Source organism: Anomalospiza imberbis, chromosome 17 (assembly GCF_031753505.1).
Source record: "Anomalospiza imberbis isolate Cuckoo-Finch-1a 21T00152 chromosome 17, ASM3175350v1, whole genome shotgun sequence".
Lineage (NCBI taxonomy): Eukaryota > Metazoa > Chordata > Aves > Passeriformes > Viduidae > Anomalospiza > Anomalospiza imberbis.
In genome coordinates, this window is record NC_089697.1 from 7447028 (window position 1) to 7579144 (window position 132117).

Here is a 132117-nt window from a genome sequence, read left to right on the forward strand (position 1 = left end):
TGTGGCTGGAGATGTTTGCCCACAGCCCCGCTGGGTATCCAAGCCTTGACCCTCCAGGCTGCTGTCCCCATGGTGGGGACCCGCTTGTCCTCTGCCTGGCCTTCAGGGACATATCCCTCGCCCATCCATGTCCGGTCTCTCTGACTCAGAGCCTCTGGCCCTGCTCACCTGCTGTCCACAGGCTGAGCTGAGCCCCCAGGGCCGCTGGCTGTGGGGCAGGGCACGAGGCCAGCCCTGCTCTGATTACCCCCAGCGTTTTTTCCTTTTTCTTCCTTAATTTACTGAGGGCTAAATCCAAATATTACAACTTCCCCTCCACACCGCTGGTTACGCAGGCGGCCCCGGCCGGGCATTGTCTTATTGTTTGCAGAGGGAAGCTCCAGCGGGAGATTAACCTGGCGTTCACCCCGCACCACGGCCTCACACCCTGTCCCTGCTGCGGGGCCCGTGTCCCCAGGGACCGCAGCTGGCATGAGGTCCCAGCAGGGTGAACAGCTCTGAGGGCTCCAGTGCATGGTGGGGACGTGGCAGGGTGGTGGCAGCCCTGCAGCAGTGCCCACTGCACCCCTAGGATATGTGGGACCTTGGCGGATTCTTGCTGTGCATCCCTTGTGATGGTGAAGATCTGGCAGGTGTCTTGGGGGTCTCAGGCAGCCCCTTTGCCTGTTTTCTTCCCCAGGGACCCTGGCAGGATGTTGGAGGCTCAGTACAGTCTGGGTCTGCTGGCATGGGGAGGGAGGGACTGCCCAGAACCCCCACCTAGGGGACCATTGTGCTGCTCCTGGGTCATCCCATCCCATCCCATCCCATCCCATCCCATCCCATCCCATCCCATCCCATCCCATCCCATCTCAACCCTCCCTGATCCTTCTCTCCACCCTGCCCTGGGCAGCAGAGATGTGTCACCCTGTCCACACTCAGTGCCATCTAGACCTTGGGGATCCCTTCCCAGTCCTTCACCCTCAGGTCCAACAGGGCTCGAAGGGACTTGTGACACTCAGTTGATGGCTGTCACTGTCACAGGGAGGATTCCCCAGGCAACAAGCAACTGGGCTTTGCTCCAGGATACACTGGGGTCTTTATCATGAGCCTCCACTCTGGGGGAAGCCCAGGGAGGGTCAGGCAGCACCCAAAGGTGTTGCCAGAGGACAAGGAATGAGTAGGGCTGGATCCTGGCCCCAAAATGTGTCTTTGTGTCCTCTATCCCTGTATGCCTCCTCTTGATCTGCTGACTCAGACTCAGACAGGGTTTGACTCCACAGCCCCATCCTGGGGGCAGTGGGTCAGGAAAGCAGCGCTGCCCACAGACTGCAGGCTCTGCCTGACCCCTCTGCCCTCTGTTCTCCCACACCCCATGGCCAGACTGACCCTCCTGTGTCCCTGCACGGCCATGGATCCCTTTCCAGCAGCCCTGGTGCACAGCAGTACCAGGGGCTATCAGGTTCTGGTCCCGGTCACTGGGGGTGAGCCCCAGTCTGACCCCTGCCCACAGCTCCAGCAGCTCCTGCCTGGCCAGACCCAGCCTCATCCGTCCCACCAGCAAGGCAGCTCCCGGCACCCGCGGGTGCAGCCCTGCTGCATTCCAGCCTGGCTGGCCAGCCTGTGGGGAAGCTGAAATATTTGGGAGGGGAATGGAGAAGGGAAAGGGGAAAAAAATAATAAAATAAAAATCTATAAAAAGAAAGTTTAAAAACACAAGTTTAAAAAAAAATACCAGGCACGGAGTGCAGCTGCGTTCTAGTTCCAGTTCCCAGGTGATGTCAGGCCTGGAGCCTCTCCAGCCCTGGCCCCTCAGAGACGGTCTTTGTGGGTTCAGCACTGAGTGTTTTTCCTTCCTGAGACTCGGGGACACCTTCCTGTCTCAGAGAAAGCGGCCAAGAGCCTTTCCAAGGGTGTCCGCACGCAGGAAGGGGAGAGGATGGGAGGGGAGCGTGGCTGAGCTCAGTGCAGATCTGCGGCTGCCGGGGAGCTGGCGGTGGCCATGAGCGATCAGTGGCCACAACACTCACCCCACACGGGGCAAAGGGGCACCCAGCTCCCACCAACCCTGCAGCTCTGAGTCACCGTTTCCCTCTCGCGGTGCTGGGAGGGGCTGGAATGTACTGGGACCCACAAGCTTGTCACTGGGACATGCTGGGACCCGTGACCCCAGTGATTGGACATGCTGGGATCCATAGCCTCAGCAATGGGATGTGCTGGAATCCACAACTCCAGCACTGGATGTTATTGGGTAGCCAACTTCTGCACTAGGACATGCAGGGACCCAGGGCTGTTAACACTGGCACTTTCCCTGGGGTCATTGTGCCATCCTTGGCACTGGGGTGTGCTGACATCCATGGCCCTAGCACTGGGACATGCTGAATCCCAGAGCTTCAGCACTGGGATGTACTGGGATGCATGGCCTTTATACTGGGGCTTTCTAGAGCCCCAGTCTCTGGCACTGGGACATACTTGATGCACAGCTCCTGTGCAGGGATTCACTGGGGCTCATGGTCTTCATATTGGAGCTTGTTGAGGCTCCAGTTGCTGGCACTGGGATATACTGGGACCTATGCACTCAGTGCTGGGACCTGCTGTGCCCCCAGCACTGGGACCACCAGCCCTTGCTGACCCCCTGGGGGCTCCAGAGCCGCTACTTCACGAGGACAGTCCTCTTTTATGTGTGGGTTGGGTTGTTTGCAGAGCACAGCATCCCCCACGGCCCCTGCCCCCCGATAAACCCAGGGGCAGGGATTCTGTGTCCTGGGCTGTTTGGAGAATCTCACGGCTGTTTATTGGGGTCTGGGACACATTAGCCACGCTGAGAACAAACTTCTCCCACCCACCCCGGTCCCTGCTTGGGACCAGCTCTCACAGCTGCACCGCGCTGTCAGCTCCATAAATCAAACCCGGGGGAGGGAGCCCGGGGCAGGCTCACCTCCGTGAGCAGGGGGCCAAGAGGTGCTGTGGGCTCCCAACAGAGCCCCTGCCCGGGGCAGGCTCCAGCGGGACCCCCAGCGTGCTCCCCCTGCTCCATATTGGCTCCAGGACCCTAGGGAGATAGGGCAGCTCCAGTTCTTCAGCCCTTGGGGGGAGCCCCCAGCCGCCCCATCCACAGCTGCCTCTGCTCCGTGGGACACGCTGGCCCCTGGGAGCCACCAGCCCCAGCACAGCACCATTCCCAGGCTCAGCTCTCTGCACCGCCCAGCCAGCCAAGCAGAATCCCATGTGGGGATCTGGCCTGGGAACCCCCCATGTCCCCACCTGACCCCTTGCAGGTGCTGCTGCCTGCAGCCCCACCATGCAAGGCTCTGCATGGTCATCATGGTGGCAGTGGCAGTCACAGTGGGGACAGTCATTGTGATGGTGGCAGTCACAGCGTTGGTGGCAGCAGTGACGATGGTGGCAGTTGCAGTGGCAGTGACATCGCGCCAGTCATGATGTACCAGGTGGAGGGCAGGGCACCAAAGCAGTTACATCAACCCCGACCCACCACTTGGGCACCCGTGGCTGCAGCACGGGGCTGGCAGTGCCATCCCCATCCCATGGCATCACACTGACCCCCTTGGGACTTCTGCAGCCTTTGTGGGGCCAAAGCTGTCATCAGGGCCTGAGGACACAGGGACAGCTCACAAGGTCTTACCCTTGTGAATCCCACTATGGCACAGGCTGGGATGGTCCCACTGTGGGTAGGGCTGGGATGGTCACACTGGTTCCAGCGGCACAGAGCAGCAGGGCTGGGGGTCCAGAGCCATCTTGGGGACCCCCACCTCACCCCACACGGGGGTGACAGGCAGGCACTGGCCCGTCAGAAAAATAAGGTTTTATTTTCCAAGCAGCTGCACGTGCACAACCAGCATCCCCAGGGCCACGACACTGTCCCCCCGGAGCGCCTCGACGCCGGCCGCACACAGGTCCCTTCCAGTCCAGCCCCGGGGCGCGGGGACCCCCCTCCCCGGCCCTGCCCCGCGTGGGCAGCCTCGGCCACGGGAGCGTCCTCCCACCCCACTGCCGGCTCCAGGGCCAGTGTCGGTGTGGTGCCAGCCTGGGCTCGGCCGCTGCCGCCTCAGGTGAGCAGCTCCCTCCCTCCCCGCTGCGGTCTCTGGGCTGGCGTGTGCGGGCTCCGTCTGCCTCTGCCGCTGTCTCAGGTGGGTGCTGCCGGACCCCGGCTCATCTCCGCGACACTCGCAGGGGTGTCACCCCTCGCACCTTCAGGCAGTTGCCCCCGAGGTCCCTCCGACTGCCCTGCAGAGAGAGGAGGGAGAGCTGCAGGTACCATGGGGTGTCCGGGTGGGGGGCACTCTGCTCCTGCCCATTGTCCACCACACCAACTCCTCCATGGGGATCCACTGTGAGATGGCCAGTGGCTCAGTCCTGGGGTGGCTCTGTGCTGCCTGGAGTGGACAGACAGATGGGGCTATGCCTGACAAGTGGTTGGGTGTGTGGCTGGGAGGTGGGTGCTGTGGTGGAGCCCCAAGGTGGGTCCCCCTTGGCCTTGTCACCCTGCAGGACACAGTCCCCATGGCTGCTCAGCACCGCAAGGCTCAGACCTGTGGCAAGGGCCAGTAGCACCCCAGGACAGACACATTACCCTAGACAGATCCACAGCCCCGGAGACACAGAGTGAGTCCAAACTGGGATGGGCAGACTCAGCCCTACCTCACAGTTTATGAGAGCAACATCAGCCCAGTATAACCCAGCACAGACCAGCATGGTCCAGATTTAGCCCAGAACATTCCAGTATAACTCAGTGCAGATCAGCAGAGCCCAACAGAGCCCAGTTCCAACCCAGCCTATTTCCAGCCTTGCACAGCCAAGCATGGTCCAGTACAGCCCATTTCCAGACCATTTCCACCTCAGTACAACCCCTTTCCAGCCCTGCCCATTTCCAGCCCTGTACAGCTCCTTTCCAGCCTCAGGGCTGGGATGCAGAGTTGGATCCCAACCCAGGTCCCCCCATTGCCCTCCAGCAGCAGCTTCCCAGCCCCAGTGCCTCCACAGGATCCCCTGGGGGATCCAGCACTGTGCCAGACGCCTGGCTCCAATCCCAGGAAGCAGCCCAGAGGATCCCAGCTCTGCCAGGGACCAGGGCTGGAGGACCCCAGGAGGGCTGGAGAGGCTGCTGAGGGGGGTAGCAGGAGCAAGGGAGCAATTAAAAATGGAGCAGCCAAATGTGAAAAAGCTCTAAGGGCTGGAGTGTGACCCATGGCTGCATTGCTCGGGGTCACACATGGGACATCTTGAGGGTCTGTGGGGACAGTGGCAAGTACAGCAGCCCCTGCTCACAGCCCTGCCGAGGGATGTCCAAGAAGTTGGGCAGCTTCCAGCCCCTCACCCTGCACCCCATATCCTGCACAGCTATTCCTGGGTCAAGTGCACCCTGGCATGGGCAGCAGGGTGGGCTCACCACCCTGGTGAAAGGTGTCCCTTGAGCTGCAGGGTGCTGGGGGGAATCAGTTGGGTGGGCAGGGCAGGGGTGCTCTGCCACGGCCATGTGGGACCTGTACCAGTGCTGCCAGCAGACCTTGCCTGGGAACACTGGATGGGGAACTTGGTCTGGGCCCCCTCGAGGAGTGTCTGCTGGGCTCTTCCTGTCCTCATCACATCAGAGAGCTGCTGGAGTAGCCCTGCTGCAGTGCTGGTGGGCTGGCAGGGTTGGGTATGGAGATGAGGATGAGGATGGGGATGGGGATGGAGAAGGGGTCAGCCAGCGAACTCTAAGCCCCCCTGGGACAACCAATGCCGCCAGCTCTGGGGTGACTGTTTAACCCCTGAGACCTCCCAGCCCGGATGGACGTGGGGGAGCAGCCCAGCCCTCTGACGTGAGCAGGAGCTGTAGGCGTGTGGCTACAAGCAGGATTTGGCCAGGAGCAGCCAAAACGTCCAGTGGGAGCTGGAGCCAGAAGCTGTGGTTCTCACTGAGCCATGCCAAGTCTCTTGCCCCGTACAGCCCAGGCAGAGGCTGCTGCCCCCCATCCCTTGGGGACATGCTGAGCCTCCTGCCCCACTCAGGCCAGTAAGGGGAGGAAGAACCCTAACCCATCCCAGAACACCACTCACCCCTTTCCGCTGGTTGCTGAGGCAGAAGGTGCAGATGCTGCGGGGCTGTTTGCTGTCCAGGTCGCCCTTGGCACCATAGATGGCACTGAAACAGGGCTGCCCGTCCTCGCAGCCCTCGCCCAGCAGCAGCACGTTGGCCAGATGGGAGATGTAGCTGGAGGCCAGGCGGAGGGTCTCGATCTTGGACAGCTTCCGATCCACGGGCTCGGTGGGGATGAGGGTCCGCAGGGCGGTGAAGGCCGTGTTGACGCTCTGGGTCCGGTCCCGCTCCCGTGCGTTCGCCGCCTGCCTCTGCTTCACCATCACCATCGGCCCCGGCTTCCGCGGCAGCTTGCGGCGAGCCTCGGCGCCCTCGCAGCAGCCGAACGACTGGTCCGACGTGTCGCTCTCGCTCCGGTTCTCCTCGTCCTCCGAGAGCATGCTGAGGTCGGGGTAGAGCACGCGGGCGGCCACAGGGCGCAGCATGGTGAAGGCCATGGTGGGGTGCCCGCCCGCACCCCCGGCCCTGCTGGGGGCACCCCCCGGGCTGCGGGGAGCCTTCCCCCGCCGGCACAGCCGCGACGGCGGCTCCGGACGCCTTCCCGCTGCTGCTCCGCTGCGGCAGCTGAGCAGGGCTGGGACGACTGTCTGCAGGGGGAATCGGGATTTATACGGCCGGGGAGGGGCTGGCTCCGGAGCCCACCCCCAGCCGGCCCCCCGAGCTCCGGCCAGCGGCCAGCGGCCAGCGGCCAGCGGCCAGCGTCCTCACCCCAGCCCTCAGAGCCAGTGCTGGCTCTGGCCACTGGCCTGGCCCCGCTCCGGCACGCTGGCCTGGCTGCGGGCACCTTGACCCCAGGTCATGCCCACGGTGCTAAATGAACCGTGGCAGTGCCAGGGCCACTGTCTGACAAGTGCTCCCTGTGCCATGGCCTCTGGCACCTGCAGAGCGATGTCACACACAGCGCCCAGGCAGCGTGTCCCCAGCCCCTGCCTGGCTGTCTCTTGCCAGCCCTGGGTCCCACACAGGGTGGCATGAGATTAACCTGGGGCATAGGAGCTGGGATGGGGAAGGCAACCACGGGTGGGTGACACTGGTGCGGTGCTTGGGGTGTTTATCAGAGGAATGCCAGTGGGGGACATGCCGCTGCCCACATCCTGCTATGCCCCACTGGGACAGGGTCTGTGCCCAGGAGGATGCCCGGAGCAGTCAGGGAGCAGCAAGGGCAGGCAGCCCCGCAGGGATGCACCCCTTGCTCCTCTGTTCCCGGTGCCTGCCCACCATGGGAGGTGACAGGGAGACATGGAGAGGCACGGGCAGCACTGCCGGCAGCGCTGCCAGGAGCATTTCCTCCCGCCCAGGAGGAAGGTGTGTGCCGGCAGTGGAAACACGGAGTCTTTTCCTGAGAGGGGAGCTATGAGCTGGCAGCAGCGGGAATCACCGGTGTCCTGGGAAGGGCTGGGGGTGCTCCCCAGCCTTACCATCACTCCTTGTCATTCCTTGGCACTCAATACCACAGACTATGGCCCTGCTCCTCCTCACCAGAGAGGTCAATGTGGGTCCCACTCTGCCTTCCACCCCCCAGCCCTGAGCCCAACGCTCTCAGGAGCAGGCAGGGGGATAGCCAGCTGAACCAAGCAGGCAGGAGGCTTCCTGCCCGCCTTCCTCCCCTTCCTCCTCCTCCACGATGCACCAGGCATGATGCAGGTCAAGGGGCAAAAACATGTGGAGGGCAGGACCTGGCTCCTGGTAGATGGTCCCAGGGCTGCTGGGGATGTGGCTGGGAGACTTGGCAGTGCCAGCTGCAGTCCCCACTGTCCAGAAGCTCCACAGCCAGAGAGGGATACTGGGGGAAATCTTAGAGGCTTGCCAGGGCTGAGACAGTGGCCATGGAATGCAGCTGGCATATCAGAAACCCCAGTGAGGTGGTCAGTGGGGTGCCCTGGGGCCATGGAATAGGGTGGCATCGTGTTCCTCAGTGCCCCATGGGCAAAAGCATATGGTTGCAAGACTGCAGCTTGTGGTATGGCTCCTGGGGTCTGGGTCCCCCCATGGGCTTTCCTAGTGCTTCCAGGGCTTGTGGCTGCTGGACCATGACAGGGGCAACTGTGCTGCCTGGCACAGGCACCACTTCACTGCCTCCCATCCTGCTGGCTGTGAGCAAACGGCCCCTCTGCCCCCCGCGGGGCACAGGCAGTCCCCGGCTGGCGGGAACCCCTGCCCTGTTTTCCTTCACCATTTGTCTGCCTGTGCAGAGCCTGTAAATCACGCAGTGGGGGGCAGAGAGATGGGCTGGGGGCTGGTGGTCTTGCTGGGGCTGGGGACATGTAGGGCTGCACCAAGGGCCAGGGGTCCCACTGGAGCAGGGGACATGCAGGGCCACACCAGGAGCTGGGGACATGCAGGGCTGAGAAAGAGGACAGGGATCCACCTGGGGATGAAAATGGGCAGAGGTCTGCATTGTGTCCACACTGGCAGCTCTCACCGTGCACCACTCCCCATGAGGGAACCTGACCTTCTTCTGTAGCATTTGCCCAAGTGCAGACCCCACAAAAGGGTATGTGCCAGCAGTGCCAGGGGCAAAGCTGGGGATGGGCAGGCCCTTGGCATGACAAGCAGGGAGCAGGCAGGGAACAAGCAGGTGAGGGGAAGCCCCATTCTGCCCCGCTCTCACCCCAGAATCTTGCTGAGCCATGGCTGGGGGTCCACAGCAGCTCCTGGCCCTGACAGGTGGTAAGACGGATGGCTGGGGCTGTGTACTCAGCTGCACGTCCCACACATGGCCACCAGCTGACAGGGACAGGCTGGGGGCATCACCCCGTCCCCACACCCAGCCGAACTGCCCCAGGGCTTTTCTGGGGGGCATGGCCACATGTGGGGTGCTGGTGGCCCGAGGGGTCTGGAACATGGCAGAGCAACAGGGCACAGGCAGGGGAAGGAGCAGCAGACAGGAGATGGCTCAGTGTGGGGTGGGACCAGCACACATGTGTGCACACACGAGTGAGTGTGTGGGTGTGCAGCTGCACACATCTGTACATCCAAGCATGCATGGATGCGTACATCCGTGTGTGTGTGCACGGGGATATTTGTGAGTATGAGGCTGTGTGCACGTGTTTGTGCAGTTGCGCGTGGATGTGGATGTGTGCCTGTGGGTGCCATGTAAACCCCAAATGCCACCACCTCCTGCTGCAGTGACACCTCCACGTTGGCACAGATGTGTGTATGTGTGACCACCACCTCGCCAGATGCTGCACACAGAAGGATGGATGGACAGGAGCTGTCATCCCTGACTGGGAGAGCAGCAGGAACCATGGGAAGCAGGGAACGCTGCCGGCTCCCTGCCTGTCCAGCTGCCTGCGGACGCTGTGGCTGCGGGGCAGGAGGACGCGCGGCAGCAGCCGGGTTTTCCTGTGCTGCCTGGCAGGCGTCTGGTACAGGACGTGAGCCCCTGTGCCTGGGCCCCCCAGCTCCCCCAGCTCCCCCCAGCTCCCCCAGGCCCACTGGCCTGGGCTCTGACTCAGGGCACTGTGCAGTGTGAGGTGCAGTTGAGGCTGTGGCATCACAAACCTTCTGCCAGCTGGGGTGGGTGCCAGGACATGGTGTGGTTTGGCATCACAGCTCTCCCAGCTGATCCAGCCGACCCCCGAGCAGAGGGCAGCACCAGGCAGTGGCTCAGGCATTCATGGGACCCTGCATGGGACATCCAGCATGGAGGAGGCATGGCCTGAGCATGGGGTTGCAGCTCTGACCCCAGTCTAACCAGGCATCTCCTGCTTGGTGGGCATTGTGGGGTCAGGGTGCTGGGCACCCTTAGGGCTGGGTCCTGCCTCTGCTGCCAGGGAAATGCCCCCTGCCCCCCACACCAGGGAGTGTTTATCTTCGAGGTGATACTTAAGTGTAAGAAAATAAACAGGGAGCAGATGGGGCAGGGGCCAGGGCTGCCCCTGGCCCCACGGGAATGCTCCAGCCCTGCTGGGAAAACACCACGGCCAGTGAGGCAAATGGATTCCAGACCCGCGGCAGTGCTGGAACATGTGGCCACCAGGACACTGGGCCTGACCCTGTTGAGCCCTGGTGAAGCAATGCTGGACTGATCCATTCAACTCCACCCCACCCCATCCCATCCTGTCCTATCCTGTCCCATCCTCTCCCATCACAACCCATCCATGCCATCCTACCCCATCCCATCCTACTCAGTGCCCCCAGTCCACAGCCCCTGACCAGACCTTGGCACTGGGGGATGTCCAGGACTGGCCCCTCTGCCTGTGGCTCCCCAGTTTCAGGGTGCTCAGGCCAGTGAGGCACAGGCCTGGGAGCTTCCCCATCCCAAATGCACAGTCCTGTCCAGCCGGGCACACACGGTGTCTGAGTCCAGCTGAGCCCAGTGAGGCAGGGGTCTCATCCCAGGGGAGTCTATCCGTGCTCCCTGACACTGGCAGACCAGAGATGGCAGATCTGGGAGCCTCCGGAGCCCCTGGAGCCCCATGGGTGGGGAGGAGCAGTGAGTGCCAGGGGGACTGGTCATTGTGAAACATTTGGGGGAACAGGAGAGTTTCCCCATTTTCCTGGATCAGGGCTGTATCAGGGTGACCTGGTGGGTCCTCAGGCAGTGTGGGAAGCACCATGCCCCCCCTGCTCCCCAGGCTGTACCTGAGGGCTGGGGCTGCTGGTCTGGAAGGCATTACACGCCTGTCGCACAGGGAAGTCTGTCCCAGTTCCGGAGCTGGGACCCCCCCACCCGGCCCGGGCTGGGGGGAGCCCACAAAGCGCCTTTGTTCCTGCCCTGGAACGAATGGATTGGAGGCAGCCGGATCGGCTGTCAGCCGGCGACACCAGAGACCCCGCGGGTCAGGCAGAGGGAAGGGGGACAGGTGGAGGACGGATAGATGGAGGCAATGCAGGGCTCTGGAGAGACCCATTCCTGTGCCAGCCGGGGGGCTGTGGCACCAGCAGCCCCTGCTGGGAACCAGCTCCCACTGCCACACCATGCCAGCCCCATGGATGCACCAGTCAGCCCTGGAGATGCTCACACAGCACCTTGGACACATCTGCAGTGGCAGGGAGCCCTGGGAGTGATGTCAGAACACCCTGGGACTGGCACGGACCTTTGGCACTGTTTGCAGATGCAGAAAAAGCAGATCCTGCAGCAAGCTGGAAGAAGCCTCCATGGCTTGCAGGAGTCGCAGGATCTGGGCAGTCTCAGTTCATTCCCACTTTGTGGAATTCCCAGCTCTGCTGAGCTGCCTCTTTTCCAAGGGATAAGGGGCACAAGCCCAGGAGAGTGGGGCAAACAGAGTGCATGTGAGATGCCCAGCAGCGGGGGCACACAGGATATAAACAGACAGTCCCTGCCATGGGACACCCGTTGGGGGGCACTCTGGAAATGTCCACATTGCCCCAGAAGCTGCCGCAGGAGCTGCTACCTCCTCCCTCCACCCCCTGCTCTCTAACAAGAGGAAACTTTTTAGCACGCCACAATTCTTAGGAGAAATTTATGGCCCATCAGGGAGCTGCGGACCAGGGCTGCTCTCCGTGAGTGCTTGCAGGGCTTCCTCTCGGCACACAGCTGCTTTCATGCGGCACATGCAGCTCTGCCGTGCCGGAGTCTCCCTCCGGTCCCTTCCCCTCATCCAGCACCCCCAGCCCACCCCGCTCTTCCTCCCCAGTGGAGCCTGCGGAAACGTGGAGGCAGCGGTAAATTGTGCCGTGTCCGATGCCAGCGCTGCCAGCTCCTGCCATGCAAACGAGCCGGCCGTGCCCTCCTCTCCCGGCCCATCTCTGCCCTAGGGGAACAGGATCCGTTCAGGGAGGAGCATGGCTGATGGGGCAGAAGTGTCCGGCCGCAGTTCCTGTCCCAGTCCTGCTGACTCACGGCGTGGTGAGTGAGTCAGTGGCCTTTCCCCTCCCTGGATGGAGGCTCTTCACTTAGAGGGATGCTGGGATGCCCAGGGGATGCTCGAGGCGTTTTTTCCAAGCTGCACGTGGGGTGACGACGTGGTGCTTGCAGAAATTACAGCATCCCAGCATGGCAGGACCACATGCGTCCCCACAGCTGGACTGGAGCTGACCCTGAATTCAGCTCCCTGGCAGGGTGGGCTGGCAGAACATTGTCCTGTCACAGCATCCATTCCCTTGCAGAACATCCATCTCCTTGCAAAGCCTGTGTCCTTGTTCTGTGTGCCCACAGCCACTGCTCTTGCTGGTGCCAGGCCACCATGCTGTGCCATGCTGTGCCATGTTGGACCACTGCATCCCTGCTCCCAACCTCAGCACCCGCTAGCACCACACCAAGGAGCAGGGGTTTTGATCATCTTTATTCCAGGGGCAGCAGTGGCTGTCCCCACCACAGGGTTTTGGAGATGTCCCCTATGGAGACTGGGACCACTGGTGAGCCCAGAGTCACTGAGGGAGGGCTGGGGACTGGCCATGCCAGGTTGGCTGTGTCTCTTCCCTGTGTCCTGATTCTGTTGTGTCCCAGTTCGCCTGTACCCCTTCCCGGTTCAGCTGTGCCCCTAATGAGCTGTGACTTGTCCCAGTTCCAGTGTGCTCCGGTTCAGCCATTCCCGCTTGAGCCATGCCCCGGTTAAGCCCATTCCATCCCGGTTCAGCTATTCCCGGTTGAGCCGTGCCCCGGTTTAGCCTGTTCCATCACAGTTCAGCTATTCCCGATTGCGCTGTGCTCCTGTTCATCCCACCCCAACCGGTTCATCCCGTCCCGGTTCATCCCGTCCCGTCCCGGTCCGCGCGGTCGCTCCGGACGGCGCAGCGCGGCACAATAGCGCCACCTGCCGGCCCCGACGGGCGCCTCCCGGTACCGGTGAGAGCCTGACCTTATCCCCGCTGGAGGGACCCCGGGGACCCTCCGAGTCTGGGGACCCTGACCTTATCCCCGCTGGAGGGACCCCGGGGACCCTCCGAGTCTGGGGACCCTGACCTTATCCCCGCTGGAGGGACCCCGGGGACCCTCCGAGTCTGGGGACCCTGACCTCTCCCGGCTGGAGGGACCGTGGGGACTCCCCAGGGCTGGGGACGCCCACCACATCCTCATCAAAGGCTCACGGGTCGGAACCAACAGGGACAGAAGGGGCTGATGGGCATCCTCGGGGTGCTGGGCTAGCGCAGGTGAGGCGTGGAGGAGCCAAGGTAAGTACGGAGGTCGCTGAGGGTGGAGGGGATGATCTTGGCGGGGATGGTCTCCCGGCAGAGTGCCTGGTGGGCAGCATAGCGGTGGCAGCCCCCGAAGGAGTAGAAGTAATCGCCGCCCTCACTGCCTTTGATCCAGAGCACGTCGATGGGGGGCACCCGCTCGGGATCCTCCTGGGAAGGGGAAGAGACATGCCAGAGCAACACGCCCCGCCACTCCCAACCTTCCCTGACACCCCCCAACCGGACTGTGCCAGGGCTTGGGTACTGACAGCTTCCCCAGCAGTGCCCTCTGAACGGGTGCAGGAGGGGCTGCCTCTGCATCCCGGAGGCTGTGCTCACCTGCAGGGTCTCCATCAGGCTCTGCACCTTTCCCGGCTCCAGCTCTGCCGGGATGGGCCGGATGAGGACCCGCATGGGCACGTTGTGCACGGCCGAGATGTGCTGGGTATGGATGCTCCTGTCTTCGGCCTCAGCCATGGCTGTGGCTGCCGGCCGGCCTTGGCTTTCCTCTGTCCTGCTCAGCCGAGCCCTCCGCTCTGCCCCGAGCAGTGCAGCGCCCAGTCGTACCCCTCTACTTCCTCCTTGCCCAGCCATCGTCATCGCCAGGGCCTCCGCCCCACTGTTTTGCAGAGTCACAGTGAGGGGCAGGACAGAGTTCCGGGCCGGGTGCCAGAGCCGGCTGGCCCGCTGCCTGCTCCGGAGAGCCTGCGGTCAGGGCTGCCCTCGGCTCCTCCTTCCCATGGGACACCCATGGGCACGCGGCAGCTGAGCCCCCCCCATGTATGCTGGGGGTCCCTGTCCTGCCCCCTGGGGGTCTCGGGTCCCACCTGGCCGTGCTGGGCCACTAAGGATCATCCTGCAGCTGAGATTTGGGATACGCCCCCCGCCTGCCTGGCTGTACCAGGAACACGTCCCCAGCCCAGAGCCCCCTCCCTGCTGCGCTGACGCCTATGGGGTCCACAGCAAGGAAGATGAGGCATGAAACAACTGCAGGGCTGAGCAGTGATGCTGGGATGCTCCACAGCTGGGCAGGCATCAAAGAACTTCAGCCCTGAGTCTTTCTAGGTCATTTCTTCAGACCAGTGTTCCAAACGGGGAGAGGCTCGCGGGAGGAACTGGGTCTCCCACCCCTCTGGCTGCTGCAACCAGGACACCCGGTATACACAGCAGGGACACGATGACAGGGGATGGCTGCTCCCAGTGCCCTCAGCCTGGCTCCCTGGTGTCATGGAGGGCCCTCAGCCCCAGAGCTGACTTGGAAGCATGCAGATGATGGTCAGGGATGGTTTTGTGAGGCTCTGGAATTAGTTTCTTGCAAGGTGAATCTGGTAATGTCTTTGTGCGTGAAAGATTGCACTGATGTCACTGGGAGCCCAGGGGTCAGCTAGGTCTTTGCTGACAAGCTGGATGCTAAAAATAATTTACCTTCCCCCCATCAGCACCCACATCTGGGAAAGGATGAGGAAAGAGGGGTGGGGAGCAGGAATGCCTGTCTGCCCCTGGGAGCAGGGGCTCTACTGGGTTGTCATCACTGGTGAGTTCAAATAAAATTTGCTCACAGAATCCTCCCCATCCTGCGCAGTGGCGCCCCAGGGGTGTGTGAGCTTACCGGCGCCCTTCCCGGGCTGCCCGCCGGGCTCTGCTCCCACTGCCGGGATTTCACACGCCGCTTTACTTCCAGGTCAGCGCTCTGCCGCGCTCACAGCCCCCGGCGCTCTCACGAGCAGGGTGGCATGTAACCCCTCCTTGTCACAGCAGGGGTTGTCTGGCTGCTGCCCACTGGCTGAAGGGCTGGCAGGGCCACGTGGGCAGCATGGAATGCTCAGGGCGTCTCAGCCACCCGTTTCCAACGGGTTGCCAGGACATCATCCCTCTATTTGGGGTAGTTTTCTCCAGGATGCTCCAGCCCAGGAGTGGGCGTGGGCACAGGGCACCGTGGGATGGGCAGGGTGGCAGCTCGCGTGCCGCCACCCGCCACCCGCTACCGCCGACACAAATCCCCCAAGACACATGGTTAGTGGCAGAAATCCCTTTTATATCCCTGAATTGCATTACAAGTAATACTGCGGGTGGCCGGATCTCAGTAGACTTGTCATACTGGGGCTGGCGAGTACAAAACCTGGCAGAAAAAATCTATCATGCACGGAAAATTATTGCTGTAGTATCTGCTATTTACAGAAGAGAGGGGCAGCGGTGCAGTGCTCCAAGCCTGCCGGCCTCAGGACACCGTGCTCCGCGGAACGGCACCGGCATCGTGGGGGAAACCCGGTGGGGTGCCTGCGTGGCCAGGGCCTTGCTCATCCCCTCTGTGGGGTGCGGACATGTGGTCACCGTGCCATGGCAGCGAGGACCATGACAGGGACATCCCCACTCAACCCGTGACCAACACAGGCACCGAGGCAGCAGGGGGAAGACGGTGGAGGGAGGAAGACAGCGCAGGAAGACGGTGTGGGGGTGCGCGAGTGCGGCCCCGCGGGGTGCCGGGCTGAGTCCCGAAGTGTCGGGGGCCGGCACAGGGTGATGGGGCGGTGGCAACTCGCGGCCCGAGGTAGGAAGCGGAGGCGTGGGTCGGGCCCCGCTCCGGAATGCCGTGCGCGGCGCTTGCTCCGGGGCCGGTGCGGGGGCTCTCCGCCGGGAGGTTGCATAGAGTGGCTGGTTTGTCCCCACTGGGCTGGCGCGGGGCACGGAGCAAAGCAGGAGCTCGTGGAAGCAAGGAAGACAAATGAGAAGGGCTTTGCCTTTGTGGGAGGCTTGCAGGACATGGAGCCTGGGCTGCCGGGCCAGCTCGTGCCCTCCTGCCTCCGTGCCCCGCCACACAGTCCGCTCTCGGGGTCCTGTCCCCGTCTGTGTCACCGTGGCTGTGTCCTGGGCACGGCACTTCTGCTGCAGCTCTGCCACCTCCTGCGAGCCAGCGCTGGCATGGCCCGGCCAGTCTTGACAAATAAATAGTGAAAAGCATAAGTTATAAATAATATAAATAAGAACATTTAAATAGACTCACCCAAACTTTACAGCTACTCTGACCCCCTCCTCCTGAGTGCAGGTGGGGGGCAATGGCGAGGGAGCCGGGAGCCGGCTGGAGAAGGGGCTGGGGATACATGGGGGGTGGTTGGGGGTTCGGGTACTACCTGCCCCAGGGCTGGGTCTCCAGCCCAGCTGCCAGCCCAGCCCTTTGCATGGTGAGGGGGGCTGCACCTGCCTGGGGGGGGCTATTCCCCATCACCTTGGCAGGGGCCAGTTGTGCCTGGCCAAGCCAGGAGCTGGAAGCCAATGGAGGTCGTGTCCTGTGATCTCTGCTGGAAGCCCCTGGCTCCTCCCTTGGCTCTTCCCCTGACTCCAGGGCTGCGGATCTGCAGTGCCAGGGTGAACGCTGTGCCACAGGGCAGAGGGGCAGCCGGGTGCCCTGTGTGGTGGGCTGCAGGGACCTGAGGCTCCAAGGGTGACTGGCAGCCCTGCCCTCTGTCAGCCTCAGTGGCCATCAGTCCTGCTGAGCTGGCAATAACACCAGCCCGTGGTCTCATCAAGCTTAGGGTCAAGGGGAGGGTTTGCTCCTAGTGGGGAGCAGAAAAGTGTCTTTTCTCTCCCGGGATCCCCCGGGAAGAGAAGCAGCAGCTCTAAATAAATAATAGTAATAAATTAAATAAATAGAGGTGAAAGTCACAAGCTAGGGGAGGAAAGTCTCTCCTGGGTCTGGAAGAGGTCCCCAGGTGAGTCCCCCGCAGAGAGACCTGCCTGGCTGCGGGGGGGGCTCTGGGACCCAGAGGAAAGGAGCTGGGTCCCACTGTGGGGGACCCCCTTCCCAGGGAGCAGATGGGGAGTGAGTCTGTGGGGATGTGTCCTCCAGTCTCAGCACAGCAACAAACCAGCTGGCTGCAGCTGCAGGAGTGCTGGCACAGGGACTGGGACCAAGATGGGATGGGGATGGGGACAGTATGGGATGTTACAGGGGAATAGGGATGGACATGGGATGAGATAGATGGGGACGGGGATGGGGGTTGGATAGAAGGATGGGGTTGGGAATGGGGATGTGCCACAGGGTTTGGGGGTCTAGTTCCCTATTGCACAGCTGTGTTCGGAGCCCTTGAAGCAGGCGGACTCGTAGTGCTTGTTGAGGTACGACTTGAGGGCGAAGGTCTTCTCGCACTGCTTGCACTTGTAGTGCTTGAAGGCCGAGTGGGTCTGCATGTGGGCGCGCAGGTTGGAGCGGTCGGCGAAGGCTTTCCCGCAGTGGGAGCAGCCGAACGGCTTCTCCCCGGTGTGGGACCTCATGTGGCCCTGCAGCAGCCAGGGCCGGCTGAAGGCTTTGCCACACACATCGCACTTGTGCTTGAGGTTGTGGGTGAGGACGTGCATGGCCAGGGCGGGCATGGAGACGTATGCCTTCCCGCAGGTGGGGCATTTCCTCGCCATCTTGCTGTCCAGGCTGCGGTGGGTCTGCTTGTGCCGGCTGAGGTTGGAGGAGGTGGCGTAGGTCTTGCCGCACTCGGGGCAGGAGTGACGGTGGCTGCCACGGCGCTGGCTCTCGCTGCGCCGGCGCGACCGCCCGTCCGTGATGAAGAAGGCATCCATGGAATAGCTGTCTGTCACTGCCGCCTCCCCGTTGAAGTAGCGGGCGGAAAAGCTGGACTGGGGGCTCTCGGGATCGCTGTACTCCTCGTGGCCAGGTGCGTAGGCTGGGTCTGGTGGCGGTGGTGGGAGGCCTTGCTTCTTTTCAGTGTCATAGCCGGCTGGCGCCAGGCAGTGCTGGAGGTACCCTGTGGGGACAACACAGTGGGGTCATTGTCCCCCCAGAGCAGCCTCACCAGGGACAGGAAAAAGCCACGAGCTAAAATTTCCCATAGAAGGTGCAGAACCAGAGTTGTCCCCCCCAAACTGGTTCCTGTCCCTGCGGAGCCACTGAGCACCAGAGCGGCATTGTCCTGCCTTGGCTCCTGTCTGCATCTGTCAGCAGGATGGGTCCCATCCCGCAGGGCTGCCTGGGATGGGAACTGGGGATGGAGCTGCAGAACGTCCAGCTGCGCCTGCCCCGGCTGCGGGCAGCCCCCAGGGGCTATTAGCTGCCAGACAGCTGTCGGTGCCGGGAGCTCATTGGGAGCTCATTGTTCACCGGGGCTGTGCCGGTAATGAGCTACGCTCCGTGGGCAGCGCGGATTGGGGGGGATGAGGCTGCTCCAGGTTCCACTTCCTCAGCAAAGGGGCTGGGAGAGCCCCCCACCTCTCTGCTGTCCCCGCAGGGCCTATTCCCTGGAGATGGGACAGCACCAGGACGGCAGCAGCACCAGGTCTCTGGCCTCCGGCCAAACTGAGCGATGCACAGCTCCCCAGGTGTGGAGCTAGACTCGGGTACCAGTCCACTGGTGTCACACACATGTGACATTGGTGCAAGTCTGCTCATGACACTGCTTTGTATGTGGGTCTCCCAACCTGTGTCAGAGTGGGCGCTGCATTGGCATCCCAGTCCCTCTGTGCCGTCACACAAAGGTGACAGCAGGAGCTGCAGTGCAGCCCCCTTCCCATGAGACCAGCAATCCTGGGGACGTACTGGCACCCCAAGACCCCCAAATTGGTCCCAGCAATCCCCTGCCTTGTGCACACTGGTCCTTGGAAGCTGCTTCAGAGGGCTCATCCCCACTGATAGTGACAGAGGGGCTATTGGGGGCTTGGGGTCAGTGCACAGCTGGGCTGACCCATGCACACCGTGGGGCAGCAGGGACATCCCGCCACAGCTGCAGCTGAGCATCCCCTAAATCCACACAGCCTCTGGCAGCACCCACGGGACCCCTTGGCAAGCAACTGCTGCCGTTTGTCCCGTGGTGGCCAGGGATGCCTACTGTGGGGAGGGGGCTGTGGGGCAGGGGCAGACCCGGGCCCCCCCGTCCCCCGCGCCGTGCTGACAGCGCGGGCTGTGCAGAAAGCGCTCTGCTCAGCAATTTCTCACGCTGCCTCCGAGCATGCAGCAAGGTTATTTCCAGGAGAGCAGCGTCGGCAGCTTCTGCCCAGCTGCAGCACATCCCTCCCCCACAGGCTCCTGGTTGATAGCGGGGAGCAGAGGACCCGCAGACCAGACAGGCTTCGCACCCCGGGCCCTGGCAGGGAAAGCCCACCAAGGGCTGGGGAGCACTAGAACCGGGGGGACAAGCGCCGCAGCGGCTGTGCGATGTTAGCTTGTGCGTGGATCAGGCCCATTCCCGCAACCAGCTCCGTTTCCCAATCCACGAGAAGCTATTACTCCCCAGCCTATGCAACAGACCCCCCGACCCACGGCCAGCCTCTCTTTCTGTGCAGGTGCCTGGGCTGCCCCGTTGTAGGGCTGTGCCAAGCCCGGGGAACTCCGAGCCCACCCCCGTGTTCCCCCGCAGGACGGGATTCCAAGGACCACGGCCACCCCCAGTCCAGCCTTTTGCACCTCTCCCGCTGCTGGGGGTACCCCCAGCCTCTCTCCCCGCTCCCCGTGCCCCGGACGGCGCCGGCCCCCCCCGCGCTCCCAGGGGGGCTCGGGGCACCGCTGCGAACAATGAAACCCTCCGGCACGGCGCGGCTGCCGCCCCCGGCCGCCCCCCGCCGCCCCCGCAGACCGTTTGCTTCTTATCCCCCCAACTTGTCGTGGGAAGGAGCCCACCTCGGTGTCCCATGGGCGGGGGGCACTCGGGGCTGCCCACGGGGCTGACGCTGTTACGCAGGGGATGTTTCCCCAAGGACCAACTTTGGCAGCGGCCGGTGGCCCCGGAGCCGGGGACAAGACGGCGGCGAGGGATGACACACCCCACCCCGCACCCCTCGCCCGCTGCGGGACACAACGCGGGGACCCCCTCCCCGTCCTGCCCTGCGTCCCCCCGTGTCTCCTTCCCAGTGCCCCGCCGGGCGCACAGACAATAGAGGCGGGGGGGCGCCTCCGGACCCCCGGCCCCGCACTCACCATCGCCGGCGGCGGGGCCGGGCAGCGTGTAGGGGGGCTCCAGGGGGGCGTAGGGGGGCGCAGGGGCCCCGGCGGCCGGGAACGCCTCCGCTTTCAGCTTCTTCACCAGGAAGGAGCGGGGCATGGCGGGGCCGGGAAGCGCTGGACACCTCCGGTACCGGCACCGCCACCGGCCCCGGCCCCTACACCGGCCCCGGCCCCCCCCTCCCCGGCCCCGGCGCTCGGCCCCGGCGGTGCGCACGGAGAGGCGCGGGGAGGCGAGTGCGAGGGGCGGGGAGGCGGCAGGGCGGCGAGGAGGAGGAGGAGGAGGAGGAAGAGAAGGAGGTGGGGAAGAGGGGGAGGAGGAGGAGGAGGAAGGCAGGCGGTCGGGGGGGGAGGGGGCCGCTTCGCCCGGCCGCGCCCGGAGCCCCCCCAGAGCCCCCCGAGCCGCCGGTAGCGCGGGGTGCCCCGGGCATCACAACACTGTGGGGTCCCTGGTCCCTCCCCCTGGTTCCTCCCCCAACCCCGGCCACGGACAATGGGGACACAGGGGGACGGGGGGGAGACGGAGGGGGGGACACATGCCTCTGCCTCCCACCGCCTTTGTCTCCCTGCCGCCAGTCCCCGGGGCCAGGGAAGGACGGGTCTGCCGGGAGTCCTCATCCCCGTCCCTGTCCCCATCCATGTCCCCTGCCCCATTCCTGTCCCCTGTTCCTTGTCTCCATCCCTGTCCCTGTTCCTGCTTCTTGTCCCTTTCTCCTTTCCTTGTCCTTGTTCCTATCCCTGTTCCCAGTTCTCATTCCCATCCATCTTCCCTGCTCTCATCTCTGTCCACAGACCCTTTCCACTGACTCCCTTCTCTTTCCCTTCTCCCTTCCTCTGTACCTTTTTCTCTGTCCTCAACCCTTTCCCCTCTTCCCTGCTCTCATCTCTGTCCCACCTCTCTCTTGTCCCTGTCCCTGCTCACTGTTTTCATCCCTCTTTTCCCACCTTCTCTCCCCTTCCCATGTCCCTGTCCCACTCTCAGTCCCCAGGAAGCACTGTGACCTTCGGAGCCACAACAATAGCTGGGCTCGTGGCAGTTCATTGTTCCCGGCCAGAGCCCCCATTCTTACTCCCCCCTCCTCTCATTGGAGCCCCCACTCCCACTCCCTCTCCCTCCCTCCTCTCTGCGCTCCGCTGCAGGCAGCTGGTGGTCCGGGGCTGCCTTTCCCTGCAGTTGTGCCATCTGAAGGCCAGAGTTGTGCCATCTGAGGGCCACTGGGTGACACAGGGACCTGACTGGCAGCTGGCCGTGCTTTCCCTGAGCCTTGTGCAATGCCCAGAGTGTTGCAGCACTTAATAAGGACAGTCCCTCTGCTGTCACCACAGGCAGAGTGCTGGCACGGGGCAGCCCTGGGCACACTAGCCCCTTTGGCCAGGGATGTGGCACTGGGTCTGGGGACCAAAAGCAGCATCCCCACAGGCAGCACCATGGGTCTGCCTGCTTGCAGCCATGTCTGCTACTTCAGTCATGCCCAGAGCCACATCTGGAGCCAGCCCTGCATCGCAGTGCCCCTGCTCACTGCTTTGTGTGGTACTCCACAGCCCAGGGCATCCCAGGGCATCCCACAGTATCCCATAGCCCATGGCATCTCACAGCCCACATCATTCCATAGCCCAGAGCATCCCACAGCACCTGATATCCCACAGTATCCCACAGTATCCCACAGCATTCCACAGCTAAGTGCATCCCATAGCTCACAGCATCCCCCATCCCAGAGCATCCCATATCCACAGCACTTCACATCCTACATGATCCCAGGGCTGCTCCCCATGTGGGCTGGGGTCTCTCCGCTTGCTCCCGCAGCGCTTGGCCAGGGATTGCCGGCAGCACCACGAGTCCCATCTGTCCCTGCAGCGCTGCCCTGACGTCAAGGCTCTGCCAAGTTCAAGGTCACCTCTCTCGCAGGGCTGCGGCCCCGAGGGGACATCGCCTGCCGGGCTGCCCGCGGCATCCCACACACACACCGGGCTCCCGGCCTCCACTCCCTGATTTATTTATCCGTGCGTGTGCCTGTTCTCTCCTGGAAGGCATGCTTGCAGAACGGGCGATTACTTACGCCCTAGTTGGGCCTGCCTGCCCGCTGCCTGCCACTGCCTGCCCGCTGCCCGCTGCCTGCCTGCCCGCTGCCTGCCTGCCCGCTGCCCTGGGATTTTGTCTCTCTCCAGGCTGCGGTGTAATAAGGGAGGTAATTAAGTGTAAAAGGCAGGAGGAGGGAGGGCTGGGAGGGGGGAGCAGCCCCGGCTCCTTTCGGAGGCAGGGGACTGCGATAATGTATGGTAATAACCGCAGCCAGCCCTGCCGAGCTGATAGCGCTGACGGCAGCGCCTGGGCCCCCCCAAACCTGCCCCCACCACTGTGGGGAGGGGGAGCAGCGCCAGAAGAAAGGCTCAGCCTTCCTCCACCGGGTTTGTGCCTTCTTGAGCAGCTGTATGGAAATAATTCCCATCGGAGGCAATTGTTTCCTCGACAAGAGGGAGGGGGCTGCGGTGGTACTGTGGGTGAGGGGTTTTGGGGGCTCCCAAGGGCAGGATCATCCTCTTTGGGGGCAGGAGGAGAGAGGCCAGGTCCCTACTCCAGCTCCCCGTCTACCCACAAGGGACATATCCTGCTACTGGAATGAGACAAACTGTCCGGCGGTGCCCCCACATCTCCCACTGGTCCTCAGCTCCCCCGTCCTCCATGGATCCTGGACACGGGCTGTGGGGTCAGCCAGAATCTGCTAGAGGATGCCCACTAGTGCCAGGAGGCAAAGCCCCCACTCCTGCCCTCTCTGCTGCCTCAGCTGCAGGACCCCCACCACTGCCACCTTGGGGGGCTGCTGGCCATTAGGTATTCCAATCTCGTTCTTCCCAGAGGCGTCCGGGTCGCAGCCGGAGCCCCGAAGTGGCTCCAATCCGTGGTCTGGTGCTGCCGCCGGCGCAGGGAGCAGATGCCAGACAAAGGGCCGGGGACAAAGGCCCGGCTGCCTCGTGCCCCAGGGAAGGGGCGCAGGCGCGTGCAGGGCACAGGTGCTGTCCCATCCTGGGGCTGCAGCAGCCCTGACCTCCCGTGCCTGCCATGTCCCAGTGTCCATTCAGCTCCTGCCCTGGCTGGCATGGCTGGGGCACAGTTAGGTACCAGGTGGGCCAACCCTGGCACTGGTGCTGTGCCACCCCTGCCACAGGCCCTCTGCCTGCACTGCTCTGGTGCGAGGCTCTGCTGCGGCCCCCCATCCAGCTCTGCCCATCTCAAGGTGCAGTGGGGCTGAAATGGGGTGCAGGGGGGCACAGGGCTATGGGGAGGGAGCAGAAAGCAAGGATGGGACCACAGCAGAGGGTGGCAAACATCACACATGTCACTCCAGTCCCACTGTGCCTCAGTTTCCCCAGCTGCTATTGGGGGCCTTGTGAATGTTCCATGTTCCCCCACCATCCCCCTCCCCATGGCTGCCTTTGTCCCCACTCCCCACAGCCGGCTGCAAACCCCCTGTCTGGGGGCAGCTGCCATAGCACAGGGCCAGGAACGCCACCGGTGCTGCCGGGTGCAGCTGGGGCTGTGCCCACCCACAGAGTCCAGGGGGGTTTTAGGGCATGATGCCAAACAGTGCTGGATCCCCCAGGGATCCAGGGGACTGGGCATAGCCCAGTTGAGAGGTACCCAGGTGGGGGGCGCTGGCACAGACAGCTCCCTCAACATGGGGGGTGCAAGCAGCAGGGAGGCAGAGGGCTGAGTAAAACACCTTCTATTGCTTTCACAGGATGGAACACCCTGTGCCCAGGCTGGGGACAAAGCCCTGGAGATGCTGCGCCCTGGCAGAGCCCATCAGGGAGCTGTGTCTGCAGCCGTCCTGGTCCCAGCGCTGCTTCCCAGCCAGCCAGCCTCGCTGATTTTGGGAGTTCATGCTGGCAAGAGCAGCGGTCTTGGGGCATCCACCCCATTCATGATGGGCACTGCAGGCTGCAGTAGTCAGCAGATTTGAAAAGGCCATAGACGTTGACAAGGGGGAACATGAGCAGTGCCCCGAGGAGGGAGCCCAGCTGCTCCAGCACCCCGTACCACACCAGCGCGCTGCGGCTGCGGCTCCGCAGGATCACCCCGGCCATCACCTTCATGTAGGAGAGTGTCCCGGTGAACAGCACCCAGGAGAGGACCTGCTGGCACAGGTGGAAAAGTGGTCAGGGCCAGGGGTTCCCCACTGTGGGGACATCATGGTGAGGTCAGGTCCAGGTGTGGCATCAAAGACCTCCCTGAATGAGAGGGACACTGTGACTTACGATGATGACATCGCCCCACTGGGACTGCTGGAGGAGTGGGCAGGGACTCATCACTGCGATGGCCATGTTGTAGGCACCAAAGCCTGTCCCTGCCATAGTGAGGATGACCATCAGGGTCAGGGACCTTCAAAGGACATGTGAGTGTCACTGGAGAACACTACCTTTCCCTGGTGAGCAGCACAGACACGCAGCACATTCTGGCTCCTTGCTGGCTCCATCCTCCTTTCCTGGGGTGTCTGTGCTGCCAGGACACAGACACCCCACAGGCCCTCTCCCACCCGGTGCCTACAACCCCAACCCTTGCAAAGTAGCACTCTTGGGGCAGAAGCCTCTGGTGTGCACCCTGCTGCCCCAGGGCCCTGCAACTCACCTGCTGGGCAGGAACATGGCCACGATGCAGGCCAGGGGGTTGGCCATGGAGCTGAGCGTGGCTGCCAGGTGGTACGTGGTGTGTCCGTAGGGCAGGCAGGAGTAGGACTGCACGGATGGCAGGACCCCGTTTGTTAGGGCACTCACCCAGGCGATGAGGAAGTAGATGAGGGTGAGCTGGGTTAGGGAGTAGGAGATCTTCTGTGGCAGGATGTCCCCAGGGCCCTTGGGATCCTTTGAGCATGAGCAGCCTCTGCTCAGGTGCGAGTCAGGTCCCTCATCAAGGATCTGGTCAAATGAGTTCAGCACAATGCTGCTGGGAAAGAGGTGCTGCTGAGAGAGCTCCCACACCCTGGGCTGCCGGGTAAGGAAGAAGAAGGCCAGCAAGCAGGTAAGCATCATTACAGTCATGAGCAGGAAAAAGATGAGGGTGGAGAAGTTGGGTGGGAGGTAGCGGGTCTCCAGACGGAAGATGGTGCTCTCCACGGTCTCATTGCCGGTGGTGATGTTGACCTTGTAGCTTACATTGGTGCAGCTGGAGATACCAGAGCCCTGGCCCAGGGCAATGAGAGAAGGGATCAGCCCACTTAGCCCTTCACCTATGAAGAAGGTGTTTGTGTACTGGGGCTGCAGCTGCATCATGAAGGGCAGGAAGGTGACAGAGGAGGTGCAGTCCACCAGGGCCAGGAAGAAGGTAAGGATTAGGAAGGGGGTGCTGTGGGATGTTCCGGCAATGAGGGACGTGTGGTTCCAGAGAAAAGCCAGGAGCAAGCAGGCTATGGCACCCATGGACACGATTGCATAGATAACAGCCACCTCCTTCAGCAAGCCAGGCTGAAAGCGATTCAAAAGGGTGACAAAGAGTGGTCCCACGTTGGCCATCTGGATGATGATGGTGATGTAGGAGGGGAGGTACCACTGCTCCGGCAGCACTGTCACCAGCAGTGGCACCTCCACCCACAGCCCGTTGATGGCCACCCAGGAGCCCATGCCGAAGGCACAGGCCAGAAGATGGGTGAGCAGTGCCATGGCTCGAGGCTGGGTGCCTGGGCCTGCGAGTGACGCTGCTGTGCTGGGGGGAGAAACTTTGATGAGTGCTGAGGTGAGATCTGACCCTTCCAGATCCTGGCCCTGTCCTCCCATGACCACTGCCTGTGTTGGCAGAACAGATTCCCTCCTACATGCCATGAGGGTGTGGGACACACAGCCCAGCCCAGCCCCACTTTGCCCTCTGCAGGCTCTGTGGACCCCTTTGCCCCCTTCAAGTGATGATATGGTGCCCTCCTGCCCTGGGTGTGGATCCTGATGAGCTTCACCTGGTCTCATCCCGGAGAGCTGGGGCTTGGCAGCACCAGGTGCGGTACCCAGGAGGGCATTGAACCTGTGCCAGCTCACGTTGCAGTTCCGTGAAGCCTGGAAGGGCTCGGCACAGCCGGGTGTGTGGGGGGGGGAAGAGAGCTCTCACCTGGGGGCCGAGTGGCCTGGGCAGCTGCTCTGCTGGGAATGGACGCCTCGTACCTCCCACTGCATCTGCAGGGCAGGACGACGCAGCGCCCGTCCCCTTCCAGGCAGGATCCGCGCGATCCCGACACGCTCCGGTGACCGCGGGCGACAGGCCCAGCAGCCCAACCTGCAGCCCAGCCTCTGCTCGTACCAGTCAGCTGAGTCAGCTGGGCTCCGGACACATCCCTTGCCCACTCCCATCCCGCTCCTGGGAGGAACTCTCACGTCCCACGTCCCTACGTCCCGTGCCCTCCCGGTCCCGCAGAGCCGTTTCCAGCCCTTCCCCGGCGCGCTGAGGCCGCCAGAGGAAACTCACGTCTCACGGGGCTGAGCCCGGCGGGCGCAACGACCCACCCATGGCCCCGGCCCCGCGGGGAGGCACCGGGCTTGGAGCAGGAGCCAGGAAGGAAACGGGCTCCGGTCTGACCGGTCCCTCGGCAATCTCCCAAGGGTAACTCACTGCGCTCTGGGGAACCGGCAGCACCACGCGGGCGGGAGCCAGTCCTGGCTGCCGGAGCAGTGACGTGAGGCGGGCGCGTCACAACCTCCGGATGCGGACCGGTGGCAGCCTGGCCCTGCTCTGCTCTTCGTCTTGGTCGCGGCTGGCAGAGTCCTCAGCTCAGGGGGGTTATTATTCTTGGCGGTGTAGTGGACTTTGTCCTTGTCCCCGCCTGAACTGCGTCCCACCTATCACAGACTCTTCTTGCAGGTGCAAGTGTCATCCGATGACGGTTCCTGTCCCCATCAGGATCTCTGCGGGGGTCAGGGGTCGGCATGGGGCGCTGGGGGAACCTCCGAATGTGGCAGTTTTCCCACCTCGGGACACTGCGGGGACCAAGCCGCGAGCCAGCGGATGAGCCGCTTGCACCGGTCGGGAGGTGACACGGGTGAGGAGACAGACCCCTGGTCACCCCCAGCAGCAATCCCCCCTCTCCCAACCCACGACCCACCGCCCCAGGATGCCTCATGGCAGCTCTTCCCCCAGCACCCACCGGGTGTCGCTGGGAGAGCGGGCTGCAGCCCTGCAAAGCCTGGGGCTGCCTTCTCCCGTCTGCTTCCCTGCCTGCTTCCCTGCCCCACCTATCTGCAGTGCCCGTACCTGTCCCTGTCCCTCCGGGGGACTACAGTTTGCTCCTCCACCCTGCCCTGCGCCTGTGGGAGCACCCATGGCAGCCGTTGAGTGTAGTGGGGACAAGTCTTGCCCCCGGGGCTGCAGGGATACTGGGTGACAGTGGAGGGGGACGGTCACAGTTTGTGGTACTGCTGTGCTTTAATCCCAGCCGGCAGGTTAGACCCCCTCAGCTGCTCACTCACACACACCCCCGGTGGGATGGGGTACAAAATGGGGAAAGATAAAATGGTAAAAGGGACTAAACTGACGGATCAACTTAATAGGAAAAGCAAGGATGTCCTACAAGTCCAAGGTATCCCAGGGCAGGGGGGGGGGGAGGGGGAGTGGCAGAACTGTTCCATCCACGTCCCCTCCCAATTTCTATGCACCCCCAGCGCTCTCACTCACTGGTGGGGCAGCGGGAGGAGCAGAGAAGCCCTTGGGGCTCTGTGAGCATCGCTCAGCCAAGATCAGACACTCCTGGGTTATCAGCACTGCTTTCAGCACAACTCCAAAACAGTCCTGCACTGGCTCCTATGGGCAAAATGACCTCTATCCCAGTTAAACCAGTACAGAACCCCAGGGGACCTGGAAGGTGGGGAACAGGTGCAAGGTGCTGGGGAAACCAGGCGCAGGGATCTTGGGGTGGGCGCGGGCCAGCTGAAGCCATGGTGTGTCCATGGGCATGGGGACAGGGAGGGGACGGCAATTGTCCTGTGTTTAATTTGTCGGCACAAAGAGGCGGCTCAGCCGGCAGTGAGACCCTTCCCAAGGGCGAATGGCTACAGGGCAGAGCAGTTCGACGGGGTGCTGGGTGTGGGACCTCCGTGTTGCCCCTTCACGCTACTCTCCCAAATCCACGCGACGCGTGCTGCCTGCCCTGCCTGTGCCTTCTCCGCCCCCTGCCCGCCCCCGCAGCTGAACTCCCGGCCCCTCGCCCCTCCGCACCCCCGGCAGATGCGAGCGAAGACCCCGGAGCAGATGGCAACATCTGGTAGCCGAGTGGTCCCTGCCTGCGGGACTTTGCTGGGTTGTGGTGACCATCCCTCCATGAAGCCCCCTCCTCACCCAGCCAGGGCTGGGGAGCCCATCCTAACTGCAAGCCAGAGCATGCCAGGGGGTGCAGAGGGGATCCCCAGGGTGGGCACACTGCCCACGCCATGGTGGTGACAGGGTGGCAGGAGGGCATGGGAAGATTAGCAGCCCAGAAAAGCAGAGGTCTGTCCTTGAGCTCAGCCCTGGTGAGACCCATCCCCTAATATCTTCTTCCATGTGTGAGCAGTGGGGATGGTCTGCCTGGGCAGAGGGTGGCTGCTACTCCGTTGGGGGACAAGGGGACACCCTCACTCCAGGGACTACTGGCTACACTATTTGAGAGGGTATGACGCCCCAGCCCTGGGGACCTGCTGGCGGGTCTCAGCCTGGACCCTGGCAGCCTCAGCTCTATTTGCATTCAATTTCCATATGAAAGGAGCAGGTCAAGTTGAAAGTGGAAAGGCTGGTGGGGGCAGCCGGGAAGGGGCCGCTGCCGGAGGTGAGACCCCAACAAAAGGGCCGGATCCCCAGGGCCCAGTGCTTGCCTGGCCATGGGCTGCGGCCACAGCCCCACGGCAGCCGCCATCTGCGGGTCCGTGCTGCCGCCACCACCGGCCAGACAAAGGCCTTGTGCCCAGCATGTCCCCATCTGTCACCTCCCTGGCTCCCGGATCCCTGAGCAGAGACGAAGTGTGAATATCTGGGTGCAAGGCAGCATCATTCCCTCTGCCCACAGGGAATGGGGTGATGCTGGGTGCTGCGGGTGCCTCCCCATTCTATCCCCATGTTCCTTCTGGAGCAGCTCTGTAGAGCTCTTGCTGTGGAAACTGAGGCAGGAGCAAGTGGTGGCTTATCCTGGGTCAGGGCATGGCAATGGGCTGCAACAAAACACTGGGAGTTAACACCCAAGGTGAAGGGGTTGGGGACCTCTCAGCTCTGGGGATGCCTCTGCATGGGGGTGCCCACACTGCCAAGCCCCAGCCCTGCAGCTTGGCAGGTGTTGCCAGGCGCCTGTAGCTGCCTCCACCCAGCACTTCCAGGGGGGAATTGGCTGCTGACTATGTTTTCTGCTCGTTGGCAGCTTAATTTATCATCCAAGAGGTCCTGGCAGTGGCACGAGGGTGTCTGTAGAAGGTGAGAGCAAAGGCACTGCCAGCGCCTCATCCCTCTGTTCACAAACACCATCCAAGTGTTCCTGGGGCAGCGGTGGGGACGCTGCACCGGGTGCTGGAGGAGCATTCCTGCAGGAGGCTGTCCTACCGGGGCATGTCCTGGGATGCTCCCGGGGAGGGTGAGGCTTGGGGCGCTGCCTGGATCCAACGCCCCGCTCCAACGGGCCAGACGTGCCCGAGCAGCTCCTGCAGCCTCCTGCCTGCACCCGCACAGCCTCGGCACCTGTGGGGGGATGCAGCCTGCGGGCTCTGCCCTCGCCTACCAACTGGGATTTTCTAGCTGAGCCCGTTGTGCGAATCTGGGCTCAGGGCAGACTCTGTGCTTCCCTTGGCCCTTCTCCCTCCACCAGCTCCTTGTCTTGCTCCAGGAGCCGTTTGAACAATGCAGGGCTGTAACTGAGCTCCATAGCATGAGCCAAAAGCTTGATCCCTCTGTGCAGAGCTGAACGGAGATGCCAGTACCATGAGGTAGGAGCCACCCTGGGGCTGGGTTCAGGCCAGCAGGTCCAGGTGGCTGCAGGCTTGGTGACCCTGTTCCAGTCTGTCACCTCCCTTCCTGCTATCCAGTTTATTTTCCTATGCTTTGGAGTTCATTGCTACTGGGTGAGTGGGGAAACAAAATGAGATTTCCAAATCAGAGCAGGCCCTGACAACTGACCATACCAGTGATATCAGGGAATCTGGGTGTTCACAGGAAGGCTGGGAATTTCCCCAGTGTCCCTGAAGCCCTAACCCAGCACCAGGACCCTCTGCCCACAGCGAGCAGTGACATCCAGAAGCATTTTGGATTTGTCACGCTGAGCACCTCGGCCGTGTGTGCATCCAGGCTGCCCAGCCGGTACCGCGGGCTGAACCGGCACCTGGGGCGTCACCGGGCACCGGCACACTGCGTGGCGCAGCCTGGCATGGAAGAATGCCCTGTGGTTTCCATCCCATGTGAGTGCTGAGTTGCCTCGGAGGGCGTCCTCGCCCGGCGCTGACTCAGCGGCAGCCGCTGCAAGCAGAACCGCTCCAGCACCCTGCAGCTGCCATCACGCGGGAGACGGGGAGGACGTGGATGGGGAGCAGGAGGGTGGGGACATCAGGACACCATCAGGACACCATCAGGACACCATCAGGACATCCTCGGAAAGAGAGCAGGGAGAAGAAGTGTGGCAGCTGATCCTTGCCGACAAGGCTCCCACACCACAGGGCCAATCCAGGTGGGTGGCAGAGGTGGTGCTGGTCCCATGCTGGTCCAGTGCCAGCAGAGTGGGGCTGGGTGAGCCGGTGAAGGGGTCACAACCGTGTACCTCTGGAGCAGCTCCTCCAGGCAGGAGGTGACCTACCGTGCGATGTGAGCCTGGCTGGACTGCCCACCTCAGGAGGGAGAGGAGCTGGGGCCACACTGGGCAATGTCCAGAGCTCAGATCCCCGCACTCCAGCTGGGTTTGGGGCATGGGATTTTGTTGCCGAGTTTTTGGGGCTGTTCGGAGGGCGGCTCCACTCGGCTCAGCTTGGCTCGGTGCAGCCCAGCTCGGTGTGGCCGTGCCAGCCCAGTGGCTCAGCACCGCAGGAATGTGGAGCAGCAGGTTGTGCCCGGCCAGGCTGTCCGTGCTGGGGAGGGGTCCCCACGCCGGCCACTGGCGGCTGTGCTGGGGCTCCCATGTCCTTGCCCCTGCGCTTCGCAGCCATCTCCTCTGTGGCTTGGCTGAGTGTCTGGTACAAGGCTGAGCTCCAGTGCCTGACGTGGGGACATTTTCCTGCTTTGCCTTGCCTGGGGGACACTTTTGCACCCCTGTGCTGAACCGGGAGCCCTCCCTGCCCTGGGCTCAGGTACAAGGGCAGTGAAGCTAGCCACTGGCACAGGGGCGGGGTCGCACTGGACCCGAGGGGTCGGGCCGAGGGGCGCAGAAAGCTGCCCCGGGGAGGAGGCAGGAGGATCTGTGCCGGTGCTGGGACCGTTCCCAGCTGTCGCACGTCTGGCCGCCCCCCCGCAGACATTTTCCAGGTCAGGAGGCAGCATGTCCCCCCAGGCAGGGGACGAGAATGGGGAGAGGGGCAGCCAGTCTCCCCCATGGCCACTCGTCTGTCACAGCGTGTCACGGCGATGTGTGCTGTGCAGGGATCCTGCTGGGGTCCAGATTCTGGGGAATCTGGCACCCGTGGGCTGGTAGGGGGTGCAGACATGGCTCAGCTGTGGCTCAGCCACGGCTCGGCGGGGCTGTGGGTGCCGCTGGGACAGGCGCTGGGCTGCTCCCAGGAAGTTTGTGCACGCAGGTGAGCGGGTGACGGTGGCAGCTGCCTGCTCGGTGCTGCCACGGGAGCGAGTGAGGCCACAGCACACCGGCTCCGCCCTGCCCACCACTGCACCTGGTGAGTGCTGGGGCTTGCTGTCACATCCTCGGGCTCATCAGTGCCCCAAATCGGGACCCTCAGGAGGAATCTCAGAGCAGCTTGGGAAAGGGATTGGGGGAGGGGGTCTGACCCACATATGCTCCTGTGTGCCCTGCCACTGCTGAGCCCCTCTGGGTGTTGGGGCTACTCTTGGTGTGTCCACCTCTGGTCAGGGGGCTGCAGAAGGGTGTAGGGCTGGTTTGGGTGCCCTCCCCTCCCACTTTTCGCTGTGGGCGGGCTGGTGCCTCTGCGCGACCGTTGTGGCGGCTGCGCTTGTAGAGGCTGGCAGGGACCCAAGGACACGGGGTGCACAGGGCCTCACGCTGCCCCGAGCACACCGCGGCCGGGGAAGCACGAGTGGAAACCCCCGTGTACTCCACTTACTTTCCAAGGGGCTCCAGGATGAGAGCAGGGAGCCTGGGAGCAGCCCTGGAGCTTGTGAGAGCTGAGGGAACAGCAGAGGGAGTGGAGCACCGAATCCACCAGCCCGGCAGGGTGGTGGGTGAGGGAACCCTGGGCATGGCTGATGCAAGGATGTAGATGAGGCACCCCTGGGAGCAATCAGTGCTACCCTGGGAGTGGGTGATGCATGCCTGGGAGAAGGACCTGCTCCCCTGGATGTGGGCAGTGCACCCCTGAGCATGGACGATGGGCACATGCAATGCACCCCTTGAAGCAGGCGATGCATCTCCTGCACCTGCGACTTGGGCAGAGCATCAGTGAGGGGTGCTTGGCTCTCTCTGCCCCCACTCTCTCCCCAGGGTGCCCCTCGCCGGCACCGGGGCGCCCTCCCCGCCGGCGCCATTGGCCCCGGTGCGGTTTGAAGCAGGCGTGCGGCGCGGATTGGCCGGGGGACTTGTCGGGGAGGCTCGGCAGCGGCGGAGGCGTGGTGACCGCCTTCAAATAGGCAGCCCGGAGCCGGGGGCGCAGCGAGTGCGGTACCGCACAGCCTGGGCTGTCTTTGTCTGCCGCGGGGCCGGGGCGCGGGCAGGGGCAGCATCGCCGCCGCTCTCACTCCGGCCCCGCTTTCACTCCGGCCCCGCTCTCACTCCGGCCCTTCTCCGCAGCCGACGGCACCTGAGCCCCTCGCTGCCCGTGGCGGCCGCTCACCCGTGTCCCGGTGCCGGCACGGAGGATGCCCGTCGAGGCGCTGCAAGCCGGTGACACCATGAAGGGGGTGACGGTGACGGCGCCTTTCACCTCGGCCATGCCGGTCCGTATTCTCCGCAAAGGGCCCGCGTATTTCCGCCGGCACGCCGAGCCGGGGGCCGGGAAGCCCAGCGCAGTGGAGAGGCTGGAGGCCGACAAGGCCAAGTACGTGAAGAGCCAGAAGGTCGCCAGCACCAAGCAGGAGCCGGTGAAGCCACTGCTGCTCAAGCAGCCCCTCTTCACCCCCGGAGTGCGCCGTGCTGTGCTCACCCCCTGCCGCAGGGCGCCCCCGGGGCCACGCCGCGCCGATGCTGCCAGCCCGAAGACCTCCCTTGACCTGGAGATCCTCAACAACCTCATCAACCTCTGTGACAGCCCCTTCCCTAAGGCGGAGAGCCCGCTGAGCAGGGAGTGCAGGTGGCGAGCGGAAGCGCCAGAGGTGGAGGGGGCTGTCAAGCCACCGGAGAGCCCGGCCACCACCAAGCCCCCCGGCAGTGTGGCTGTGCGGAGGGTGGACGTCCGTCCCTGTGGAGCTCCGCGGAGCCCAGTGACACCTCTGCCTGCGTCCCCCATCCCAGCTGGGCTGCCTGTGACCCCGTCCCGGAGCTCACCCGCCCGCCCGGAGAGCGCCCGCCGGCAGCCGCTGCTGCACCGCTCCAAGTCGGACCTGAGCGATCGGTTCTCGCGGGCCACCGCCGACCTGGAGCGCTTCTTCAACTACTGTGGCCTTGACCCCGAGGAGATGCAGGACATGGGGGCTGAGCGCTTCGCCCGCGCCAGCTCTGACATCGTGTCCCTCAAGTTCCACAGCGTGAGCACGGCCAGCTCGGAGGGCGGCCACTCGCCACCCAGCGCCGCCACGCCGGAGGGACGGCCGGCGGAGCGCGTGCCCTACGGCATCTCCATCATCGAGCGCAACGCCCGTGTCATCAAGTGGCTCTACGGCCTGCGCCAGGCCAGGGAGCCCCAGCAGGTCTCCGATGTGTAGCAGTGCCGTGGTGGGCACCGGGGATGGGTCGCTCATAAGCGGGCAACGCTGGATGGGGACAAAGCGCTGGCTGTGTCCTGGGAGGAGCAGGGACCTCTTGGTGGTGACAGGACCCTTGAACTCAGCCCTGCTGTGCCACAGCATCATGGGCCTAATGTGGCCAGGGACCCATTGTCAGATCCCTGTGCCACCACTGTGCCAGGTTCCTGCAAGTCCGTGGGAAGGCAGAAGACTCGTGTCCCTGGGTGTGTGGCTGGTCCTCAACACCCAAAAGGCCTCGTGTGGCTGCCCTGCCTGCACTGCTGGCAGCTCCTGCCTGTTCTGCTCCTCACCAAGCACCTTGGGGTGGGGTGCAAGGGGCTGGTTCCCCCTGCACGGAGCAGGGACACTGCACCGGTGGAGGAGCTGCCCCCTTGCAGGCTCCACAAAAGGGGTCTCACTGCCTGGGGTGGTGGCCACATCCTGGTGGTCTCATCTTATTGCTGAAGAAAAGCCTGGTGCTTTGAGGTGTGTGGGGGAAACCTGACCCCCTGTTTCAAGCTGCCCAGGGCTGTGTGTCTGTGTGAGTGTCTGCAGATGCCTGTGTTCCCCTTCCCGGCTGCCAGTGGGCAAGAAGCCCCCACCATGCTGGGCCTGGTATTTATGAAGACAACAGTTCCTCTTTTCTACTCTTTTCCTTATGTTTGATCTGTAAATAATAATTATAATGCAACCAGTTTTATTAAATGCCTGTGTTTTGGAGGCTGTGTGTTGTCTCTTGGGGCGGTGGAGGTTGGGATGGGACAGGGACTCTTGGGGTGCTGGTAGCTCTGCAGGGCTGTGGGTGCTGAGTGGATGGGTGCTGGAAGGGAATCATGGGTTCCATACTGCAGCGTGCCAGCGCGGGGCCCGGCAGGCACGGCAGGGCGGCGGTTGTGTCAGGCAGGTCCCGGCAGAGCCCCAGCTGTTGGGATTCCCCTCTGTGCCATGCACCCTCCCCTGCCTCCTTCCCTCCCTCCTGCAAAGCTTGGCCAGGTCCCGGCTCTCCAAGAACTGGGAGATGAGGGCGGCAATAGCAGAGACCTCCCAGGTGGACTGGGATGAAAGCTGGTGCAGGAAGCGCTTTGAAGATGAAAAGCACCCGTGTGTTCTCCCAGGGCAGCCTGACATGACACCGCAGCTCTCCCGGCACCTCAGGTGCCACCTGTGCCCTGTGATCCCCATGCTCCTGATGTGTCCCATGCAGGCAGGTGTCTGCTGGGGAAGGTGACATCAAAGCCACCAGCAAGCACCTGCACCCAGGGACCCCACATGAACCTGGGCCTGCCGCTGCCTCCCTTCAGTGGCAGCCCCCCAGCAGCTGCTGGCCAAGGCAGCACCACGGGCCCCTTGACTGGGGCTTCCATCCAGCACTTGGGGTCCCCAGAAAAGCTGTCATAAAGAAGAATTTACCACCCCAGCTTGGTTTCTGTGCTGTTGTGTGTCCACACAGATCCCCTGCTTAGGGTGCAGGATCCACATGACTCCTGATGGATTATTGTCGGGTCCAGCTGCCGGGAATGCAGAGGGCAGGATGTGGTGTCAGGACGTGGTGACAGGACACGGGGATGGCATCTGGCTGTGAGTCAGGCTGATGAAGTGCTCTGGGGAGGACACGCACACCCAGGGGATCCTTAATGATGGCACATGGGGCACTGGGTGCCTCCCCAAGGAAAACACCCCGGAAACCAGAGGGTGACAGGGACCCCGGGCAATTGCCTGGGGACAGGCTTTGCCCTTGGGGAAATCTCTGAGGGAACCAGATCCTGGCTGGTGGCTGGGACCGGCTGTGCTGCCGGATTCCTCAGCGTGGTGTGTCCCAGGGCTCGGTCTAAATTTGTTGCTATTGCTAAGGAGAAGGTGGGGGGTGGTTACCAGTTCCCAGCCAGGCAAGGGCTGAGCAGCCACATGTCCCTCAGGTGCTGCCAGTCCTTGGTACAGCTCTGGTGTCCCATGCCCTGCATGAATGGGACCTGACATGGCCATCCAAAGCCCAGTGTGCTCACGTGTGCATGATCCTGTGCATGCAGGATGTCTGTGTGTCCATGTGCACATGTGTTTGTGAGCAGTATTTTGATGTGCACACACAGATGCACACACAGCAGCCTTGTTCCCAAACCAGGAGTCTCCATCCGACCCCCACCCATGGGACTGCCAGCATGAAATCCCAGCACAGACACGTTCAGATGCCCCAGAATGCCCCCCCGTTGCATGTCCCCACTGGGGACAGCAGGACAGCCCCACACTCCCTATCGCTTTCCCTGGCAGCTGCTTCCCGGTGGCTCCGGTTTCGTGGGGAGCGCAGCTGAGGCCATCAGTTATTTCCAGGGAGGAGGGACAGCCGGGGAAATGTCCATCACCCTCACCCTCTGTGCTGAGATTCCCCATGGGTGCCCCATGTGCAGGCAGGAGGTGCAGGCAGGCAGCCAGGACAGAAGGAAAACTGGCAGCACTGCCCCCCGTGTTTTCCATTTTTTAATTATTCCCCACTGATGAGCATCTTCTGGAAGCGCCAACAACGTCACGTGCTTTAATCAGCGTTAATTAGCGGGTGCCTCGGGACAGTGATGAGGGCAGGCAGCAGGAGCCCCCCCGCTGCTGCGTGCACAGCCGGTGTCGGTGCCAGCACCCAGCACCTCCCGCCTCCCAGACCCTTTAACCCACAGCCCCCTCCCCACCCATGACCCCCCAGCCCCTTCCTGCCCATCCTGGGGCCCTGCCAGCCCCTGCCACTGCAGTGTCTGCTCCCAGCAAGCGCCTTCCAGAACTGGGCCACTGGTCATCCCAGGACTGGTCCCCAAGAAGGTCCCCAAGGATACCCTCTGCTCTTTGTGTCCTCTCTGAGAGCAGGAGAAACTCAGCTCCATTCTGTGAGGAGCAGTGCCTGTCCGGCCATACATGGGGACAGTGGCTCGGGCCATGCTTAGAAGGGGACAGCCTGTGGCCCTCTGCATGGCTGTGTCTGAACGAAAGGTGAAGGAGGGACACCACCAGCCCCCACGCTTATCAGGATTGCTGTCCCATCCAGCTCCTCTAATCCTGCAGGAAAGTGGGATGGTGGGGGATTTACAATATCCAAAACCAGTGAAAAGGCAAAGCCCCCAGCATGTCTGGGGTCCCTTTGACTGTACATGGTCCCGGGGGTTCTCAGAGCCCCATCACTGGGGGGATTCTTGAAGCTCTGTCCCCAGGACAAAACCCTGAGGCCCAGCAGAATTTTGGGGAGAGAAGCTGAGGTGAGATCAGAGGGTTTCCATATGCTGGAGTCCACTTTGGCAGGTCTGGCTTTGTCCCACTCCAGCTCCTCCAGCTCCAGCTCCTGCAGCGCCCTTCAGCCCTGCCCACGGCTCCTCCAGCATGGCTGTGGTGACACTGCAGACTTCTGAAAAATGGGATAAACGAGAATAAAAAATATACTCATGGTAAAGGTTCCCTGCAGCAGGTGGGGGCATTTTAGCCGCTCCCAACCATCCCTTGTCCCAGACTTCTCTCTCAGTGCTGGCACTGCCGCAGGCACGTTAGAAGCTGGTGGGCCGGATCATCATGCGGGTGCCCTTCAGGGAGTAGCTGGGTCCCTGGAAGTGGTGCCAGCGGATGCCATTGAGCTTGCGGATGTTGTTCCGGGCTGGGTAGTAGATGCCATTCAGGTTGGAGAGGCCACAGGCATCGAACCACCATCCTGTGGGAAGGGAGAAGGTTGGGAAGGCGGCATCGCAGGCTGGCACCCACGGGTGCTGCATGGGGGTGTCCCCCTACTCCACTCACCTCCCGAGAGCATCTGGGCACACTTGCAGAGACAGTTGTCATTGTCGGCGTCACGGGTGCTGAATTGGGTGCCCTGCAGTGCCAGGCCACTCTGCTGCCCAGCAGTGCCACTGTAGTCCTGCAGCGACAGCCTGTGCCCAGCAGGAACACAGCCACTGTCACTGCCGGGGGGTCACAGAGCCCCCAGCACTGCTCAGGGGCTGCCACGAGCTGAACACAGCACAGAGGGATGTGGGCAGAGATCCTGCAGTTCCAGCTTGGCCTCCTGTCCTTAGCCCCCAAGAGTGGGGGTTGTGATATTCTGGGGCAGAGAGGACCCCCAAGTCTCCTCCAGTCCTCTTGCTGGGGGCCAGCTCGGTGCATGCATGGGATGGATGGTGCAGGGGATGTCTGGGGTCTGGTTCCACCTCCAGCCCAGCAGTGAAGGCCCCCAGCTGCTTTTCACCCTCCTGCCCATGGTCAGGAGCACATGGTCATGGCAAGCTGAGCATTAGGAGCACAGCACACCTTTGTGGACATGGACAGCCTGGGGATGCCCAACGCCCCTGGGAATGCCTGGTGGCCGCACCTGTGTCACCTCCCTTGCGCAAACAAAGAGCCTCAGTGCAAGTGCCCAAGTTGCTTCCACTGGGATGGCAAATCCCACTGCCTTGATACAATTTTATACATTAAAAATCTACTTCTCAGAAGCCCAGGGAGAGATGAAACTGTCACAGCAATGTGCCTGGCACCTGGCACCATAACTACACCAGGACAACCCAGTGAAGCCCCAGGCGATCCTGCACCTCCCTGGGGCACCACACCCAGCCCTTCCCCCTGGCCACTGCTGCCCACAGGGCTTGGGGGCAGTCAGAGATGGGAAGTGCTGGGTGGCTCTTCCCACAGTGTCTCTCCCCTACCTGTAAAACTGCCGCTCACTCCCCAGCTGGAATTTCCCATAGTGGGCATACACCTGGCTGCCCTCCCAGTCCTGCAGCTCGACCCGCAGGGCGTAGGGCACCCGGCTGGTCAGCAGGTGCACGGCCTCATTCCCCAGCCAGTACTCCCCCGACGCGTCCCCGAAGCCCTGTGGAGCAGTGGGGTGGGTGAGTTCAGGGTGCCTGGGGGGCCCCCAGGGTGTCCCCCTCCCTGGTCAGGCACACACCTGCTTGTACTCCCTCCAGCTCCTCTGGAAGCTGAGGCTGCCGTTGGCACGGAGCTGGATGATGGTCCAGCCCCCTTGATCCGTCTCCATGTCACAGTATGCCTGCAAGGGGAGTGAGGGACAGGCTGGGGGTGGCTTGGAGGGGGCAGCCAGGTGCACCCTGCCCGGCTGGGCAGCTCAGTGTGGGTGCTCTATGGGTGCTAGAGCTGCCTGAGGGGCTGACGAGGGTGTGCTGTGCCCAGTGCCTGGCTAAGGGGTCTCTCCTCCCTCCATGGCTGTGGACAGGGCCTGGGGTCTGGTGCTTACAGGTCAGGGTGCCTAAAATCAGTTTTATGCCCCCACTTGGAAGGCTGTGCCAGTCCTGCTTTCATCCCATGGGGGCTGCCTTCACCCCTGTGCAGCCCCCAAGGCTGGATGGGGTAAGGAAACTGCCCTGGGATGTGCCAAGCAACTGGGATCTGGTGTGGGGCTGGTGTGCACTGAATGGGCAACACTCCAGGGTGCGGCAGGGAAGCCCCCTCTGGACTGTGCTCACCTTTTTGGGCTCGCTGAGGTTGGCAATGTGCAGGGTGTAGATGCCACTGGCATGGATGCCCGCCCGGCGCACCTCAGCACAGTCCTGGAATTGCTGCTCCTGCCCAGGTGACGTGGCTGTGGCAGAGGGGACAGTGAGAAGGCAGAAACCGTGATGGTCCTGCAGCCCTGCCTGGTATTGCTGCTCTTCTCTCTTTGGATGCCTTTGTGCTCACTGATTACTTTTTATCTTCTGTGTCATCTCCTGAGGGCTGAGCAAGGCAGCTGCGCCACCAGAGCTGCTGCCAGCCTAATCCCCGGGGGTTTGCCATGGCTGGGAACGGCATCAGGCTATGGACCCACCCCTTGGGACTGCAAGCTCCTCCTTGGTTGCAATGAGTGGATAATTTTCTAGTGTAAGGAGTTCCTGCCCGTGGCAGGGTGTTGGAATGAGATGAGCTTTAAGACCTCTTCCAACCCAAACCACTCTACGATTGAATGATTCTATGATTTTTGAGGTGAAGTCACTCAAGCTGAGCAGACCACAGGGGGCACCCTGGCACGCTCCTGGGAAGACAAGGAGCTTTCCCACAGCCTCCGCTCTGCCCGCACACCCCGCTCACCTCTGCCCTGGGAGACGAGGCGCATCAGGCTCTGGACAGACTGGAGGAGCTGGAGCTGCTGGCGCTGGAGCAGGCTGGCGTTGGCGCTGGCAGCCAGCAGCGTCTTTTCCATCTCCTCGATGGTGCCGCTCTGCCGGCTCAGCAGCCGCTGCAGCTTCTCCTTCTCTGAGCGGGCCCCCGCCAGCTCCGCCTGCTGCTTCGTTTCCATCTCCAGCACCCGCACCTCCAGGATGCTGGGAGTGGGATGCAGCGGTGATGGGGTGGCAGAGCGGTCCCAGCGTGTCTGCAGGGACCCACTGCTGTCCCCATCCCCTGCTGCACCCCCTGAATTGTACCCTCACTTCTGGGATGTGCCTGTGCCCAGCCAGGGGAACCCAAAGCCCAGTGGCCGTGCTGGGGCTGTGCAACCCCCTAGGGACCACAGCCAGCACCTGGAGGGGTTCAAGCCCTCTCAAAGTGCAGTGTGAGGTGGGAGACGCCAGCCCCCCATGGCTGGTCCAAGGGCTGTGGGGGTCCCTGAGTCACCCCAGCCCCTACTTGTTTCTGTTCTGAAGCTTGTGGATCTCATTGGTCTGCAGCAGCAGCTGCTTCTCCAGCTTGGTGGTGGACAGGGAATTCTCCTGGAGCTGCATCTCGATGCGCCACGTCTGATTCAGCACCTGCCTCGGGAGCAGAGGGGAGTCTTGGCATCAGCAGGCAGGGCCACACCACACCTGTGGTGTCACCGGGCTGGCCGGTCTCTGGCACACAGCCCTGGTACCTCCACCACTGGTGCATTAAACCCTGTGTCACCTCAGGGCATCGCTTTTATCTGCAGACAAAGCGTGCCTGTGTTTGCCAGGGTGGCGGGGACATGTGCCGTACCTGGGCCTCCACGTCGGTGAGCTTGCGGCTCTGCTCGGCGCTGCGGTTGAGGAGGGAGCTGCCGATCTCCAGCATGGTGGCAGTCTGGTTCTGCACTGCCGTCTGCTGCAGCTCCGCCATCTCCGGCTTCACGCTGCTCTGGATGTAGCTCTCCAGCTGTGCAGGGAAGTGAGGATGCAGGGGGTCATTTGGGCACCTCTTCAGGTCCTGTCTCAGCATCCCAGCTGAGCCTGGCACCGCTGGGCACGGCCCCCAGGCACAGCCCTGTGTCTCCACAAGGCTTGACCCACCTCAGGGACCTTAGAATCTTATCAGAGGACAGAGCGAGCTGAGCTGCTGCAGGGGAGGCTCCTCAGGCATCATCTGCCAAGATTCCTGGGCTGTGGTACCAGCTGGGGCCTGGCATGGGCTTCTGTGTGCCCAGGTGTGCTGGCGAGCTGGGGCCGATGCCCAGCCAGGGTTGTCCGTGCCAAGCAGCCAGGCAGGGAGTGGCTGGCACTGGCATCAGCATCAGCTGCCAGCCGCCAGCCACTGGGGATATGGAGGGTGAGGTGGGTGTCCAGCACCCGGGGCTGCTCCACCACGTGGAAGTGCTCGGGGCTGGGAAGAAGCTGGCTGCGAACACAGCTCGGACACAGCTGAGATGACGCTTCCGCTTTCCCAGCCCGCGGGGGAGCCGCCTTTCCCAAAGGCTTTGCTATTTCTGGCAGCCCCGCCATGAGGTTCCCATTCAGCCCCTCCCCAGGGCGATGGCCTCGGTGGGGGCACGGTCCCTCGGCGGGGGCCACAGGGAGCGGAAGGGGCCGCGCTGCCGCCCACGCTGGGAAAGCAGCCCCAGAGAGCAGCAGGGACGGGGGCTGCCCAGCTCCCTGCATCCCACAGATGCTGCTTCCCTGCGATGCCCAGGTCCTGCTCCCTGCCTGAGCTCCTCAGTGGTGCGGGCAGAGCCACACATCCCCCTGCATCTTGTGGGGTTGTGGACCAGAATCAGCAGGGTTGGGATGCTGCTCTCTGGGCAGGGTGGAAAGCAGGCAGTGGTGCCGGGATGTTCTGCCCCATGGTGGGAATGCAGTGGTGCTGGGATGCTTGGCACGGTGGCAGGCAGGCGGCAGTGCTGGGATGTTTGGCATCATGGAATACCAGGATGTTCAGCAGCATGGCAGGCAGCGGTGTTGGGATACTCAGCGTGGGAGTGGGGCCGGCAGTGGGCCAGGGCACAGGGCTCTGCACTTGTTTGGCATGATGAAATCTCACTGTTCCCTCCTCCTCCGCACCAGGCAGTGGCAAAACCATCACCCCACTGTGAGCATCCATGTGGGGCAGGAGGGTCTCGGGGCAGGGAGGTCCCAGGGCTGACCATCCCAGCCAGCATTGCCTGCACCCGTTTCCCTGGGGATTTTCCCTCCAGGAACATGCTCTCAGGGAGGAAGCAGGGAAAGGTCGGAAAGCCGCGTCTGGAAAACATTTCCCCGAGCTGAGGGATTACTGGAGAGTTTCCCTTTAACCACGTCGTTAATCTTGTTGCTTCACAGGGCTTGGGGAGGCCTTTTCTCCCTCTCAATCTTGCCCTTTTTTTTTTTTTTTTTAAATAAACATATCTGTGAGCTGAGGGCAGAACATACCCACAGAAAAGGTCAAGCTGGCACGGGGAAGGCTGAGAGCCCTGCAGATGGAGCCCTGGATCCTGGCCCCAGCAGCTCCCTGGGAGCTGGAGTGGGGCACAGTGTCCCCAGGCATGTCTGGCATAGGGGACACAGTGGGGCAGGCTCTGAGCCAAGGACAGGGAATCCGGGATCTCCCCTCCTTCATCTCATGGATGCTGATGTGAGCTGGGCTCTCCTGGTCTCAGAGACTCATTTTTCTACCATGAGGGCAGAGCCACTGCGGGAAAAGCTGTGGTGCTGTTTTGGTCACCCCAAAACATCACCGTGGAGCAGGAGGAAACTCAGCCACTCGCTGTCCCCATGCTGGGATCCCATTGCCCACAGCTGGATCATCCTGTGCTGCCTTCTTGCAGCCACATCCCTCCCCTATGCCCCAGTTCCTATCCTGCCCTGGCATTTCTAAGCATTTCACAAGCACCAGCTCAGGAATCCTTGAGGCACAGGTGGGTGGAAAACCCTTCACCTGTTCCCCACACCGCTGCACACATCCCAGGGTGAGCAGCATCAGCCCCTGTGCCTCAGGCACCTGCCAAAATGCCACTGCCTTGCTGGAGACCCCTTCCCACCCCAAGTTCCCCCCCAGACCCAGCGGCACCATCAAGTGTTTGTGTTTGAACTAAAATGAATTCCTCCTGCGACAGAAGCAGCTGATGTGTCCTTGTGTGCTGGGTCCTGGCCATGTCCCCACCAAGGGGTGCTGAGTGGGGAGGGTGGGCCAGCCCCCCAGTGCCATGGATGGGAGTCCTGGGGAAGGCCAGTGCTGGAGATGCCTGAGGGGACCTGGAGAACCTGTTGGGTGCCAGGAGACCTCACAATTTCTCAGCATCCTGCAGGGCTCCCCATGCCAGGGCAGAGCAGACGGGGATGCAACGTTGTTTACGATCTGTCCCTGAACCCAATGCCTCTTTTGAGCCCTCATTTGTTTGTTCAGGGCTGGAGTCTGACCAAAACAAGCGTTCTTGGGCAGCTCTGCTGAAATTTGGGAAGCTGAGGAACAACAGCAAAAAACATAGCTGCAAGCTGCCTCTAAAAGGAGAGAGACATGCTGCAGGATGGAGCTGGATTGGATAGGGTGGGGTGGGATTGTTGTGATGGGATGGATGGATGGATGGATGGATGGATGGATGGATAGAACAGGATGGCAATGGGCATGGGGATGGGGATGGGGATGGGGATGGGGAAGGAAGGGGGCACTGGCTGCCCAGTGCTCCACTGCCTTGTGCTCCTTGGGGCTGTGGTGAGGGGCATTGCTGCCCACTGCTGCCCAGATGTGCAGTCCCACTTTGCCTGTGGCTGTCTGCTCTGGACAGGGCCATGTACACCTGTGGTGGGACCCTGGTCCCCTGCCTTGCTTGGCCATACAAAGGCTGCCCTCATCCCAAGAGCTGGCCTGGGCACACAGGGCACAAAGACACCAGAACACAGGGACACCAAGGCAGAGATCTGAGGACACAGGGACCCCAGGGCACAGGGACCCCAGGACTTCTGTGCACCCAGCGGACCCAGTAGGTTCCACAGTGATAGAGATTCAGTACCACCAGCCAGGTTGTCACTGGCCCTGCTGACCCCTCTGCAACACTCTGGGCTGGCTTCCAGCAGAGCCACGGTCCAACATTTTCCCAGCTCTTGAGGAATTTGTTCTCTAAAGATGGCTGAGGGGACAAGGAACATCGTCCTGCACGTCCCTGCTGCCTGCACTGTTTCCCCACAGCCAGGGTGGCTACCCAAGCAGCATGGCTGGCACAGGCCATCCCCGGGTCCCCCACTCAGTGTGTTGGCCCCATCCTGATCCCTGAGTGCTGCAAGGGCTCGGCACGGGGACATCACCCAGGAAATGGGACTGCAGAGGCACAGGTCCTATTACAGCCTGGTGGGACACCACAGGACACACATGTGGCTGTGCTGGGTAGGTGACAGCTGGGGACAAGCCACTTCCCCTCCTGTCAGTGCAGGTACCCAGTGTTCCTGGCATGGGCTGTGGGTTCAGGGCCCCCCTGGGACGTGTCCCTTGGGATGAGCTATTCCTGGGTCTGACGCAGGCAGTCGCACTCAGCTGCTGGGGGCTCCAGGAAGGAAATGCTGCTTCCTGCCTCAGGCATTGGGGACGGGGCAAGCCAGTGGGGGCTGGAGGTGGCAACCCTGTGGGTACACAACCCCTCTGGTGTGGCACCCTACTGCTCCCACCGTGCACCACCCACAGGCCACCCAGGAGCCATGGGTCCCACACAAAGTCTCACCAAGTGCTGGGAGCTTTTGTAAAGCCTGTAGGAGGTAAAAGGATTCAGCTGGAGAGATTTTGGTGGCCCCTGCTCTTGGGACCCTCTCCCTACCCCTGGCCAAACCCCTTCCCAGTCTCCTCGCCCAGAACTTGAAATGCAGATCCCCAAGGGATGCTTGGCACGGCTAACCCAGCAAGGACCATGAGGAACCCTATGGCAAGGATGGACAGGGAATACAGCCTCAGTGGGAAGTGCTCTGGGTGAGTGATCTGCAGCACCCACAGAACCTGCAGCACGCATGCCCTCCATGCAGACAGTGCTTGATTCCAGCTGCACACCTGCAGAGAAAAGCTGACCTGGATGCTCAGGTGGGCACAGGCCCCAGTGGCCACAGCTGTGCCACAGGGATGCTGCATGAGTGGTGCTGGACACAGATCCCTGCCCACACCACCCCGCTGCTGGTTCCCCCCCACACACCCCCCACATCCTACACCCTACCTTCAGCAGCCACTGGGTGCTGTTCTCCAGGATCCTCTCGAGGTGCCGCAGGCGCTGGGCAGCCCCGTGCCCCGCGGTGCCGGCCGGTGAGTCCCGCTGCAGCAGCACGTTGGCCGGGCCGGGGACAGGGCCGGGGGCGGCTGGGCAGGGCACAGGGTCGGCCTCGGGCAGCACGAAGGTGTAGCTGCAGTGGCCGTGCTGCACGCGGTGGTAGCGCCGGCGGCCGCCGCCCTCCAGAGCCCGGCGCTGGGCTCCGGCAGCGCACAGAGCCGTCGTGGCACAGGTCAGGGCCACGAGGCCGAGGCTGAGCGCCCGCATGGCGCGGGGGTCCCCGCGGGGCCGGGGTGCCACGGCGGGGGATGCGCCGGCAGCTTGCTCCGTGCGAGGATGGGTCAGTGGGCGCTCGCCGCCGCGTCCAACCGCGGCGATTTCGGCATTTCCTCCCTCTGAGCCGGCGCTGGCCGCCCCGGCCTTTTATCGCCAGCCCTCGCAGGGGGGAGAGGGGAGGAAAAAAAAAAAAAAAAAAAAAAAAGAAAAACAAAGGAAAAAATCTGTTTAAAAACAATACTTCTATCTTTTTTCTTTCCTCTGAGTCCACTGCGGGGAGATCAAGTTTCACACGTGATCTATAAATGTCTCTCTCTCACACACACTCACACACCCACAGTCGCACACGCAGCCCCGTCCCTCCCCCGGGCGTTCTCTGCAGAACTCACTGCACGTCCCGGGGTGGACAGCGCCACGGCAGCACCGAGCCCTCCCACCCCCCAGCCCTGCACCCCGCGAGTCCCCCCGATCAGCACCCGCTGGGATGCACCACACCCAGGCACCCCCATCCCAGGCAGCACAGCTCCCTCCCCATGTCCCGGCTATTTATAATGCCAGCGGGAGCCAGGCCTGGATTTCGCTGCTTTGGCCATGGGATGAGCCCGTGGGGACCAGGAGGAGGGAGGGCTGTGTCCCAGGCAGAGCTTGGCAGGACACAGCCAGACTGTGCGTGCCCAGAGCCCAGGCCGGGGGTTTGTCAGGGGCTGATGACTCCGACCAGAACTGGGGGTCACCACGTCTGTCAGCCCATGGACTGGGACAGGATCTAGGCTGTGTCCCCCAGGAGGAGACAATCCCGGTGGTGGGCACAGGCTGCCAAGGGGATGTCCAAGCATCTTAGCAGAAGGGGATTTTCTCCAACACCCAGAAAAAAACCCTGGTAGTTCCCAATCCTGTGGAATGGCAGTCCCAGTGTCACACTGGCCGTTTGTCCCAGTGCTGGCTCAAACAATGAGCGATGCTGGTGGTACTTTAAGTAAAAACTTGAAATAAAATCTTTCCCCAGTACCCCAGTGCTGGGGGACCAGGGCAGGGTGTCCCCCCACAGGGACCCAAGCTGCAGAGCTGTAGAATACGGGATTGCACCGTGGCCACGGCTAGCATCCCAGACCCCCTCTGGCAGCAACTCCAGGGAAAACAGGGACGCAGGAGCGATGCCGGGGGTTTAATCCATTTATTTGCCATGAAGCGATCGGAGGAGATGCTCCGGCAGCTTTGTGCCGGCTCTGGGGCTGGCTCGGTGCTGACACCCAGCGCTCCCGCCCTGAAGGGTCTGTGCAGCCCCCGCAGCCTCGATACCCCGCGGCCAGCCCCGGCCTCCCCCTGCTCACGCTCAGGGCGGGGACGGGGAGTTCGCACCTCGGCAAGCCCCAAACGCAGAGCTGCCTGCGGCTGCACAGCGATGTAAGCACACACATGGTATATATCCCGAGAGAGCCCTCTGTTCCTGGGGCACGCAGCGCGGCAGGGAGGGATAGACTGGCACGCCTGGGCTCAGCACCACACGGTCACACCCTGGTGATGGCTGGGAGGGGTTGCAGAGCTGCTTCCAACACATCCCAGTTTGGGGACGCAGGACGCAGCAGCATCCCCTGCCTGGGCTTGCACTTGCACTGTGCATGTCCCTGTCCTAGACAGACACAGTCACCCCAAATTCCTGTGCCCACATCCAGCTGGGAGAGAAGCTCTTTGAGCCTCTCTGTGAGCCTGAGGAAGACAGCATTTGGCCCATGAGGGTGCTGTGTGCTGGGCTGGCATGATCCCAAGAAGGGTTGTCAGCCTGGAGGTCCGGCTGCCTTCCGAGCCCCAGGAGAGCAGGATCTGGCCCTTGGCTGTGCTAGTGGGGATGCTGAGCACCCGGCTGGGCTGCTGTGGGCAGTGGCACGGTCCCCAGTGGGGTCACCCCAGGAGTCCTGCTGCTTCCCATGCCTGTGGCTGAGGATGGGGGACACTATCCAGCACCTGGAGCAGCTCAGTGGTGCACTGTGCCCCTCAGCACTCCCATAAAACCAGGACCCTGTGGAGCCAGGGCATCTCCCAGCCCTGGGGAACACTATCCAGGCAGGCATCAGCTTCATTAGCAGGGTCCAACCCCAGTCTAACCCCATCCCACCCGTCTGGAGGAAGGGATGGAGCAGGCTAGGAGAGAGGGAAGACCAGAGGAATAAAGGAGCCACCCCCTCCCCAAGCCCTAGGGCTTTGCTTTGGACATTGCAAATTAGATTTTCTGAAAAGGAAATGTTTTACAGGCCATAAATTGTCTCAAAAGGAAAGGGGGATGGGGGGGGCAGAGAAAATTGTGCAATTTTTTTTTTTTTTTTTTTTTTTTTTTTTTTTTTTTTTTTTTTTTTTGATGGAAAACCAGGGGTGATGTGGCTGGAGCATCGTGGCAGGAGTTGGCTGGGAGCTGCTGCCATTCCTGCCATGGTGCCCCAGCTCCCATGCTGGTGCCCGCTAGGTGCCCGTGTGCCTTTCTGTCTTCGGCTTCTTCTGTCGCTTTTTGCCTTTATTTTTGGGTTCGGTTTTCTCTGCAACAGAAAAAAGAGAAGAAAAGGAATGTTCACCCATTGGCCAGGCAACATGATCTGACCTGAGCCCCATCCATGGGACGCTGATTCCATATCCTCAGGGTGTTAGTGCTGGACCCTGTTTCTGATTTTGGGGACCCCAGAGCCCTCTCCCGGTCATGAAACAGCAGCGTGGGTCTGTGGGGGGTCTGGGTGTGCTGATGGCATGGGCAGAGGGACACTGGTGTGTTGTCCCCACATCTCCCATGGCTGGACTCTCAGTCCTGGTACCCCAAAATCCCTAGGAATGGGGTGGGGCAGCTCAACCAAAGCAGAAGCTGCCTGGAGAAATCCCAGCTCCTCTCTGAGCAAGGACCGTGGGTGTTGGAGAGGGCCAGTGGCTGCACCAACACCCCAAAGCCATGGCACAGCTGTGCTCAGTTCTGCCATGATGTGGGAATCTGCCCACCACCATGGGACCCAGACAGCCCCTGGGAGGATTTGGGCATGGTGAGGAGCAAGGTGGCTTTGGAGTGCATCCTTGTATCGGTGCTAATTCTCTCTCCCTGTGGATGCCCTCCACGTGTGGATGGTCTCCATCCCAGCGGCACAAACAACGTGCTGGTGGAGCCTGGCTGCATCCCAGGTCAACCCACTGCCAGCTTTCCAGGGTCAGGCTGTTGGGATCCAAACCTTTGCTCACCCCGAGAAGCTGCCACACACCCTCCAGCTGGCCGAGGTGTTGGTGCTGAGACACCAAAGAAACAGGGATTGAAGATAAACCCAGCTGTGCTATGGGCTCCACTGGGAGGGGGAGTCCATGCTACAGATCAGAATGGTTGCCCCAAAAACTGGGCAGCTTTGTTGGTCCTTGCCCCCTGCACCCACTCCAGTTAGAGTCACATGGTGGGGGGGTTCAGTGGTGTGAGTGGCACAAGGGACCATGCCTGTCCCTGGTGCTGCATGTGCCAGCACTGTTGTCCCCAGTCCCTTCTGAGGGCTCCAGTTCTTGTCCTGCCTGGCTCTGAAACCCTTTTTCTCAGCTCTGATCTCCAGACAGTTGCCACCCACAAAGGAGAGGGCACGGCACGCACGCCAAGAGTCTGGAGAGTGGGACAGACACCCAAGGCAGATTTACAGCAGTGCAAGGGGTTTGTGCCACGGCCAAGTGTGGCAGCTTTTCCCTTCCAGCCGCCTGGATGGCTCAGAAGTGGTGGCACAAATCTCTCATCACACGGTTGGGTTCGGCTGCCTGCCCTGGCTCGCCTGGGCTGGGGGTGTCTCAGATGCATCAAGTGAACTCCTCGTCCTCCTCCAGCATCTGGATCCCATAACCCAGCACTTGGCCAGGCGGGCAGGAGCCTGGGAGCGAGGGCAGACACACACTCTGCCGTGGCAGGGACTCCGAACAGCCTGCCCAGGAGTGGGAGACATGGAGGGGCTGCTCTCTCCTGAGTGGGTTGCTTGGGGGGCACTCATGGATTCCTTCTGCTGGGCAGGGGACAGGCCTGTCTCTAAAGCTGATCCCAGATAGGAGCCTCAGGAGTAGAGTCTTGCCAGTCCCTAAGCCCACCACCATAGTCCCACGGCTTCCAGCTTGCAGGAGCACAGGCAGAGACAGGAGGCCAAGCACTTTTCTGGGGTGCCAGTGCCTTCTCAGTAACTTCACAAGATGAGGTGCCCCTGAAACACTGGCACAGCAGTCCCTGCCAGTGGGATCTGCTGTGTGCCAGGCAGGACAGGGCATGGGCATGGTGCTCCAGGACACAGTGCTCCGGAGCAGCCTGTCCTCCCACATTAAATTTCTTACATCAAATTGTCACCATCTCTGTGGGTCTGGAGCTGCCACACACCAGCAGGGAGGAGAACATCCTCAAAATCGAAGCCACCTGGCACCCCAAAGACGTGAGTTGAGATCTGGGTGGGGAAGGGAATCAGCTCCTTTTCACTGTCAGCAGGAAAATATTACTTATGATTGATGCTGCTGGGATGAAACCTCTCTCCTGGCTCTGTGGCCCTCGCCCAGCACGCACGTCCTCTGCTGCTGCCCCCCTTCATCCTTTTTCTCTCCACCCTCACAGCCCTGTCCTCTCTGATCCCCGCCACGCTGGCGGTGCCGGCCAGCTCATCCCACGGCGCAGTGACCCCACAGCTCTGAACCGCAACCCTCGGTGGCTCAGATCTGCTGCCAGGCACTTCAGATCGGTATCTCATGCATCCCCCTTTCTGCCAGTTATTAAGTGGAGATTTATTAGGGGAGCTTCAGTCCAGACGCCTGCATCCAAAAATGACATCAGCCACGTCCTGGTTCCCATCGCCAGCCCTGCACCCGTGCACGCACCGCCCGGACACACCCTGCAGCGGATCTGGTGTGTGAAAGGTGGGGAGATCCCTGAGCCAGGGAGCCCCCAGTCTGGGAATGAGGTGGGGGGAAGTGCAGGAGCATGAGTGAACATCTGGCGAGATGAGCCATGGAGGGGCACTGTGCCCTGTGGTGTCTCCCTAAACTGTGGCCATCAGAAATCCCCTGGGTGATGCCCTCCTGCTCCACGAGTGTTTCGGCTTTTAGGGAGCTCAGAGGTTTTTGCAGGAACCTCCCCTGTATGTCACAACCCTCCTTTACCCACAGCTGCAGTACAGAAAGCCTCCCTTCGCGTCGTGGCAGAATGGGAGCTGGAGCTCGGCAGCCTCATCCCACCACGGCGGTTTGTGCCAGTGCCCAGCCCAGCCCAGTCCAGCATGGAAGGGGACACTGGCTCGTCCCAGGCAGTCTCGGGAACTGCCAGGTGGGAGCAGCCAGCCCTAGGGCTGCTCAGCACATGTGCCTGAGATGACGGCTTTACCCAGAATTTCAAAATGCTTGGGAGATGACAGCATGGTTCGTCGGCCACTGCCAGACCCCTGCTGTCATCATCCTCCTGCAGCGCCCGTTGGGCTCACTTTGGAGGGACGCGAAGCTGTCCTCAGCCCCGGTGGCACGGCGCTCACCTCCCGGGCAGTGCTTCTTCATGCGGCACCTCCTGGTCTCCAGCAGCGCGGGGCAGGCATTCCCTTCCTCTCGGGCAGCCTCCGGCACCTCCCGCACCCGCGTCTCCACACCCCACTTGCAGCCGCAGGTCCGGCTCTCGTGGGTACAGGCGCTCCACTCGCTCCACGGGCCCGGCTCACACGTCTCTGCAGGGACAGGGACAGAACGGATTGGTGACCCCTCGCAGCCAGGCACGTCCCCAGGGACGGCGGGCACGGGGTGCGGGCGCTGCTTACCTTGGCACTCGCGGGTGCTGGGCTGTGCCGTAGTGCTGGGGGGACACTGCCGAAAACACTGGCCCTTGTACAAGTAAAACTTGTCCTTGCACTTCATGCAGAAGTCTCTGCTGAAGCAGCTCTCGCAGCTGGGCGACCTGCACTCTGCCGGGAGGGATGGCTGGTCAGCGGGACAGCCCGGGACACCCCCGGCGACCCAAAACCTGCGGGGTCCAGGCTGTGGCTCTGGGCAAGGGAAAAGGGGACCAAGCCCTCCCAACCTGGCCGCCCCTGGTTCCAGTGCCACCAGGGATGCTGCGGGAAATGAAGCCATCGCCCTTCCCGCAGCACTGGGACCCGCAGGGTGGCGAGGGGAGCAGGGGGCACTAGTAGGAGCAGGGTGAGCCCGGTTGGCGTGGGACGTACTTGTGCATCTGTTGACCTCCAGACCCCGCACACCAAAGTAGCCTGGGGGACAAGTGTGGACGCACATCCCGTACTGGCGGATGCCGTCCCTCCAGATAAGCAGGAAGAGCCGGTGGTGGCAGGTGATGCAGCCGTTGTCCTCAGAGCACAGGACACAGCCCGTGCAGTTTTCCAGCAGGCCAGCACTCACTGCGGGGACAAATGGAGGAGAGGGGCTGTGGCACAGGTGCTGAGGGGGATCCCAGCCCCGTGGCAGCCCCTCTCTGACACACCAGGGTAACAACGCTGTCCTGTCTCCCTGCAAATGCCACCTCACCTCTCTCTGCTCCTCAAAACCCCCCCTCTGTCCACACTTATGGCCTCCATCACTCCAAGATCCAGACTGAGGGTTTGCCCTATGCCCAGCACTGCCCATGGGTGACAGTCTGAGCCACACCCCAAGCCAGCCTTGCCCATCCTGTGGGAAGTGGAACAACCACTGGGTCAGTGGGTAGAAATATGATCTGACCTGGATTAATCAGTTGATGCCTCTTAAGTGTCAGAGGTCAAAGTGCATTTTGGATGCACTGAAGAGGAGCTGGGAAAATAATCTCTCTGTTCAAGAGCCTCTGCTGCCTCCCTGGCTGCCTGTGCTGTACTCTCAGACTGTGGGAGGTGACTGACCCTGAGGTGGTTGACCTCTGTTCCCAGGGACAAGGACAGGGTGCCAGCATTCACCAGGCCAACTGCTCCTGCTCTCTGAGCCCACAGAAAAGCCACAAAAGGGGCCACTGAACTCCTGCATGCAGGCATCTAATGCTTTCACCATGCCCCTTTGTTGGGAACTGTTGGTTTGGCTCTGGCACCACAGCCTGAGTAGCAGTGACCACGCCAGAAGCCCTGGTACAGCATGCTTAGGACCTGGGCTCTATAGAACCACAGAATCTCAGAACAGTTTGAGTTGGAAGAGACCTTCAAGATCATCCCAAACCCCCTGCCATGGGCAGGGGCACCTTCCACTACACAAGGTTGCTACAAGCCTGAGCCAGCTGGTGGGTGCTGCCCTGGGGGGAATGCCTGGCATGGTCCCTCTGACCCCAGAAGCTGCATCAGAAGGGTCCCACAGCTGGGGGGCTGGGGCAGAGATGCTGGGAAGCCAGGGGAATGCTGGCAGAGGATTCTGTCAGATGATAATGGCAGGCAATGCCTTGCAGCCCCGTGTGCTGGTCCCTGGCACAAACCAGTCCACGGTGCTGTGGTGCCATGCAGTTGTCCCCAAGCTGGCTCATCCCAGTCCCTTCTCTGGGGCACACTGTCTGGGAGGGCAGCACTGCCAGGAGAGCTCATTAGAGCTGCGTCTGCTGGGAGCGCTAACGAAGCACCTTGGATCCATTAAGTTGTTATGGTCTCCGTTACATATTTACCAAACGCTGACAACATTTGTGTTCCTGGCTGCAGCTGGAGTGGCTTCCCTGGAGACCCGTGGATTTACGAGCCTCTTTCCCTTCCCTAATTCTTTTTGATATTTAGGGGTTTTTTTTTTGCTGCTCTCCTTCCACTTCCAGCCAGAGCAAAGAAGGTGGGAAGCCCTGGATGGGCTCCGGGGCCTCCCTTCTCTCATTGGCTTTGGAAGTAATTCCATGGTATGGAGCTGGGAGAAGTGGGGTCATCCTCCTCCACTCGACAGTGCTGCTGGCATGGCACACACATCTCTGCCACCGAGAGTGACACTGGGAGCCACCACAGAGAACAACAGAATGTGGCTCACTCTGAAACCACGGGCTTGGGGGTTAGGAACAAGAGGTGGGTCCATCTCCTCCTGTCCAGTGGTGATGGCAGAGGGCAGGGCTGAGCTGGGATGGGCACAGGGCATGGGGAACAGTGGGTACCTGAGCTTGCTGGACATGGGTGTGACATCCCCCATCTCTGCCCACCCTACGCCCAGTCCTGCAGGGAACCATGAGTCCCTGGGGCACTGGACTGCCCAGACCAGAGCTCCCAGTGGCAGTAGAGAGGCTGTAGGGTGCTGCAGCATCTCTTGTGGCTCCTGGACCCTGTGCTGGCTTTTCTGTGCAGGTTATCCCAGGGTATATAACATGTCTGGGGTGTGAAGCCATAGCCAGAGACCCAGGCTGCCAAGACCTGAGGCCTTTGGAACATTGTGCTACCCAGCATCAAGCAGTGGTAGCTGGAGCCCCTCTTGGTGCTTGGCTGTTTCCCATCAGGGGTGTTTTGGCCACCAGCCTGGCCACCCACATCATCACACACACCTACTGCCTCCACATGCCTTTAACATGGAACAACTTCAAGGGAAGCTCTCCGGGCTCCAGCCCTAAGAGCCCTGGTCCTGGGAGGTCGTGCCCCTACCCTGGCACATGTTGGCCCCAAAACTAAGGCATTCCTGGCACAGAGCTGAGAACCAGCCCTGGACCCACTCCACACAGCCAGCTGGCACTGCCTTGCACTGCCCAGTGAGGAGACATGAGCCAGTGCCCAACGGAGGGGGCATGTGCCTCGGCACAGTCCCAGCACACCCTGCCCTTGCCCAGGCACTGAGCAGTGGCTCATTTGGTGCCTCTTCCTGGGGACAGGATGGGGCAGAGGACAGGCAGTGCCTGCCGTGTCTCTGAGCATCCTTCCAGGAGGTTTTACTCCTAAGGCAGTTAGTGTGCTATGCAGAGAAAGGAAATATCAGAAAAGCAGCCCATTTTGTGCTATCCCCACTGTGTCTGGCTCTGCTGGGGTTTGCAGAGCTGGTCCCAGTGCCAGCCAGTGTCTCTTGTCTCCTGCCAGCCCCAAAGGCAGGATTGGCACCGGGCAGGAGGTGCTATGGGGCTGCACTCTGCATCTTCATGCACTGCCAAGCCAGCCCCATGCCACGCACCCAGAGGGGAACACAGACCCCAAGGGGGCTCAAGGCGAGGGGTTGGGGTTATGCTGGTTCCCGGCACCTCCAGCCCTGGTTCACAACTCCTTCCTGCTCCGTGCAGGCAGGACAGGCAGCCTGGTGTCCCAAAGCCACCCCGCGGGACCCGAGCGGGACAAGCCCACTGTGCACACCGTACCTTGCTTCTTCCACCGGTTCTGTGTGAGCATTTCCATGGAGCTGATGAATAACAGCAACATGAATATTATCCACTGCATCTGGGCACGAGTGATGTCGGACAGGGAAGAAATCAAATCATCCAAGCGGCTGGTGGGCTCGGCTCCTGCCAGAGCCGGTGAGGGGTGCTGGGAGGGCGACGAGCGGCTCCGGGCTCACACCATCCCAACACGAGCTTCGGACACACAGCCACACTTCAGGGCAGCTTGAGCCGGCGACAGTGGGGCAGGCTGGGCTGTCAGGCCCGGGGAGTGCTCATGGTGGCGGGGAAGTGCCGGCTGCTCCAGGGAGCCCTGCCTTTATAGTCAGTGTCAGCCCCCTCTCCTCACCCTCCCTTTCAAAATAATAATAATCCTAAAAAAAAAAAAAAAAAATTCCCCCAGCAGCAACAAAGCGACTGGCAAACGCCCTGGCTGGATCCCCCCGGAGCACTCCAGCCACCACCTCGGCTGGGAACCGTCCCACCGTCCCGCCGCGGTCCGACTGTCCCGCTGCCATCCCAGCGCCGGGGTCACAGCGAAGCCCCCTGCGATTTTGGGGGGGTGGAGCCAGGAGGGTGACGCTGCCTGCGCCGGCCCCCCCGGCTCAGCCCCCCCGGCTCAGCCCCCCCGGCTCAGCCCCCCGCTCCGAGTCCCCGCAGGGCCGGGGGGCAGTGACAGCCCCCGGGGGCAGGGCTGAGCCCCCCGGGCAGGGCTGAGCCCCCCGGGCAGGGCTGAGTCCCCCGGTCGTCGGGAGCCGTCGTGGGTCTCCGGCAGCTCCGGCGGCGGCTGCGGGTCTGCCCCGGCTGTCCCCAGGATTGCAGCTGACTCTGATTTTCCGAGCGCTTCTTAACTCACCTCCCTCCGAGCTGCGGGAGCGAAGCTGAGCCGAGCTGAGCTGTGCCAAGCTGTTCCAAGCCAAGACGAGCTCACTGCGCTGTTCCGGGCTCCTATGCGGCTGTCCACACCCCTTGTCCCATGCTGTGCTCCCCAAAACCCACCTTAGGGGCTGTGTTTGAAGTGGGGTGCAGGACAGGAGGGAGACACCTCACTAGCCAGGTACCCGAGGTGACCTACAGGCGCAGGTCCCCATCCTGGGACCCCCACCTGCTCGTCCCGTTGTCCCAACCCTGTGCCAGGAGCTGTACCCTGGAACAGCCTGGTGACCTCCCAGGCAGGGCTCCAAGGCCACTGGCCACCAGTGACAGCCCCAGTGAGAGCACATTCACTCCTGTCATCACCACGTGCAAACCAGCACATGGTGCCCCTCTCCTCCCCCAGAGGGGGCACGGAGAGACTTTCTGGGCCCACAGGACCCCTCTGAGCAACCTGGGGGAGATCATCACCCACCTGCTCATCCCACACACCAACAAGCTGCAGGGCTGCTTTCCACCCGGGATGTTCTGGGTCTGCATTGCCTGGGAGGGACAAATGGACTGGGGGTGCTGAGAACCAGCAAACTCATTGCACCAGAGTGAACCACCCCCAGGGCTGCAGTGGACATGTCCATCCGTGTCCTGGGGTGTCCAGGGATAGTACATTGGGGTTAATCTTCTCTCTACCCCTCGAATTTCTCCCTCCTGTTTCTCTTCTCTCCCCCAGCCCCCCTGAGCTTCTCTCCCCACCTCTCCCATCCGGCACTGCTGCATTTCATTCCTGAAGGGTTAATGATCAGACAACAAAGGAGCCATTTCACACCCCTTTGGCCTCACTGTAGGAAACCAGGAGTAATAATTGAGGAAACCAGGAGTAATAATGGTTGGGATCACTTTAGGTTTTTTTTTTTTAATTATGAAATAAATTCAAAAATTACACATAAAATGCATAAATTGCAGCATCTGGCTCAGATGAAATTTCCATAAACAACCAAACCTGCAGCATGGCATCACCATCAGGAGTTTGCAAGGGCTGGGGCCCGTGTGGACATGGGGATGCTGTTGCCATCCCAGCACAGAAGAACAGGGATATGGCAATGGCATTGAGGATATCTGAGTGTCTCCAAACCCTTGCTGCAGGCAACTGCATTGGTGTGGATGGCAGTGACCAGGATGAGACATGGGTGCTGCAGGGCAAGGAGCTTCCACAAGTCCTGTTGGGTGCCAGCACAGCTACCCTGGAGCCCCTAGGGAATTTCCTTGTCCAGATCTGGAAGGCAAACACTGGGCAAGGGCCAGGGAAGCACCTCATTCCAGGTCACGCTCTCTGGCTGCTGGCATGGGTGAGCGGATGTCGGCACAAGCCTTGCCAGGGTGACCCGTCACAGGCGGACGTGCTAATTAGACAACTCTCGTTAATGCTGGGTCCTGGGGGCACCACGTGGCCATTGCTCAGCCCATCCCCAGCTGTTTGGGATCACGGGGGATTTGCCAAGGGCGGCATAGCCGCTGTCCCCATGCCCCTGCTGCTGTGTGCCAGGTATCCCTGAGAGAGCAGAAAAATCCACACGTTTCCCTTAATTTGTGTATTTATGACACATCCTACTGTCGGTGGGAGGGGAGGTGGTGTCTGCTGTTTAACTGGGCACTTGGCAGACCTCTGTTGTGCTGGGAGGGGTTTGGGGGGCTGCGGGGAGGGGAAAGCCCAGCTGATGATGCCAGGGCAGCACCCGCGGTGACTCAGGGATGATGTCGGGGAGAAGCGAGGCTGAGCCGCGGGTGCCGCTGGCAGCTCCCGACTCCTCACGCAGCCCCGCTCCACGCCAGCACAGAGGGAATGAAATGTTCCTCCTTCGTCTTCCAAAGCAGAAGGGAGAAAGTGTCCAGAAAGATAATTTGGAAAGTTTGTTTGACACTTGAGCACACTTTCATCTTCGGAAAAATCTTGGTGACCTTCCAAAGCTGCACCGCCTGCTTCCCGGCACGGCAGGCGCCCCAGGGCACACGCCCGTGGCACCATCCCAGTGGCTGCTTTCGGGATGCTCAGGGCTCTGGAGGGGACAGTGTGGTCCCGCCGGGCCCACAGGTCAGCAGGGATGCAGTCACAGAGGTGGTGGCACAGGGATGCAGGCACAGGGACGTTCTTAGGGAAGGTAATAAAGTGAAAATTAAATGTCTGGAGCTGGCTAGCAGCAGGAGACAGGAAGGGACAGGGGGATGGAGGGAACCCCTGGATGAGGGCGGCGTTTTCTCCACAGGTGCCATGAACTCCCAGCAGCTATGAGGGCTGGGAGGGATCTTCCCCAGTGCATCCTGGGCGATGAATGTGGGTTTGATCAGGGGAGGGTTTGAGCGGATGGTAGTGGATAAGGAAGAAAAATACTTGGCATTCCTCTCCCATCATAACAAGCCCAGATGCTTGGACGGTGGCAGCCCACTTCCCACAGGAATGGAAAGTCACAGCTGCTCTAGTGCCAGTTCAGCAGAGGCCCTTTCCCTGCTCTTAAGAAAAGCCAGCTCCACCTCACGCCGCACCACAGCCCTCACTGGCATCCCGTGACACGGCTCCCTCCAACACCCAGGCCCCTGGGGGTGGCACTGCCCATGACCCCGCTCCAGGAGAGGCAGAGCTCGGAGCAGGGAAATGTGCTGGGAAAGGCCAAGTATCAGATTTAGTGCTGGTGTGGCTGGTGCTCCTTCCCACACGCCAACATGTTGGGAATACCTGGACTAGCACAGCCCTGCAAGGGAGGAGTGCTCTGGGGAGGATGATGCTGTGGGAAACATCCTGTCTGGTCAGAGCCGGTGGGAGCAACTTCAGCCTCTTGGCAGACCAACTCACCACCTCCTTTACCAGCACAGAGCCAGTGAGCTCCCTCAATGTTGGGGTGCCGTCAGCTCTCCCAGATGAGAAGGAAGGTGTGAAGGTGGCTGATTTTAGTGCTGATATTGCCAAGTGCAGCCCGCAGCATGCTCACGGCACATTTGCTCTCCCCTCCTCCTCCTCTTCCTCCTTTTCCTTCTCCTTTTCCTTCTCCTCCTCCTCGTGCCACACTCCAGCCATTCCTGAGTTTGTTCCACCTGCTCTTCCTGCTGTTCTCAGGGAATGTGTCATCCCAAGAGGCTTAAGATTTGCCATAAATCACATCCTTCATCCCAGAGTGAGCTCTGGAGCTCCATCTCTCTTCTTGGCTCCTCTGGCTTGCTCCAGTCCTGGACGCCAGCATGGTTGCACAGCCTTCAAGTGCTCCAGCTGCCAAAACAGGAGCAAAGCCCAAAGAAGGAACTGGCATCAAGTGGCACTGAAGGCCAAGGGGCAGCAAGAGTAGGAGAGAGAGGCAGGAGGAAAGGGAAGACGAGCGCTGAGATGGGAGGGAAGGCTTGGTGTCGAAACTGAATTCCTGGTCCATGTCAGCAGAGCATATTTCCAGTGTTTATTTTATCTCTTTAGTTGAGCCCCTTTGAGGCAGAATATATTAAATGGCCTGACTTTATATAATGGAAATAATTGAAACAATACTCCTGCTTCCAGCCGCAACGTGCTGTGATTTCAGCCAAGAGTGGCCAGCCTCCTCGAGGTGCTGGGGACAGCCGCCGCCACCGCTGGCGCTTGTTTGCTGGTTATTGTTGACACATGTCAGCATCGCCTTCCAATTTCCGTACAGCTGTCAGAGCGGGGAGAACACCCGGCGGCTGGCGCGGGGTGGGCTCAGCGCCGGCCAGCGCCGACGGGCGCGGGGAAGGACGGCATCCCTACGCTGGATCCTCTGCTCTGCCCGGCTGGTGGTTAAGGCTGAGCTGGGATTTCCCAAGGGGACGTGGTGTTGGGGCAGCGCTCCCAGGTAGCCAGGAGATGAGGATGGTGGAATGTGCAGAAGCTTGGGAGGATGGAGGGTGTGCTTGCTTGCTGCATGAACTGTTGAACTGGGACCTCAGTATTCACTGGAGAAGGTGAAAGGAGGAGGTGAATGTGAAGGCTGGCAGCTGTTGAAGGTTTTATCCAACTCTGCCCCAGCAGTGGGTGACACTGGGGCAGGGAAAGGCCCCCAGCCCCAGCATCCCTGTGGGAAAGCACTTGCATCAAGCACCATCCTTGAAGCCAACATCAATCTCCATCCCACATGAGCCACTGAAACTCTGTCACTGAAAATCTGTCATTGCTCCTTGAGCAGAGCTGAATGGATGAAATGAGCAAACACGGTGGTCAGGAGTCACCAACATTGAGCCAGGCCATAAACCAATTCCCATTTGTGGGCACCGCAGGGTTCCAGGGAAAAGCTGGCAGGAGGTGACAGTAAGAGCAACAGCAGCAAGGACTTTGAGGAACTGTGACACAGTGTGAAAAGTGCTCCGGAATCTCTTCCCGCCATTGCAGCCACTCCCCCTGGCTGTGCACAGCGGGGGCTCAGGGAAGGTTTCTCCAAGGAAAGGCAGGAGATGGGACTTGCAGTGTAGGACAGGGAGCCTGGGGTTTGAGGCAGCTGGACTGCACATTCCTTTGCTGTAGGGAGCTGGAATTCCCCAGATGAGTTGGGTGCTGCTACTGTGCTCAACAGGACCCCTCAGCCTGGGCAAAGCCTGCTCTCCCAGCAAAGCCAAAGTATCGGTGACCATGAAGCATCCTCCTCTGGGCCAGATGTGCCTCTGCCTTCCCTGCAATGAAAATCATGTGTTTGTTACTGGAGGGGAGCGAGGCAGCGGTATTTTAGTATCTGGCCCGCTTCTATTCTCCTAAGAACCATATATGCCAAATTCCAATAGATTTTTTTTTTTTTTTAATATTTGGACTATTTAAGGAAAGTATTGAGAAAGACAGATGGAAGCATCAGTCAGATGGATGTTCCTGGCTCCACGTGAGACAGCACTCAGAAGTCCCATTCTTTTTCAAATAATTTTAATGTGACTACATGGTTCCCTCTTGCACATCATTCCCCAGGAGGGTAAATCCTCTGACTCTGGTGGATGACTCTCACCAGCTGGAATTCAGCAGAAGACAAAGGCTTTGAGCAGGCTGCTGCTTGGGGATGGGGAAATTCCCCCCTGCAGCCACAGAGCCCAGGGAGGGCTGTGGAAGCAGCCGCTGCAGTCGTGGCTCCGGTGCCCACGGCCAGCCCTGCCCATGACCTGCCCTGCCCATGCCATGCCACAGCTGCAGCTCCCAGTGGATGTGCTCCCAGTCAGGGGATGTGGTGAGAGGCTGAGGTGACTCTAGGCAGTGGAAGGCAAGAAGGGTGCCCATCTGTGTGCCCTCGGGGAAGCAAAACTTGGGATATGTGGCTGTACCTGCTCCTCAGCTTGTGCCAGGGCTGAGAGCCTGATGTTGGTGCTGGCATCACTCAGCTGGGACTCGGCCACCAAAGGCTGTGATGGTGTATCTGTCTCAAAGTTTACTTTTAAGCCATTTTGCTGATAATCCAACCCCAGTGTCTCAGCTCTGGGAACTGCCCTGGGTCCTCTGGTTGTAGCTGAACGTGGACTTTTGCAGCATCCCAACCCTCATGGACCCTTCCTGGCAGCAGGATGTGATCGTTCCGTGACAAAAGCCAGCGGCTCCTAAGCTCCTGCCTGCCCTGGCCAAAGCTGCAGGGATGTGCTCATGCTTTGGACACCAAGCCAGGAGGAAATGGCGTGTCTAGGAGCTTGTCCTTTCATGGACCCTGCTGTGCTGGCATGGGGCTGGGAAACACCCGATTTAAGTTCATGGTCCACAGGAACTGGAATTTGGGTCTTCCACAGGGACATGGGTCTCTCCTCACCCTCCCAGCCTCAGGATCCATCCTTAGTCCTGCTGACATCCCAACTCCTGGCTCTGTCCCTGGGTCTCTAGGGCACTGCCTCCCATCCCTCCACTCCAGAACAATCCAGGAACGTGGCACAGCAGGGCCTGCCCGGACTTTGGTCACCAGCCCTGCTGTGGCTGCCAGCACCCCAGGGCTGGCGGCCGTGTGCCACGGTGACTTATAAAGGATTTTTTCAAAATTAATAACAGGAGGAACACAAACTTTAATATTTCTGAAGTGAAAATGGAGTGATAATTGTATTTAGCCGACATTCAGGAAAATTATTACCACCTGGCAGCCCCATTTGTGGCTGACGTCAAAGAGCACCATAAACCACCATTAGTTTGGAGAACACCAGGGAAAAAAAAAGGAAAAGAGCAGAAATGGTGACCTGAGATGCTGCACAGAGAAGGTCCCCAGGGCCTGTTTGTCATCAGGAGTTTGACTAACACTCAGAAGTGTCAGCAGATATGGTCCTCAGAGGTTGAAGGAAAAGACATGGAGAAAAATGTTCCCCTCTCCTTTTTATTTTTTTCAGTCTTTTATATCCTGTTTATGCCACTAACAAATTCAATTTTCAGGACTGGAATAAAGACAAAGCCTGAGCTGTTTAAAATGGGTTGTGGGCAGCTCCCTCTCAAAAGCACACAGAGAAGGTTCATCACCCCAAAGAGGACCAAATTGCAGGAGTGGAAAGAAAAGGGGGTTGGAGTGGGACAGCGGAGCTGAAGCAGTGATGGAGAGGGTGCCAGTTGGGTGCCCTGAGCCTCATGCCCACTTCTGAGCATCCGTGCTACTGCAGTTGGAGGAGGGATACAGGGGCATGGTCTCCAACTGGTCCCCAGTGCCATGGCCAGGCACAAAGCCGTGGCAGCAGGCTCTGGCTCATGGAAAGAATTCTTCACTTGGGAATTTGAACAAAAAAGATTAAATGAAGTAAAAAATGCATGTCACACTATGAAAGCAGAAAAAGAACATTTCCAAATATCCCCAGCCTCCTCTGCACCCTGCACGCACTCCAGGCCCTCTCAGCTGCCACCTCTCCTTCCCACAGCATTTTGGGGGTTCATGGCTCCCCACCAGAGAGGAGAGCTCTGTCTCAGCTCTGTGGCAACCACACATGGAGAGACATCATGACCTGTTGCCCTCATCTCTTTCCATCCATCCTCATTCTTCCCTGGCTGTCTGGGAGGCTCCCAACAGAACCAACCCGTCCATCCATTGCGGTAGGAAAGTTCCAGCACCCTCCTGCAGGCAGAGGGTCCCTCCTGCTGAGGTCTCAGCCCTGGCCTAGGGGCACTCTGGGGTGCAAAGAGTGATTCCAGTCCCAAGGGAACTGATGCTGCTCAGAGTTCCCCCGGAGACAGGGAATAAATCTGCATCAGTTCTCTGCTGGAGAAGAGATATTCCTAGGCTGGGCATACCCAGGAACAGGGGTCCTGTGAGGATCACAGTGGTGCTTCCCATGGATGGGGGTTTCCAGGGTCCTGGCATAGCAGTGCTTTCCCACTGTGGGCCTGGAGCAGGGCTGCTTACAGACATAAGCACTGGGGAAAAATCCCATCATACTGTGATGAAAGAGCGATGTGTGGCATGGCCTCCCCAGGTGCAAAATGCCCCCTCCCTTAGGAAAAGGGGATAATTAAAGGCCACTGATGTTTTGAACTGTTTAACAATGCTGGTTTATTAATTTGAGCCCTCCTGGAAGACCACACAACAATCCCTGTGCTCCCACACTCTCTCAGCCAGCCTGACAGAAGTGAGGCCAGCAATGGTTCCATCAGCCAAACCAGTTCTGCCTCCAGTGCTCCCAGTTCCAGTGGAGCCACTGGGATGGGGATGTTTGTCTATCCCCACATGGGGATGAGCCCACAATGGCAGGGCTGGGAGCACCTGGGTTTGCAACAGGTTTGGAGCGTCTCTTGTCCTTGGCCATCCCAATGGCATCTCACTGAGCCTCAACCAAACAACTGGAGATCACTGAGACCACAAACAAACAGCATTTGATTAGATTACACTTTTTTACATTTTTTTCCTTTAAAAAACAAATAGAAGAGGAGAATTCATATTTCCTGATCATGTGAAAGGAATTTGCCAGCATGTGGCGGGGAAAGAAATGCTGGTGGCCTGGAGAAGTCATCACCCCATGACTCTAGGGACAAAGAGGAGCCAGGAGGTGGCTGGCATGAAGGCTCCACACCCAGACACCTGCACAGGGGCACACAGGCCAGAGCAGGGAGCTCTTGCCAAGGCTGCAGCTCCCTAAACCTGGGTGCTGGGAAGAGGCAGGATGGCGTGGCCAGGCCAGGCTCAAGCTCCAGTGCTGCCAGGGTCTGAATGTCTCAGCAAAGCGGCAGCGGCGCCCAGCCAAGGCTTCAGGAAGGAATTTCAGAAAGTGCTTGGTGTGGCCTCTCTTTTCCCAGATCAAAAGCTGGGATCTGCTCAGCAATCCTCCTCCATCAATTTGCCAAGTTGCCTGGAGGGGTCAGAGGAGCAGAGTGAGGCTGATCTGAGAAGGCCTCAGTACGCTGGGCTTAGGGAGAGGATCTGCATGGGCAGTGGGATGTAATGGGCAGAGGGACCATCAGGTCCAGACTTGCATCCCTGCATCCCCACAACCCTGAATCTCTGCATCCCTTCATCTCTGGGTCCCTGCATGTCTCCTTCCCCCAAATCCCCACATTCCTGCATCCATACACCCTCTATTCTCATATCTCTGCATCCCTGCTTCCCCATAGCCCTGGAAGGCTGTTTTGTTCTCAGCTTATTCAAACATCCTGTTATTCTTCTCAGATGGTTGGTGCTGCTGGTTGTTTGGCACATCCTACTGCACTGGACAACTCTGCAGCCCTGGCATCTTGCTCTCGATCGAAGTTACGCATTCACTGAATTCTTCCGTTTCCATATTAATAATGGATAAATCCTGTTGCATAATTATTTTCCACATCATCTCTCTTCCCTGGTGCTGAGAGGCACCAACCACCCTACAGATCCCTGCATAGCTGTGGTAAGGGTTGGGCACCCTGGCGCTGCAAAGGGGAGTCCTTGTCCCTGGTCCTTTGAGGCTGGAGATGCTGCTGGGTTTGAGTTTCTCAGACCCTGGATGTGTTCGGGGCCAGGTAGAATGGTCTGGTGGAAGGTGTTCCTGCCCATGGCAAGAGAGTTTGAGCTGGATGATTCTATCATTCTCAAATACTCCAGCCCCCTCCTCAGTGCTGCTGAAGCCCCAGGAGCCCTCAAAACACTGTGGGGTCTCAGCCAGACCTTCACCAGACACCGGCACTGCCCCTGCACCCTCCTCCAAGCACCCTTGGGCAGGCTGCAAAGGGGAAATAATGTTGGAGAGGGGCAGGGTGCAGCACACCAGGGGTCCTATGCCAGGCAGGGACATGGACTAAGGTGCAAAAGCCCCTGGGGGACTGGCAGCAGGATGCAGTACCATCTCCATCCCTGGAATGGGCCCTCCTGCTGGTTCTGGGGACAAGAGCGGCTGCGGGCGAAGGGAGCAGCAGTGTCAGTGCACAGCCAGTTCCCAATTTGCACCAGCTAGAACAATGACAATGACAATGGTAGAAATAAAGAGATGAAAAATGTGTCTGTGATTTGAAGAAGCTGGAAACATCCAGCATAGGGGACAGAGGGCGGGAGGGTGGCTCCCGACTGGCCATTGCCCCGGCAGCAAAAGGGGTCCCTAATGCCTCCAAGCTGTGGAGCCCTTCATGGGAGGCAGCCTGGCTTTCCACAGTCACAGCTTGGGAATAATTCAAAGATTTTCTTGTCGGGAATTTCTTGACGGGAGTGGCCGTGGGCTTTTATGTCTGCACCAAATGACTGTGAGGCATTGGAAAGGCAGGGGGGGGGGGCTCAGCAGAGCCCCACGGCCTTGTGCAAAGCATCTGTGTCCTGCTCCCATATGGAGAGCAAAGGAAAGGGAAAGGCTGAGTGGTGGGAAAAACCACAATCATCCAGGCCTCAGCAAATGGCAGGTCCCACTCCAGCACCCGTTTTGAGGCAGTGGCCACATCTGTCCCATTCTGGTTTTCCAGCCAGGATTAAGTGGGAGCAGGAGGGGGCATCAGTGCCAGACCATCCCCAGTGCCTGCCATGACAGTGGCTGTTCCCAGCACCAACCCACAGCTCATCCCCTTCTTGGGCTCTTCTCCTTTCCTTTCCTCCCTGGAATTTTGCCGTCCTCAGTTTTTTTTTTTTTGTTTTGTTTTGGTTTTTTTTTTTTTTTTTGTTTCTTTTTATTTTTTTGTGACATAAAATTTTTCATAGCCTTTTAAACACTGTAAAATTTAATACAAAGGAAATTAAAAAACCCAGAGGAACTATTCTCAAAATAATTTCACAATCTGCACACATCCCTCAGCAAATTGAATTTGTAGGAAATAAAGAACAAAATATGACAATAAAGGGCTTCTAAACAAATCCTAATGTGTCACATATGGAAGTGCAAATGCCAGCCTGTGTGCAGGCACTTGGCAGAGGTGGGTGGCATGTGGGTCTGGGGGGCACAGCTCTGCCACCCCCCCCAACACTGCTGGGAGTCCCTGCACTCCTGGGGGCCGCTTGAAGGAGCCAGGGGGGTTTTGCTGCCCCAAACTTCACATTATGAGCCCTGTCTGAGCGTGTATTTCTTGTGTCCCAGCAGCTCCAGCTCTGGTGGCGATGTTAACAGCATCTCCTGCTTCATCGACCTGGATCCTGACCAGTTTGTGGCAGTTAATGGGGAAAACTTCAAAGGATCTGAATCAGCTCTGCCAGGGTCCCACAGGGTGAGCTGGGAACGTTCTGCCTCACAGCAATGCCCACAGCATGGCTTCCCCATGGCCACTCAGCATCCCGGGGGCTTGGTGGTGAGGGGACATGGGTGGCTACTGCACCCCCATCCTCACACCACCATCCCACACACACACCCAAAACCATCCACCCCCAATAAGTATATCCTTCCCAGATGTTCCTTGTCCAGCTGTGGCCCTGCTTCTCCCCCCTGTTTTTTTCCTCTTCTATTAATAAACCTGGCACCTGAAGAGGAATTTTCCCTGTAAACACCCAGCCTCACACTTTAGTGACTTTTGTTCTGTGTTTTAATTAACGAACTGGAAAAAATGTCAGTTGTTACCCACCACGGGCACGTGTGTCCTGCAGGCTGCCAGAGACATGTCCTCCCTGCCCTGTCCCATGCTGTGGTCACAGGGCAGAGCCACTCTGCCCTTTGCCAGAGGGAAAACAGGGGATATCTGGAGGGTTGTACCCAAATTGCTGTTCCACTGCTGCACCCACACACGGCACTGCTCCAGGGGTATCCAGGTGCTCTCCCTTGCCCAGATGCCCCATCCCAGAAGGTCAGCGCTGCTGGTTTACCATGGTGCAGCCCTGCCCACCACGACTGGACCCCTTGCATGCCCTCACCATCCCCAACCCCACTGGGGTTGGGCCAGTTTCATCAAGGAATATTCCCCACCAGCCGGGAAGCCAATACTCCCCAAGAACATTGCCTCATCCCAGCCTTGCGTGCCTGGGATGAGGAGAAACGCTGAGGAGCTGCAAAAGACATCCAAAAATTAATGTACTGTCTGCAGCAGCGCTGGGGCTGCAGCCTGGGGGAAGTGCCCGCCGTGTGGCAAGGAAGGAACTGCAAAGAAAAGGGTCTTGTGAGGATAGCGGGAGCTGCGCGGCAGGAGCAGGCTTTGCCCTGCAGCCTTCCCACAGCTCCAGGATAAGCTTGGGATGGCTCTTCCCCCACATGCAATGTCACCTCCTGCTCGCCCCTGCAGAGGGAAGGTGCTGCCAGCCCTGGAATGCTACAGTGCTGTCCCCGCATCCATGCACCCCCAGCTTTGGTGCTCTCTGCAGCCGCTGTGACCTCGGACATCTTTCGCCATGCTCGGAGCAGGGAGCAGCGCTGCATCCCGGCTTTGCTGCTGGGGCTCAGGCAGTGAGCAGAGGCCAAGCCCGTGTGGGCAGTGCAGACAGGCAGCCCGTGGGCAGGGCGCTGCCCGTCTGGGGCTGGGACACCCCGCCAGCCAGCTTGGGACACCCCGGCAGCCAGCTGCTCCTGCTTTGATGTGGAGTCCCTCAGGCTCCGCACAATGCAGACTGGGGCGGGATGAAGCAAGGGTGATTGATTGTCTTGTTTTGTTCCTCCAAGGCTGTCCTGGACCGCTCGGATTCACAGCTGAGATCCCCCAAGAGCAGGGGCTGGCAGTGTCCACCCAGGCTGCAGGGATGGGGCTGGTGGGGTGCAGGCTCTGGCTGGAGGCAGTGGACTGGTGGTCTGAACCCTCTGTGCCTCAGTTTCCCCATCATTACTGCCCACTTGGAAGCTCTTGGTGTCTCTGGATGAAATACATCCCCTGAAACTGTCCTCCATTACTCTCAGGTGTGCTGGGCATCCCAGGAATTCAGGTTGACAACGGGAGCATGGGAGCCCTACCAAGGGTAAAGCTCATTAGGATTTGAGCATATTGACCTTCGAAAAATGGAGTTTAGCTCCATCCAGTTGATGAGTCACGACTCTGTTTGTGCGATGCACTCCCTGCAAGCAAGGTTTCCACCGCAGAACTAACAGGCTTTTCTGGGAAGCACAGGGGTTCTGGGTTTCTTAATTATTTTCAAACCCTACTGGCAGCCTCTCTCTGACAGGGATCACGCCTGCTCAAAGCGCAGCACTCAGGCGTGTTTAGAGTCCTGAAGCACTAACTGACTTTAGCTCGGCCTCGCTGCTGAGCGCCGGCTCTCGCAGCCCCAGTCCCTCCTCCTGCCTGAGCCTGCCTGCATGTGGTTTGCATTTCTTCCCCGGAGAAAAAACCCCTTTCTCCTGCCTCAGTGTCGTCTTTCCCTGGAATTGAATTTAGGAGAAATGAAGGGGAGGTCAAATTTTCATGGAGTGACTACCTCCCCTCTCAAGGCAATGATGGCAGTGAGGGGAAAAGGCCATTCCAGGAACCCCTGCCCCGGTCCACATCCCTTGGCACTGGTGATTTCAGTCACAATCAGGTGGTTCCTTGTGAGCCAGTAAGCCCTGAGGCACTGAGCAGATTGTGGAGGAGCTACTCCAGTGCTGCTGGCTTTCCCTGCTATGCAGCAGGGGATCCCATCTTTCCTTCCCACTATGTGCTAGGAAGCTGCTGCCTGCATGGAGCAGGACAGAGATTCTGGTAGAAAACATGGCAGTGCCATCCATCACCCTGGCCCTGCTCACCCTGGATGATGCATGGGGGCTTTCCCATCCATGGGAGAGGAGCAGCAGCAAGCTGACCCCGAGGAAAGCAGCAGCCTGCGACACCTGAACATCAGCCAGGGATTATCCACAGCCCTTCTCTGCCTTCTCCTGTGAGACTCTGGGTCATACCCAGCACGCACAGCACAGCACAGCACAGGGGTGAGCCAGCTGCCCTGGCCGTGCTGGCAGCCATTCCCAGCAGAGAGGGCTCATGGGCTGCCAGCGGGGCAGGCGGTTGGGAAATCTGTTTCCTCTTCTGCTCGTTACGACACCACAGTGGGCGCATGCAATGGGAGCAGTGAGGCAGTGGGAAAGTATGAAGGTCAGGGGAGATTGTGGTTCGTGTGACGGAGGTGACCCCGGCTGATGTAGCCTTTTACCTGCTCCAAGCACCGCCGTCCAACTGGGATAGCTTCAGCTACTGCCTCCCATGGGACATCACCCCTACCCGTGCTCTGTCAGGGAGCAGATCTCCACAGATCATGTTCCTGGGTGAAAGAGGGAGGAAAACGGACAAGGGTGGCTTCCTTGGTGCAAGAGCAGGGCGTGAATCGTTATGAACACGTGTGAGGTATCAGGGCACTGGCTGTTCTGAGGGTTTCACTCAGTTCTCACAGCATCGCTCCTGCTCCCAGCTAGGCTCCAGCAGTCACAAAAGGACATGGCTGCTCTGACGACGGCACCAGTGTGCCCGGCAGCCGCCCTGACGCACTCGCCTTGCCGCACAACTGCGCCAGCTCTGCAATTCTCATCTTCTCCTTAGTGACTTGGCTGTTGATTCCAGCTGGGGCCAGGCTCTCCGTACCTCCCACGCAGTTCGCAGGCCCCTAACTCACATTAGGGGGCTGCTTTCATGTGGCCAGTGGTTTTCATCATCACTGAGCCATGGAGTGAGAGAAGCACGGGAGCTGAGGAAGGAGACAACAGGGAGTCAGGCAATGTGGGCCAGCATGGCACTGTGGTGCTGGAATAACAGCTTTGATGTAGTGGCAGTCAGCCCTGGGGCCATGGGCTCAGGTATGGCAGAGCCCTGGCTCCCAGGAGGGTTCCGTGGTGAGGGGATGCATGGAGGCATCCTGCTTTCCTCACTGCTGTGCCCATGGAGAGGCTGATCAGGCCGAGGGAGACTTGGCATCAAAAGTCGCTTTCCAAGAGTGGTCCGGGGCAGCTGACACAACACGGTGTCACGGGAAAATAAATCAAGGATGAACATGGAGGTGAGGCCACAGGAGGACAAGCTGAGGGCTGGATGGGAGCAGGTAGTGAGGGGTGGGAGGGTGGGGAGCGGCTGGTGGGTGAACAGGGATGGCAGAAATTTGGATGGGAAATGGAAAGCTCAGCAAGCGCTCAGCAGAGCTTTGGTGTGATCCTGCTGAGACACTGACAGCTCCTGAGGCCACCAATCCTAAATACCCTGTGCTCCTGCACCTGCAGGAACCCGTGCAACAACTCTGCAGGAACGTAGCGGGAGTCCAATAGCAGCAGTGAGACACAGGATTCCAGATCAGGTTTCTGGAGGGAGACCTATGATTTCAAACTCTGCCTCAGAACTGGGCATTTAAATGGAGCCACTGGTAGCTCCTGGCCCACCCAGGGCCAGGCTGGGAAAGTGAAATGTGGATGTCATCAAAGCCTGAAACCGCGGCTGCTGCCCAGGAGTGAGCTGAGCCATGGGGTGGAAATGCTGCTGCTGCTCTGAATCACATCTGAGCGATGGAGAAGCTCCGGCTGAGGCATTTCCTGCTGTTCCCAACTCATCCCCATCCGATGCCTCCCTCATGGAGCTCCTGTGGAAAATCCACAGCAGCTTTCCTGATGAGTCCAGCTGTCTTCCCTGAAGAAAGGAGCAGCAAAGTATGGCAGGAGGTGTGGTGTCTCCTGGTAGTGATTCCCATGGGACCTGCCGGGCTGTGGTCGGTTGTTCAGCATCAGTGACTTCTTGAGAGGGAAATGGAAAGAGCGAGCAGTGCAAGTTAATTAATTGACGCATAATGAAGTCAAGATGAGCATCCCCCAAGGAGCTGAAGCTCAGATTAGGAAAGCAGCAGATGATGGTGTTCACTGGCTTTGTCCCGAGCCCCAGCCTCCTGCCAGCCACGCTGAGGACACTGGCTCTGGCGCAGGGGCAAGACAAAAAAGCCCCTGAATGCCTTTCAATGGCAACTTTAATAGAATTTAGGTGTTATAAGCATTGTGGCCCAGACAAGGAGTTATGGAAGGGATGAAATAAACCCATCAATGGCTGTTTGGTGCTTTGATCCCTTTGGGGTCAGCATGAAAGCTTGCTATGACAGCACAAGCAGACCCTGCATGGACTCAAATGCTTTTCTGACGACAAGAAAGAGCCAGGAGCAGGGAAGGAGGCTCAGAGTGATTAATCTGGAGGTTGCTGGATGGTGCTGGGCAGACACCCTTCACAGGATCATGGAATCCTTTAGGTTGGAAAACCCCACTTAGATCGAGTCCAACTATTGCCCCAGCACAACCAAGCCCACCACTAACCCTTCTGGCGAAGAAATTTTCCCTAATATCCAAAGCAAACCTCTGCTGGTACAACGTGAGGCCGTTTCCTCTTGTCCTGTCCCTGTGCCCTGGGAGCAGAGCCTGGCCCCCACCTGGCTGCACCTCCTGTCAGGAAGGTGTAGAGAGAAGGTCTCCCCTGAGCCTCCCTTTCTCCAGGTTGAGTCCCCCCAGCTCCCCATCTGCTCCTGGTGCTCCAGCCCCTTCCCCAGCTCCATTCCTTTCTCTGGACATGCTCCAGCCCCTCCATGTCCTTCTTGTCCCAGGGGGCTCGAAACCGACCCCAGAACTCGAAGAGCCGTACAGTGCCGAGCACAACAAAACATGCCGTAGCTCTGTGGCCGCAGGAGGCGGCTCGGGCCCAGCGCAGCGGACGGGGGCCCTCTAGTGAGGGGCGGTGCGGCCCCGGCTCCGCCCCGGCCCGGAGCAGCCATGGCCGGCTTGGAGCCGCTGTACGCCTGGGCAAGGCCCGCGATCTCCCGTCCGCAGGACGCTCTGGTCTGCGGCATCCACTGGGAGCTGATTCGGCAAGGCTACCGCTGCCTGGGTACCGGCGACCAGGTACGGGCCGAGCTGCGGCGCGCCGCCGCCGAGGCCTAGTAGGCCGCGGTGAAGCCTCGGTCTTTCCTAGCGCCGCTCGCCGGCGCCGTGTGACCGCTGCTTGGGCCAGGGGAACTGGGCGGTGCCGGCGGTTTTGGAGGCACCCGGGCCAGTGCGGGGCCCGGTACTGCTGTGGAAGTCGGAGCGGGCAGCTGCGGGGCTGGGGGTGTCCCGGTGTTGGGGGTCCCGCTCTTGAGATAATGGCGGTGCTGAGGGCATCCCGGTACTGGGGGCGCCGAGGGTCCTGATGCTGGGGGATGGTCTGTGGCATGTCGCAAGACAGGAGATCCTGATGCTGGTGCGTTCAGTGTAACTCTGGGAAGACAGTTAGTATAGTGCTAAGTGGAGCTTGGTGGTGAAGCAGAACTCTGTAAGAACAGGGAGGTGTCCAGTTCAGTGCTGAGGAGGAAATGTACTGGGGCAATACCAGAGAGTGGGGCAGTCTAGTTCTGGATCCAGTGCTAAGATGGGCGTCTAGTGAATTAGGATCCTGATGGGTGCTGGGAGAGTGCCTGATGTGGTGTTGGGGGGTAATGGGGGGTGCAGGGCACTGTCACAGCAGAGGACTCTCCTCAGTACCATAGAAGGTGACTGTGTAGGGCAGGGCCCCCCAGAAGCACTGATGTGGGGCTGGGATGGACATGATGGCAGCCTTCCCCTATGCCCCAGACAGCTCTGTATCCTGCTGAGGAGGTGCAAGGTGTCTGACAGGGAAGAGCATTGTCTCCTATGTGGGTATTTGTGACCTCTTCCTGCTTGTTGTGTCCTCCTCTTCCAGTGCAGGGATGCTGTGGGAGGCTGGCAAGCAGGCAGGGCCAGCCTCTAGGAAATATCTGCTTGTCCTGTCAAAACCTGGAAGGCATTGAGGGATCCCCACCCAAAAACCTCAGTTCCCTCCTGGATTTCCCTGTGCAGCTAAGACAAGACCCCCAACCCTAGGAGGTCATGCTGGGCTCCTGGGCAGGGTCTCGGCAGCCCGTCTGTTCCATTGCAGCCAGGTCCTGATGAAAGGAAGTCAGAGCTGTTGCCTGCTGGCTGGGAAGCCAACAAGGAGGTGTACACACTGCGCTACAAGTCCACGGATGATGCCCATGAGCTGCTGCTGAAGGCCATCATGGTGGAGGACAGTATGATCCTCAATGTCATGGTGAGCACCCACGCGGCCTCTGTGGGTTTGGGGTCCCTTGGCTGGAAAGAACACCGGGCCAATTTCTTGAATGTTGGCTTTTGCTTGTTCTGCCTGGAAGTGGTGTTTGTCCCTCAGGATCGGGCAGACCCAGGGGGTGTTTTTGTGTCAGATGTGGCCCAGCATGAAGCTGGTCAAACCCTGGCTGTGTCAGGGCAGTGGGACAGTTGGCCTTGAACAGTCCAGTGCAGGAGATTCCCTGCTTCAGTCCCTTTCCAAGCTCAGGACTTCTCTGCAGCCCCCAACAAGCAGCTGTTCCAGGTGGCTTTGCTAAGTGTTCCACCCTTTGCAGCCTGAGCTGGGGAGAGGGACCAGGGAAAATCTTGCTCTACACTGGGGTTTGCTCCTGGGGATTCAGGCATGGCACAGGGACATGGTGGGAAGCAGGTGAGCCCTGTTCCTTGTATCCCAAGCCTGGGGCTGTTTTTGTAGCTTCTCTGTCCCTCATTCCCAGATCTGCCAGGCTGCTCACTCTGCTTTACCTGCATTTTTCCAGGATCGCAGCTCTCAGAAGGTTGCAGATGTGACCTTGGCAGTGGCCGACTACATCAACCCAGAGCACCTGGACGATTTCCACAAGTAATTTCAGTTTCCTGGTATTTTCTGCAGGAGCAGATTTCCTACTGGCATGGAGAGGGAGGCAGAAATCCCTCCTGAGGGAGCTGGAGGACTTACTCCCCAGTTCAAACCCAGGCCAGTCCTGAAATGCAGCCAGAACTCTGTTCCCTGCCTTCCTCTGCACTGGCATGAGAGATATAGAGGACATATAGGGATCGTGGGTGTGACCCAAGGGGAGAGACACCCCACCTGGGAACAGGCCAGGCCAGCACATTTATTTCCAGAGCACCGTGCTGGGTGGACACTGCCCAGGAATGTGACAGCTTCAGCCACATCCACAGTGTCATGTGCTTTCCTCCAGTGCAGACTGGTTGGGTTGGAGCAGAAGGGAGTGGCTGGGTGGCACCTTGCCCATCTGAAATGGGGTAAAGGCTTTGGTCCCCTTGTGTGCTGTTACCCCTTCCTGTCCCCTCTGTGCTGCCAGTGGGGGACATGTTTTGTGCTAGGGACACTTTGAGCTTGTCTGTCCCCTCCTCATGCCTGTTGCAGCTTGTCCAGCACCCCATGTCCTGGTGCCATGGCCACCCCACCCCACTGCCTTCCCTCTCCTTGGTGCAGGGTGTACAAGAACACCGAGGAGCTGAGGACAAGAATCACTTCAGGCATCATTGCTCCCCTCGGGGCCCCTGCAGGAAAGGCCAGAAAGGAGCCTGAGTCCAAAGAGGATGCGCACTGGGATGAGAACCCGCTCCGGCTCCCTCCCCGGCAGCCGATGGGCACAAGGACCCCATCCAGGTGAGGAAAGAGTGTGTGGCTGCTGAGAGCCTCCTGTTAGAGGGGATGTGGTCCTGGTAGAGCCCCCCAAACTACACATCAGGTCCCCATCTTGCACGTGGGATGGGGAGTGAAAAGGATCCAGACCTTCCCCAGCTAGATCAGCCTGGACACTTGGGTTTGATTTGGTTGCTGGAGAGGGAGGGGCTGTTCTGGAGCTGTGTGTTGGACTGACAGACCCAGGAGGGAACAGGCAGGGGCTGGGGCTGGGAGGTGAGGTGTGGGGTGAAGGACAGTGGCCCTGCTCCTGCTGGCTGAGGGACCGTTGGGGCTGGCACAGCAAGGACCCTAGTGGGAAGGACAATGCCATTGTGTGGCTGAGCAGCTTTTGGGAGGGACACCAGAGGTGCACCCAGCCAGGGTGGGGTGCAAGATTTCCTCTTCCAGTTTTCCTGACCCCACTTTGCCCTTGGAACGATTGCTGGCAATGCTGGGTAGAGGGGACACATGGCACCTGCTTTGCCATCCCTTCCCGGCCCCTTCCAGTCGTCCCTTGTACGTGGCAGGTGGGTTCCCTCCTCTGGCGCACACACTGTGATCACCTTTGGCTGGAAGTCAAGAGATACTGCAGTGCCTCTGCCATCTCGTGGGGACCAGCTGTGACTTCTTGCTTCTGTGTCACCCTACTGCTGTCTGCTGCCACTCAGGGTGCAAGAGGCTCCATGGAGAGGCTTGGGAAGACAGTGCCCAGGGAAGAGCTGGGCACTGCTCTGAAACCATCCTACTGGCATGGGTTATTGACAGGAGATGTGCCAGCTGCCTACAGGCCCACCACCCCACTGTCCCCACACTCCTGGAAGTGGGATTGTGTCTCTGGCTGGGATATGCTGGAGAGCCTGGCCTAGCCCAGCACTGCTTGGGGATCCCCTGACATGGAAACTCCTGTTATACATGGACAGCTCCTGCTCCAAGCAGTTGGAACAACAGGGGGAATAACAGGGCTTCCTTTATCTCAGGAAGCTTCTGCCACACACATCAGTGTCCTCATCCAGCAACACCCTGGAGCAGGGCATGCTCTCAGTGGTGGCCCCCTCATGCAGAGTCCCACAGATTCCAGGGCCCTCCAGGTGCTGCACTGTTTGCCATGGGAGAGCACCCATGGGCACAGCTACATGCAGGTTCTATGTTCTTCCTGAGCATTTTTCTGTGTCCTGTGTTTCAGGCCTTCCCCCTTGAGTCCCTTTGCTGTTGGTGGAGAAGACCTGGACCCTTTTGGGTGAGTATGGCTCTTGAAGCACACCCTGCTCTGCCTTTGGGGGATATGGGGTGGTTAAAGACCACCGAAACAGTATCCAGCCAAGCGTCTCTGAGTGGGGGGAGGTTGCTCAGTGCAAATTGTGAGGGACCAATTGACAGTTGCTAAAGCTCAATATGGTTCTAATACCGTAATAAGATCCCGTCTCTTGCATAGATGATAGGTTGCAATCTGTGTCTGTTTAATAATCAGCTTGTATTCATTTAACACACAGTAATTCCTGCAGTAAATCAAAGCTGAATACGTCGTTAAGTGAATGTAAGCCTCTAATTTAAACTGTTACCAGCTGCTGTGTCTCCAGCCCAGCAGTCTGCAAAAGGGGAGGCTGAAAGCTGAGTTCACAGATTCTCAAGTCCTGTTTCAAGCCTCCTGGCTGTCTGAGGCACTTGGAGAAAGCCTGGGCAGAGGCTGGGCCATCTGGGAGACTGAGCTTCACAGATACATCCTTGATATTTGGTTTGCTCAGGCAAGGAGAACCTGTCATCTTCCACTCCAGTTAGAAACACACAGTCAGACAATAACCAGCTTGTGGTGTCATTGTGCAGTGTCCTGCAGCCCAGAGGAGACTCCTCTTTGGAACCACTCTCCTGTGGGGATGGCATTTTTTCCCCTCTTGCAAGACTTGTTTCTCCATGGGTTTGGCTAGAAAAGGGGCAGCTAAAAATGTCCCTGCTCGGCTGGAAAGAGAGGCCTGGAGCTAGGGGGACTCAAAGGAAACCTGATTGCAGCAGGAGAGGGGATTCATTTTGGGGGAAGGGTGTCCCTGTTTCTCTTGCTGCCTCCGGCGCTTCATCGGAGATTTCTCTCTGAATGACAAAAAAAGATGGTAAATGGAAGCAAATTTGTGTGCTGACACCTGCCAGTGCTGGGACTGGAGACCCAGACTCCTAGGAATATGCTCATGGGACCTGGCTGTCCCGGGGCACTTTGGGCAGCTGTTCTGGCCTAATGGAACTCATTAGCGCGGTTGTTAATGACTTGTATGATGGCAGCAGTGTCCAGAGGCTCCAGGCACATTTGCACAAAGCCGACTGTGAGGAATGGCACTCGCAGCGTGGGGCAGCTCCGAGGACTCGCCGTGGTCAGCAAATGACTTCCAGCAGTTCTTTGGAAAGGCTTGTGGGAACCCATCCGGCTCTTGCAACACTGCACAGAGCAGGATGGGAAGCAGGGATGGAACGTGGGTCTGCAGTGAAGGTCAGCAGGTCTGGTGCTTCTTGAGGGAACAGCCAGCACCTCTGCTGTGGAAATAGGCTGAGAGAGCTCAGGCTGTTCAGCCTGGAGAAGAGAAGGCTTCAGGGACACCTTAGAGCCTCTTACAGTGCCCAGAGGGGCTCCAAGAGAGCTGGAGAGGGACTTCAGACAAGGGCCTGAAGTGACAGAACAAAGGGGAGTGGTTCCCATTGAGAGCAGGCCAAGTTAGATTGGATTTTGGGAAGAAATTCTTTGCTGTGAGGATGATGAGACCCCAGACCTCTGGTTGTCCAGAGAAGCTGTGGCTGTCCCATCACTGGAAATGTTCAAGATTGGATGGGGCCTGGGAGAACTTGGTCTAGTGGAAGACATCTGTGCCTGTGGCTGGGGGTTGGAATGAAATGAGCTTGGAGGTCCCCTCCTACTCAAACAATTCTGGGATTCTCTGCAGGGGTCTCTGTCTTCTTTCCATAGGCTGCTGCACTGGCTGGTCCTGGGAGCTTTCCTTCCCACATGCCATGTGTCAGGTTAACCCCATGTCCCCATGCTCAGCATTTCTTCAGTTCTCTCCAGTACCAGTCTCATCTCCTCCTCTCCCTTTTCTCTCTCCAGAGGTCGGAGTGGGGGAATGATTGTGGATCCTCTCCACTCTGGCATCCCGCATCCTGGCATTGACCCATCGTCAGGCATCCCAGGCCGGCTTCCCCCAGGAGCTGTTCCCCCAGGCGCCAGATTTGACCCCTTTGGCCCCTTAGGAGTTGGGCGATCCGGGTAGGTCCTTGGCCACGCTGGTATTCCAGCCTGCTTCCAGCCTGCCACTGGATCCCAGCTCATCCCTGTTGCTGCAGGCCTGAGCTCTCACTTCTGTTTGACTCTGCTCTGAATTTCTTTCCAGGCCGGACCCTGACCACCTTCCCCCTCCAGGCTACGATGACATGTTCATGTGAGGAGTCACCACGTGGCTGCTGGTGAACAAGTTTTCTGGGAAGCAGGGGCACTTCACCTCTTCACTCCTCATCTGATGGGCGTGATCTTTCCAGCAGTGTTTTCCTTCTCTCAGTTTTGGGCCACATTCCCTTGTGTCCCATCAGCTATAAAGGCTTCCCTGTTTGCAGAATGGAAGAGGAGGCAGTAGTAGGTCATTTCTTTCTCTGCTCCTCTGAAGGTGCCCAGCTGTTTGCACCCAGCAAGGTGGGAGCGTGGGGTGTAGCCCTCTGGGAACAGCCTGGGTGCTGTGGAATTTTTCTGCTTCTCTGGGGTGCTGCTGGGGTCCCACAAGTGGTGGGAGAAGGGAGCTGGCTCCTTGCTGCTCCTCTGCAGGAAGCCACAGCAACCTCCTGAAGGGGACAGCTGGAGTGGGCTCCCCACAGAGTGGGGTTCTCTCTTGCTCTGTATCTGAGCAAGGCACTTATTGAAGGGCTGGAAAGCCCAACCCACAGGGTCTCCATGGGCAGACCCCCAGCAGCAGCTGGGATTATGGCTGTGCCTGCTGGCTTTGAAGAGCAGCACCAGAAAAGCTTTTGATGTGCATGAGAAGAGACATAGATTGAATTCCTGGCTCACCTTGCCCCCTCTCTTCCCTGAAGCCATGGTGTTTTTCATTCCTGGGGTGTCTGTGAAGCCCTGCAGGCAGTGTGGCGAGGGATGCCCACTGGGCACTGCATGGATCTGGAGTAAAGAGGGAGGGAGCTGTGCAAAAGAGGTTTCTCAAAACATGTTTTTCTACTGCTGGTCTTGTTGCGTGTGGCTCTGCCTGGCTGGCTTGGGGAGAATGGGTGAGATCTGCTTGGCTCAGGCTCCTGAGCTCTCTAGAAGCCTCCCTTCCCTACAGATTCCCCAGCTCAGTTGATTTGGGCCTGTAGCTCATCTCTCCTGTCAGGGGCTCAAACTGTTTTTCTTCTCATGTTTGATCTCTTGGAAGAATGTTCATAAGATTGAAATAAAAACCTGAGAACCGTGTTGTGCTGGTGCGTACTGGGGTGGCCCCTCTGTTCCCTGCTGTGCAAAGGGAAGCCCCAGAGCCCTTCCCGAGGCAGAGGATTCATGTTGGGAACTCACTTTGTATCTTCCCCTGAGCAGCAGCGCTTTTCCAATACAAGTAACTGTATTAGGAAAATGAAGTGGAGAGCAGCCCAGCCCTGCTCCTGCAGTAATTGCCTCTCCGGGGCATTGAGTGCTGTTGGAACACTGCACGCAGCTGCGTTGGCAGAAATATAAAGGGGGAAGGGATCCCCCCATCTATCTCTTTTTCCCAAAAGGCTTTTTCCTTTTAAAACCTCTTTTGCCTACAAATGCAGTTAATAAAGCTGTGTTATGGTGTGTGCCACCCTGGGCCCTACATATGTGGGAGCAGGGAAGACCAGCTGGAGAAATCTGGTGCTGGGAGGAGTTAGAGCAACTCCTGCATGGAGTTGCTCATGCATGGACTCCCATTCGTGGAGGGGCTGGTTCTGAGCCCAGACCCACTGCACTACCCAGAGGTTTTTTGGGGGTAGTCCCAACTGCAGACCCACGGGTGGGCTGTGGGCAATGCCCATGACCAGAACAGATGGGAGGGATGGAGAGAGACCCAGGCTCGGTGAGGCCATTGCTCTTGCTTGTCCCCTCTGGCTCCTGGGACAGCCTGTGCCTATCCACAGCTTCGTTCCAGCAGAAAGAAGCTCCCAGCCTTGCTGCTGGGGTTGAAAGACTGGATGGGGGAGAGGAAACAGCTTTGGCCTCATCGAGAGGCCCTCTCTGTCGGGGGCGGCTGTTCTCTGTGCCTGAATTAATCATGTTCTGCGACCTACCAGGAGCGAGAGACGCAGCCGGCTTTGATGGGGCTAATTAAAGCGAGTCAGCGCGGGGAGAGGCTGCGGCAGGGCGAGGAACCGGCTTTTGTCTGCAGCGCCCGGCCCCGGCGGGTCCATGGTGTTGTGCAGCTGGGAAACAGGTGGCAGAGGAGGGGAGTGGGTTCCAAAGGAGACAAGTGTCTGCTGCAGGCCTTTGCCTGAGCCTCTGGGCTCCCAGGGCTGAGCCATCCACTCTCCAGAAAGGAGGGGTGAAAGGAGGCACGGATCCTCCTCTCCATGTCACAGGATAGTGGGAACAGGAGACCGTCCCCACAGCTGGCTTGGGTGCCACCAAAGGAACTGGAGCATAGCAGAGGTGGCTCCTGAGGACCAGTGATTCCAAGCGCATTCCTTATTCCATCTGTAGGGCTTGTGACCAGCACAAACCACATTCTCTGAGAATGGCTGGGGGGGCAGCAACCCCCATTGCAGGTTTGTTCCACAGTGGCTGCAAGGGCCAGGTCTCCCTTCAGCAGGAGGGACAGTTCAGGCCCTCAGTCATGTGTCCCTGTCCCTGCTGTTTCTGCCCTAAGCAACAGGAAACATTAACATGCACGGTAGCACAGTAACACTCCCCGTGTTAATTTTTATGGGAAGGCTGTGAGGAGTGGCTGGGGCTGGGTGTGCGGTCTTGGCACAGGCTCAGCCTCCCTCCTCCAGCAGCAGCACTTCCACTACACGTTTGAAGAGAGGCACTGGCTTATTGGAAATGGCTCAGGATCCCCAGAGAGTCCTTCAGGCCATCTGCCAGCCCGCCCAGCCCACAGCACCTGCCTGCATGCTCCCGATGGGATGGCAGAACCCCCGGCGTCGCTAATTACCCTGCAGCCGGTGTTACATCCCTTGGATCCTGGGTACAGGGAAGTCGTGTGTGTGGCCCAGCAGGCAAACAAAGCAGCCCCCGTTATATGGAACTGGGAAAGGCATGCCGGGCCCTCCCTGCTTGCTTTGCTCACCCCGGCACAAAGACACCCCCAAAACACCATCACTGGGGGACTGGAGAGCCATTGGCCCTCCTTCCACTCAGGCTGCACAGTATCAGCCTTTCCCTGCCAGATTTTTCTCAGCATTCTGAAATATTTTGGACTGCTTCCTACTACTCCCCTGCACATTAAGCAGTGCCTCTTTCCCAGTGCCTCTTTCCCAGTGCCTGCCAGAGTGATGAATGGACAGCCAGGTCAGACAGCTCCATGTCTCTCTGCCACAGCCACCCTACACCTCAGCCTAGGGGAGGCTGTGTACAAGATCACATCCCAGCCCTGGAGTTCTCAGTGGGGAATCGTCTTTAATGGTGCTGTTCCTTAACACAGTTGTTCATTGTAAATATATCTCTCTCCATGTAGAGGCTTCCCCCCAGTCCTGCAGGGACTCAAGGCACAGTCCAGCAACGTGCTGACAAAGCAGTAACAGCCCCTTCCTGCAGTTTCTTGAGCAGCCTCATGGCCTAATCCATGGGAATATTTCTTGTGCTCACATACAGCAGGTGCTTAACAGCTGTAACCTTCACCAGGCTCAGCTTTTCATCCTGAAAACACTCCTTCCATTTTATTTAAAGCAACAAAAAAGGGATGTGGATGACTTCTCCATCTAACGGGTTTATTTTACTAATCCAGAAATGCAGGGCCAGCGCTGAGTTGCAGGAGGGGCATCTCCCTTCTCAGGGCAGAGCCTTGCTTGGGAAGACTCAGAGCTCCCCCTTTCTCCCCTTTTTCTCTTCCTCCCTTTCCTTCCCTCTCTTCCCTCCCTCCCTCCCACAGCATCACCCCCTCCTCCACCCTAGAGCACTTCCATGACAGCCACAATGACATTTGCCTCCCCTGCTCTCCTTGGACCCTTCATTTGGCCCTCCAGGCTCTGATTTAAGCCATTTGTCCCAGGGCTGTTGGGGACAGACAATGTTTGTTTGGGGACAGTGGGGCACAGCCACCCATTTCACTCCAAGTGTGTTTTCATCCCAGGGAAACGTGGGTGCCAGAATTGCAGGTGTGAGGCGATTCAAAGTTGTTTCCTGGAATCCTACAATAAATACAGAGCGTGGCTGGTGATGTGGCGACAGGGAGAGAGGCATGTGGCACTTCACAGCAGCCAGAAGAATCATCTGTGAAGCATTATATGGAAACACAGGTCAGAGGACACCATTCCCAGCATACAAGGAGACAGTGGAAGCCCTGGAATAAAACCCAACAAAGGCAACCAGATGTAAAAATCACTTTTCTTTGTGTCAGGCTGTCTGGAGGGATTTGTCCCTGCCTGAGAATGTCTGAAGTGGGTAGCTTATGGGTTGGATTGAAAACTGGTGGCAGTTCATGATAAACAGCACCTTTTGTGGGTCTGCATTTTCCAGTGGGATTGTTATTTCCCTTTCCCAGCACATTGCTCATACCCATTTCTCTTTCCACAGAACATTGTGCTTTAATGACGCTTCATATTTAATTCCCGAGATGCAATTTTGCCTTCACACCACAGACAACGGCCCTTGAATCAGCAGAAAGGCCAGTATGGGGACACCCCAGCAGCAGCACTGCCAGGCCAGCGTGGGACACAGCCACCATGTCACTTCGAGGCACTGAGAATCATCTGCTCTCTCTGTACAGAGCACCGTGCTTTCTGAAGAGGCCATTCCAGGGCTGCTGGTGGTAGTGGGATGCTTGGCACGGTGCAGGCGTGTGTCCTGGCCTTTATCCTACTCTGCAGAAAGGAGCTGGTGGGGTGTGAGGGCTGGGGGTTGGCAGGGGGCTGGACCCCACCCCACAGGTGGTGGGCAGGCTTGCTGCCTCCTCTTCTACCCAAAGCAGTGCAAGCACCAGCTCTGTGCCAGAGTTTTACAGCAAACTATTGCTAAAAATGGTCACTGATGGCAGAAACAGATCTGTAGGGAAGAGCAGTCAGGTCCTGGCTGTGGGAAGGAGCTCAGCCTCACATCCAGTCCAGGCTGCAACCGACCATGGCACAGAAATCCCAAGGCTGCCTTGATTGTGCCACTGCCATGATGCTGGTGGCAGGATCCCGTCCAGGAAAGTGCTGAGGCGGTGACAGAAGGTCCCAAAGGTCCCAAGGCCATGCTGTCCCAGTGCTGGTGGTGGGGAACAACCCAGGCCAGGGCCATGCAGTCTGGTGGAATACCTCAAAGCCTCATCAGTCTGGTGCTGTTGGGTCAGAGCACCATTCAAGAAAGGTTCAAGGAGGTGAGAATGGCGGCTGAAGGCTGGTGTAGGCGAAGTTTCACCCAATGGTATCAGTTTTGGAGTGCAGCAAGAGGACCCCGTTTCTGCCAGTGGCGAGGGGTCCCTGGGGTGCGCACAGCTAGGAGCCGGGCCCCTCGGGGGGCTGGGGTGGGGGGCTCAGCTGGCTCTCGAGCAGCGCCCGCGTCCCTTCAGCTGATACCCTCCGCAGCCGCAGCCGTACCGAACCATAAGTGCCACCGGTGCGGCGGGCGGCCCGGGCGCGGCGGCGGGCGGCGGCGGCGGCCAGCAGCAGGGCGGCGAGCAGGAGCCCACCCAGGGCCAGCAGCGCCAGCCCGGCCACGGTGCAGCGGTCGAGGCGGGCGCGGAGCCGGGCTGCCCGAGCTTCCAGCCGCTCCATCTGCCGCGCCGGCACCGCGGGGTCGGGCCGCGCCGCCCGCGGAACGGCCCCCGCCAGCACCACCAGCGCCGCGCCGCCCAGGGCGCAGCCCAGCGCCAGCGCCAGCCCCGGGCCCGCCGGCACCGGCCCCCCCGCGCCCACACCAGCCCCCGCACCCGCGGCCGCCGCCTCGTCCGGGCTCCGCAGCTCCGCCGCCCGCGGGGACGCCATGGAACCGCCGCCGGCCTGCGCGGCCGAAGGTGAGCGGTCGAAGCGGGACGGGATGCTCCTCTGGGTCGGAGACGGGTCCCCGAACCGGGATGCTTCCCCAAACCAGAGAGCCGAACCCCGAGGGCGGGATGCCTCCCCTTCCCGGCGTCGCTTCCCCTGACCGGGCTACCAGCCCCACCCCGTAGGTCTCCGAACCGGGCTGCTCCTCCTCCCGGGATCTCTCTTAGCCGAACCGGGCAACCTTCGGAGCTGAGACCCCGCCCGGACTGTCCCCCTTCCCTGGAGCCGACCCCCAAGCCGGGATGCTCCCCTTTCCTGAACCCGGCACCTGCCTCTCCGAACCGGGTCGTCCCACCTGGCTCTCCCTCTTCCCAAACCAGGCTCCCACTGCGCGACCCACCTTCCCGAATCCGTCTGAAACTCCCTGTGGGGACCTGTGTCCCTGTGACTCCACTAAATTGCCCCTCACCGGACCCTGCTCTCCCGCCGGGGTCTGTCCTCCCGTTCCCCGCTCCCGCACCGGGCTGTGGCCCCGCTCCGTGCACCGGGCTCCGCTCCCGCTTCTCCGCTGTCTGCCCTCCCCGCCGATGCCCGCACAGAGCTGCCCCGCTTCCCCTCCCGGTCCCCCGCGTCGGGCTGCCTACCCCCGCCGCCTCCCCGGCTCCCCGGGCAGGTGCCGGTGCCGCCGCGGGGCGGGCGGTGGGTGTCCCGAGCTGCGGTCGCGCACGGCCGCCGCACGCACACGCACACACACACACGTACGGGGGGCACACACATGCACTCACATGCACACGCCCGGGTGCACACCGGCACCTGCTGTGCACCTACCCTGTGCAACAGAGACCCCTCTGTGCACCCCTCTCGACAGAGCCGGGACCCACCGTGGGCACCCCGGGGGGCTGCGTGGGGAGGGGCTTTGGAGAGGACAGAGCAGCACGGTAGGTTTTGTGTGGGGTCTGCCTGGAGAACGTGCCCCCCACAACCAGCAGTCCCCTGTGGGACCCGAGGTGGAGCTGGGCTGGGAACAATGGGGCTGCAGCATGACCGTCGCTAGCCCCAAAGACAGCAGGGAGAGGTCCCATGTGGATGTTGCCCAAATTCCCAGGGAAAGTGGGGGTTGACCTGGGTTTGGGCCAGGCATGATACACCCCAGCCTGGGAGAGAGGAGCTCCTGGGCCCTGCGGTTCCACCACAATCCCACTGCAGTCCCATGACATAATGCCCCCCTTCACACACACACACACACACACACACACACACACACACACACACACAAGTTATTTATTCCATTTTCCTCAGAGCATTCATGTCAGTGCTTGCACTCTTCTTCTCCCTGACCTGGCACCAGACCCAGGCACGTGCCCCAGCAGCGACCTGCTGGCAGCCACACGCTTTCCCTCGTTTGTTAATACGACGTGGTCTATTTCCACATTTGGAGCAGTGCCTGGAGATGTGGATATAAATCCCAAGCAATAGCAGGTGGGCTGCTGACAGCTGCTGGGAAGGTTTGTCCATCACTTTGCCATTCCCTTCAACACCTTCACATGCTTCCAGCATCTCCACAAGCACACCCAGTGATGTGGGCACTGGGTGAGCTCAGTGCTGGGGCTGCAGGGATGCCACTTGTGCCCTGCACCCTGTCTCCATCATGTCCTGAACCCTGTCCCTGCACACAGTGCATTCCTCTGCAGCTACACTGGGCTCTGTGTTATCCATAGTGTCTGGGCACTGCTCTCTGTGGAGATGTCAGATGGGAGTTTCTTGCCACCTGTGTCATGACAAGGCAGGGAGTCAGATACACCTAAAATGGATAAAAAAGGGTCAGAGAGTTTTAGAGCATGCCACACAAATAAAGAAGTGCGTTTGTGTTTTCTGAGGGCTGGACAGGTGCAACACGATCCAGGCTCAGCACCTATGCAGGCACAGTGTCTATTCATGATGCTGACTGGAACACTCTAGACCAACACATGGCACCTCTCAGTCTCTGAGCTGCAGCAGGGGCATGGAGCTGCCATGGCAGGGGGCTTGGAATGAGATGATCTCTAAGGTGCCTTCCAACCCAAACCATTCCGTGACTCTGTGACTCTATGAAATACAGAGGCTTCCTAGCACAATGTCCCCAGAGATGTAGCCAGAAGTGGGCCGAGAAAGAAGCAGAATTAAAAATAAATGTAAGTGCATCCTGACACGTTAACTACATTTAGAGAGTCTTTAGTACCAACCCACTCCGCACGAAGGCAGGAGATGCTTGGAGACAAGTAGGTCATGGGACACAGATTGTCCCAAATCAGCAGAAAAAGATGGATTTGGAGCAGGCAGGCATATCACTGTGAACAGATGGGCAGGAGCAGATCTGCTGCCTTACCATCGCCAAATTCCCTGGGAAGACAGAACTGCCACCAGTTTGCTCCTGAGCAGAGCTGTGGTCAAGCCCTCTATTCTGGAGCACCCAAGTCCAATGGCTGCCCATGCACCCAAGGATGCCAAGGCCAGGAGCCTGGCCAGGATGGGGATTTGTGAGGCAGAAGCCAGAGGCACTCATGCTGTGGCTCCCACCTGCCTTCATACAGGGACAGGGCAGAGTCTGCCATGGGGTCAGAGCTCTATGCTGCCTGGGGGGCTGCTCCTGCACCCCAATCCCACAGCAATGCTCAAGAGGCCATTTGTGAGGGATGAGGTGGAGGGATGCGTCCTGCTGGCATCACTGCTTGCACTGTGCTGCCCCAGGATCCTGCTGCCATTGCTGGATGGGAGCTGGAGGGGACCCCAGGCCTTTGAAGGGGCCTCGGGGTAGTCCAAAAACCTTCCACAGCCTGATCCTGAGTGGCTGAGCATGAGAATGGGGACTGGCAAAGGCCACTCCATCCCCAAGGTGCTGGCACCAAGAGAAGAGGAGGAGAAACTGAGACAGTGAAGATCTATGCTGCCAGTGCAGGAGCAAAGAGAGGAGGGAGACAGCCAAGGTCAGAAGGAGCACTGCCAAAATTCACAATGAAACTGCAGGAGTGCTGGAGGGGAGAGACAGACGACTTGGAAAGAAAAGGAAAGAGGAGGGAGGGAAGGAGTCTGGGATATGGAATAGGGTGAAGGAGCCAGACGGGGAACCAGGGATGGGAACATGTCACTCCTCAGACGAAATGATTGAACATGGATGAGAGGGACAGCAAATGGGAGCCTCAGGCCCGCAGAAGAGGACAGCAGGAGCAGAAATGTGATGGAGCTAGACAGGCTGTGGACCTGGCTCTGTTCCCTAATACAAGCCCTGTGCAGTACAGCTCAGTTTTGGGGAGTGCACAGCTGTCTGGTGCCCACTGGCAGTGCTGACCCCTATCCAGCCTCACCACCGAGGTGAAGTTTAATTCCTGCCTCCTTAGCATTCACAGCATCCCATGGCAGAGCGAGCACCCGCAGCCAGCACGGCTCAAGGTGACTCGGAGGTCAGGGAAAAAGCAGCCAGGCAACTCAGGAGCTGGCTCTACATCACCGAGAGATCCAGCAATTTGAGAGGACCAGAGATGTCCAGCACATCACAGCCTCCCTGTCTGTCACTGCCAGTCCCTGTATACCCCAGACACAACATCCCAGTGCTTCCCGTGGATTGGGGGGGGGGGGGGGGAGTGGGGGGAGTTTCTGATCCAGGAATCTGCTCCTGGGAGCTGTTGCCACCAGCAAGGCAGGCAGGGCTGGACATGAGCCTTGGTTCTGGGGAGGGCTGGAGCTGCACAGTGGGCATCAGTGAGGGTGGTTCCCCTCTTGCAGGGCATGGAGTTCCCAGACAGGTTTGGTGTCGTGGAAGAGCAGTGGATACCTGCTCTGGGGCTCGTGGGAAGCTCCTCCAAGTCCCCGTTGGGGGATACACCATTCCAAGGATGGTTTATAGCAAAAATCCCTCTCCTTCCCCAAACGTCTGAGCCCCAGCCCAAAGACAGCTGGAGGGATGGAGCCCTGCTTGCCACTATGACCAGATGCAGAGCAGTGCTGGGATGAGGCTCAGCACTTTCCTGGTGATAATTAAGATCTCGTTATCTTCAGCTAACACCAGGGAGACAGGGAAAACCTCAGGTGCCTCGTGATATGGCAACAGCTGATGCTCTGGGCTGTGCCTGGGAGCAACGGGAGCCTCACTTGTTCTGCCTGAATATAAAGCATGGAAAGCACGAAGCAGAGGGTGACAAGCGATTTTTTCCTGGCTGGTGATACCTAAGTGTACAAACATACTGTCTTCTCTCAGGGGTGGCTGGAGCTGACACAGATGGATGGCTGTGCACCTTTTGCCTTTCCCCCCTGCTCAGAGGCCCAATCCGAGGCTCTGGGCTCTGTGTTTTTTGTTTTTGGTTTGGTTTTTTTTTTTTTTTTTTTTTTTTTTTTTTTTTTTGTTGTTTTTGTTTTTGTTTTGTTTTCTTCTGCAAATTTCCTTCATCAGGGGAGTTTTATCAGACGTGTCTGGAGCCACGCAGGAGCTGCTCACCTGCAGAGAAAGAGATGGGGTGGTGTCTGCAGACGGGCTCTTAGAACGTCAAGGGTGAAAGGGATCGGGAGGAGAAGAGGAGGAGAAGACAAGGAGAGGAAGGGAGGAGAGGAAGAAGGGCGGATGGGGAGAGTGAGGTTGCTCTCCACTCTCATGAACCCAAAATGAGGGGTGCGACAACGTGTTCCCGGGCACGTGTGGGTATTGGTGGTTAGCCCCAGGAAGCAGGGGAACATTTAGAGCGGCAGGTCCGTGGCGAGTGCCCACGGAGGTTGCGGCGGGCGCTGCCCGGCACCGGCTCCGAGGGCGGGCCCGGTGTGGGGACCCCGCCGCGGCGCCTTCCCGCCCTCGGCTGAGGCCTGAGGAGGGTCCGCCCGCCCCGCCGAGCCCCCTCAGCGCCTGCTGATCCCCCTCGATCCCGCCGAACCGAGCGGGCTCCTCATCCCCCCCAGGGCTCCTCAGCGCCGGCTGTGCCCGTCCATCCCTCAGGATCCCGCTAAATCCCACGCGTCCCTCCTGGCATTGCTCAGGCCCGCTGTCCCCTCAGCGACTTGGTCACCTCATCCCCTCGGGTCCTGCTAAATCCGCAGGGCCTGGCTGGATCCCCCTGTCCCCTCAGGCACCGCTAAATCCACCCTGACCCATCCTCTAAGGATCCTGCCAAATCCCCCCCACCCACCCTCTGAGGGTCCCACTAAATCCTTTCATTCCCTCAGCACCCAGCTGGGTGATCCCAGCCCTTCTGGATCCCACTAAGTCCTCACATCCCCTCAATATCTGCCTGGGTACCCTGTCCCCTCTGATCCCATAAATCCTCTCATCCCCTTCAGTGCCTGGTTGTGTCCCCCCATCCCCTCAGATCCCACTAAATTCCCCCTTCCCCATAGCACCGACTGGGCCCCCCAACCCCTCAGATTCCATTAAATCCCTAATCCCACTTGGTCCCCCATCTCCTGTTGCAACGGGAAGAGCTCAGGGAATTTTGTCAGGTCTGCCCTGAGACCTTTGGCCAGGCACCATGTTCTACGTCCATTTGCTCATCAACAAGCGGGGGCCGCTGGCCAAAATCTGGCTGGCTGCCCACTGGGAGAAGAAGCTCACCAAGGCACATATCTTTGAGTGCAATTTAGAGGCCACAGTACAAAAAATCCTCTCCCCAAAGGTAGGCTGTGGCATGAGGGGGGATCTCCTGGACAGTCCTGGGGTGGAGGTGCTGGTCTCTTGTAGAGAACTCTGTTGCTTGTGTGTAATATTTTAACGTTTTTGCCAAACATACTAACTCCTGAACAACTTTTTTCTTAAATTTAAATCCTCACAGTTTGCTATTGCTCTGCGAACCTCTGGACACTTACTCCTGGGGGTGGTGCGGATTTACAACAGGAAAGCAAAGTACCTCTTGGCAGACTGCAATGAAGCTCTGACCAAAATGAAGACAGCCTTTCGTCCAGGTATACACAAAATTCAGCGTTTTTTCATCTGTGTCCTGTACCACTCTCATTTTACAAGTTAATTTTCAGATATTTCTGTTAAATACACATTACTGACCCCAAAGGAAACTGAACATACTAGCACCTACTGCTGGTGTTTAGTCTGGCTTAATTTAGTGCAATTTCAGGTCTTTGACTCCCTTAACAGAAGCAGTATCTTAAGAGGACTTACATGAAGATGCTTGAGTTCAGCCTCCATTGCTAGATAATTAATTTTAATTTCTGATGACACCAACAACATGTCGAACAGTGTCAGTGCCAGACCTGACAGTGTGTTTTGAGCTCTAGCCATGCAGACAGGGAGAAGGGAGCAGAGATGACTGGAGCCTTTCCCAACAGGCTCTGTGTTTGTCATACTTAGGCAATAAATGGGAGGCACTGTTGTCTAAGAGTCTGAGAACAGCAGTGTCTACTGCCAGTTTTAATGTGCTGTGTGACCTGGCCTGTTTGCAAAATAGTGAATAATTACTCTGCATTATTCTCAAGGATATGATCACAGAATTATAGAATCACAGAACCATTTAGGCTGGAAAAGCCCTCCAAAACCCAGTCCAACTGTTCACCTAGCACTGCCAAGGCCACCACTAAGCCATGTCCCCAAATACCACATGTCTTTCAAATCCCTCCAGGGATGGTGACACCAGCATTACCCTAGGCAGCCTGTGCCAGGGCTTGAAAACCCTTTTAGTGAAGAAATTTTCCTTAATATGCAACTGAAATCTGCCAGCCACAACTGCTGGCTATTTTGGAGATAGATCCTATAGCAACTTGGAGAGCACCACACAGCTCAAGAGCACACAACAGTCACCACTGCTGCAACAGAGACTTTACCTAGATAGAAGTGGGGAGAATAATCTCAGCAGAAGTGGTAAAATGCTGAAAGAGGCTTTTCAGGGATGCTGTGAAATCTCCATCAACAGAAATGGTCAAAAGTGATCTGACTTTGAAATTAACCCTGTTCTGAGCAAAAGGTTGGGTTGGATGACCTTGAGAAATCCCTCCTCACGTGATTTTTTCCAGGATCCTCTGATACCCAAGTAACTGGCAGTCTGAGTACATAACTATTTGATGCTGGAGAACAGTATTATGGAGACAGAGCAGAGGAAAGGAAAGCACAGTGGTTCATTTGCAGTGCTGTGAAAGACTCTGGCTAGAGTCTCCCAGTCTCAGCTGGGAGAACCTTCCAGGGACTTAAAGCAGCTGTTCCCCAACACAAGTATTTAAGTATTTCAGGTCCTGTTGCAGCAGACTCTTTTGTATGTGTCTGTAAAAAATAGATCATCTTAAGGACATGGAAACTGAAATTCCACTTTTGGGTGCCTAAGCTTTACTGTTCTGTGATTTAGAATGGCAGCAGCCCCTCCTGACAGGTTTATAGGTTTATTATACTACTTGGGAGAGAACACTACTTTTATTTTATTGATACTTATTTTGTTATGTTGTCTGTTTATTTCAGGGCTTCTTGACCTTCCAGAAGAGAACTTTGAGGCTGCTTATCAGTCCATTACATTACCTGAAGAATTTCATGATTTTGAAGCACCGCTACCGGATGTAAAGTAAATGCTTCCCTAGTTTTTATTCATTCTTTTAGAATTTTCAGAAGTAAAAGCTATACTTGGTGTTATCTGATCAAGACTCAGGTTGGGTTGTTTAGATTTAATAACTGAATTCTCCCAAATTCTGAGCTTTGCAAGGCTACAGCTACAGGCGTTGTGCTTTGGTAGTTTTCCTCAGTCCTTTAATCAACAGACCTTCACAATGGAATAATGTCTTGAACTTAGACTTCAGGATTTTAAATTGTCTGAGTGAAGGATACAAACAGCTTTCGGAACCTCAAGAGAAGAGATAAAAATTAGTATTAATCCTGAAAGATGTGGCCAGTAACCACACAGTGTTGCACTGTTCCACTGGGTAACTTCATTTTGTTTCTGCTCCACTGCTCTCTGGGGCTGGGGTGTTTTATCAGCAATAGTCAGCCTGGCTCCTGAGAAAAAGCCAGCATATTTCTTAGGCTTTTTTGACACAAAGCAGCATTAATGTAGAAAACTGATAAAAACCAGGAGGCTAAGTCATGTTTCTGATGGCTCTGATGCCCCAAAGGTCCAGGACAAGAGATTTCCACTGGGGGTTGCTCTGTTCCTCCTCATAAATATGGTTTGATGGGATCAGTAAGGGTTTATTATTTTGTGATTACAGCTGCAATATAATACACTTGAATAAAGTGCCTCAGTGTGCTAAATCTGTAAAGGTGCCTTTTCTACCTGCCCAAAGAGTTGTGTAATTTGATTTAAAGGATGTTTCACTAATGAGTTGCCTTCTGACAAGGGTCTGGTAGGTACCAGGGCTTGGATGGGAACAAAATCGCAAAAGCCCAAGTTTACTGGCAAAAGAGAGTGGAGAATATGGGGGCTTGTGATAAAATGCCAGGATTGAAGGCTGTGTAGAAACAAGTTTTGACATTCCAGCTGAATGCTCAATGAGTTTCAGTTCACTCTATATTTTTATAATATTTTTTTCATCAGAGCCATTGATGTTGCTGAACATTTTACCTTGAATCAGAGCAGAGCTGAAGAAATCACACTTACAGAGGATTATGAAAGCAGTATACTTCTCGGTGATAGAAACTTTGGTGAGAGAAGCTGAGAAATTAGAAATATTTCATAAGGAGAAGTGTGTCTTATGTGAAACTTTTATGTGAGCCCTTTCCACGTGTGAAAAAGCTTTGATTAAAAGTCCATTTGTTTCATGCTTTTGCTGATTGGCCTATCATGCTGTCTTAGGTTTAAAATTTTGTGTAAGCAATATAATCTGGTGTCAGAGACTGAGAACCAAATCAAACATTTCCTGCTTTTCCTAAATTAGATAACCTTGTTTATTTTTTATTCCATTTGAGGTATGGGATGTCTTGCAATCTTTTAAAAATTACTTGGAAAATTAGGAAATTGATACATCTGGGTTTATAAAACTCACACAGATGAGGGATCAGGAATTGTGTGTTCCCTCAGATGAAGAAGCAGTAGCACTGAAGAGACAGAACTTCTTTGAGGGCAGTGTCCTGACGAGCAGTAACAGTCTGGTGGCTGATCCCAACTCAGCCAGCACCAGCAGAGACAAATCTGTGCTGCATGAAGATGTTTACTCCTTCCAGGATGACCATTTTGGGGATGAGGAGGATGCTGCAGATATGATTGGTAGGGTTTGCCGCAGGCAAACAGAATCAGTTCCTTTCCAAATATTTTTATTCTTACAGGAAAACAGTTAAGACAGCACCAAAGCGATTGTTGTCAAACATAAATTCTATGTTATTTGTTGTTTTCATACATATATTTTTCCTACCTGTCATTAAGTCTATGATCACTTTGACACTGCCAAGTCAAATTGGTTTAAAGGCTGTATTTCATTATTTTAGAAATAAAGGCATTAAATTTATGCTTAATGTTTAACAATTTAATTTCTATTTTCACAGGTGAAATAGTGCAGTATTTTTATCCTTACTGTTGTAATAACAAAGGCAACAAAGTAGTTTCTACATCATTATGGCTCAGAGCATTTATGTAAACCTTACAGATTGATACCTGTTGACACTATCAAGGCCATATTAAAAAAAAAAAAAAAAAGGTGGAAATCTCAAACTTGGGACTAATCCCCTCCTTTGTGTGCTGTTGCAGACAGCCGTGCCACTGACGGCCATCTGCGGAAGCTGAGCTTGCTTTCTTTGCAGAGTATTAACCTTCACTAACATTAGGCTGTATGAGGCTATTTCATGACTACTAAGGCTTAGAATGATTAAAACTATGTGCTTTGTATTTAAGAAATCCTGTTGAGGGATGAGGAAAATGTCCTAGATAAAGACATCCTTGATGTGGAGGAATCACGTCCTTTGTCACAAGATCTGCCAGAGAACAGCACAGCCAGTGAGTTTGCAGTGTCTGCTCCATCTCACATAAACCCTCTGTTCCTGTGTTAATGCCTAATGTCGCTCACATTCAGCTTTTTGTAGTATCCTTGTGCCTTTTTCCTTTCTTCATTTATTTTGCTTTTTTTTCCCCCCCAAACCGCTTCATCCACCATTTTAGGATAATTTTATTTGATTTAAGGATTCCAAATTTGTGACTTGACATTGCTTAGAAACACTTTCATGTGACATCCTGTTGGATATGCTGTTGGTCCACCCTGCTGCTCACAGCATGATGTCCCTTTTGAGGGGGAAAGAAACCCAAATAAGGGTGTCCTGTAACAGCGAACTTTCCTAGTGAGAGCTTAAAAGGTCTTTTCCAAAAGAAACAAATCTTTGCTTCTATTTCTGGCTTCGTATTTCTGCACCAAATGACTCTTAAGTAGCTCATAAAGGTGTTGTTAACCTTCTTTTGGTTTGATGCTGATGAAAGAAATTAAGCTTTGATAACTATTTCTGAGAAATTTTTGCTATCTTAAATCCTTACTTCCCCATCAGAGTGTTAGTTTAAAACAGAGAATTCTGGAATAGCTTTAAAGGAATAGAGTTGCTCTTGCCTCCCCTTGCTTTACTGCTGGTGCTACTTGTTTCTTTTCTGTTGACAGAGATGTCCACACTGCCATGCACTTGCCTGGAACTGGAAACAGGGATTGAAACTAAACACCTTTGCCCCTAAACACTTTCTGTTGTGTGGGTTTTCTCCAGATCAGTTCTTCTGTCTCTGCTGCAGCCTGGTCATTCTGGGACCAGTGAAGGGAAGTGTAGAGTATGAGAAGGAACTGGTGAACATAAGTGAGATTATAAACAAAACCACAGTTTCCTATTTCTCGCTGGTTTTGTCTGGTGGCATTCTCTGTCGTGTGATTGAAAAATTAGTCCATATTGTATTTTTTTTTTTAATTTGGGTTATTTGCTGGGTTTTCTTGCAGTTGAGTCCAACTGTGCAGACACCACTGTTAAGGATGTAAATCACACAATGAGTGAGACAATCCTTTTGTTCCAGGAAGAAGGATTTGTGCTTGAGTCAGTTGATGATACAGGTCAGAAGTTGATCAGTTTCTGATGAATGTTTGCATTAACTAGCTTTGGTTTGCTTCTTAGTAGTGAAAATACTTGCAATATAGATTATTTCTACCTTAGATTTCATCTGCTCCTGCTGTGAGAGTTCCTTTTTACAGTAAATATTATACAAACCCAGTGTCAGGTTATTTATCTCAGCTGCCCGAATTTCTGCTTGCAGTTTCTTCCATGTACCAAGTCAGGTTTTGTTGCTCTTCAGCTCTGGTAGCATTGGAAGCTTGGCCTTGGGGGTGGTACTGAAGATTCACCTGAAAAACTTTAATTGCCATTTACACATCAGTGACTTTTATATTTAAAATCACAATCCTAAATCTTTCAAGCCTTTGGAAAACATTGGTTTGTGAGCTTTTAACAAGATCCAAGGTGAAGACTATTACATTTCCTCTGCAGAGGAAATCTCAATGTCCCCTATCACATTGGTGGCTCTTTATGAATAAGCAAGCTCATGTTGACAGCAATATTTACAATATTGGAATTTTCTGGCCTGCCCAAATAATATCCAGGAAGTTATGGCTATATAACTAATCTGTGTCTTTCTTTTGTGTTTACATCTTGATTAAATTGCTAAATGATTAAACTGACAAATACAGATATTAATTATGAGGTAATGAAACCTCTTGAGTACATCAGCGGTTCCTGGAGCACTTAATTTCCTGATGGATTAAAGACAGCTTATTCAGTTTTGTTGCTCTAGCATGTGTTATCAGTAAGTTGTCCTGTGCCCAGCTCTTTATTAAAAGAGTCATTTGTCTTCCACAATTAAACATAAGGAAATTTCCAGTAAAAGAGTACAAAGAGTGAAAACTTTGTAGAAACTTTTGAAGGAGTGGCCTGTGCACTTGTACTTTGATTTTCAAGTCTAGGCAGTGTTCAGAAGGTTGGCAGCCAGGTTGATTCACTGGGCTTTTTTGTGTGCCTAATGTCCTAGAAATAGACCTTAAGACTTGTTATTAATACTTGCTTTATGTAGCTGTCACCCAGAGGAAAAAAAAAAAAAGAAAGAGGAAGCTGCTGGTGGACGTAGAGAAGGAGCTCAGCTGCCACACCATTTACAAGCAGCTCACCAACTACACTGACCTCCTGGCCACGCTGGACCTCGCTCCCCCAACCAAGAAAACGATGATGTGGAAGGAGTGGGGAGGTGTGGATAAACTCCTGTCCCATTCTTCACAGCCTATGCTTCATGCTCAGCTGCAAAAGGTAAAGATCAGCTCCTTGAGGTCTATACCACTGTGTAGGTTCCAGGATTGTTGCAGAGCTAGGATCTGACTGAGAGAGGTTTTGCAGACTCTGTTTGATCCGAACTTGGAGCTGGCTGCAGGTGTGCACTGAGCATTGCTCTGCAGTATTGGTCAGCTGGACACCTGATGGTTTGCACGCTCACCATTAATTGTTTCATCAGCTGTGGGGTCACAGACTTAACCTTCTGCACACCAGCAAGTGAAAAATTACAAAACGAACACAAGAGCTGATGTTTCAATTCACACACTGGCGCCTGACTGATCTTACACTGAGACATAACATTTGATGTTTCTGTCCATTTCTTTTATACTTTCTCCTTTGTTGTATTGTTTTCTGGTTTATTTCCTCTGTGTAATCAATTTGAGAGATCTTTTGTTTATATTTACTTTAAAGGTACATCATTCATTACTAGTAGAATATTGCTGATGGATTTGGAAGGGTTCACTGCAGCAGTGCAGCTTCACCACTTAGAGTCCAGCTGCAGAATTACAACTTGCTCTTTAAGAAGATGAAAACTGCAGATGTTTCTTTCTTTCATCCTTCCTTACTGGCTGGCTTCAAGAAAAATGATTCAAGCTGCTCCTAAGATGTTTTCTTATTGAATTCATGTTGGAGCTGCAGAAGGCTATTGCTTAAAAACAAACAAACAAAAAAAAATTGCAGATTTTCAGCGTGACCTAGTTCAGATACTGAAATTCTGGGTTGCAGTCATTAACATACAGCTCATATTCATATTTTGTGTTGATGTTTGTAAATAATCTGACATGATATTCTGAAAGCAAACAAAAAAATAATTATTTTCAGTTGTTTGAAAAATGCTTCAAGACTGACAGATTTAAGATGAGAGCAAATGGAATACAGAGTATGTCTGAAATTAAAGAAATGAGGAAAGAGCAAGACACTACAGGTAATATTTTAATTCTGTTGTGCAGAATTAGCTGTTAGAGAGTATTTTCTATTCTACATAATGTTTGAGAGACACAAGAGGTGTTGATGTGCAGTATTACACAAATTACTACTTTGCTGTTCTTTTGTTTCTTAGAAATTAAATTAAATCCAAGTCTTTTCTTCCTTGTGGCATAAGGAGATATTTTTGGTTTCATCTTTGGTTTCTCTAATTATCTCTGAAACTGCAGATTTGGGTAATGTTGCTTGTGTTTTTTTGGTTTTTTTTTTTCAATATAATTTAAAAAAATAGCTTCCCACTTATTCTAAGCTTAATCAAACTCCTCTCCAAAATTCCAAATTAATGTAAATAGTTTTACATGTATCTGGAAGATGTGTTTGGTTAATATCAGGCAAGAAGAAATGTTCCATTTTAGATCTTCTGAGAAGGATGTATCCACTTTCATTCTTTTGCTCTGCTGGGAACCTAACCTACCTCAAAAATTAATTAACAACCCCACCTCCTGTGAGTCCATAAAGGTCAGCTTTCAGAAAAGGAAAACCTGCCTTGGAAGGTTCTTCTTACATGCTCCTGTTGGGAATGATGTTTCTTCAATATTTGCTTATTCTGGCTCTTCCTCTCAAAGACTCTGAACTTGTGTGTGATTTTTGATTTTCAGTGGGTTTTTTTAAAGATGGTGATTGACAGTAATTTCCTCTTCAACCTTGGTTTTCTGTTAATACAGAGATGCTGCCAGTAGAAGAGCCAAGTTACCTGAAGGAGCCAGCTCATTCTGAGACTGGGAGAAAAATTATAAATGATTCCTTTATGTTGACATCACAGAATGACAGAAATGAAACCAATGAGAACTGTGGTGAAATTATAGTGAGCAGTTTTCCTCAGTTTTAGAGACTTAAGTGTGCCTATTGGTTCCACTTTTTGCTAAGGTTCCATTTAAAGCATGTTAAGAAATTACTAATGTTTGGAAAGGATGCTAAAAACGGTCAAGAGAGCATTAAGTAGCTTGTGTGATGAAAGTTTATTTATAATTTGGTAAACTCCCATAACGAATGAATGATTAATTAAAATGTTTATTCATCAGCATAGATTACAGTTTAATCACTAAGTATATATGAGAGCTTAATATTAAATATGAAATATTGTACTGAAGAGACAAATATAATCTTTATAAAGGATAAAACATACATTTTGTGTGTCATATTGAGGAAATACTTAAGCAATATCTCTTCCATCTTCACTTCTGCTAAAGGGTATTCTTTAGGGAATATGAGGCTCATTAATGTTGAAAAGTGATGAAATTGGAGCTAATGGCAGTAGAAAATGTGTGCTCCATGCCTGAACTCTGCCCATAGGTTTAGATTCATCTGTAGATAAATCCTATGGCAAGGTCCTTCCCTGTATCAGGAAAGACATGGTAGAAATAGCAGCTATTAACTCATTCTGAAGAAATTGATTACAATAAATTCTTTGAGCAGAACTGTGTGAGGAGAATTGCACTGTGTGCACAAATAGTCAGGCCTAGTAATTGTCATTTTCATACTCACAGGAGGATGGAGCAGCTTTCTCCGAGAGCTCAAAAAATTCCCTGGGCCAGGAAGCTGAAGCACAGCAGGTGGAGGTGCCAGAGGTGTGCGTCCTAAGCTGATGGCCCTGGCTTGTTTCAGAAGAGAACCCTGTTTCTTTTTAAAAAAACAAACAAATAGCATCATGAATTTACAGGGAGTTTTGCTTCCTGTGAGAGGGAAATAATTTCAACCTTGCTGGTTCTGAGGATGTTCAGGTACTCTGAAACCAGGGCAGTCAGCTGCAGACTTCAGAGGTTAAGCCCAAAATCTCAAGCTAAATATTCAAATATCTCTTTAAGCTCCTGGCCAGTACAAATCCTGTCAGAATCCCAGTCCCACAGAGCAGTACCTGGCTGTGGAGCTGCCTCACTGGGACCATGTCCATGTTGCACCTGAGCTGCCTCTGTAGCACAAAGCACACAGGTCCCATTCTTTCCTTTGTTTCACACAGCCTTGTGTGAGCACAAAGGTGTCAGAGGCTCCAGATTCCCTGAGTTTGGCTATCCAGATATCCAGCTCCATCTGGATTTTCAGCCAGGCTGGAACTCCTGTCCTTTTTCTCGTGGTGTGTGACTTTTTACACACCCTGACTAACTTTCTGTTTACTTCCTCTCAAGGAGCAAACAGTGACCAGGAAAGACAATGAAGAAATAAGATGGGGCAAAAGAACTCTTCGGTTACAAAAGACTTTACAGGTACCAGTGCTGGGTTTTGTTATTAGATACCAAAATTTGGTGTTCTTTTCAGCTGGACCATGTTAGAAAAGCTCTTCCTTCTACTGTTCATTGTGTCTCTGCTTCTCACTTGCAGCATGTGCTTTTTTGGGTATTTCTGTGGAAAAATCAGGATTCTGGGTGCTTGATGTGTGGTGTTCCTTTCCACAGCTGCTGGAATTACTAGAATTTTCTGAATGCTCTTTTTTTTGAACGTGTTTCAAAGGTTCTGTGCAAATAGTAAATAAATATTTACAGCCTTTAAAAAAACAAGAGAACTCTGAAACCAAAGAACTGATCAAGGATATTTATTGTTATCAATCACAAAGCATGATGGAAGCACTCCACTGATGTAATGGAATTCTGTGGAATTGTAGATATTAGTAACATACATAAGTACCAACACTATTATGGCATTAAAATGTTAAGAGTCACTTCTATAAACACAGATGGAAGATAGACAGGGAGGTTGTGGACTCCCCATCTCTGGAAGTATTCAAGACCAGGTTGGATGGGGCTTGGAACAACCTTGTCTAGTTGGAGGGATCCAGGGTGGGGGAGTGAGATGGTCTTTAAAGTCCCTTCCAACCCAAGCCAGTGTGTGCTTCCATGATTCTATGGAGATTGGATCCTATTTGAGGCATTCAGGCAGAGATATTCCCTCTATGCAGTGCTCTTTGTTTGGGCTCCAGTTTTACTGGTGGAGAAGCTGACCTGACTGATTTCTCATTTCCCTCACGCAGCAACTGAAGAGATCAGGCATGTGCTCCTTCAGTTTTCGGGAGCTCTGCCGGAGAAACAACCGCAAAGAAGCTGCAGCCACATTTTACATCTTCCTGGTGCTGAAGAAGCAGGAGGTCGTCAAGCTGCAGCAGCCTGAGCCCTTTGCTGACCTCACAGCCACTGCTGGGCCCATGTTTGACAAGATCAGATAAACTGATCAAAATACAGCTTAGGTTGCACTTTCCAGCAAATATTTTTCTGGAAAAAGGATGGAATGTCTTGTCAAGCTGTGGGAGATGAGCAGAGCTCCCTGTCCTCTACACCACCCAGTAATGGCTTGTGCAGGGGTCCTGGCCCAGGTGATCACTACAGGGCTTATTATTAATATTTATAATTACCTTATGAGTTATATGATAGTTATACAATATGTTAATAAAATACCACTAAAATTTATATTCTACATAAGAGATTTACATTGTGAAGAATTTTATAAAAGTCCTCAAAGGAATTTTATAAAAATCCTTGAAGGATTTTTAAAAAACCCCTTCAAAACCTTTCTCAGAGACTAACTTTGGAGCTTAAATTATTTTTGACAAGGCTTGTATCTGTTAATTCTCTAATGCCATCAGTAAGAGTTATCTGTTTACTCTCTGTAGCAAAAAAAAAAAAAATAGACTATTTAAAATTGTTCCTGTCAAAGAATGTTCAGTTTTTCATATTTTAAGATCTAGCAGGGTACTGTCTCCAGTGTTGCTTTTGTGTGTTCAGGCAGACAGAAGTTACATTGGCCCTAGAAGAGTCCAGAAGCTGCAGCAAGAGATTCTATTTTCTAGAAATCCTGCATTTTCAGATTTCACAGAGCTTCTTAACTTATTAACACCTTTATTCATGTGTCGATCTATTTAAAAATGGATGTTAACTGAAATATTATTAGTTCTTTGTATTTTTGTCTAATTTATCTAAAATTTATTCATTTTCTGTCATTTTCTGAACCTCTTGGTTTCTGGCTGCCTCCCACCTGGAGGAGGGATGGTTGTGCCCCACTCCGGTGCTTCTGTGCTGTGGGGACATCACTGTTCCTTCATGTGGAATCCATAAAAATCAGAAGATGTTTCTTTTGCTTGTTGGTGTTTCTTCTGAAGGATGAAATCCTATGGGTTCATCTCAGAGTGAGGGACTTGGTGATTTTACTTTAAATGGGAAAGGATGGGTGATTTTGTCACCGGACTTCCAGGTGTTCACTCACCTCAGTGACACCCCTGTTTGTCTGTGCTCACTAATGTGTATGGTTCCTGTCCCACAGGATTCGGGGGGGGTTGGTTTTGAGGGTCTGTTTAAGGGAGTAAAAAGGCTTTAAAAAAGGTAAAGCCCCAGTGTGGGACATGGGGTGGCCACTGGCTGTGGGGATGTGCCCTTTCTGAACAGGAATATTTGATTAAATAAGTATTAGGCCTGTGCTGCTGTTCTCTGAGGGGTTCCTTTTCTGGGTGTAAGGAAGAGAAAAGCATCCCTGTATGGTAAAAACCTCTGAGTTTTCTGCAAAAGAAACGCTATTTTTGGGTGGGAATAGGAGCATGGCTCAGGCCAAGACTGGAACCAAGGGCAGCTCATCTTTTCCTAATGGCAGGCCTGGCACTTCCAAAGCCAGGTGCTGACCTGGGAAAAGGGTTTGGTGAAAACCTCTCCCTCTTTCCCTGCAGCAGGCCCAGTCTCCCTGGAGTGGTGTTCCCACTCCTCAGGTCAGAGTATCCTGAGAGACCAAGCACAGCAGACTGTAGAGGGAAGGAGAAACCATTTTTCTTTCCCAAAAGCCATCAGGAATGACTCTGCATCTCACAGCAGAGCTGCTGCCTGTGCCACATGGTCAGAGCTGCTCCAGTGGCAGCAGCTGTGATAAGTCATTAATTTTCCTTTTCAAGGAGAGAGGCTGTGCGTTGGATTCGCTGGGAGAGAGGGAAACAAAAGGCAGCTGGAGGTGGGCAGGAATAAATGGGAGGCAGGATATATATATACACTGAAAATAGTCTGTGTGTTGGGATAAATGAGGTACAAATCATGCAGGAAATAGTGCTGGAAGAAAGACTGACTTGTATTTACCAAACAGGTTTGTCAAAACTCTGGAATAACCACGGGGGCGTGACAAAGGGAGCTGGGAATGTCTGGGAAGCACAATGGGCCTCGGGTCCAGACCCAATTTGGGCGCAGGTTCTATGGCCGTGTATATTTCCCACATTAACATTTCCCTCCATAAATCCGTATGTGGATCCACACAGGCTGCATGTTCTGTGGATGTCTGTAGCACAGGCACATGTGTCTCTCTGACGCTCCTGGTCCCCACGGCGGTGTCCGCAGCCGACCTTGGGCGCTCCTGGCCGCGGGCACGGAGCTCCCCAGGAGCCGGTGCCCTGCTGCTCCCCGCACCGGCTGCAGGACGTGCCGCAGGGGCTCCCGAGACGTTTCCTCAGCAAATAATTTGGGAAGGTTGATCTTGACAGTTACAGCAGGAAGCGTGTGGGAAGTGCCATGAGTAACCGGGCTGTGCTGGAGAACGGGCCGGGCCGTGCCGTGCCGTGCCGTGCCGTGCCGTGCCAGCCGCCAGCCTCGTCTCCCAAACCTCCCGGACGCCAGTCACAGCCCGGGACAGCAGCTCGGCGTGGCTGCTGCTGCTTCTCCACCCCAGCCCCGGCGATTAGGGCTGAGCCAGAGGGATTGAAATGGGACACAGAATTCCGGTTATTTAATGACTTTATGAAAGTGCGTCACTAATTAGAGGCAGGGATCTCCTCAGAGCTGGACTGCTTTAAATGAAAACTCCAGCGCTGGGGGGACTCCAAGGGCCGGGTGGCCGCAGCGCGGGGCCGCCCCGGCTCCCCTCTCCTCTTCCTCCTCCTCCTCCGGGGTTACGCGGGGCGAGGAGCCCAGGGCACACCCGGCCCGCGGGGCTTCGCAGACGGGGAGGGACCCCAAAACCCGGCTGGTTTCTTTTTTTGAGGTGGTTGTGCCGCTCCGGCAGAGGGGAGTTGCCATAGAAACGGGGGGAAACCCGGCGGGGGAGGCACCCGCGGCGCCGTCGCTTTAAGATCGCAGAGGAGGGAGCAAATTACGCAGCTGCACGGCTCATCCCTCCCTCCCTCCCTCCCTTCTCCATCCATCCTTCCCTCCCTCCCTTCGCCATCCCTCCCTCCTCCATCCCTCCCTCATCCCTCCCTCATCCCTCCAGCGCTCCCGGCCGCCCCGCCGCACCCATGGAGGCCGGCGCAGGTGATGGAGGCGGGGGAGGGCGCGGGGTGCGGGGTGGGGCGGGGGGCACCGCACCGGGTTCCCCACCGGGCCCCGCGCCGCCGCCGCTCACCGTCCGCTCTCTCCCTTCCCCGGCAGGTCGCTGAGCCCCGAACCCCGGCGCTGCCGCCCCCGACATCGGCGGGGCCCCGCGCAGGTGAGCGGTGCGGGGCGCGGTGCGGGGGGCGCGGTGCGGGGCCCCGCGGCCGCCGTGACTCATCCATCCTTTTCTGGCTGCAGATTCGGGGTGGGGGGAGGCGGGGGGCGCAGCCGGGTCTGCCAGCGCCGCTCCGCATCTCGGGGGGGCGGGAGCGGGGGGGGCTTCCCGGGGCACAGGGTGCTCGGGGCGGGTCACGCATCGGGCCCGCAGCACACCCGCATTGCGTGTGCCAGACTCCCGCGGCACACACCAGACCCGTCCTGCTGCACCAGAGCCCACGGCATGCGCTGGACCCCCATGGCACGCACTGCACCCATGTCTGGTTTATCAGACCTATATCTTATGTACCCTGACCCACACTGCAAACCCACCTGGACCCCCACCACACCCACCGGTCCTGCTTCACAGCCCTGGACCCGTGTGACTTGCACTAGACCCGCAGAGCAGCATCAGCCACGCATTGCACTCGCCAAACCTGCACTGCACTCGCCAGACCCACATTTCACGTACCTGACCCACTTCACATGCACCAGACCCTCCCTGCACAGCCCAGACCCACATTACATGCACCAGACCCTCCCTACATGCCCCAATCCTTCATCACACCAGACCCGTATCTCATTGCACCAGACCCTTGTCACACGCATCAGACCCTCCCTGCAAGCACCAGACCCTCCCTGCATCCTCCAATCCCATGTCACATGGATCGGACCCACATCACATGCACCAGACCGTCCCTGCACGCTCCAAACCCACATCTCATGCACCAGACTCTCCCTTCAAGCGCCAGCCCCACATCTGCTCGTGCAGCATCCCAAAGCGTCTCCAGCACCATGGAGTGTTGCAGGAGCTGGGGCTGCTCTACTATTGACATTTTATTATTTAATGGCTTCATGCTCCATCTCCAAAGGGACACAGGAACACCCAAGCAGGTTGATAAACTGGGTGCTCTGTTCTCTCCTCCCCACAAGGTCAGCGCTGTGGCTGTCGTACAGAACCCATTGCTGGGTGCCTGTTCTGCTTATAAAATCCCAGTGTTCCCACCCTCTCTGGGCAACAGGCACTTTGTGCTATGACCGTGTGCCAGAAGATGCAAATCCTGGTGTCCAGGGGTCCCAGGGTGGGGGTCAGAGGGGCAGTGTCTGTGCTCCCATCTCGGAAGTGCTGCAGCGGGCTGAGGCAGGAGATGTGGTGTGTGGTTAAAGTAGGCCATTCCAGCGGTGTGGAGACCAGGACTAATCCCCCGGCACCGCCGTCATTCCCAGCCCTGGCTCAAGGTGGATGGTGGTTAGGGGAGACCTGCTTCCGCCGCGCCGAGGCACGGAGGGGAGGCGGAGCTGTTGCACTGGAAGCTGGGTTTGTCTTCCAGGTTTTTGCCTTTGTATCTCAAAGGAGTGGGCTGTTCCTTCTGCTTCACACAGCTCAGCTCGGCTCCTGCCAGAGCACCTCTGCAGGATGGGCTGTTCAGTGGGATGTCACCTCCATCCCGTCCTGCTGACATTCCTGGCCTGGGGTGAACACCACGGGGTCTGCATCCTGGATGTCCCACTCCTGTTCTCATGCTGCTACAGCACTTGTCATGGAGCTCTTTTCCCATTTCCCTTTGGCTCCAGAGTCCCCAGCAAGAGCCCAGCCTTTGCCCTCTGGTCAAGCACCTTATTTTTAGCTAATGAGGGCTGGGAATTGCCACCTCCCCATTTGGAGTTGCAGCCAGGTCAGCTGGAAAAGTGATGAGCTGCATAACCCGAGCTTTCCAAATGGTGTCTGTTTTCTGTAATCTCTGGATGTCAACTCAGCGTTTTATAACAAACAGAAGAATAAAAGGAGATGCTCCTGCCTTTTGGAATGGGATACAGCCACTCTTAGCAACATTGATTTTTCTGGTGGTGTTACATAAACACCCCATGGGGTTTGTCTCTGCTTGTGCTCCAAGCCCTCAGCTCTGTCCTGAGCTGGATTTAGCGGTGGCCAGGGCAGTGCTGGGTTAGCAGTTGGATTTGAAGGTATTAAAGGTATTTTTCCACCTAAAAGGGTCTGTGATTCCATGATCTCCCTCTGCCTAGGACCCAGGTGAAGCTTTGGTATGAACCCATCTACACTGGAGCAGAAGCTCCCAGCCTCTGGAGATATTGCCACATCCTCATAATCTTCTTGGAGCAAAAGCAAAGCAACCTCTGTATCCCAAAAATCCCCCATGGCAGGAGGAGGACATAGTCATGGATGTTTGCCCCCAGCTGCCCAGGTGGTGGCCCCAGTGCTGACCCCCTCCTGCACCAGGACTTTTGCCAGCTCTGGCTGCTGGATCCTGTTCTTTCCCATTGTGACCCAGCTGTATCCCAGTCCCTTTTCTGGTGCAAGCAGCCCTGGCCTTGCCACTATCCAGGAACATGGGCTCTGCCCGACATCAGCTGCTGGTTGTTGGCTACATCCAGCATTTTGCTTATTTGTAGAGTGTAGAAAAGCAAAGCTGGTGTCAGGAAGGCAGGGTAGGTCTTTGGGAGCCCTTTTTGTCCCCTGGAAAAACAAAGCTGTGGTTTCCCTCTCTGTGTTCCCCCTGCTTTTAATCTTGTTCATCCTGGGAGGCTGAAGGGGACCCATGGGGACACCACGGCTCCTCTCCCAGGTCTCTGCAGTGGGTGAAGCTGCTCTCAGACGCTTGGGCGCAGTGCCACCATTGCAAAAGATTCCTCACACAGGATGTGCCAAGGGAAACACAGGAATCCGGCAGCAGGCAGGATGATGGGAGCTTCGACAAAGGAAGCAGTGAGCGAGAAATCCAGGGAAATGTGGCAGCTGCTGGCACAGCAGTGTTGTGCTGAGGGTTGACACTGGCAGTGAGCTGCAGGCTCTCACACCTTCTCTCATGTTCCCCATGGGGATGGGGTGAGCTGGCAGCAGCTGGATCCCTTTGAATCCCACAGAAGCTGAGCTTTGGAAGCTGATGGGAGCAAACTATTGAGCCTGCAGCCATGAAACCCTCAGAGGAACAAGCTGAGGAACCATTGGAGGCTTCACTGAGCCAGTGATGAGGGTTTCTCCAGAGGTTCTGTGTCCCTGTTTCCCATGTGAGAAACATCTAGGAAGGGCCATGCCTGCCCAGCCTGGTTTGTCCATCACTGGCACAGCCAGGAGATCCAGCAAGGAGTGGGGAAGTGCAGGATTTGAGGCAAAGAAGCATTTCTGTGGGGCAGTTATCCAGCTGAGCCTGGGGAAATCTTCCTCTGGGGCACCAGGCTGAGACCCCACTCTGTCACTGCTCTGCCATCCTTCACTGTCACAGTGTGATCAGTAGTTCAGGAGGAGCTGGGGACCCACCAGAAGATGAGCCCTGTGGTGTCACCCCCCTGGGACAGTGGCAGTGTGGGGGACTTGTCCTGATTCTGCATCCCAGCCCTCTGTGGTGGATCTGCTTTCTCATGCTGCAGCTCCAGCTGTTTCCTTATCAAGGCCCATTGCCTTTATTTATCAGGAATTCTCCAGGCTAATTCCACTGCATGGAACAAACCCTGGTTCGTGCTGTTTGTAAAAGCTCTGCCCTTCTGCTCCACACGTGCTGGGAGGCTCACAGGGAGTTTTGCTGTCAGCAGCACCAGCAACACGCTGGTCTTTGCAATGGGCAGTGTCCACCCTGCATTTTAGGGGATTTGCAGGGTGCTGGACCACATGCAGGTGGTTTGCAGGGCAGTCTCTGGATTTGGTGTAAGTTGGAGTGTCAGACCCTGGCCCATGCTGGCATTCCCAGGTAGGAAGGGCAGACACAGAGGTGCTGTCCTACTGCTCCCCCAGTATGGAGACAAACCAGTGCCCCCCAAGTCACTTTCGTCTTGGTCCATGAGTTGCCCTGACCACCCCTGCTGTGGAGACAGGCTGAGAGAGCTGGTAGAGAAGAGAAGGCTCTGATGAGACCTCGAGAGCCTCTTCCAATGCCTAAAAGGGTTCCAAGAGAGCTGGAAAGATATTTTGGAAAAGGACACAGAGTGGCAGGACACAGAGAATGGCTTCCCACTGACAGAGGGCAGGGTTAGATGGGATATTTGGAAAAAATTCTTCACTGTGAGGGTGGTGAGGCCCTGGCACAGGTTGTCCAGAGAAGCTGCGGATGCCCCATCCTTGGAAATGTTCGAGGTCAGGTTGGACAGCGCTTGGAGCGACCTGGGATAGTGGAAGGTCTCTCTGCCCATGGCAGGGGGTTGGAATGAGATGGTCTTCAAGGTCCTTTCCAACCCAACCCATTCTGTCTTTGTAACCCCCTGCTATGGGCAGGGATGCCACCCACTAGACCAGGGTTAATCCTGGATTTCCCCTTGCTTTCCTGGAGGGGCTCCATTGGTGCTGTGACTACTCATCCTGGTCCATCTGATGGGGGCAATTCTGAGTGCAGATCTGTGATTTCCTCTGCCTTTAGTAGCCACGTACCACGTGGGAAGGTGTGTGTTCAGCTTTGGTGCTGAATCTGCCCACCCTCCCTCTCCTGGGCTACCTGTGGGCACAGTGAGGCTTCTGGGGAAGACTGAAGTGGCCCACTGATCCTTTGGAAATAATGACAATTTATTATCACTGATTAAATTCCATACACCCTGGGTGCTGTGGGAGGCATCAAGGCTTGGTGTGGGCACCAGGCAAGTCTGCAGTAGTGGGAGGAGGAGGAGGAGGAGGAGGAAATGAGGTCCCCAGACATGAGGCCAAATCCAGGTGTCCCCACAGAGCCATTCCAGGCTGCGATGCTGGCAGCAGGTGCCTGGGGTGTGGTGTGGGGTGCTCTCAGGAGCCCCATGTGCTGGACACACACGTGCCATCTGTAGTGCTGGCACTTGCTGGTGTCAGTGGGGCACAGAGGGACCCCAGCACAGAGCAGTGTGGCATGAGGGTGACCTTGACATGAGTGGGGAAGATCCAGGTACAGCTGAGCGGATGATGGGCACCCCAGGGATAATACCAGATACCACTGGACTGCAGGGGAGAGGGTGAGGAATCAGCCCTCTCAAATCTCCCTAAATCCCTGCTTGAGAGCTGTTGGTGTCTAGGCTGTGCTGCAGCCCTGCGTGGCACTGCTGGAGGGTGACAGAGAGTCCTGGAGGATGCTCCTGCCAGCCTGAGGCTCTTGGGGGATGCTGATTCATGCTGCTGCAGTAAAAGAGCTTGCTGCCCACTTGGGAGCAGTGATCCAGCAGGACAGAACACTGCCTTCCCCTGCCCAGGTCATCTCCAGGCAAATCCATCCCAGGTGGGAGCAGCAGGATCCCCAAATCCTTCTTGCAGTGTCCCAGGGGTGCTGGCACCCCTCTGTCATGGGGCACTGTGCCTGCTGGGACTTGGGTCTTCACAGCACCACTGCTCTGGGAGTTTTGGTGTCCTGTTTTGGGGATCAGGGAGCAGCAAGTCCTGGACAGAGGAAGGACCTGAGCTGGCCGGGGTGAGCTTTGAGGTATCCTGGGAAAAAAATAACCTGGGGTTGCAAATGTAGAAGGCTGCACTGGGGTGAGCTGGATGTGCCCCCCTTCCTGTTCTGCCTCCCCTGTTGTCCCACTCCTTGCACTCCCCTGGAGCAGGGCCAGCAGCCTGGAGTGTTTCCTGTCACCCATCGATTGTCTGTTGGCAGGTGCCATCTCCTGCATTGCTCTGCCAAAATCTGAGATAAATGCTGGCATTGTGAATGGGCCTGGGGATGAGGGGCCCCCCATGCTGCCCCCATGCCCGTCGGTCTCTGGCAGTCTGGGAGCACAGTGGGGATCCCAGTGCTGCCATGGGATGCTCGGCAGGATGCGGGTGCTGACCAGATGCTTCCCCTGCTCCCTCACATCCTGCGTGTGCCTGAGGTGCTGCAAGCCTCTGGATCTGGCCTATTTATTTACAAGAAAGCGGGCTCTGTGTTTCCCTAGGGATTAGCAGCTGCTGCCTCATCTTGCAGGGATCTGTTCTTCCTCACCTGATTTCACTGCTGAATGGGGGATTTGCACCTAATTAAGGAAAAACAGGCACCCAGCCCACTGCAGGGAGAGCTGCCTGCCCAGGGAGCTCCATGGCTGGCTCAGAGCCCTTGTACCATCTCTGCCCCCGGTAATGGCCCCACTGCAGGCACTCTGTGTCCCTGTGGCATTACCCTGCCTCCTGACAGGGAAGGGGATCTGGGAGCAGGGGGGAGCTCGTCCCATGATGAGAAAGGGGCTCCAGACCATGGGCAGGCACATGCTCTGCTTCTGATCTGCCTTTTAAATTAAGAACACGCTTGCCCTGTGCCCACAGCATCCCGGTGGGACCACAGGCATGCAGCATTCCGGCATTTCTGGGCTATGGGAGACAAGTGGGGAGCACAGCCCAGATGTGCAGGGCATGCTGTCCTCATCTGTCCCTGCACTGGTGGCCCTGGGGACTATACTGATACCCCGGTGCCAGGGCTTACCCCACAGGGGCTCCATCTCATCAGGGCCATTTTCCTGCCTTCACCTGCTCTCTCTGTTGCCTTCGCCCGCAGTTCCCTGTGCCCAGGAGCCGTGGCACTGCGGCCATGTCCGTGCCGGGGAGCAGACGCGCGTCCACAGGATCACGAAGGTGAATATGCTTCAGCCTCTGGCCTCGGGACTGGACACCAGCGCCTGCAGCCGGGATGAGACGATCCCCACGATCCCCACACCTCCACCACCAGCTGCCACTTTGCAGCACGAACCCCCAGCCCAGCTTTCGGGGGTTTGCATGGCACTGCCCGCTGCACAGCACTTCCCTGTCCGTGCATGCAGCTCCCCGAGTGCTGCACGCCCTGTCCCTCTGTCCGTCTGTGCCACAGCCAGGACCGACCCCTCCGTCCGTCCAGGCGAAGGCAGGCAGTGGTGGAGAGCACTGGGTTGGGGCAGTGAAACTGGGAGGTAGGTTAGCCCTTGGAAAATGTCTCCTTGAGCTGAGTGGCAAAGAGAGAAAAAAAGGGAAAAAGCATTTATTCCCCTGCCAATGTCTCCATGACCTGGGCTGCCATTATGGAGGTCAGGCTCAGCGTGGGCAGGGAGAAGAGGCAGAGCTGCCCACGTCTAGGTGATGCTCTGGCAGATGTGGCTGGAGCTATGCTGGGACCGTGCTCCCAGGGGACTCATGGGGCTCCCAGGGGCCTTCCAAGGGGATCCCAGGGGCTCCCAAGGTCCTCAGGGTTGCAAGGATGCTGTGCCAGCATCCATGGGCTGCCACGCCAGGGAAGGGGGAGCGGGTGGACATCCCCCCCAGCCAGCCTTTGTGCCCGTCGCCATGTCCGTGCAATTTTGATCCCTGCTGTTTGTTTTGTCCTTTTGTCTTGTGTGTTCTCGGTGTGGTGGTTGGCAGTCGCGGGGTTTATGGACGGAGTGGCTTTGCCTCCTTCTTTAAGTCTTCAGCGCCCTCAGCCACTCGGCCTGAGACACAGCCTCTTCTCCCTGCCTCCAGGCGCCCCTCGCCCCCCGGGAGGGACACCTACGGCACCTCCTCGCTGAGCAGCAGCAGCAATTCTGGCTCCTGCAAGGGCAGCGACAGCAGCCCCACCCCAAGGTAACCCATCACCCGTGGCCCCAGGGCGGCTGCTGGGTGCCCCCGGGCAGGGGGAGCAGTCCCCGGTGCTGCCGGTGCCGGTGCCCAGCAGGGACAGGAGCGCAGGGGCCGCTGGAGCGAGGCTGTGCGCTTGGTGGCTGGGGGAGCCGGAGCTGCCGGAGCTGCTGGTGTCTCTTCACAGACCCTCACTACCCTTCTCCTCCAAACCTCTCTGTTGTTGTGTCGTCTCCCTGTCCCCACGCCTGCCACCCAGGGATCCCCCATCCTCTTCCCTCCGTCCTGCTGTGGCTGTGGCTTGCACGCTGCACGCTCCCTCCCGCCACTCCCGCATTCCAAGGAGCACCTGGATCCTTCCAGACCAAAGGCACGAGGGCAAGAGCTTCGCTTCCATCCCCTTGTGTTGCCCGGCAAAGGTTTGGCAAGAGCTGGTGGCCCCCTGGCTTCTCAGCAGGAAGCTCCGGGTGTGTTCGGGGCACAAACAGCTGGCCCTGAGCTGTGGGATGGGCGCCAGCCCCAGCCCTGCAAGCACAGCAGCCCGAGGTGCACTGCTCATCGCCTGCCTGTCCCCTGCCCCCTGCCAGCTCCCAGAGGTGGAATCATTCTGGGAGGATCTGAGGGGCCCGAGGCTGACATGGTGAGCAGGTCCCATGCGTGCTGTGGCCGGGGCCAGTGGCCCTCCCGCTGCCATGAGGCATTTCACGGCATGGATGCTTCTCACACAATGCTTCTGGACATGGCTAAAGGCTGCTGGGCTGATGGACACCATGCAGGGTGGCTTTGGGATGCCTTCTTTTCCATTCACAGGGAGTTTGGTCCTCCCAGTGCCATGCCAGAGCCACTCGTGCAGCTCCCAGCTCTCCACGTGCCTCCCAGCTTGGCCATGTAGCCCTGTCCCTGGCCAGCCCCTGCTCTCTGCACTGTCCCTGGCTTTGGGCCAGAGATGTCACTTCATCTGCCCCTGTGGCAGTGGTGGCATAAGGAGGGTCCAGACATGCTGCTGGCCCAGCCCAGAGCAGATGCTGGATTCCCTGGCTTGCTCCCCATGGGCAGGATGGCCACTATCTCCAGACCTGCTCCATCCCAAACCCTTCCATTCCCCATCTTGTGCCTCCATCTCTGGTGGGGCCAATCCCACCCTAGGGTCTCCATCCACACGAATTGTTTCCAGGAAGGTCGCTCTGGGCACACAGAGACCTTGGTGGCCCTGGTTCTGCTCATGGCCCAGCAAAGTGCCCAGCACCAGAGAGCGCTCAGCACCTGACAGCAGCACCTGTGTGTCCAGGAGCTGCACGCAGCCTCCTGCCAGGGCACAGCACCGAAGACACCCACCCTGTCTGTCCTGCCAGGGCACAGCACCGAAGACACCCACCCTGTCTGTCCTGCCAGGGCACAGCACCGAAGACACCCATGCTACCCTTCTCACCAGGGCACAGCACCCTCCTGTACCCACCCTACCCCTCCTGTTCACAGGGCTCCTTTGAGATGTATTGTGGGGCTGCATCCCGAGAGCAGTCCTTAGAACCCCTGGGTCAAGCCTGTGCTGCCCCTGGCACTGGCAGTGGGTGACATCTGTGTCCCTGCAGGCGCTCGTCCAAGTACAACCTCTGCAGTGACAACCATGGGATAAAGCCACCGACACCAGAGCAGTACCTGACACCCCTGCAGCAGAAGGAGGTCTGCATCCGGCACCTGAAGGCTCGCCTGAAGGACACACAGGAGCGGCTGCAGGACAGGTGAGCTCATGGGAAGGGTGCCAGCACCAGCCATCGCCACCTTCTGTGGCAGCTCCTGGCTGGGACTGGTCCTTCTGGGTTCTCAGTCCCCAGCATGGCACCTTGTCCTCACGCTCGGGACCAAGGTCACAGCTGTACCATGGCATTGCTGGCATGTGGGATCTGGCACTGCTGCCTGTCCCACCTGGGAGCTGCAGATCTGGGGACTCGAGAGCCCCATGTCCCACCTGCAGTGGCTGCGTTCTCCCCTCACCCTGTTTAAGTCCATGCCATGCTTCTGCTGAATTTCAGCGTCAGAGGGTGGCTAATCCCCATCTGCTCCTCTCAGGCTTAGGCACGGCCCTGCCGCCGTGCCAGCTGCCATGTGCCTGCCCGGGGCACCTGCCCACCCCCACGCAGCCCTCAGGAGACCTGGGAGCTGCAGCCTCTCGGGTAGAAGGCTGAGTGTCACTTGCGGGGATCCCTGAGCTCCCACTGCTCCAAACAGTGCTGCCAGGGGGCCCTGAGCATCAGTCCTGAGGGTCCTCGAGTATCACTCCTGAGGGTCCCTAAGCATCCACGCTTGGGGTCCATGAGTGTCACTTCTGAGGGTCCCAAAGCATCACTCCTGGGGGTCCCTGAACATTGCTCCTGAGGCTCCCTGAGCATCACTTCTGAGGGTCCCTAAACCACTGGATCCATCCCTTGTTCCCAGTTGGGAGTGTTACTGGGTGATCTGGTTGCCAATGCCGGGCACACGAGGACAGGGCTGTCCCTGCAGCCCCCTCAGCACCGCGGTGGTGCCCTCCCGTCTCCGCAGGGATGCTGAGATCGAGGACCTGAAGACGCAGCTGTCACGGATGCAGGAGGACTGGATCGAGGAGGAGTGCCACCGCGTGGAGGCCCAGCTGGCGCTGAAAGAGGCTCGCAAGGAGATCAAGCAGCTGAAGCAGGTCATCGACACAGTGAAAAACAACCTACTGGAGAAGGACAAAGGCCTCCAGAAGTATTTTGTGGACATTAACATCCAGAACAAGAAGCTGGAGACGCTGCTGCACAGCATGGAGGTGGCACAGAATGGGGCGCTGAAGGAGGAGGGCGCCGGCGAGTCGGCCGGGGGGTCCCCGGCCCGATCCCTCACCCGCAGCTCCACCTACACCAAGCTGAGCGACCAGGGAGCCGGGGACCGCAACGTGGGGGGCTCGCAGACCATCTCGCTGGACGAGGGGGCCGACAGCGGCTTCGTGGGGATGGAGGAGGCTCCGGGCCACACGGACCCGCTGGAGGTGGGGGGTGAGCCCGGCACCCGCCTGCCCCCCAGCAACACCTACGAGAAGGTGCTGGGACTGCGGAGCAGCGTGGAGGCAGGGGTGCAGGCCAGCTGCATGCAGGAGCGGGCCATCCAGACGGACTTCGTGCCCTGCCAGCCCGACCTGGACACCATCCTAGAGAAGGTGATGAAGTCCCAGGCTTGCAGCTTGGGCAGCCCCACCTCCGCCTGGGTCTCTGAAATGGAAGACACGATGCCTGTCCCCGAGCTCGCCAACCCCACCGGGACCACGGACCTGACGGTGGCCGAGCCCGACGCCGCGACGGCGGCTGCCAGTGCCGAGGGGGGTGTCCCCTGCAACCCGGCGGTGCGGCAGCCCCCTAGCGCCAGCCCCTCGGTGGCCATCGCCTGCGTGGCGGAGGAGGAGCTGATGGAGGTGACCGGCTGCGAGACCAACCCTTCCAAGAGCTACTGGAGCCGCCACTTCATCGTGGATCTGCTGGCGGTGGTGGTGCCGGCGGTGCCCACGGTGGCCTGGCTGTGCCGCTCGCAGCGGCGGCAGGGCCAGCCCATCTACAACATCAGCTCGCTGCTGAGGGGCTGCTGCACCGTCGCCCTGCACTCCATCCGCAGGATGGGCTGTCGCCCCGTCGCCAGCCCCGGCCCCGGCAGCTCTGCCCAGCCCTGACCCCTCCGACGCCCTCCACCCGCCCCCACGGACCCGACTGCTGATTGTAAAGCTCCGGCGTGGCACTGGCGGGTGGGAAGGGGCCGAGGGGTCTGTGGGTACATCGAGATGTGCTGCCCCACCCCAGCTCCTGGAGGAGGGAAAGAACCGTTGTTGGAAGAGGGGTGTTGGCACCCAGCGTCACCCCCCGCCGATGGACACACCTGCCTGTGCCTCTGGCTGCGGGGGGCTGTGGGGCTGCACCCACCAGGGGGGCTCTCCCTCCATCGCACTTGCTTTTTGTTTGTCCCCGGGTCATCCCCGGGGCCAGCCGTGCCACGGGCGGGTGATGGCGAGGAGCCGCTGGCAGCGTGGAGCGCTGGGGATGCAGCGGTTCCTTGCTCCAGGTGCAGTGTCTGTCTGTGGGCAGGGGGATGGGGGGTTCCTGTCCAGACACAGGGATCAGCTCCGGAGCGGTTCAGGCCAGCCCCCCATTCCCTAGGAGATGCCTCCCCAAACTGGGATGGAACTGGGCTGCAGCTCATGCACGGAGCCTCCCGAGGAAGCCGTGGGCTCTCCCTCCCTTTGCTTTGCACTATATTCACTTTTTTTTGGGTACAGACTGAAGCCTGGCTGTTGGGACTCTGGCTGCCGGGGCGCGGGACCGGGGGCTCCTGCAGCTCTGTCAGCCGCGGTGCCGGTGATCCCACCATGTGCTGGAGCTCGGATGCCTTTGCTGGGGTACGGGCAGTGCCGTGCAGGCAGAGCCAAGCCCTTTGCCGCCCTGGCCCACCCAAACCCCCGCTTTGCTGGTGGCCTCCGGAAAAATGCCTTTTTTTGTTGTTGTTGAAACACAAAGACAGCAAGGATTGCTCAGCGGGGCTGTTGGGGCGCGGGACTTGGGGCTCCCCCGGGCGCGCCGCACTCCCACCCCACGAATGTCTGTGGTTTCTTCGTGACTTGAACTAACAGTGTTTCTCCCCAACCCCAACCCAAGCCCACTCCCCCACCCATGGGTGCCACTGGCCAGGTGCCCCGGCAGCTGGTGATGCTCCACACATCCAGTGGATGTCCAGTGGTCCCCAGAGGGGCACGTGCCACATCCTGTGTGCCCCACACTTCCCTGCATCCCCCTTCTGCTGGCTCTGCCCGTGCTGGGGGGCAGTGGGGACAGCAGCTCTGCCACCAGCACAGCACCAGGTGCCAGGGAAAGGACGTGGGGAGCAGCAGTGTCCAGGCAGCCGGGGCAGATGTAAGCGGAGCTGGGTTATTCGCCTCTCGTGCAATGTATTTGTGGATCTGTGTACACGTCTGTTAGGCTATCCAAAGCTTTGCCAAGAAATAAATGTAACGACTATATTTGAAAGACAAATCTATATAATATATTTTTTAAATACAGAACTGAAAAAGCTGTAACCCCCCTCTTCTTGTTTCCCCTGTCCTGTACTCGCTCTCTGTGGTGGATGTAATAAATGTCGCTGGGTCTGTGTCTGCTTCGGCTGGAGCCAGCCCTTGGCATCCGCCCTGAGGGGGGTGGCCTAAGCAGGGACACGGGGACAGTGGGCCGCTGGTACAGGACATCTGCCCCATCCTTGCTGAGGAGAGGAGGAACCACCCAGCAGCCACCAGACTCTGACGGGATAAGGGGTTTTGTGCTAAAATAGCTCATTTGGAGGTGCTGTGGGGTCCTCTCAGCAGGCCCTCTGGGCTTCCAGCATCACCTCCCGAAACAGCAGCGATGTTGTCACAGGTCAGGGATGGAGTGGTCCATGGATGACTTCACCAGCCCTGATGAGAGCCTGAGCAGAGGGAAGGGAGGTCAGTGGGGGGAACCTGGGGGTCCCTGTGGGGTGTGGGGGTCCTTGCAGCCCCACATTCTCACCGTTTGACCATGTGCTCGTAGATCACGGTGGGGATGATGGTCAGTGTCACCACGTTCCCAGCCCCTGCCAGCACCTCCGTGAGCTGCTTATCCTGCAGGAGAGAGAGGGGGGTCCATGGGGTGCCCAGCTTTGCTCAGTATCCCCCTCCCTCCTGGATTCTCTGGCCACATCCTGGACTGCCAGGCATGTCCTGCACCACCAGGGCAGAGCCCTACCTTCATGCCGATGACGTTCTGGCCGTTCACCTCGCAGATGCAGTGGTGGGTGAGGAGCCCGTTGCGGGCGGCCGAGCTGTCCTTGGCCAGCGACACAATCTTCCCCTTCTTCACCACGATGCCGATGTGGCCGGTGCTGTCCTTGTGCACGGTCACGGTGCGCTGGAAAGGCCTGTGGGGAGAGCACCATCAGTGCTGCCACCGGCACTGCCACCAGCACCGGTGCCACCACCCACTCACCTGTCCCGCACCACCATGACGATTTTTTCAGGGTTCGCCTTCTTCAGCGCGCGCTGTGCCTTGTCACTGCTCCAGCCTGCGCAGTTCTTGCCATCGATCTGCAGCACCTGGTCCCCGAAGCGCAGCCCCACCAGCGCTGCTGGCGAGTTGGCCTTCACCAGCTGCACGAAGATGCCCTGGGGACACAGTGGAGTAGTGGCACAGGGATGGCACAGGGATCAGTGGCTGTGCCATGCACCATGGTATGCCAAGCCATGCCATCTGCACCCTGCTGTGCTGCGCTGCGGCGCGCTGTGACATTTAATGCCACACACTGCCGTGCCGTGACACACTGCCATGTCACGCTGTGCTCTGCTGTCATGCTGGTGCCATGTCACATCATGCCATGACAGAGTCCCGTGCCATGCCAGCCTCATGCCAGCCCAGCCCCTCACCTGGTCGACGTTCTTCAGCTGCAGCCCCGTCTTGCCCCGCTCGTCCTTGCACAGGTGGATCTCCCGCACCCCCGGCTTGATCTCTGCCCGCCGCAGCCCCGCGCTGTTCCCACTCAGGGGGGCGACCAGCTGGCCTGGGGAGGGCCCGGCGGGGGTCAGTGCCTGCAGGGGAGCTGGGGGTCAGTGGGGACAGGGGAGACACAGGGCCCTGTGCACCCCAGCCCTTGGGAGTGTTGCATCCCTTTCTCAGGCAGGATGAGGAACCAGAGAGACCCCTGTTATGGCACGGGGAGCCACACGGGGCAGGGGCTGCCAGCCCAGACACCTACGGTGCTGTCCTCCGTGCGCAGGTTCTTCTGGATCTCCTCGCTGGAGAGCGCCAGCCCCATGTAGTTCTCCAGCTCGGCTAGGTTGGGGTACAGCACAGGAGGCTCTGAGGGACATACCAAGGGTGGTCTCAGCTCCTGGGGCCCCCAACCTACAGCCATTGCCTCCTCCATCCCAGGAGCCCCAAGCCCCCTGGGACCATGGGCCAGCAAAAAGGGACCCCAAAATCCCATCCCCAACCCATGCACTGCATTGTGGGGGGTGTCTTCAGCTGAGACACTCCCCCCCCCAAAAATTGAGCATCATTGCCCACGCAGACAGCCCCTGCACAGCGTGAACTGATCATGTCCCACCTTACCAGTGCCCGAGGTGAGCTTTGGCTTCTCTGTGACCACTGTGGTGGCGGGGGTCCTCACCCCGGCTGCTGCCTGTGCCTGCCAAGAGACAGGGTGCTCAATGCTGTGCCCCCCACCCTGGGGACCCTCTGAGGTGAGACCCCACAGGGACCCATTGGGGTCTGCTCACCCCCTGTAACACCGCTGAGCTGGCACTGACCTGCAGGACCTGGTGGCCCTTCATGTCCTCCAGGGAGGGGTAGAGTGTTGCCATCGCTGCTGCTGTCTGGGGACAGGGACGGGGCGGTTCAAGGACTGGGTTGCCTCTCTCCAAGCATCCCTCCCAGCCCGTGTACCGGAGATGGGCTGTCACCTGGAGTCTCCAGTGTGACTCAAGGCTATGTCACCAGGGTCATCACCACCACCACTTCCTGGTGGCTGGGACATGGATGGCTGTGTGCCGGGCAGGTCCTGCTCCCCATGTCCACCTGCCCCACAGAGCCATCCCAACACCACCCAGACAGGGGAGTGGGATATCCCATGGGAATGGCTCCTTTTGCCCCTCAGCAGACCCCTCTGCTCCCCATGTCCAGCTGGCCAGTGGGGCCATTCCAGCATCACCCAGACACAGCAGTGAGATGTCCCATGGCAACAGCCCTTGTACACACCAGAAGCCCCCTCTGCACCTCATGTTGTGCCCAAGGCTGTGCCCCCCAAACCTACTCTATGGCATCTTGTGCCCCAAAAAGCATAATCCAAAACTCATTGTGTAGGGGCCAAATCCAGACCCAGCTCTTGAGCCCTGCGGGAACCAGGCAGGATCCCACCTGCAGCCCAGGGATAGCAGCAGCATCCAACAGACAAGACCCCCCACATCCAACCCTGGCACCCCTGGACTCACCTGCCAACAGCTCCCAGATCCTTGTGACACCCTCTGCCTGGCCCCTGGGTTTTATAGCCGGGCCCAGCCCAGGGAGGGGCCAGACAGCCTCAGCTGATTGCACCCCCGCCAGGTAGGGCACAGGTGAGGAAGAGGAAGATGAAGGCAACAATGCACAGAGCCCTGGCACTGCAGGGATGGGACAGAGATTGGAATGGGGACTGGGATGGCTTTCTATAGGTTTGGGCATCCTGGGGGAGCAGCGATGGGACTGTACCCCCCCATGGTGCCCCCCCCGCTCCACTGCATCACCTCTCCTGCCACCCCCAGCAGGTGGCTTGCCCCCCTCCCCCATTATCCTTCCTGGGCTCCACAGGCCCTGCTGGGGGGTGAAGGGGGTTCCCCACCGTGATCCCCTGCGTGGGCAGTGGCTCCCGCTGACACCTCGCTGCCCTGGCACGTGGGGCTGACGCGGCCGTGACCAGGATCCCGTGTCCCACACCCTTCCAGCCGTCACCTGGGACACGTGCCAGGTGTGGGAGGCCCATGCTGCAGGTGGGGAAACTGAGCCAGCACAGAGCTCAGCATGGGGTGGCCGTGGCATCCTGCTGCTATAGGCCATCACCATGTCACCTGGGGATCCAGCCCTCCGTAGCCAGTGGTGATGTTCTGCTGTCAGCATTGAGGATGCCATGGGCCACCGTGTCTCCAGGGGCTGGGCAGGAGGGTGCTGAGGGCGCTCGGGCAGGCCTGGACGTGGTGGCACCAGCCCACAGCTCCCCGGCACGGGGCCAGTCCCGGTGTGGAGCCACAGCCAGGCACGTCCCAGCTCCCTGTGCCTTCGCTCCAGCGTGCCAGACCAGGAGGAAGTGTTTTATTTACTGGTGTTATTTTTAGCTGGATGGTGCCCAGCTGCCTTGACCAGCCCAGGACAAGAACAGCCTGAACGCCAGTAGCAGAGAGAGTCCTACACAGAGGGGATTGTTTCCTGGAGTCTGTTCGTTTCCTGAAACCCTCATCCCCACAAAACCACAGCTGTAAGGACTCACACCCCACCTGCACTCATGGATGCTTCAGGAGCTGTGCAGGGGCTGAGGGCCCAAGGGCAGGGGGCTTCCCTCAGCCTCCCTCCTGCCCTGGCTCCCTCCAGCCCCAGCCAGAAACCATGGCACTGCCTGGCACTAGTTAATAATTAAAGCAAAAAGCTTTGCAGGAAGAGAAACACAAACTGGCCTCAAGCTTCCACCCAGAAATAGCCACAGCAAAGGACGAAGCAGGGTGCTGGTGCCCCACAAGCTCTTGTTCTGCTTAACTGAGCCACAATTAAGGGCAGTGCTAATTCCTGCAGGGCCCTGTGCAAGTACCAGTGCTCCTGGATGGATCCCAATGGCTGAGCTGCTCCTGTCCCAGGGCACTGCTCCCTCCAGGACCCATTACACACAAACTTAGCTTGGCAGCTGGGACAGGCTGTGTTATTGATCGAGGGCGTGTTATCAGTTGTGGCCCACTGATCAAAGGTTGTCAGCAGAGGAGCCAGCCACTGGCCTACAGTGGTGCCTGAGCACATCCTACACACACAACACCCACAGCTACAGCAGGAAAGCCCAAAGCAGGTGATGCGCTGTGCCTCATGTGCCATGTCCAGTTTTCAAAAAGGACTGAAATAAATCCAGAAAGGTGCAAAGAAAGGCTTCCCTAGAGCTGCAAGGACCATGGGAACATGCTTCCAGTCCAGGTTGAGTCACAGCCACAAGGGCAACGCTTAATAGGTTATGGTGAGGCAATTAATTATGCAAATTCCAGCAGGCCACCATCACCTCCCCACAGAGCACAGGAGCCCCAGGCATCCTACTGTGCTCCCAGGGCCGAGCACCTGAGCCCCATACTAAGGTACAGCAGCACAGCAGAACAACCCTGGCACAGCACCGCATGAGCCTGGCACTGCACCCTGCAACCCTGGCACAGCACCCAAAGCACCCCACGAGCCTGGTACAGCACCCCACAAGCCCAGAGCAGCACCCACAGCACCCCACACGGCACCCCCCGAGCCCAGCCCCTGCTGTGCTGAGCGACAGACGGGCGAGGGAAGAACCTCCAGGACACAGGGCTGAGAAAAGCCAGCATAAAGCGTTTTTATTGCGATAATAAACTGGATACCTTTGTGCGGCGGAGAAGGAAGTGACTGGTGGGGATTTCTGTTACCAACAGACTGGGCAGGGCAGAGGGAGGGGCACAGGGGACAGCTATGCGTCCTGTGAGACCAGGCAAGCAGCGATGACCAGCATCAGGTGGCAGGAGAGAATAGGCAGGTGTGCTCAGAGCAAGGACAATGGGGAGCTGATGGTTCCTTTCCATGGGGAGGAAGGAGGACAGAGGCATTTTTGTTGAGTTCAGCCCCTACCACCTCCCCTGTAGACAGCACCTTCCCTTTGTCCAGTTTTCCTTTTTCTTTAAAGAAAGCTCCGTGCTACGGGATTTTCAGGGTGTGGTGGAGCTCTGGTGGAAACCCAACTCCCTAAATCCAAAAGTGGTCTGGAGGGGAAGGCAGGCCCACCATGAGATGGCAGGGTGAAGCAGGGGCAGAGCAGCCCTCCTTTCCCAGAGCAAACCCACAATGCCCGCAGTGATGCTCCTCAGGGAGCAGGGAAAGGCCAGGCTCCCTCGCTGTCCCACTCCAGGCAGAATTCCTGTAAACAATCCTAGTGCTACCTTGCTCTCTGCATCCCTTCAGCCTCGACAACCTCACTCTGCTATGGCTTTTGCAGCAGCAGCAATTTCTGGTTTGGAAACACCATAAATCTGCACCAAAACTAGTAACTAACAGGATTCCTTTTGTTCAAATGACTCCTATCTAAGGTCAGCCCATCTGCGTGCTACTGGGAAAACGTGGTCTACACCTGGAACAAAAATAAGATTAAGAACTTGACCCAAAAAGAGTTGAGGTTTACGGTGTATAGTTTAAAAAGACATAAAAACACGATACAAGGAGGAAGAGTCAGACGCAAAGCTTAGTGACCAAAGGCATTCAATCAAGGTGTAAGGTTATACAATGAGTGTAGTGGACTATCAGGAAAAGCTCCGTACAAAGTCATGTGCACTCTTCTTGAAGCTGAGATTCTGGATTCCTCCATGTGCCAAACCTGTGTGGAGAGAGGAGAGGCAGCGTGACAGAGCTGCCTGCTGGACAAGGAGGGAATGTGCCCAGGGCACAGCAGCCTCCACACAAACCACGCTGGGCCCTCAGAGCAGCAGTCAAGCCTTGATCGCAGTGGGGAGCACAGCCCCACCCTGCCCACACTGTGGGGACCCCACACCCCAGAGCAGAGCCCCACAGAATCACACAATGGGCTGGGTTGGAAGGGACCTTTTAAAGGCCCATCTTGTTTCAGCCTCCTGGCACAGGAAGGCACACTGTCCACTAGTCTAGTTGCTCCAAGCCCTATCCAACCTGGCATTGGACACTTCCAGGGATGGGGCAGCCATAATTTCTCTGGACAGCCTGTGCCAGGGCCCCTCCAGTCTCACAGGGAAGAATTTCTCCCTAATATCTAATCTAACCTTGCCCTCTGTCAGTGTGAAGCTGTTCTGCCTTGCCCTGTCACTTCAGGCCCTTGTGTGAAGTCCCTCTCTAGCTCTCTTGGAGCCCCTTTAGGCTCTGGAAGGTGCTCCAAGGTTTCCCCAGAGCCTTCTCTTCTCCAGACTGAGGAACTCCAGCTCTCAGCCTGTCTCCACAGCAGAAGTGCTCCAACCTTTGGGTCATAGTCACTGCCTCCTGCCCACACCATCAGCCCCTTGCCCAAGCAGCAGGAGAGGCAGGAGGAGCTGTGGCAACCGAGCCCCCTTGGTGCAGCAACACTCAGAACCCAAGGCACAAAGAACTGGCACTGCGACACCTCCATGACATCAACCTGCTCTGCCAGGCTGGGAACTTTGCATGTAGCACTGTAGTGATCAGAACCCCAGCTCACCAGACTCCCAAGAGCAACTTTTACCCACAGAGACCTGCCCTGTCCTTCTCATACTCCCCACTACTGCCCATTCCCCCCCTGCCTCCATCCCACCTCCCCACACTGTCCCAAGATCAAACACAGGGGCCTTGAACTGTCCTCAGTCCACACAGTCCCTGACAGAAGTTGCCCCATCTTACCCGAGGACAGGGTGCTGGGATGGGTCATTCCAATTTCATGAGCTCCACGTCGAAAATTAGAGTGGCGTTTGGTGGGATGATCCCTGGGTGGCCAGTGGAGCCGTAGGCGTAATCTGGGGAGATGGTCATCTTTGCCCGCTGACCAACGCTCATCTGGGGCAGGGACAGAAACACAGGGATGTCAGGAGATGGGCACAACTGCCAGGTGAGTGACAGAGGAGGGACACACACACCTGTCCCCTCTGTTTTCCCTACACTGGGCAAGAGTACAGACTCAGGCTGCACAAACCAGAGGAACAGGAAGAGTGTCAGAGGGAAAAGGTAGGCAGCATGGGCTGGAAAAGGAGCAGGGTTTGAGATATCCTTCACACGAGGGAAGGCAGGGAATGCCAGGCCATTCCCTCCAGCCACCAGCATCCTTGTGCTTGCATTGCCAGCATGGCACAGAGTGAGCAGTGTCACACGGGCAGGAGCTGAAGCTGTGCTGTGCCCACAGCGTGGGATCACAGCCTGGAGCTGTGCTGTGCCCACCAGCCCTCCCTCCGCGTGGGCTCCGGAGCCCGGGAGGGCTGAGCGCTCCCGCCGTGCTCGTTCAGAGCTAACTCAGTGCAGAAATGTCACCGCTGAGTCACCGACGTGCCGTAGGTGTTGCTGGGGCCTGGCCCGGCTCCATTGCTGCCAGCTGGCAGGTGGAAATGCAGAAGGTGATATTCACACCCACACCTCCCAGCGCTGAGGGGGTGGAACAGGGGAATAAAATAAAAAAATAATAGAAGAGGGAATGAGCTGCATGCACACTGATTCCTGCCCACGCTGCAGCTCCTGGCGCAGCACAGCCTGGCACGGGGAGCGCAAGGCAGAGGAGCTCCAGGCACCTGAGCAACTCCTTCCTCCCAGCCACGGATCACCTCCTGCTTGCCCATCACAAACTTGAATGGCTTGTTCCTGTCGCGGGAGGAATCAAACTTCTTCCCATCCTCCAGCATACCTGGGGAGAGAGAGGGAGATGGTGATACAGGGACAGAGCCACGCATGCCAATGTGAGATGCTGTGACCTGGCAGCCCGAGCAGGTGACAGTCACATGGCTCTGAGTCAAAGATGTGTCTCAGCTTGTCCTCCTTTTCCCTGGGAAACACCTGTACAGGAGGGGAAATCCCTGCAGCATCACCCATCCCGGGGCAGGGAAGGATGACACTTTTTGGCCCAAAGAGAAGCGCTCCTCTGGACTGGGACCAAGGACTGACAGGGGAGCAGATGGATGGGGGAAGAAAATCTTGCCCACCTTGCAGCACCACCAACAGCCATTTATCATCAGGCAGCAGCATCTGACCTTGTGCTTCCCATCCCACCAGAAAACACACCTCTCACTCACCAGGCTTCTACCTTCAGGCACCCAAAACACTGATGACACTCCAGTGTCCCATCTGGAGGCTGTGACTGACCTCCAGCCCTGCCAGTGCCCAGCTGATTTAAGCCAAATCCCTCCTGGACCCGGGAATGACGATGGGGAGAGGCAGCACCAAGTGCTAGATGCATGTGCCTGGGGCAGCCCTCATTCCCCAGCACGGGCTGAGCCAGGCTGATATCCCCAGAGCTAAATATAACTCCCCAACATCAGCTAAGGAGGAATTTCCTCCCCTCCCTTGCTCCCTGCCTGACCTTCTTGGGGAATCTTGGAGCTGGCGCTGCCTTATAGGAGCAGTAATTCCACCAGTCAACTCCTGTAAGGCAGCTCCAGCTCTGCATTAACACAGCCAGTGCCCTGTACAATAAACCCTGTGTGACAAGAGCAAAATTAAACTCTCTTCCGAAACACTTCTTCACTTCCCAAAACAGCCTGAAAACCCTACTACCCTGACTAGAAACTGCTCTACGGTCTTGAAAAAACAAACTACCTTAGGATGGCATGGGGCAGATTGACTTCCTTTTGCCAGGGCATGTGTGCAAGGGAAAAGGTGTCTGTGAAAAAGATGGGATGGAGGAGCTCAGCCCCTGCTTGCAAAGTGACCAGAGAGGTTGGCACACAGGGACCAGCAGCCACAGGGATGGGAAATGTTGAACGGAAAGAAGGGAATGGGAAAAAATACATCACTTTTGCAGGGGCAACAAGCACCAAGACCTGTGGGCTCCTCTCAGGGAGCAGAATGAAGTTTTTAATTTAACAGACAGGAAAAATCCCTTGTCCAGTGTGTCGATCACCAGCTCAGCCGGTCACGTTGTAGCCCTGGACTTTGGAATAGTAAATCTGGAGTTCTCTCATTTCCTTCTTCCAGGATAAACCTCTTGTTGCTGAACCTGCTTCCAGCCTGTCTGGCACTGCTCCTTGCTCCCGTCCGCTGGCCTTCCTCCCACCTGGCAGCAGGGACAGGGGCAGCCCATGTAGGCTGGCACCAACAGCACTGCCTGGCTGCGGCCCCAGCTGACCCTGACTCGGCTCCGAGCCCTCCAGTGCAGCAATGGGCCAAGGTGGCTGAGGAGGGACAGAGAGGACAGCTCTCTGCCACCCTTCTCCCTGGACATCCACCAAGGAAAATCCCCAGGGGCCATGCAGCACAACCCTCTGCTTGTCACAGCAAGCAGGGACTACTGGGATGCTCCCAGGGCATCTGCAGCCTGCAGAAGTGCATCCCATTCGATGTCCTGACCAGGGAATGCAGAAGCATCAGCAGCAGTGCAGGAGATGCTGCCAACCTTGCACAGGAGTGGATGGCACTGCCTGACTCCACTGCCAAGCTCACCTGTCCCAATCCAGCCTCAGGAAGTGTTTCAGAGCTGGCAGCTCCCCGGCTGCAGAAGAGAGGGATTGATGGACTATGGTGGTTGCAGCAGCCTGAGGGATCGATCACTCAGCTCTCCCGAACCAGGATGGAGAAGGTCATATGTGGGAGCCTGGCCATGCTCCCCCATCATGCCAGTGGGGAAAACAAAGAGGCTCCAAGCCTTCGGAGAGTGCATCCTCATCTCATGCACTTCCTCTGCCCACAAGTCTCCTGGGAGATTTCTCCAGCCCTGGACAAGTATGAGCAACCATTTCCTCATCCCTGCCATCCCTGAGCAAGGAGATAACGAGATCTTAAAGCTATTATGGAAGAAAAGCATCCTCTGGCAAAAGCAGCTACCCCAGCAGAGCCCCAGGAGCAGCAGACAGCCCCTGGCACATCCCAGCTTATCCAAGCCCCTGACAGGGCTCCATGCTTGTCACCCCCAGTCCTGCAAGAAGGGCAGAGCTCATACAGGTGGATTATGGAGACCCACTTGCCCTGGCTCCCACCCAGAAGGAATTGAGCCCCCAGAGATCCCAGCTGGTCTATACAGACCCCAAGGGATCTCAGGAAATCACAATGAGGAAGAACAGAGAGCCCTACAGCTGAGGCTGCAGCAGCCATGGGATGTAGTGGGGGCTCTGGAGCACAGCCCCAGCCAGGCAGCGTGGCCCTGCCAGGTCTCTGCCACACTTGGCAGGCAGGAGCTGGGAGACGCCGGCTGCAACGTGCGACTTGGCTCCGGGCCCCCCTGGGCGGGCAGAGGCGGCGGAGAGCAGTGCTGGAGCAGGCAGAGTCAGCCCTGGGACAAACCTGCCGGGTCGGGTTCTGCCGGGGCTGTGGAGCCCCACCCGCACCCCCTCCATCCCCTCCTCCTTGGCATGGCCATTGCCCAGGGGCTCCATTGCCCAGGGGCTCCGGCATAGAGCCAGCCTCCCAGGGAGAGGCAGGAAGAGACCAGAGCAGTGGGGCAGACACCTCTGCTCCAGCTGGGACAGGATGGAAAAACCTTCCCAGAAACCCTGGACTACCCAGCATGCTCCAAACCCCTGCTCAGGGCAGGGATGCCTGGATGAGGTTCAATCCTGCCTCCACCGGCACTCCCCATCACTCAAGCCCACCCTATTATCCCCCACAGCTGGGTGGGGAGAGGGTTCTGCCCACCATTCTTGAGGCCTGGCACGACAGAGGACCCCAGTGCAGGGAAGGGGATGCAGGAGACGGTGCTGAGCTCCCACAGTTGCCACAACCCATGGACCGGCAGTCGCACACCTTGGGAGGAAACACCTCCTGACCACAGGATGTTTGCTGAGCAGCAGGAGAGCATCGAGGGCAGCACCCAGAGCAGCACCACTGCCCCAGGGACTGTGCACAGGTGCTAGGGAGAACAGCATTTCCCTCAGTGCTATCCTGCTGGAGAAAGGCAGTTTCCTCCAGTATCCACCTCTGCTCCAAGCCCAACTCCCTCAGAGACTCCACATGGTGAGTGTGCTTTGCCACTCAGGCAAAGCTGTTTGGCCAATCCATGTCAGACTTGTTCCTGTCCTGATACTCCCCAGAATGACTACAGCCCCCCATTTCCCCTCCTGAAGCACAGTGGGGTGCCCACAGTCTCCCCACACAGCCAGTCTCCCTGGCACCAGCACCACAGGATCCCCAACTGCACAGCAGCCCCACTCTGCTCCCTGCTCTGACTCAGGGGGCTTAGCTCTGGTGGGCCCCAATCCACATCATCTCCCCACTGATTCACTCCCACACTCCATTCCATCCCATGCCAGCTGCTGCAAGCAAAGCAAAGTGTGCTGAACACACTGGGTGCATCAGGGAACTTTATCCTTTAGTGCCTTTAAGAGCCCTGCGTACTAGATTTCACATCAAAGGCTCTTTCGGACAACCCGTGGCACAAGCTCTCCACAAAAAGACCCAAGACCTGGAAGGAAGGAGGGGGAATAGGTTCAATTTCACTAGCTCCCCCCATACATTTCCATCTCTGCAGCCCCAGCATAAGCAAGTGGCATCTCCAAGGAGACTGCTCTTCTCTCCACCTCCTTCCTCTGCACTGCTCTCCTGTACCAGGGCTGTCTGTCCATTCTGGGATGCTCTCAGCAGGGCCATGCCCCATGGAGCAGGAACCTGGGCACAGGCAGAAGCAGCACCAGCCACTGGCTGACCAAGGTGGCTCCCCACAGTCCCTCACCCTTGGATCACTGTTTTTTTCCCCAAATGGTTTTTACCCAAACCACTGTGCATCCATAACCCAGCACAGGGAGAGCTGCCTCCTGCACACCACAGGCTGGATCTCCCCAGCACTGGAGCAAAGGGCAGCTGGGGACGGAGCCAACGCAGGGCTCTGGAAGGAGTCCTGGAGCTCGGCACCTCCAGCACTGCACTCTGCCACCATCCCTGATGCTGCTCTGGGATCACTGAGCATTGCAACCGGGCCGGGAATCGACGGTTTGTAAGGTTTCCCATGAGCCAAGCCCCGCTCCCATCTCTGGCAGAGCCGGCTGCAGGAACTGCGCTGCCGACGCTGGGAAATGGCATCAGGGCCTGGAGGTGTTTGATTCCTGCTGCCTGCCGAGGCAGTGGGGCAGGGGCTGCCTGCAGACGGAACGGGGGTGGGGATAAAGGACAAATGGAGACAATAATGACAATAAAATAAAATATAAAATAAAATAAAGAACCTCTCCCAGGTGCAGCAGATCACTGCTGCTGGGGAGGGTCCATTGTGAGCAAGTCACCACGTAGCACTTTGCCTGAAGCACCGTGACGTGGGGACAGGATGCTAGTGACCCCCAAACAGCTCTGCCGGGGTGGGGGACAGGGCTGGGGAGAGAAGCCAAGCTCCAGCAACGCCGCACGAGGGGAGAGCTGGCGCAGGGAGCTGGAGGGCTGGGAGTCGGAAGGGCTGGCAGGCGGCAGGACTGGCCCACCGGGAGCCACTTGACTGCCTGCCAGCCTCTCTTTGTTCTTCCACCGGCGGAGGAAACGGGGCGGCCGGGCAGACCAAGCTGCTTCCTCTCCCTGCTGACGAGGGAACGGGAAGGACGGGGGAGATGGAGGAGCAGCAGATGGGCTGGATGCCCGCCGAGCCCTCCCAGCGGGCCGGGCCCCGTTCCGCAGAGAGGGGCAACCCCAGCCCCCCAAGGGGAGCAAGGGGAGGCGGAAAGTGCTGGGGCGGGAAGGCAAATTGGTTATTAGCAAAAACAGTCACAAATGAGTCATTAACTCATTTTTACCACGCCGATGAGCCAACGATGTACAAAAGGCAGCCCAGGGGGACAAGAGCCCCCAGAGTGATCCCTAAAGCATTTCTGGGGTCCCAAGGTTGGTTTCTTCTCCCCCCAGCTGGCAGAAGGCTGCTGGAGGACATGACCCTCCCCGGCTTTGGGGCAGCCCCTCATCAAAGCACCACCCCGACCACTCAACAGCACCCTGGTTACCCGCACTGGGGCCCCCCAAAAACCCCAGGATGCGGGTCTGGGGCGGCCCCACGGGAACCCCTGGTGTCACCCTACAAGGGAGAAGGAACTGGGGCAGGACTGGGGAGAGGGACTGCACTCGTGCAGGGAGCTGTGGCAGCGGGGACCCCGCTCTGAAGAAGCAGACCCCAAAGCTCCGGGGGGTGCCTCGTGGAGCCCATGAGGGCTCCGGGCCCGGCCGCCCCACAGCCCACGGGTCTCAGCTGCCCTGGGACCCCCAGGGCTCCACCGGGGTGCCCCTGCCTGCGCCCCGGGGTCCCTTCTGGGTCGTTCCCCGGTGCACCCCCAGAAAGAAGGCTGGATACGGGTGGGAAAGGCCCCTTCATTGAAAAGGCTGCGGGAAAGACGGGGACAACGGGGCCTCCCCACGGCCACGGGGCACCGACAGGACTTCCATCCCCGTCCCGGGGCTCATCCGCTCCTCCGGGAAAGGCCCTCGTGGCGGCCCGGACCCCCCTCTTCCCCGTGGAGCGCCGCGGGCCACACGAGCTGCCGCGCCCGGGGTCCCTGCAGGCAGCCGGGGGCGGGGGGGGGCCGGCAGGCCCCGCTCCGCCGGTGTCCGGGCCGGTCCGACCCTCCCGCCCCTCCGCTCCCGGGCTCGCCCCGCACTCACCCGTGTAGTGCACCACGCAGGTCTGGCCGCGCTTGGGGAACGTCCGCCCTGCGGGGAGACACGCACCATCACCCCGCGGCACCGGGACCCGCACCGGGACCCGCGGGGAGGGCAGGCAGAAGGGGTGGGGGGGAGCGGGCTCGCCGCGGCTCACCGTCGCCGGGGGCGATGGTCTCCACATGCACGCCCATGCCGGTGCCGGTGCCGCTCGCACCCGCAGCGCCCGCAGCCCGACGGAGGAGGAGCCGCGTGTGCGCAGCCGCGGCGGTCACCGCCATAGAGCCCGCCCGTCACTTCCATAGATCCCGCCCGACTTTCCATAGATCCCGCCCGGCGGTGCCGCCCTGGCCGCCGCCATCTTCCGCCCCCCCGCCCCGCCGCCATCTCGGCCCCGCGCGGTTGCCGGGGGAACGCGGGCCCGGCCACGAGGGCCCCTCCGGGCGCGGGGCCCTGCGCGCTTTGCCCCTTTATCGCCACTTCCAGCCCGCACAGCGCGGGGTGCGTGGCCCACCACAGAATCAGTGAGGTTGGAAAAGGCCTCTGAGATCAGCGAGTTCAACCTCTGACCCAACACCACCATGTCAACTGCAGCAGGGCACTGAGCGCCACGTCCAGGCTTTCCTTGTCCACCTCCAGGGACGGTGACTCCATCACCTCTGTGGGCAGCCCGTTCCAAAGTCTAATCACCCTGCTTGTGAAGGAATTTCACCTCATGTCCAACCTAAACCTCCCCTGGTGCATCTTAAGACCATGTCCTCTCGTCCTGTCCTTTGTTCCGCTGAACTGGACACAGTCAAGGCGGCAGTGCTGACCCTGGGCTCCTTGGGAACGCCAACGGCAAAGGCCAACAGCGTCCTGGCTCGTGCCCTCCCCAGTGTGACCAGCCGGACCGGGACAGTGCCGAGGCACCTCGAGTCCTGGCATCAGTTCTGGGCCCTTCACTCCAAGAAGGACATGGAGGGGCTGGAGCATGTCCAGAGAAGGGAATGGAGCTGGGGAAGGGGCTGGAGCACCAGGAGAGGCTGAGGGAGCTGAGGGGGCTCAGCCTGGAGAAAAGGAGGCTCAGGGGAGGTCTTGTTCTCTACAGCTCCCTGACAGGAGGTGCAGGCAGCTGGGGGTCAGGCTCTGCTCCCAGGGAACAAGGGACAGGACAAGAAAAAATGCCTCAAGTTGTGCCAGAGGAGGCTTAGGTTGGATACTGAGGAAAATTTGTTGAAAAGGATGATCAGACACCGGCACAGGCTGTGCAGGGCAGTGGAGTCAGGATCCCTGAAGGAATTTAAAAGACGTGGATGTGGCACTTGGGGACATGGTTTAGTGGTGGCCTTGGTCATGCTGGGACTTGATGATCTTAAATGTCTATTCTAACCATAATGATCCTGTGATTAATGCTGCTCCCCACTGCGCAGATGGAGGTCAGTGCTGGCCCCGCATCGCTGGGACAGGCTCAGCAGAAGATATGCAGGTTTGAACAACCCCACACTCAAAAGGACTTTTTTGTGGTACAGCAGCAACTATTTTCTTTTTTTCAAAAAAAGAATCACTCCAGGCACAGGATTTTTGCCTCAAAGTGTCCTATTTCTTTACTTCAAGGAGGTGAACTTGAGCCTCCACAAGGGAACAGAGAATTTCCAAGGACAGCCAAGAGACTAATAAAAAGCCAGGATTCTCAGCAAGTGCATTAAAATGGGACACAAGAGGAGGAGACTCTTAAAATAACAGATAATAGCATGAAGCAAGTTTTAATTGTTTCTGTCCCTTGCTTGTATCTTTTAAATACTGAAATACCAAGGGTGTTTTTTTCTTGTTTGATGCCATAGCATTATGTTTTACATTAAAGCTCCAATAGACTGAAGGTGCCAGTGGTCCCTGACTTTTCCACATCAGGAGGGCAGATGTGTGAGGCCGTGAGTCAAGGTGAAAAACAACAGGGCATAGAAAGGGCCATGTTCTTATCTCTACTTAGTAATGCTGTCTTTGCCGAGAGCTAGGCCTGCTGTCTCTACGAGAACTAGTGATAAACAAGGATCTGAAAGGGGAAAATGCTACTGGACGTAAGCCCACACTGGAGCCCTTGCCTCACTGGCACAGGCACGCTTGCACACGTCAGGCACAGCAGCTCTTGCTCTGGGTGGGGTGTTCTGGTTCGTTTTTGGGTTTTTTTCAATCCTTGGCATAACCTGCTCATCTTACCAGCAGCAAGGTCACTGCAACAAGCAGTGTTTCAACGGAGGCAAGGAGCTCAGCCAGGTTTGACCAGCCCCTCACTGCTCAGGGTCCAGCTGGTCTGACCCAGGACAGGTCCAGGTCACATTCTGGTGCCTAAACTCTTGAGAAAGCACAAAGGCTTGAAAACTAGTGAATTCTGCCCCAATCATTCCCTGCCCTCAGGATCATCCGCTGACAGAACTCACAAAATCAGAAATGCCAGAAATGTCAGAAAGAGGGACAAGCGTGACCATTGAAATTTAATACTGTAAA

The 132117-nt window shown here is 58.0% G+C and overlaps 12 protein-coding genes and 1 long non-coding RNA gene across 32 annotated transcripts; 5 read left to right on the forward strand and 8 right to left on the reverse strand.

Moving 5' to 3' along the window:
- Positions 1 to 3787: 3787 nt before the first annotated feature.
- TCF15 (transcription factor 15) lies at positions 3788 to 6670 on the reverse strand. Its single transcript, XM_068207751.1, has 2 exons — positions 6040 to 6670; positions 3788 to 4224 (listed from the first exon to the last, which is right to left on the reverse strand). The coding sequence occupies exons 1-2, from the start codon at positions 6514 to 6516 to the stop codon at positions 4150 to 4152; spliced, it is 552 nt and encodes a 183-aa protein (XP_068063852.1). The 5' UTR covers positions 6517 to 6670; the 3' UTR covers positions 3788 to 4149.
- Positions 6671 to 12310: 5640 nt separating this feature from the next.
- On the reverse strand, positions 12311 to 13791 carry SRXN1 (sulfiredoxin 1). Of its 2 annotated transcripts, XR_011004760.1 has the most exons (3): positions 13502 to 13791; positions 13048 to 13333; positions 12311 to 12997 (listed from the first exon to the last, which is right to left on the reverse strand). XR_011004760.1 is itself a non-coding variant. In XM_068207759.1 (2 exons), exons 1-2 carry the CDS (start codon positions 13760 to 13762, stop codon positions 13130 to 13132), a joined length of 465 nt encoding a protein of 154 aa, XP_068063860.1. In that variant the 5' UTR covers positions 13763 to 13791; the 3' UTR covers positions 13008 to 13129. The 2 variants fall into 2 exon arrangements, 1 of the variants encoding a protein (XP_068063860.1); XM_068207759.1 differs by lacking the exon at positions 12311 to 12997 and having other exon boundaries at positions 13008 to 13333.
- A 1385-nt stretch (positions 13792 to 15176) lies between these two features.
- Positions 15177 to 24013, reverse strand: SCRT2 (scratch family transcriptional repressor 2). 2 transcript variants are annotated; one of them, XM_068207757.1, is made up of 2 exons: positions 23822 to 24013; positions 15177 to 17916 (listed from the first exon to the last, which is right to left on the reverse strand). In XM_068207757.1, the coding sequence occupies exons 1-2, from the start codon at positions 24009 to 24011 to the stop codon at positions 17210 to 17212; spliced, it is 897 nt and encodes a 298-aa protein (XP_068063858.1). In that variant the 5' UTR covers positions 24012 to 24013; the 3' UTR covers positions 15177 to 17209. The 2 variants fall into 2 exon arrangements, with proteins under 2 accessions (XP_068063858.1, XP_068063859.1); XM_068207758.1 differs by lacking the exon at positions 23822 to 24013 and adding an exon at positions 20079 to 21118.
- On the reverse strand, positions 24000 to 27028 carry SLC52A3 (solute carrier family 52 member 3). Of its 3 annotated transcripts, none has more exons than XM_068207754.1 (4): positions 26689 to 27028; positions 24727 to 25797; positions 24357 to 24480; positions 24000 to 24233 (listed from the first exon to the last, which is right to left on the reverse strand). In XM_068207754.1, exons 2-4 carry the CDS (start codon positions 25752 to 25754, stop codon positions 24021 to 24023), a joined length of 1365 nt encoding a protein of 454 aa, XP_068063855.1. In that variant the 5' UTR covers positions 25755 to 25797; positions 26689 to 27028; the 3' UTR covers positions 24000 to 24020. The 3 variants fall into 3 exon arrangements, with proteins under 3 accessions (XP_068063855.1, XP_068063854.1, XP_068063853.1); XM_068207753.1 differs by lacking the exon at positions 26689 to 27028 and adding an exon at positions 26545 to 26680; XM_068207752.1 differs by lacking the exon at positions 26689 to 27028 and having other exon boundaries at positions 24727 to 26167.
- A 3608-nt stretch (positions 27029 to 30636) lies between these two features.
- On the forward strand, positions 30637 to 34799 carry FAM110A (family with sequence similarity 110 member A). 2 transcript variants are annotated; one of them, XM_068207756.1, is made up of 3 exons: positions 30637 to 30748; positions 31806 to 31901; positions 32990 to 34799. In XM_068207756.1, exon 3 carries the CDS (start codon positions 33058 to 33060, stop codon positions 34057 to 34059), a length of 1002 nt encoding a protein of 333 aa, XP_068063857.1. In that variant the 5' UTR covers positions 30637 to 30748; positions 31806 to 31901; positions 32990 to 33057; the 3' UTR covers positions 34060 to 34799. The 2 variants fall into 2 exon arrangements, with proteins under 2 accessions (XP_068063857.1, XP_068063856.1); XM_068207755.1 differs by lacking the exon at positions 30637 to 30748 and having other exon boundaries at positions 31763 to 31901.
- Positions 34800 to 36538: 1739 nt separating this feature from the next.
- Positions 36539 to 46089, reverse strand: ANGPT4 (angiopoietin 4). Of its 2 annotated transcripts, XM_068207761.1 has the most exons (10): positions 45368 to 46089; positions 40987 to 41142; positions 40660 to 40781; positions 40123 to 40355; positions 39522 to 39637; positions 38987 to 39088; positions 38742 to 38908; positions 37843 to 37973; positions 37563 to 37756; positions 36539 to 37459 (listed from the first exon to the last, which is right to left on the reverse strand). In XM_068207761.1, exons 1-9 carry the CDS (start codon positions 45683 to 45685, stop codon positions 37596 to 37598), a joined length of 1506 nt encoding a protein of 501 aa, XP_068063862.1. In that variant the 5' UTR covers positions 45686 to 46089; the 3' UTR covers positions 36539 to 37459; positions 37563 to 37595. The 2 variants fall into 2 exon arrangements, with proteins under 2 accessions (XP_068063862.1, XP_068063861.1); XM_068207760.1 differs by having other exon boundaries at positions 36539 to 37756; positions 45368 to 46087.
- Positions 46090 to 46854: 765 nt separating this feature from the next.
- Positions 46855 to 55929, reverse strand: RSPO4 (R-spondin 4). 2 transcript variants are annotated; one of them, XM_068207763.1, is made up of 6 exons: positions 55789 to 55929; positions 54915 to 55306; positions 51871 to 52059; positions 51466 to 51609; positions 51190 to 51375; positions 46855 to 48222 (listed from the first exon to the last, which is right to left on the reverse strand). In XM_068207763.1, the coding sequence occupies exons 2-6, from the start codon at positions 54991 to 54993 to the stop codon at positions 48149 to 48151; spliced, it is 672 nt and encodes a 223-aa protein (XP_068063864.1). In that variant the 5' UTR covers positions 54994 to 55306; positions 55789 to 55929; the 3' UTR covers positions 46855 to 48148. The 2 variants fall into 2 exon arrangements, with proteins under 2 accessions (XP_068063864.1, XP_068063863.1); XM_068207762.1 differs by lacking the exon at positions 55789 to 55929 and having other exon boundaries at positions 54915 to 55541.
- Positions 55930 to 71699: 15770 nt separating this feature from the next.
- PSMF1 (proteasome inhibitor subunit 1) lies at positions 71700 to 78082 on the forward strand. Its single transcript, XM_068207764.1, has 7 exons — positions 71700 to 71894; positions 72928 to 73080; positions 73616 to 73698; positions 74296 to 74472; positions 75674 to 75727; positions 77573 to 77731; positions 77856 to 78082. The coding sequence occupies exons 1-7, from the start codon at positions 71766 to 71768 to the stop codon at positions 77905 to 77907; spliced, it is 807 nt and encodes a 268-aa protein (XP_068063865.1). The 5' UTR covers positions 71700 to 71765; the 3' UTR covers positions 77908 to 78082.
- Positions 78083 to 82870: 4788 nt separating this feature from the next.
- RAD21L1 (RAD21 cohesin complex component like 1) lies at positions 82871 to 100838 on the forward strand. Of its 9 annotated transcripts, none has more exons than XM_068207765.1 (13): positions 82875 to 83612; positions 89370 to 89499; positions 90995 to 91094; positions 92061 to 92167; positions 92544 to 92729; positions 93351 to 93452; positions 94423 to 94533; positions 95544 to 95773; positions 96620 to 96722; positions 97447 to 97586; positions 98269 to 98349; positions 98905 to 98982; positions 99744 to 100838. In XM_068207765.1, exons 1-13 carry the CDS (start codon positions 82896 to 82898, stop codon positions 99933 to 99935), a joined length of 2277 nt encoding a protein of 758 aa, XP_068063866.1. In that variant the 5' UTR covers positions 82875 to 82895; the 3' UTR covers positions 99936 to 100838. The 9 variants fall into 9 exon arrangements, 8 of the variants coding, with proteins under 8 accessions (XP_068063869.1, XP_068063867.1, XP_068063868.1 ...); XM_068207772.1 differs by lacking the exon at positions 82875 to 83612 and adding an exon at positions 83650 to 83768; XM_068207770.1 differs by lacking the exon at positions 82875 to 83612 and adding an exon at positions 85656 to 85754.
- A 2052-nt stretch (positions 100839 to 102890) lies between these two features.
- SNPH (syntaphilin) lies at positions 102891 to 115689 on the forward strand. 3 transcript variants are annotated; one of them, XM_068207794.1, is made up of 6 exons: positions 102891 to 102984; positions 103102 to 103159; positions 109635 to 109711; positions 110468 to 110668; positions 112252 to 112401; positions 113201 to 115689. In XM_068207794.1, exons 3-6 carry the CDS (start codon positions 109668 to 109670, stop codon positions 114336 to 114338), a joined length of 1533 nt encoding a protein of 510 aa, XP_068063895.1. In that variant the 5' UTR covers positions 102891 to 102984; positions 103102 to 103159; positions 109635 to 109667; the 3' UTR covers positions 114339 to 115689. The 3 variants fall into 3 exon arrangements, with proteins under 3 accessions (XP_068063895.1, XP_068063896.1, XP_068063894.1); XM_068207795.1 differs by having other exon boundaries at positions 110567 to 110668; XM_068207793.1 differs by lacking the exon at positions 102891 to 102984 and having other exon boundaries at positions 109635 to 110022.
- On the reverse strand, positions 115677 to 118973 carry SDCBP2 (syndecan binding protein 2). 3 transcript variants are annotated; one of them, XM_068207799.1, is made up of 9 exons: positions 118653 to 118973; positions 117972 to 118033; positions 117775 to 117850; positions 117419 to 117522; positions 117090 to 117251; positions 116656 to 116831; positions 116416 to 116587; positions 116200 to 116291; positions 115677 to 116116 (listed from the first exon to the last, which is right to left on the reverse strand). In XM_068207799.1, the coding sequence occupies exons 1-9, from the start codon at positions 118879 to 118881 to the stop codon at positions 116062 to 116064; spliced, it is 1128 nt and encodes a 375-aa protein (XP_068063900.1). In that variant the 5' UTR covers positions 118882 to 118973; the 3' UTR covers positions 115677 to 116061. The 3 variants fall into 3 exon arrangements, with proteins under 3 accessions (XP_068063900.1, XP_068063902.1, XP_068063901.1); XM_068207801.1 differs by having other exon boundaries at positions 117972 to 118037; XM_068207800.1 differs by having other exon boundaries at positions 117972 to 118973.
- A 1766-nt stretch (positions 118974 to 120739) lies between these two features.
- FKBP1A (FKBP prolyl isomerase 1A) lies at positions 120740 to 129914 on the reverse strand. Its single transcript, XM_068207806.1, has 5 exons — positions 129791 to 129914; positions 129637 to 129684; positions 123654 to 123766; positions 122779 to 122931; positions 120740 to 121771 (listed from the first exon to the last, which is right to left on the reverse strand). Exons 1-4 carry the CDS (start codon positions 129912 to 129914, stop codon positions 122803 to 122805), a joined length of 414 nt encoding a protein of 137 aa, XP_068063907.1. The 3' UTR covers positions 120740 to 121771; positions 122779 to 122802.
- A 652-nt stretch (positions 129915 to 130566) lies between these two features.
- Positions 130567 to 131382, forward strand: LOC137484161 (uncharacterized). The gene is made up of 2 exons (XR_011004768.1): positions 130567 to 131138; positions 131230 to 131382. It is a non-coding gene; the product is annotated as an uncharacterized lncRNA (long non-coding RNA).
- Positions 131383 to 132117: the final 735 nt, after the last annotated feature.

What these genes read in the sequence shown, in the direction of transcription:
- TCF15 (XM_068207751.1), bottom strand. Translation starts at nt 6,516, where the DNA reads ATGGCCTTCACCATGCTGCGCCCTGTGGCCGCCCGCGTGCTCTACCCC. An exon ending in TCAGCAACCAGCGGAAAGGG is followed by an intron (nt 4,225 to 6,039) that starts GTGAGTGGTGTT and finishes CTCTCTCTGCAG; the next exon opens with GGCAGTCGGAGGGACCTCGG.
- SRXN1 (XM_068207759.1), bottom strand. Translation starts at nt 13,762, where the DNA reads ATGACGATGGCTGGGCAAGGAGGAAGTAGAGGGGTACGACTGGGCGCT. An exon ending in GCCTGATGGAGACCCTGCAG is followed by an intron (nt 13,334 to 13,501) that starts GTGAGCACAGCC and finishes TCCCCTTCCCAG; the next exon opens with GAGGATCCCGAGCGGGTGCC.
- SCRT2 (XM_068207757.1), bottom strand. Translation starts at nt 24,011, where the DNA reads ATGCCCCAAGACCGCTGCTCTTGCCAGCATGAACTCCCAAAATCAGCG. An exon ending in TCCTGTGAAAGCAATAGAAG is followed by an intron (nt 17,917 to 23,821) that starts GTGTTTTACTCA and finishes TTGTCCCCACAG; the next exon opens with GGTACCTCCAGCACTGCCTG.
- SLC52A3 (XM_068207752.1), bottom strand. Translation starts at nt 26,051, where the DNA reads ATGAGACCAGGTGAAGCTCATCAGGATCCACACCCAGGGCAGGAGGGC. An exon ending in GCCATGTTCCTGCCCAGCAG is followed by an intron (nt 24,481 to 24,726) that starts GTGAGTTGCAGG and finishes TGTCCTTTGAAG; the next exon opens with GTCCCTGACCCTGATGGTCA. An exon ending in AGTGGGGCGATGTCATCATC is followed by an intron (nt 24,234 to 24,356) that starts GTAAGTCACAGT and finishes CTGTGCCAGCAG; the next exon opens with GTCCTCTCCTGGGTGCTGTT.
- FAM110A (XM_068207756.1), top strand. Translation starts at nt 33,058, where the DNA reads ATGCCCGTCGAGGCGCTGCAAGCCGGTGACACCATGAAGGGGGTGACG.
- ANGPT4 (XM_068207761.1), bottom strand. Translation starts at nt 45,685, where the DNA reads ATGCGGGCGCTCAGCCTCGGCCTCGTGGCCCTGACCTGTGCCACGACG. An exon ending in CCTCGTCTCCCAGGGCAGAG is followed by an intron (nt 39,638 to 40,122) that starts GTGAGCGGGGTG and finishes CCTCTGCCACAG; the next exon opens with CCACGTCACCTGGGCAGGAG. An exon ending in GCTGGAGGGAGTACAAGCAG is followed by an intron (nt 38,909 to 38,986) that starts GTGTGTGCCTGA and finishes ACTGCTCCACAG; the next exon opens with GGCTTCGGGGACGCGTCGGG.
- RSPO4 (XM_068207763.1), bottom strand. Translation starts at nt 54,993, where the DNA reads ATGCAGTGGATAATATTCATGTTGCTGTTATTCATCAGCTCCATGGAA. An exon ending in GAACCGGTGGAAGAAGCAAG is followed by an intron (nt 52,060 to 54,914) that starts GTACGGTGTGCA and finishes TTGTCCCCGCAG; the next exon opens with TGAGTGCTGGCCTGCTGGAA. An exon ending in GGAGGTCAACAGATGCACAA is followed by an intron (nt 51,610 to 51,870) that starts GTACGTCCCACG and finishes CCCTCCCGGCAG; the next exon opens with AGTGCAGGTCGCCCAGCTGC.
- PSMF1 (XM_068207764.1), top strand. Translation starts at nt 71,766, where the DNA reads ATGGCCGGCTTGGAGCCGCTGTACGCCTGGGCAAGGCCCGCGATCTCC. An exon ending in CACCTGGACGATTTCCACAA is followed by an intron (nt 73,699 to 74,295) that starts GTAATTTCAGTT and finishes TCCTTGGTGCAG; the next exon opens with GGTGTACAAGAACACCGAGG. An exon ending in TTAGGAGTTGGGCGATCCGG is followed by an intron (nt 77,732 to 77,855) that starts GTAGGTCCTTGG and finishes ATTTCTTTCCAG; the next exon opens with GCCGGACCCTGACCACCTTC.
- RAD21L1 (XM_068207765.1), top strand. Translation starts at nt 82,896, where the DNA reads ATGCAGTCTGGTGGAATACCTCAAAGCCTCATCAGTCTGGTGCTGTTG. An exon ending in TGAGTCAGTTGATGATACAG is followed by an intron (nt 94,534 to 95,543) that starts GTCAGAAGTTGA and finishes TGCTTTATGTAG; the next exon opens with CTGTCACCCAGAGGAAAAAA. An exon ending in AGCAGGTGGAGGTGCCAGAG is followed by an intron (nt 98,350 to 98,904) that starts GTGTGCGTCCTA and finishes CTTCCTCTCAAG; the next exon opens with GAGCAAACAGTGACCAGGAA.
- SNPH (XM_068207793.1), top strand. Translation starts at nt 109,718, where the DNA reads ATGCTTCAGCCTCTGGCCTCGGGACTGGACACCAGCGCCTGCAGCCGG. An exon ending in GACAGCAGCCCCACCCCAAG is followed by an intron (nt 110,669 to 112,251) that starts GTAACCCATCAC and finishes GTGTCCCTGCAG; the next exon opens with GCGCTCGTCCAAGTACAACC. An exon ending in CAGGAGCGGCTGCAGGACAG is followed by an intron (nt 112,402 to 113,200) that starts GTGAGCTCATGG and finishes CCGTCTCCGCAG; the next exon opens with GGATGCTGAGATCGAGGACC.
- SDCBP2 (XM_068207799.1), bottom strand. Translation starts at nt 118,881, where the DNA reads ATGCCCAAACCTATAGAAAGCCATCCCAGTCCCCATTCCAATCTCTGT. An exon ending in AGCTGAAGAACGTCGACCAG is followed by an intron (nt 116,832 to 117,089) that starts GTGAGGGGCTGG and finishes CTGTGTCCCCAG; the next exon opens with GGCATCTTCGTGCAGCTGGT. An exon ending in GTCATGGTGGTGCGGGACAG is followed by an intron (nt 116,588 to 116,655) that starts GTGAGTGGGTGG and finishes CTCTCCCCACAG; the next exon opens with GCCTTTCCAGCGCACCGTGA.
- FKBP1A (XM_068207806.1), bottom strand. Translation starts at nt 129,914, where the DNA reads ATGGCGGTGACCGCCGCGGCTGCGCACACGCGGCTCCTCCTCCGTCGG. An exon ending in GACCATCGCCCCCGGCGACG is followed by an intron (nt 129,685 to 129,790) that starts GTGAGCCGCGGC and finishes GTCTCCCCGCAG; the next exon opens with GGCGGACGTTCCCCAAGCGC. An exon ending in GGGAGGAAGGAGTTGCTCAG is followed by an intron (nt 122,932 to 123,653) that starts GTGCCTGGAGCT and finishes TCCCTGCCCCAG; the next exon opens with ATGAGCGTTGGTCAGCGGGC.